Below are 130,472 nucleotides of genomic sequence, written 5' to 3'. Positions count from 1 at the left end.
GGTGCTGAGACAGAGAAGGGTTGTTGACTATGGTCTCTTCCTGTTGTGTGTTGTTTTGACGTTATAATTGTTCGGTTTTTCAGATCTCACCTCCCAACCCCTCCCTGCATTTATTTTTATTTTATTTTATTTTTTTTTATTTATTTATTTATTTTTGGTTGTGTTGGGTCTTCGTTGCTGCACGCGGGCTTTCTCTAGTTGCAGCGACTGGGGGCTACTCTTCGTTGTGGTGCGTGGGCTTCTCATTGCGGTGGCTTCTCTTTCTGTGGAGCACAGGCTCTAGGCACGCAGGCTTCAGTAGTTGTGGCACTTGGGCTCAGTAGTTGTGGCTCACGGGCTTAGTTGCTCCGCGGCATGTGGGATCTTCCCGGATCAGGGCTCGAACCCGTGTCCCTTGCATTGGCAGGCGGATTCTTAACCACTGTACCACCAGGGAAGTCCCCCTCCCTGCATTTAAAACAACTGGCAATCCAGCCCCTCCCCACCCTCCTGGGTACCTGATCCCTTTGTCCTCCCCCTAGGGTGGAAGTCCTTGGGCTTGGGGCTTTGAAACCTGCCAAGTCTGAATCTTGCCTCCCCAACTTTCTAGCTGTGTTACCTTGGTCAAGTCACTTAACCTTTCCACACCTCCATTTTCTCATCTGCAAAACGGGAGAGAATAACTTGTTGGGAAAATTCAGTAAGACAGTACATTTAAAATTCTTACAGCCACGTCTGTCAGCCAGGGTCACTCACCAGCTTCACCCTCCTCCCTTGAGCTCTCGTCTTACCCCCTGCTTGCTTCTTTTCCCTGATTATTGACACCTCTCTGGGGCCTTTGGTGAGAGGATAACCAAGAGTCAGTAGCTATTGTGCACCTGTAAGAAAGTGTCCTTGGGGAAACACTAATCAACACTGTATCTCAGTAAAAACAATAGACTCAGTTGAATACATTTGCTGATTGAATGTTTGAAAGAGAGAGTGTGTAAGCTTGGATATTCACAATATCTCTGGTGGATACACACACAAAAAAATCGTAACACTGTATACCCTACTCTCTGCATATCTTTTTGTATTTTCTTTTAATTTTGCATCATGTACATGTAATACCTATTTAAAATTACTTTTAAAATGTCAGTGATGTTGGAATACGTTCTTGGCTTAGATAATCTAGAAAGAGTTCTCCAATGCCTTGAATATTAGCATAGACTCCAAAACTTTCTAATATATAGACAGGGTAAATTGTGGTTCTTGAAGCTGAAAACCACTGTCTAATAATAGCCTGTTAAAGGCTAGAAGAAGAGAGTCTAATCCTGCAGCCTCTTTCCCTTAGAACATCTGTAAGCTCTCTCCTCAAGATTTGTAATGTAACCATTTGTCACCAATAATAATAGTAATGTTTACTGAGACCTTACTGTGTCAAGCACTGTTCTGCGTACATTTCACACACTACCTCACAACAATCTTGTTAATCTGTGTTAATTTGCACAACAGTTTTGTGAATTGAGTCATTGTTATTCATATTTTACAAAGTAGAAAGTTGAGTCTCAGAGAGTTTGCTAACTAGCAAGTGACAGAGCTGAGATTCAAACCTGTTAGAGGTTTTTTAATGTTTCTTTTTTATGATTATTTACTGGATAAATTTGACAGATAAGATTTTGTAAATTTAAGGTGATATTTATTTATCACATTACATACTTATAGTACAGTATTACTGTCTATATTCATTAACTGTACATTAGATCTCTATGGCAAATTCACTGCTCATTACAAGTCTGTACCCTGAAACACCATCAGTCTTATCCCCCCACCCCTGATCCTCTAACCACCATTTTATTTTGGTTTTTGTTTGTTTGTATAGGTCAAACCTGTTGTAGGTTTATGATAAGGGGCATTGGACCGTTATAAGGTTTAAATTAATTAATACATTCAAAGTGCTTAGAATAGGATTCCTTGTAGTATTCCTCCCCATTAAGTGCCAACGTTAACATTCTGGAGTCAGGGAGGAATTCTGTAAGTGAGAAACATGAACAAGTCAGCAAAAGTACATGAAGTCATTTTTATAAACAGAAATATAAGTTAAGGTCCCATTTATTCTGTGAGCTCTGTTATTCAGGATAGTTTTCCCTTTGTTCTTATTTCCTATGTATGCCATTGCCTAGAAGATCTCCTGCCATAAATTTTAAGTTATTTGTGCCCCCCTCCAGCATTTTTATGCTTTTTCATCACAGAGATTTTTAACATAAAATCAGAGAAAGGCAGTATTTTTAAATGTAGCCATTAGGATGACCACCCACACCAGCAGAAGCTTTGTGATTGGATCTTCCTTCGTGGTTCTGATTGGGGTGTGTTCCTACCTGTGGGAGGTAAGAAAAAGTGAAGCAGGAGACTTGTAGGGCAATTTGCTGTTCCAAGTGGTTAAGGCATAAAGACACTTTGAGATCCTGTTTTCAACATGTACAGGAGTAGCAACCACATAACTGCCTGCTATATAAAGCAAAGGAACAAGTAATACCTGAGCCTGACTGACAAAATACACCACGTTTCTACAGTCAAATGGCAGGCTCATAAAAATACAAAGCAAGAAAGGAAAATCCCTCCATTTTGCCACCAGAACTACCCTGTCCAGTATGACAGCCACCAGCCACATGTGGCCCCTAAGCTCTTGAAATGGGGCTACTTTGAATTGAAATGTTCTGTAGGTATAAAATATATGCTGGATTTCAAAAAATTAGTGAAAAACAATAAAACATACCAATAGTTTTATATTGATTACATGTTGAAAGGATATAATTTGAGTGTTTAGGGTTAAATAATGTAATTAAAATCAACTTCATTGCTTTCTTTTTATTTTTTAAAACGTGGATACTAGAAAACTTAAAATTACCTGTGTGGCTCACATTATATTTCTACTTGGTAGAACTGCTGTAGACAGAAGTCTGAACTTTACGCTGACCTGACCCTTAAGTCTCCAGTACCTTAGTACCTTAGAACTATATAAAGTGACTAAATTCAAATCTAGAAACAAGTAAATTTATTGTGCACATATTAAGAATACAAAGATTAACAATACAGAGTTCTCGTCCTTAAGATAAAGAAAGTAAGTTTCACTGGGTCCTACTTGAGCCAGGCCCTGGGCATCCTTGCAAGCTAGATACAATTTCCACTGCACAACTCAACTCCAGCTTCACAGGCTTCTCTGTTTGGAGGCCCAGAAAGCTTCTCCAAACCGATACGTGCACAGGTATTCTCTTCCCCATGATCTTCTCGACACCCTTAGTCACAAATACCCTCTTTCCAACTCTAGCCTATGTGTCAGTCCACTCAAGCTGCTATAACAAAACACCAGAGGCTGGGTGGCCACCCTGGACTTCTTGCTATTCCTCAACAACAGCAGGTAATCTCCTTTTCAAGGCCTCCACCCAAATGCTCCGATATCAACGTGGCTCATTCTCACTCCTCCTTCAAGCCTTTCCTCAGCTGCTTCCTCTCCAGTGAGCACTTCCTTGACCCACATACCTTAAACTGGTAATTGCCCATCCCAGATACTCCCTTCCCCTGCTTTATTATAACCCTTATCACCAGCTAACATATTATGCCTCCTACTCTTTTATTGTTTATCTCCCCACAATAGAATCTAAACTCCACAAAGGTGGGGACCCTATTTTGTTCACTGCTGTCTTCCCAGTTCTTAGAACAGTACCTGCCACAGATGTTCAATAAGTATTCAGTATTTGCTAATGATTGAATGAAATTCTCAGAGCAAGATAACGAGGCACAGAGAAGCTCAGTTTTAACCTAAGGTCACAGGACTAGTCTGTGCCAGGGTCAGAATTAGAACTCAGCCAGGACTCATTTCACCCTCTCAGTCTGGTTCAGCCACTGAAAGGGGGCTCCCCATCGAACCGCAAGAGCTGGCCGGCTGTGCTGTGCTGTGCTGCAGGGGAAGCACACACCAAGGTTCAAACACAAATCCTGCTGTAAGGACTGAGCTGAAACAGAACCAGGTCTTTTGGCAGCACTGCTGACAGTTTCTGAGATTAAGGAAAGTCATTTGAAGGCATATGCCGAAGCTTTCCAGTTTTAAGACTGGCTTTAACTGCTTTTCTTTCAGCTGTAGCTTTCTGGGATGATGAATGTACCATATGTCTGTATCTCCAGGTTCCCATACAAATTAGGAAACTAAAAATGCCCAGTGATTAAAACGGATTTCTGCTTGTTTCCATGGGAAATCAACTGCTGTGAAACCTTAGGAAACGGGAGGGAGACTGTTCAGCTCGAGGTGCTGTCTGGGAGTGGCTGCACTCTGCCTAGGCTCCAGTCCTGCCTGTTCACAATTTCAGACAGGTGAGATGCTGTCCTAGGCTGCTTGCCCTGCTGGTGGCCAAGGGCCACCGTGAAGATCCGTGTGTCTTGTCTGACTCCTTTGAGCCTCCGCCACCAGTGGACTGGGCGCTCTACCCCAGGCCCTCCAGTGTTAGATCCTGAGCCAACCACACTAGCTAGGGCCCCTTCCTAATGACAAATAGACACTGAACAGTGCCGAGCCCCCAGCCTCATCCTCCCACTGTGGTTTCAGCGTGTGTTGAGGCCACTAGCAGGTCTTCTGGTGGACAGAGGGATGCACCCTCAAGGATTCTTGCTTGCAGACTCACTGCTGGCTACTCACAAGTAGGCAGAGTTAATTTGGGGAAGAGGCGGGCGTGTTCTAAACACAAGAAGGGGGCCCTGGGCAGCTGCACCAAGGATGTCTCTAGGAGGCTGTGATGGTTGCTTGTTGCCGCCTGTCCCAGAATTAGCACCAATTTGCCTAAAAGAGAGAACGCTGAGAGAAAAGGCTGCAAAAAGATTTCAGTGTTGCTTGCCAGTGGCAATCTTTGACTTGTCTGGGGAAAACTGGCTCAGGTGCTTCCTCTAGCCTAAGTTGAGGATTGATTAAACCACCTCCACCACTCTCCTCCAACCCCCAGGCAAGTTGAGGGTGAAAAGATAACCTTTCTCTGCTTTCCTAAACCATAGTGTAACTCAGGCTGCCAGGGTGAGGCCCAAAGCTGGAAACTTGGCAGTAAAGTTGAGTGTAGAGTTTAAATTTGGATCCAGACGGCTTACTAACTCACTAGCTGGGAGACCTCAGGGAGCTCAGAGCCATAGTTTGAGTGTCTGTAAAGTGGAGATGAAGATACCTCCTCCTTAGCGAGGTTACCAGGATGAAATAAGCTAACTTAAGTAAAAGCACTCATCCTGAGCCTGGTAGGCAATAGGTGCTCAGTGCCTGTGGCTTCTCTTTTTCTTTCCCTTTGTTGCTATATTTTACTGGCAAAATTGGAAACAGATAGCTTGTTGAGCAATAAATAGGCAATGCCGTCCCTCCTCCCATAACTATTACCACCAGCACTAGCAGCTCGATTCTTCTCAGGATTACTACTGGGGATGCAGACAGTACAGAGAATTCCAAATCCTTGTACATAACATCCCTATTTACTTGTAACTCATCAGCCAGGCTTGGTTGTCTTGCCTAGGTGGAATGTTTCTCAGAGACACTAAGTGGAAAAGGACACTTATGTTGTCTTCTGCCAAAATAAACCATTGGTAGGACCTTGTGGAATTAAGACCATAGATCACAATGCATTCCAATTGCCTTGCCCTAGGCTAGTCAAAATATTTTGACTCCTCTTGTCTTTAAATGACTCACAGACATGATTCTTTACCACGAGGCCATCCTAACAGGTTCCATGTAAGCCAGATTAGAGGAAGCAGAGTTATCATTTTGTGGTCCCGGGGAGACTTTTAGTAAATCAATCTTTCCATTACACCCATGATGTACAAAATCATGCTCTGGTAACTTGATCTATTTCCGTAGATTTCCAGTAATAGCTTCTCAGTACTGTGGGCTCTGTTTCTACCCCAACCCAGTTCTGACACTGACCACCCAGAGTTGGTACAGGCTCCACAGGTTAAGGGCAAAGTCCCCCGCAGGACTGCCCTCACTTCAGATGTCAGCCATGAGTCTTGGGAGGTCCCTAGGCCACCCACTCTTCTACCCAACTGGCTACAAATGTGGGGGTTCCATGACTCCCTCCATTTTGAAAATTCACTAGAATGACTCACGGAGCTCAATGATTACAACTTTATTGGATACAACCAAGAGCAGCCAAATGAGATGCATAGGATGAGGTCTAGGAGAGAACACAGAGTTCAGTGCCCTCTCCCCATGGAGTCAGGGCATGTCACTCTCCAGGCACATCTATGAGTTCATTAACTGGGAAGCTCCACTGAGCTCCAGTGTCCAGCGTTTTTATTGGGGTTTCATTACATAGACATAATTGATTAAATCATCAGACTCATGATTGAACTTAATCTCCAGGCACCCCCAATCCCAGAGGTCAGACTGGCCCAAAGTTCCAACACTCTAATTACATGGTTGGTCCTTCTGATGTCCAGCCCTTATCCTGAAACTATCTAGAGGCCCAGGTGAGTCACCTCATTAACTTAACAAAGGCACTTCATCACTCAGGAAATTCCAAAGGTTTCAGAAGCTCTGTACCAGGAAGAGACAAATACCAAATATATTCTTTATTGTACCACAGTCTTTTATTATTTACAAACCATCAGGGCTTTGAGTTTAAGCTTTTTCCTTTGGGCAGTGGAGACTTACTCAAAGCAAGTTGAAGTTATCATGTGTTGAGCAGCTACTATGGCCAGCCATTCATAGTATGTGCTGAGAGCAGTACCTTTGGGCAATAAATTGGGCGATTTCATGGACGGTGGTCTGGCTGAAGCTAAGACGGGAAAACTGGGAAAGAGGCAGTGGACGCTGTGTAGCCACGAAGTGGTGAGAGCTAAACTGGGGGAGCAGAAGTGCAAATGGAAATGGAGGAAAGGGAGGAGTTGAGAGAGATTTTGAAGGAAGCTTTCGACTTATCATTTAAAGTTTTGTCTCCATTATAAGAGGCTACACAATGGACTGAGAAGTTAGAACTACTTGAAGAGTTAAACTATCTTCTAAAGATATGCAAGTAATATTGACAAAGTGGGTCCTCTGTGATTAACAGAACTTTGTATTCTAAACATTAAAAATTCAACTGTACACACTGCTATATTTAAAAAGGATAACCAACAGGGACCTACTGTACAGCACAGGGAACTCTTCTCAATGTTATGTGGCAGCCTGGATGGGAAGGGAGTCTGGGAGAGAATAGATACGTGTATATGCATGGCTGAGTTGCTTTGCTGTGCACCTGAAACAATCACAACATTGCTAATCGGCTATACTCCAATATAAAATAAAAAGTTAAAAAAAAATTCAACTAACATTAAAGATCTTAATGCTTTACCTCTTGGACAAATTTCAGGACCCCTGTCCTGATCCTTAATGCCATATTCCCATTCATTCTTCTGAACAAAAAATGTGGACTCCTCTTGTCTTCAAATGGAAGACTTGTTTCTGTTCTAAAATGAATACTGTCAGTTTTTACCTTTCAAACAACTTTCTGAAATTTGTTCACTTCTGAGTTCAAGGTCCTTCCTCTCCTTGTAGATCAAAAATTCATGATGTATCCCTGTATAAATCATGTATAAAAGAGAACCTGTAATATTGTGTGAAAAACCAGCTATTTCTTCCTGCATGCAGATTTAAGAAAACAATAAAAGTAATATTTCAAAATTCTCCGTGTGTACTTTCTTTCCACACTAATTATTAAAACAGTAAATCGCTCATATCTGAGGAAGTACTGTAATATGACAGATATTTTAGATAAGAATTTTTCAAAAAAATAATTTAATGGATTTAAATTTGGGGGTGAAGAGAAATGATGATTATTTTAATGTATCATGGGTGATATGTTACACTGAAATAGAAATGAAATAGTAAAAATTATAGTTTACTCAGGCAGTAAGCACTCATTATGCTTACTTTAAAATTTTTTTATTATATATCAAGTTAACAAGTTGACTTTTAAGAAAATTGGCAACTGGCAACTCTTCATGTTTGTCAATATACTTAAAAAAAAACTTGACAGAAAGACTCCTCCTTTGACATTTTTTTAAAATAATTAATTGAACAAGTAATTTTTGAACATCAACTATGTGGGAAACAGAAAAAAAATGTAAAGTGTCAAAAAAGAAGATGTAATTAGCTGTTGAATATTAATGAAAGTTAACATTTATTGCATGTTTCCAATGTGTCAGGCACTGTGCTAATCTAATCATCACAGCCACACTATAAATTAAATACTATAACTATCTCCGTTAAACTATGCCTGAAGCTCAGAGAGGTTAAGCAGCTTATCCAAGTTCTCACAGCTATGGAAGATAAAAAGATGATTCATTACTGTAAGAGTTTACAGAAAAGAAAGTGTTTTTTAAAAAAACTTTATGGAGAGAGAATTTGAATAGGACATTTTAAAAGGCTGACGAAATTTGGAGGAGAGTGGAGAGATGAGAAAAGAGAAATGAGAGAAAGCAGAAGGTAGTGTGAAGACCTGTACAAAATCAAGGTGGTAGTAAAGAGTTACAAAGTCACGTGCCAATGGGATGAAAGTGTCCCCTCAGAGCAAACAACTGCAACACTTCCGAAGGTGATTTGGCCAAAAAATGTTGGGTCCATAGGCATTCAGTTATCATATTAGTTACAAAAACACACAATGCAGATTAAAATCCAGATAAATCCAAATCCTTTTAGTTAAGGGATTACACTATTTCTGTGCAGCTACTTGAGGTCTCACAGAGATCAGGAGATGGAACCATACTTGTGTTGGGGGAGGTCACTGAGAAGACGTGACCACTGGTTTGACCTGCAAGCTGGACCCGAGCAGGTGGAGGCACCCCACCCCTCCCCTTGCTTCCGCCACTCGCAGAAGCTGCCCCAAGGATGAAGCCTTGAAATAAGAATGTGGTGATGAGACTATCTAGACTGTGTACGCAACTGAACCCAGTTAAGACCTTTATACAAACTTTTAAGATTCCAGCGGGCAGGTGCGGAAATCTACTTGTCCTGCATCTGCACAAGACAAGCCTTGTAAGTAAATCTCCGTATGAAACCTGCCACCTACCAATCTGGAGTGGTCTGCCTCTTTCTTCTGTCTCTCCCTGCCCTCCCAGTAAGGGAGCCGGCATCAGATCACAACCGGGAAGCTCCCAAGGAGCTTTGTGAACCATCAACTCACTCCTCTTAAACTTCTAGATTCACTCCAGATTTGAAACTTCTTACAGTCCTTGACAGAAAGAAAAATACCGACCAATCTCCACAAAAGTCGTTCAGCAAAGACCATGATGACTCCTGCATTTTCTTGTGAAAATGGTGGCAGGAGATGCAGAAGTGCATCTTGTTCTTGCAGCTGAAATCTGTGCCATGCCATTTGTCTTCATTAGCCAGACACTGAACATATCTAACCTTGCAGAGAGTTTTACGTGAAACCTTCCTATCACAAATTTTCAGCAATCATTTTGGAGTTCCAGAGGCTGGCCAACAATCTACAAATGCTGTATATTAAATGATCTCATCATTCTAAGTAGTAGTCAGCCAAGATTTTTAAAATTCCTTTCCCCTTAAAGCACTTAGAAGTCCCCTATTATTGCCCACCTCCATGCTCCTTGGTAGATTAGCTGGGATAAGCTGCCAGTCTGATTTGAAGAAAAGCACTGTGACGTGATGCGATTGTTAGCCTAGACAGAGTCACAATGTGTCCATCTGGGACCGTGGCAACTGTGGGTGATTTGGGGGATGGTAGTAGCACCACTCCTGGTCATGAAAAATTAAAGCTTGCCCAAGTAAAGAACTGGTAACTTTAAAAGTATGGTTACTTTTTCTTCCTTCTCTGGATACAGACTGAAAGACAAACACTCAACATTTTGTATTTGTTTTAGATTATTAAAAGATTTTTCAAATGCATCTTGTAGCAGGAGTTTAAGGTGCATCAAAATGGAGCATTTCAAGGTGGCTTAATTGAAGTGTCTCCCTGCTCAAAATGAGCTACACAGTATCTCTCTTCTCAGTCAACATAGGCTGATGTTGGACATAATTCATCCTTAATGGTCCTGACATATATTCATTATGGAGAAATGAAGAACAAAACATTATATCTGGGAAGATAATCTAGAGATAAAACTCCAAAGAAGCAAGGAAATTGATGTTTATTTCCCTTAAGCATTACAGGGAAAAAAAAATCACATTTTCTAGAAGTTTAAAAAATTCTGATGTTATAAGGCAGAAAGGAAGTACAAGAGTAGAGTAAGAGTGTAGGCTTGATTCCATTGTAGGCACCTTGATTCTATTCCTGGCTCTGCCACCTACTAGCAGCGTGACCTTGGGCAAGTCACAGTACCTACCTGTGCCCCCAGGTTCCCCATCTGTGAAATGGGGACAGTGACAGTACCTACTTCATAGTGTTGTTACATGGAGTAAATGAAATCATACGTGTAAAATGCTTTAGACCCTGCCTGGCAGAGAGCACTCAACAAATGTTAATTTACTACCCTATTTGTGGCATTCAAATCACTGTAGCAAGTTATCAGACTACCTCTTAAAAATTCCAGACCAGGTCGCTCACAAACCAATTATTGTTATATTCTAAAGTTCCTGAAACCCTTTTGATCAGAAAATATTTGTTTCAAAGCAACTGGTCAAAAGCATTACTACAGAATAGATAATTTTGAGTTCTGGTTTAGCCAATGAAATCAACAGTTAATATGAAATGACATCAGATAAGGTGTAAATAGACTGTTGTAGGGAGTATCTTACAAACTGAAGAATGTTGTTGACATTCAAGAAATCTGGATGTTTTCAGTTTCTTAAACGTGATCACTGTTGTTTTCATGTTATGGTAAAATCATGCTCCCTTTGGCCACATGAAGCAAGTTATGTGCTTATAGGTTATCTTATCCAAACTCTAGTCTTTTCCTTTATCTACATTGCTTTTGGAAGAAATCAGTGCAGTTAACTCAGAAGTATCCACCCTTCCTGCCCCCAGACACATACTTATCCATTCTTTACTGTAAGATGGTACTTCCTTTTCACTGAGGATTAATCTTTAAATTCCTTTAAAGTAAGATAGAAAGTAAGATAGTTTCTAATCATTTTAATGAAATATTATCATGCCGGACAGAAATTCATGGTGCCTTTCTTTGATATCCCATAATCAGAGCACATCACTTCTATCAGCCCTCTACTGAATGTTCCTCAGAAAGAGTGCTGGACAGCTGTTAATGTTATAACAGGCCTAGAGAAGCACTCATAGGAGAGTATGTTCACAGCACCAGGGAGGGAGGACACCTAAGGACATGAAGTTACTCCACCACTGTCCAATTCATAAGAAGGAAAAAGCCAGTTACTGTTAAGGACTGCGAAAAGCCTGCAACTTTATTATTTGCAAGCTAAAAAATCAGCCTGCTCCAGTTTCTTGGATTCTGGTAGAAGACATGAAGCTCCTGGATCAGAGATGGAAAAATGTTCATCCCTCACAGCAACAGCAGTAGCCAGAAGTATCAGCATTTTTTATGTGTCCGTTCCTTGAGCGCTAACATATTAACAGTAGGTTGTGTTATAAGGGAGGGACCATGAGCTCAGCGAATGTGAACCCTTTATAACAAGTGTGTCTGCCTGTCCTTTGCTCTGGAGAGAGACATTATCTTTATTATACGGGACAGTAAGTATGCATGCCCTTTGCTCTAGAGGCAGACATTATCACTATCTTCGAAGGCTGTTCACTATACAAGTATCTTTGAAAATCTAGTCTGGAAGAAAGGGCAGTTAGTGTCTTGCTCATAAGATGTGCAGAAATACTAGAGACCCATGGAGAGTTGTCTCCCAGTGGTCACTGATAAACTATTCTATGATATCTCTTTGAGTGCACAGAATGAGTTTGTCTTATACCACTTTCAACTATTTCTAAAAGAATGTCAAAGAACCTAGAGGCCAATACAAACGTATAAAGGCAAGGGAATATTCCTCAGTGTAAAGGAACAAGGTTACACTATTACCAGTGAGAATGGGGGCTCTTTGTCCTATTGAAGATAACAGGCACTCTATTATGGCTGTTTGTAAGGAAAATGCCTGCAGATCGCATCTATCAAGAGGGCTCATCTTTGTAGGCATTCATTAAATTAGTTAACACGGCCTATAATTCCCTTCTCTTGCCAAAGGGGGAAAATCTTATGACAGTTCTGAAGTCTTTAACTCTAGAATAACAATTCAAATATTCTATTCTGAGACAGTTTATTCTTCTTGGAATGTTGATAGATATGACAAAGGAAATAGTTCCATGGTAAATGAAGTTAGAGACATGCTAGGTTCAGCAAAGTCAACAAGTATTTTTAATGTGGGACTTCTCAGAGCCCTAAGCATGGTAATACGCATTGTGAATCTCCAAGAGGAATATAGTGTTCCCCAAATGACTTTGACCACAGACCCCTATTTCTCAGGGTACTCAAAGGTTCTACAGAATGCTACTTGGAAATGCCTCAGTAGAGGAATGGCTCTATCTCACTGGTAATGGATGGTGGAAGACAGAGGTGCTTTGAGAAGATGTTGCCTGATTGGTCTGCCCTGCTGTAGACATATTTCCCACAGATAGCAGCACCGGATGCCTTCTTGGATCTTCAGTTACATATTGGTGACTATACCCATTACTGACTGAAATCTAGGGAGGATAAATATGTACCATTTTAAGATCAATGTGAAAAGTTCTAGCACTGAATAAATCCTAAAAAATCACCTATTCCAACCCCTTCATTTCAGATAAAGAGACCAAAGATCCAAAGATATTAAGAGGCTTGTCCTAAGTCACGAAGTTAGTCAGTGACAGAACCACACCTGGACTCCAGGTCTCTTAATCTCGGTTTATGCTCTTTTCACTACTAGCAATAAACGTGATCATAAATGATCATTCTCATTGATACTGAGAAAGCTAACCAGGCTTTGTTGTTGATTTTTTCCCAGAGAGGTAAACAACATGAGTAAATTCAGGAAATTAATAAATGAACTGAAAAAAGGCTCAAGAAAATGTATCTTGTGTCAGTATGGGTGGAAGCTTTAAGAAGAGAGCATCCAGGCATGCTTGTAGCATCTTCTAAGTAAACAAAGCACAGTCCATGATACTTTTCCAAAGAGAGAGTCATGTTTATGTGAGTAACAACAGCATCTTCAATTTCACTACCCTGATAAGGTGTCTTGAGCCATGGATCTTCATGCCTCAGAGACAGAGAGAGAGAAAGAGCAGATTTTTAGTCGAAGGAAAGAAGCAATTCCTTAGGCCTGAAATTAGGTGCTTTGTCAGGGCTGATGTCACTGAAATTTGAAGCAAGTTGATGTTAAAATGTGATCTGAGATGTTCTAAGGTACATTCTACATGCATAATATGATACAGTATTAAGAAAAGGCTGAAAATGTTGAGTCCTGGGGAAAAAATGAGTTACCTTCCATAAGAGGTAAATCCTAATGTATTTTGTTTAATAACTAAGGAAGTTCTAAACCCCTAAAGAGTGTTTCATTTTCCTTAGAATAATTTACTTCATGGACAGCCAGTCATTTGTAGATTGAATTAATGAGTTAATACATATAAGGTTCTTAGATCAGTGGCTGTACATGATTAATAAATAGTAGCAAGCAAATATTATTTAGTAATGCAGTTATAGCAGTGATATTTGGGTACAAAAAAGTCACTCCTGAGAATGTCAAACGCATTTTTTACTTTAAACTTATACTACGTATCTGTCATGTGGAAGTTATTCATCATTGGCCCATATAAACAATAATTCTAAGAATGAGGCTCTCTGCCTGGTATATTTCATATTGCCTAAACTCAGAACCACAGACACTTCATGATCTTTCATTAAGTTTGCTTTCAGTCATAAAATGCTTTTCAATTAAAGAGTAAGCTGTGAAATCACCCCAGGAAGGCACATTTAGGATATGAATACACGATTGAGAAAAGTACAAATGAATGCAATTTCAAAAACTACTGAAAAACTACATCGTTAACCTTACTGAATATACTTGATGGATTCAATTTAAAAATAAATATTCCTTTTCCATGGATTGAGTAGTGGTTAAGCCTGAGAACTCTGAAATCAGACTCACCTGGGTCCAAATCCTCTCTTCCACTCATTGGTCATGTGACCTTTGGCTAGTTACTTGATTACAAAGTGCCTCAGTTTTCCCCTCTCTCAATAGCAGAAAATAACACTGCCTGTTAGTGGATGGTGACAGCGACTAAATGAGACAATACATATAAAGCTAGTACTTAGCACATACCATGTACCTAGTAAGTGCTTATTCATTATTATTATTTCCAAAGAATATCCCACAAGTTAGTGGTACCAACCACTTCCAACTCATGTGCATGTGTGTGGAGGGAGGTGTATAAACGATACAGGGCTGATTTTAGAAGAATTTGACCCAAAGTTTTCTAGAATCCTATTTTTAAGTCCTCAGCGACACCACCCTCTCCTCTGGCACAAATTCTTCTGCCTTTTTAGGGTCAAGACCACATTTGACCACATTACCTCTTGGGCAACTTCCTGCTCACGCGACTTTTTCTAGGGAAGGTTTCCCTAGCATTTTTATTGGCATAGAGTCAAGGATTTCAAAACTGTTGCTAAAGGTGGGTTTTATCTTGCAGCTATTAATTCAGAAAGTGGTAATGGTTGCAACAATGTTAACAGCTGAAACTCAAAACAACCATGTTTCCTGTTAGCTCAGGATCTTTCCCACAAAGCTCAGAAAAGGTCTGGGGAGCAGATGTGCACAGAGTGGGTAGAGAATGCTGAGTAAAATCCTGCTGGTGGTTTTGGTTTAGAATTTAGATTTTACTTTCACTATGACTGGGCAGGATCAACTGACATCACAAAACAAAACAAGCATAGCAGGTTGGTCTTAAAGAATAAGCCCAGCATTGAAAAATCAAGGTTTAAGCAGATACATGTTCATAATACATAATTTTAGTATAAACTATGAGCAAAAGGGTTCAGGTTTTAGAGCCTGCAGTTTAATACAAATTATACTGAAAGTCAGAACCAGTACAAGAAATTGAAACATTTTTAAACTTGTTCTTTCGAAACTTAATGCCAGGCTCTCTGCTAGGTGTTGATGTAGAGATGAATATACAGTAGAGAAGCAAAACGTAAAGAAATAAATGGCAGGACACCAGTAAGTGCTGAAATAGAGGTTCAAAAATAAGTGCTGTGGGAGCACAAGGAAGAGAGAATTACACTTGGCTGGAGCCTGTAGAGTTCCACAGAGAAGGAGGCTTTTGAAATATGCCTTTAAGGAATGATATAGTCCAGCCTGCTTTTTCCTGTAGCTAACAAGACAATGTAATATAATCAACATTTCCATACAATCCACCAGAGCGATTGCAGATATTCCAAGCCTCACCAGAACCTTAAAAAGAAGGTATTGCTGTTCTAAGAGACAGATGGGGAAACTGGGGTTCAAAGATTAAGAAGCTCAGGGTCACATAGCTGGTTAGTGGTGGACACAGGATTTGAGCCCAGATCTACATCATTCCAAATTTCTTATCATGGTCGTGCTTTGCTCAGAAAGGTCTACTTCTGCTTCCTATTTGTCAACCAGTACATAGTTAACTTCTGTGTGGAGTCTAAGTATGGAAACTCACTCTGGAAGCCCATTTGGAATGTCAAATTTTGCCCTAAAGAATTGGGTATTAAGTGAAAGATCAAGATGGTGGCTCTGGCCCACAGTTCCCTCTCCTTTCTCTGAACTTCAACCACATTTAGTTAAAAATGGTTTATTTTGATTCATATGCATGCCAGATTCCCTCTCTCATGCTCTGTGAACACCTTGAAGTCAGGGAATAAGCCTTATACTTCTTTGAGACCCTCAGGGTCCAGCCTTCACAAAAGTTGGCTGATTGCTGATTCATCTAGTGTTTTACAGAGGGCTTGATAAGTGTGTGTGTTGACTTCTGCTAGGTTGACTGAAATGAGGTGACTAGACTTACAGCTTACATTCTGTAAAATAAGAAAAGGAGACCTAAGCAGTACAACACAGTGGCTTTCAGACTAGCGCCTCTCAGACTTTAGTGTGCATGGGAATCACCTGACTACACGTAGAACTGTCCAGTTCACCCTACTAGAAAGCAGGCACAGAGTAGACAAAAGTATCACAATTAAGCAACTGCCGGGGATGGGGTGGGGGAACTCAACTTGCAGGGATTGAAATCCATCTCCAAACCTCCTTGCTGTTTCTGTCCTTTTGTTTTCAGGGCAATGAACTGTAGTAAGTACAACAGCTACCATTTACTGAGTACTTATAAAGTGCTTGGCCCTCTTCTTGGTGATTTAAGCATGTTATTTAATTCTCACAGTACCCTATAGTACTATACCTATATTGTTGATGGAAAAAAAAATGTAGCAGTAACTTCCTTACATTTACACAGGAAGAGTAGGGATTTCCTCCTGGTTCACCTGAGTCCAAAGTCTAGAATTGTGGTTCCTTGACACTGGGTAGTGTGGGAGCATTTCAGGGATGACTAAGCTTGAGTTAGGGTGCCAGTGGCACAAGGAGGATAGAGGTGCACTCAGAAAGCCCTTGGAGAATAAAGCCCTCCACAAGACATTTGTGCCCTTAGTACTCACCTCACTGAGCATTTAAATCCCGGCAAGGCATTGAAGAGCTGGAACTACCTCAGCTAGTACCTGGTGGCCTGCAAGGTACTCAATACTTTTTAGCAAATTGCTAGTCAGCCTCTGTCTTTTCCCCAGGAAACTTTCAGGAATTTTTCCGCCTGCTATCTGGGAGGATGGCCCCACTCTAGAATTTTGTGTTGATCTAGGTTAATTAAGGCTAGTATTCGGGTCATCTCCTAAGGCCTAAGAGGGTTTCAGTTTGTCTTCTGGGAAAGACACCCAACAACAGTACTGGAATTGGAAGAAGTGTAGCAGTTTGCCAGAGGAACATGGAAAAATCAGTAAAAAGCTTAAGAGAACAACTTTTGGACACATTTTAATTTTGGCTTGGGGTAAAAGGAGGTGCCTGCTTTCTTAAGAACCAACCAACCAACCGTGTAAGAACCAACCAACTAGTGAAAGAGGACTAGTTGTCTATGAATTCCTCTGTTGGCATACACCTGTCTTTTCCTGAATGCCAGGACAAAGCAATAGTTTAATTTTTGGTGCTCTTAGAAAAGTTCGTACTGGTAAGGCATCCCAGAAGACCCTATATTACTTAGTAATCCTTTCTGGACATTTTTCCACTGGGCAGATTTTCCATGCAGATAACTGTCAGCTTTCAAGAAGGCAGAGTTCGCTTTTCATCCTGAAATTGGGTAGGGAAAGGTGGAGAAAAAAATTGTTCAGATCAATTTAAAAGAAAAAAAAAAAAGGGAAAACCCTTCCCCCATACTCTTTAAACAACAGGTGGTTTTGACGTGCTTGGTCAACTCCTTCCTGCACAGCACGAAACTGTAGGCGGAGCGTTCAATTTCAGCATCCCTGGAACCTGCGGCCGAGAGATCCAGGCGCCCTGTTGTTAAGGTCCGGGAACTTGGGGGTTCCTGCTGGACAGCAAGCTCAGGTGTCAAGCGACCGGCTCATGGGCTTTATGGTCCAGAAAAACTGGTTTTTGCCCTTGTCCTCTGTCTCCTTCGATGCGTCCCACCACCCCTTCCCACCGTTCAGTTCTTCTGTGCGGGGAGGATGATAATGAGGAGGGATTATCTCTATCCTGACCCCGGTCCTTCCGAGGAGTTCCCAGAACGGCTATTTTTAGGGGTAGCTGCTCCCCTCTAACTTACCCAGGGGAGGAGCTGCGGTTGTGGAGTGAGCGCCGAGCGCAGGGAAGCCTCGGGTTTTCCGCGCATTGTTAGGGATGGGGGAAGGTATTAGCCCCAGCCGATTCCCCCGGCACTGGCCGCCAGGTGGGCGTCTTAGAGGCCGCAGTGGCCCCGCCGGGAAGCGGCGGGAGATTTTCTTCCGTGTTCTGAAGGAAGTCCCCTTGGCGGCCGGCCCGGGCTTGGGGTGGTCTCCGCGGGGGAGGAAGTTCCCGGGCCCCGTGGCCTGCGTCACAGCGGGCTGGGACCGTGGAGCCGACCGGTGGGCGGCGCGGCGACCCGGGGCCGGGCGCTGGGGGGCGCTGGGCGGCGCTGGCTGCCGCTGGCCCGGCTGCTTGCAGGGCGGCGCTGGAGGCGGCTCCATCCGCGGCCGAGGAGGCGGAGGGGCGGAGGGCTGCGAGGCTGGGGCGTTAGCTGCGTCCCGGCCCGGAGCTCGCGAAGAGGACTAGGAGGAAGGCGCCGCCGTGGCCGCAGCCGCAGTGCTCGGAGCGCGACGAGCCATGAGCAGCGGCCCCGCGAGCGACCCCGCTGTCGCTGGCCGCCGCTGAGCCCGGCCGGGGGACGGCTCGCCGCTCCCCAGCACCCTTCGCAGCCGGCACCCTCTCGCCCAGAGGTAAGGGCGGGGACCGCCGAGGGATGGGATGGAGAGGGACGGCCCGCCGAGGACCGGCGGCTCGGTCCGCTAGGTGCGCTTGGGCCATGACTCGCCCCGTCTCGCTCGCGTCCCTGCCTTTCCCCGGCTCTCGGGCGGGCAGACTGTAGTCTCCTGCCCAGCGTGTGCTCCCTGGAGCCATACGCTGCTGGGGCTCGGGGACCCGCCAACCCCTTCCCCACCCTTCCCCACCCTTCCCCACGCCAGCCCCAGCGTCGGGCGAGAGACCCCAGCCTGGCGCCAAGCGCAGCGCGGCAGGTTCCGCGGACTTGGGGGGATGGGGCTGGGGGACCAGGAGAAAACGGGGCCACGCTGGGAGCGATCGTCGTTCTACCTTAAAAAACCCTGAGACCCCAGGGCCTGCCCCTTCTGGTCTGCTCTTCCCTTGCCGCCCCCGAACCCCTGAAGTTAGCACTTTTGGAGAGAGAGAGGAATTAGAAGGTCTCCGAAGGGAACGAGAGCGCGATATCTGCTCCCCAGCAGGACCCTAGGGGAGAGAGAGTTTCGCCGGATCGCGCGGGCCCCAGAAGCCAGGTGTTTAGGCCGGCGGTCGAGGCCAGGACCGCTGCCTTCGACCCAAACCCAGGCTCGCCGGCCTTTCCCTTTCCAGCTGGTTCTCAGCGACGAGATGGTGAGGGATGGAGTTAGCAACTCAGCAACCTTAGGATGTGCTCTGTAGACCCTAATTCTTTCTTCTCTCCCTCCGCCAGTTCTTCCCTCCCCCACCCACGCCTGCTGGGGTACATCAGATTCCAGTCCCTTCAAAACCTCGCTCTGTACCTAGCTTTGAATGCCACGGACACCTAGCCCACATCCCAGGACGGATATTTCAGAGGGTTAGGGCCAAACTTCACTTTCGAATTATTTTTAAGCATTTTACACTCCCAGCAAACCAGTTAGGAAACACTTTCAAGTCCCCATCCACCTTAAAGTAAAAAGTAAGAACCGATCGACCTGTGTGGGAGTGCCAGTGTTGGGCAGAGGGAGGCTTGAATGACTATTTCATGCAGCCTTATGGGGGAGGAATAGGTAAAGGAAATGGCAGCCCTATTTTAGTCACACTTTTCTTACAAGCCATCGATAGTGTAAGAAATGTAGCCTTAACCAACGGTCACATTTCCGGACAGGTATGTAGTGGTTTCCTAAGGCATACCTGAGGTTTCTTCATGGACAAGTCATTAAAATGCCATCCAGATGAGAGATGAGGACAAGTGGTCTTAACCCTCTCGGCACAATACTGCAGAATCGTCAGAGCCAATCAGCTTTATGTGTTTTTACATTCTCTCTATTTTTTGATGATTTATGTAAGCCCCAGAGGTAAGCCGAACTTCACAAAATTTGCTCAGATTCATAAACCATGTGTTGGGTGTGTGGACATAGATAACAGATTAGATGTATACAACTCTTATCTGTGATATTTGCATTTCTTGTGACTTGCTTCAATAGGGAAGACCGTGGATGTGACTCTGATTTGCTTTACTTTCGAGTGATTATATACTCTTTAGGTCAGTGTGTTTGTTTGCTTTTGAGGGAGAGGTGGGGAGCAGCTTTGCAAGGATGGATGTTTTTCATGGTTCACATAATAGATTGACCACAGATAAGGCCCACTAACCCAACAGCCCTATCAGAGATAGCAACCAGGTTTAACAACTTTCTTATTAATCAAATTAGCAAAGCCTTTGTTAATGGTACTAATCTCTTATTTCTCAGATTGACTAGGCACTTACCTAATGAAGTGTGTTTTTAGAAGTGAATGCTTTTAGTGAAAGGAAAAAGTATGAGGAACTGTAAGAGAAAAGAATGAATAGTTTTCCACTTATAGGAAGTTTATCTTTTAAAAAAGTACAAAGTTAGCAATATTTTTAACTTCTAAGGTATCTAATTTTTACCAAATTTGTAATGATTCTTAATAGTCTGTAGTATTTTTAAGTTGTAGTCACCAATGACTTTATAATAAAGCCCAAGTTTAAAAAGAAATAGAGTGGAAACGCACACTTAGTTTGCCAAGTGTTGTGTTAATAATTTAATATGGAGCGTCACTATAATACGGTCTAGTTGCTGTAGGTGTCTGACACATTATCTCAGGATCTGACAACAAACCCTTAAGGCAGATGGCCATTCACATTTCACAGAAGAAAGAGGCTCAGAGTTTGTGACTTACCCAAGACTCTACAGCTAAGTTAATGCCTGAATGAAGCCAAGCCTCTAGTATATTTTAAAAAAATTTTATTGGGGTATAATTGATTTACAATGTTGTGTTAGTTTCAGGTGTACAGCAAAGTGAATCTGTTATACGAATACGTATATCCAAAGCCTCTAGTCTTAATGATTTACTTTTTTATCCAAAGCTGCCTCTTTTTCTTTTTCCTACATAAATTTTTGTTAACTTACCGTAATGACTGTATGAGGAAATGGAGATCAAGGAAGTTAAGTCACCTGTCCAGGGTTTTCCATGTAACTTGTATACAGCAGAATTCGAATTTGGAATCAGGGCCATCTGTTTCCCAAATCCCTGTTCTTGCCGCTGATCTCTATTAAATGACTGATTTAGAGCTTAACCTAATGAACATTTCACTCTTGCTCATCAGCTATTCTCATCCACATGATAATGATGGCCTCATGGGCTGCAACATACTCCCAAAGACTTTATACTCAGTCCCTGGAGTGCTGGCTATATCTCTAGCCCCTGAACACTCATGAAAGCATATTGCAACCAATATGTGAGGTGACATCACTATGCACCTTGAATTCACTTAATTTCTCTTAAAATATAAATCATTCTAGACTGGCATGGGGTAAAGGGCATGGCCTCAAGATAGGAAAAGCTGATACAAATTCTGGCTCTATCGCACAATGCAAGTGCCAACTAACTCACATTATTGAGCTTCTCTGAGCCCCAGATTCTTTGTGTGTAATGGAGTTATTAATAAAGCCTACCTAGCTGGATCACTGTGTAGATTAAATGTAACAATGCGTATGAAGGACAGCTCCTGTCCACCTAATAGGTGCTTAATAAATGGTAGGGGTTACTGTGTTCTAGCATGGATCGAAATTTCTGCTTTATTTTACATTTGTGTATTTTACGTGCATATAGCGATGAGTCGATGTTGTCAGAGATTCACTCTTTTGTATAAAGACCTTATCTGGTTTTTAGCATCTTTAACTTTTGTATCATATCCCTTTTTTGTAGTCTTGACTTGTAAACATTTACTCACCCGATGTAGTTTTTCCTTTGTGCACTCTGCACATTTTTTAGAACATTACTAGCCATATTTCAATGGGATGGAATTTGTATTTTTTGGCAAATGCACTATCCTGTTTTCTGCCTCTCCTGTGTGGCCTCAAACATCTAGATCATTAATATACTCCCATTTGCTCCCAGCGCTGGCACAGAAGGGCAAGTGGGTAATCTCAGAGCTTTTCTTAAAGTAGATAGTTTGGCAGGTATATTGAAAATTTCCTAAATGTATTAAAAGGTAGAGAATAACTGAACTCATTTCCAATATCAGGCATGAAACAAAAAAATAACTTGGGCTATTTACTTAGAAGTGTAACACACTGTCACAAGTTCTGGGAGTGAATTTAGGATCTTTTTCTAGTGTTGGATGGGTGTCCTTTTAAAATATGATTCTACAGTCTGTGAGTGGCAGTTGGTAGAGACATGGTAATATTTAGAAAATGAATAGAGTTAAGAAAAGGAAAGAGGAAATTGGCGAAATTCAAAAAACAATTTTAAGAAAAATGTTTTAAAGCTTAGAGAAACAACTGAAAGTGTTCCAGATGACTGAAGTATCTGGGGTCAAAGGCATCCAGGAGAACTATATGTTCTTTAAAGAACCCTTCTAAGAACTCAGAAGAACCCAAGCTCTGCCCATACTGGAGAGGGGTAGGTCAGAAGAGCAAGGACAAAAATTAGTTTGGCTAAACCCAAACACTGCCCGGGGGCTGGAAGCACAAGAGAGCATAAGGAAGCTCTTAGGGAAGCATTTTTCAATCTTTAGTTCATTACTACCCTCCCTCCAGAGTGTTTTTTAGATACATTGTAATGCCACAGATACACTGATATACCCATTTACATACTGTGGCCTGTTGTCAGGCTACAAACCTGAAGATTCTTTTACCCTGCCCCACAGACCCTATTTTTGACCGGGACAAGATTGCCCCCCTGTTGAGAACACATGGTAGAGCATGATTCTAGATTATGTTTGAAAACCACAAAAGAGCCATATGGAACTAAAAGACATGAAGAACAGTATATACATATACATTTTTTTCCTTTATAAAGAAGCATACTTTATTGGCTCTCAAGCTGAAATATGTTTGTAAAAATATGTCTTCCAATTGTCCCAGTTTCGTCTTGGCAAAATTATTAAGTTATCTTCCAAACCACCTCTACCTGTGTTGTTTTGTTTCTGGGTGGGAAGACCTCCCCAAACTTTAAATACTCAACATCTTTTACTTACTTACTTCTAGTATGCTGGGAAGGCTCTGATACTAAACATTCATTCTTGTGACTGGTCAATTACACATGAGTATAAATTAGTTTGTATTTATTAGCGCATTTGCATTTTACAGTAGTTATTTATTATTATGAAACACTATGTTCCCTATCTGAGAGATTTTAACTCATAACAAGTAGATATTAGGGGGTAAGGGTGGGGTTTCTGAAGTCACTCAGCTTTTTCACATTCGGTTCCTTGCTTCGGTTCCCTGGGGAGCATGAGCCTGGGCTTCTGATATGGAACCTCAGAACTGTCAGGGTTAGAGGAGCTTGGCTTCTTTCAGCGTTTGGAGGCTCTCAGCCTTTGCATGCTCCTTCCCCGACAACAGCTCAACCTCTTCTTCAGCTTTTATTTTAACCATATTGTTTTTTTCCCTCTCCTTTCCCCTCAAACCTCCAGAAACATCCTTGTTTTTCAACATCTTTTCTCTTTGCTTGATTTTTGGAGCTGCGCTGAAAGTCCCATGGGGGCAGAGGCCATATAGGCCATTTCTGTCTTGCTCACTTCTGTATCCACAGCACCTGTACAGTGCCTGGGACAGAGCTGCTCAAGAAACAGTTGTGGAATAAATATTTAATGGTACATTTTACAGTAAAGTTTCTAACATCTTAGAGTGTATCCATTTCCCTTTCTATTATTTTAAATTCTAGAAATGAAATTTGAGAGTGTAGTTAGAAGTTATTCTTCTCAATAGAGTCATGAAATATGTATACAGAAATATTTCTGTATGTAATTGGAAATTTGGAGTGCTATATAAAATATGAAGTCAGAACATCAAAACCAATCCTAGATAAAAGTCACTAAATAAGCTAAATAGATGAAAGCTTGTGGGTCCTGTGTTCTCCCTGTATATATGAAGAACTTGTCAAATCAATAAAAATTACTAACTACTCTTCCTCAAATACCTTAGAGATTTATGAAAATTAGAAACAGGTTCCAATATCTTTTTTTTTTAATGGGAAAGATATAACCTATAAATCCAACTCCTGGAAAAATGCAATAGGGGATTATTTAGCTAATAACACCTTGATTTTTAAAAATAACTGTGAGGATAGCTTCGCTAGGAAAAACCATCACACTAATTTGTATTATCGCCCTTGAAATTAGCAAGGTCCAGGATAATGTTCTTAAAGTCAGCAAAGTTAGGAAATACTGTACAGCATACAAAAAACCTTTCTAGTTAATGCACAGCTATGTGGATCCCTGTAACCAGAAAATGGTTAAAGTCGAGGAGGTAGCAGCTGGAGGTGTGTCTAGGGTTTGGATCTGTGTTGAGTGTTTAAGCATTTTATCTAAGGATCTGGATAACATAACGTGTTATATTTCTGTGAGTGGCTCCACAGTGGATAGGGAAGTACAGTGTTGAAGGAAAGACTGGAAATGAGCTTGGCAAAATAAAATAAAATAAAAATGAAAGGAAACAGTCAAAACTGAGCAGTGAAATTCATTTAAGGAAAGTATAGAATTGTAACTTGAAGAAAACTAAATAAACCAACCATACAAATATACTAGATTTTTGTTTGTTTTGTTATGTTCATTTTTGTATCACCAGTATTTAGAACAGTATATGTTAGCAAAGGATCAGTAAATATTTGTTGAATGACTACATGAATGAAATGCAAGATGGAGAAAGACTAGCTACATGCCATTAGGGCAAAAGTAAAATTAATCCTAAGGAGATGGTGATGGATAACTAGAAGACTGAATAGACTGTTAGAAAACATTTTTTGGACAAATCATTTATGAGTATGTGTTAAAGTTTTACTTTAGTCTTACATATAAGAGAAAAGATTTCTGGTAGGTCAGTTTTAAAATTCATCCTGACTAGGGACATTTTATAAGCATATGGCCGGTTAGATATCATTGTTAGGTTAGATTAAAAAAAATGTGGGTTCAAGGTCATTAGACTCTTGCCTAACAGTTGACAGTTAACTGATTACCTCTTTAGCTGGTTTCCAAGGACAAGTCTTATCCCCATTCAAGATCATGCAGAAGGCTAGCCAGTGCAATAAGGATGAAAAAAACTAAAGACATAAAGATTGGAAAGGAAGAAGTAAAAGTATCTCTCCTTACAGACTTTGTGTTTGAAATCAGGATTCCATACCCCAAGGAATCTACAAAGCAACAAATAAAGATAAATGCCACAGTAATCTCTAACTGACATGTGGGTATTTAAAATTTACAAACAAAATCTTTGAAGTGAATCTGTTGACGGTGACTGTTTCAGTCAGCCCTTGAACCTGAACTTGAAGATGATTTTACTTATCCTGAAAGGGGATCTAATAATATAATCACATCACTAACATTTTATCTAACTTTTTTTTTACTTGACAGCTTTCCCCTAATGTACTTCAATAAGCAGAACAGCCTACTGTTGACCTAATTAAGGAATTTAAGGAGCAAATCAATTAAAACGAATTATTTCCAGCATCTCTTTTACTTATGAGTGCCACATCCTGGATTATAGGAGAGGGAGCACACCTTTGGTGCTACCTAGAGGCTGTCTAGTGTGTCTCAAACATGTTTTGAATATTAAAAAACTGCTCCTTTTTCTATTGCTCCAAATTTGAAACAATCTCAAAGCAACATTTTAAAATGTTGTCAGATAAGAATGTAGATGCCCAATGATAAAAGAAGGCCATATTGATGGCTGGCTTATTAACTACAACTAAGAAAGTGTTTAAGAAATCTCAGAATTTTAATTTCTCTAGAGGTCAGGAATCTCTTTATTATTCTACTTGTTTGTTTTCAGTTATTTATAATTTTGAATTATCAAAATTCAGCACAAAAGCAGGAAAGCTAATTGCCCCTTCTGAAAGAACACATTTGGTTTGGGTGAGTGAAAAAATATCTTTTGGCAACTAGGTAGACTATATGGTAAGTAAATAATTTTACAGCTTCATATTGAGAAAAATTTTTTTCCTTAGTTACCAAGTTACCTATTCTATTAAGCTAATTAAAAAATAATTTTATCTCAATATGTGTTATTTATCATAAAAATCACATAAGCTAAAAAAATGGTGGATGACAGTATTTAATGTGTTATGCTTTGGTTTTTAAGATAAAATTAATTTTATAAAGCATTTTATATAAGACAATTATTATCATATTATTATTTAAATGTTATGAAGAACATTATATTTATGTATAGATATGATACATAGGTTAAAACTATCATATGATAGTATTTGCCAAAGGTTATTCATTAATTATCTAATTATAATATTAGTCCCAGGTCTTAATATTAATTATGTTTAATTACAATTTACATTGCCACTTAAAAATGATATAATCACAGTTCATATTAAAAATGTATCAGGGAAATATGACATTCCATGGTTTCATATTACTGCAGGAGTACAACAAACATTAAATAAATTGGCACTAGTTATAATTCAGTGTTGTTGAACATATCTACAAAGACTTAAATTTTTAGTGTAAATAATGATCTGGGGAGCAGTCTCTTAGAACTATCTGAGATGCTGTGTCCTCAGTTTTATCTGCCAAATAAAACATAATTCAGCGACAACAACAACAAAATGATCTGACCTATGAGACAAATATCAAGAAGTTAGTAACTTCCAATTAAATAGGCATCCTATCAGAGGACAGATCAGTCATGCACGAACTAAAATACATTTTAACAGCTTTATTGAGGTATAACCTACCTTCTATAAAATTTATTTGTTTAAAGTATACAATTCAGTGGTTTTTAGAATAATTACAGAATTGTACAACCATTACCGTAATCTATCTTAGAACATTCTCATCACCCCCCAAAAAAGCCTGTACGCATTAGCTATTACTCCCCACCACACCCCCACTTCTTCTCCCAAGCTCTAGGTAGCCCCTAATCTATTCTCTGTCTCTATAGATTTGCCTATTCTGGACATTTCATGTAGATGGTATCACATAATATGTAGTCTTTTGTGACTGGCTTCTTTTACTTAGCATATATTTAAGATTCATCCAAGTTGTAGCATGTATCATTACACCATTCCTTTGAGTTGCCAAATAATATTCCATTATATGGGTATACCGTATTTTCTTTTTCCATTCATCAATTGATAGACATTCAGGTTGTTTCTACTCTGGAGTTATGAGGAGTAATGCTCCTGTGAACATTCATATACAAGTTTTTGTGTGGACATTTGTTTTCATTTCTCTTGGATAGATATGTGCAGAAGTGGAATTGCTGGGTCATATGGTGTCTCTGTGTTTAACATTTTGATATAAATGAAGTATAATTTTTTCATCATCTCCCAAACTAGAATAAAATCAAGGCTAAGACATTTAACTGTCTTTTTAATGAAATTTAACAAAATAGTTTAACTTTCTAAGTACTCATTATCAGGAATAACAATTGAACTTTGAATTGTATATAATTCAGTCATAGTTTGCAAAGTACTGTTAAAGTACTACTGAATCTCTTTGAATTAAAAGTTCTGATTGAGAAATATAGAAAGAGCTACTGAAGGCTGACCAGAAAACTATTTGCATATTTTTTTAGTTCCTTATCATTAGTGACCTGGATACCACCACGACCTCCAAACTTCCCTTTTGTGCATTTTTCTTCTTTTTGTGGTGGGACAGAGGTGAATATTTTTCGTATTCTCTTATTCTAGATATATATGTTTATTATCTCCTGCTTGGAATATGTGAATTCATTCCTTTGAGTCTTTACAGTCTTGTTAATTTCCCTCTGGAAAGAGGTAAAGGTGCTTTTAAAAGTAAAACACCTTTCATTGGCTAACATTCTTTCAGGCACTACTCTTTTGCCCAGGATGGTGATAGAGGGACTATCTTTTTAAACTGTAGATTCTATCTGTTTTGGTCTATTAGAACTACTCTTTTAATTCACTATCAGACCAAGACCTAGGAGAAATTTCCCTTAACTCTTTCCTACACACTCTTATGAAATCACCCAGGCAGATTTCCCCTTCTCCCTTCATTTCAAAGTGAATCTATTTGTTAAGGAAGTGTTTTCCTAGCACACACAGGACAAAATTCTGTGACCACTTAACTTTCATTCTTAGAGGTGTTTGAAGCAAGGGAGAAGCTATATGTCTAGTAGGCGCCCGAAGAATTCACTGACCACAGAAAAACAGAACACTATAAATAACCACTTACAGAAACAGGCAAATATACAGAAAACCTCTGAACCAATTCCTACATACAATTTTTTTAACAGTTAGACAAATGCAAATACAAGTGCAAGTATATACACAGACCTGCTATAAGCAAAACACAAGATAAGACTTCTGTGAATGTTGTCAAGGGATAATTTTCAAAAAGTTAAACATGACTCGAATATAGAATGAACATGTCAAAGGTTTATTCAACTCCTTAATGAAGGAGCTGGCAAGATGGCAAAGCGTTTGGTTTAAAGAGCATTGCAGGAACTATTTTAAAAAGGAATGTTAGAAAAACATTGCTAGGTTAGATACAAAACTAGGTAACATCCTTCAGCGCAATAAAAAACATAGTTTTGGGTTTTCTTTTCTACCGAACAAAAATCTGCAAGTCTGGAATGTAATCAGTAGTAATTAGCAAGTCAAAAAAAAAAAAAAAAAGAGTATTTCCCTAAATTATCCTTGCGTAGGCCAGTTAAACAGTTCTTCAAGATGATAATAAAAGGATATTCTGCCCTCCCTTTGCCTCACTTCCAAGTTTTAGATACCTTTTTCCCTAAAAATGCATAGTTGCTCATCCTAAACTTACTTTATAAGGGCTTTGGTTTTTCTTAGTATAATAACAGACATTTGGCCATTGAATATGTCAAATTCAAAACACTGGCCATGGAAGTTCTCAAATTTAAAATATGGGTTGGAAACTTTGGGTTCTACACTTGACTCCCCTTCTTGGGAGTTCTTTATGTCATTCAGATATCAAAATACCTCTCTGATCTCATCCTGGGGAGGAGTTCTGCTTTAACTTCAACCCCAAGTGTAACCAATCTTATGGCCCAGCCTACTCTCCAAGCTCTCAACTTAGATAGTAAATCACCATAAGCCCAGTAGAACAGGAGTCCTTTCAGATAGCCACTAGACTTTGACATTCAAGGCCTCAAATTGCCGTAGATCAACAAAACATCCCAGGCTCAGGAAGAGAAGCAAGGGATCTCAATAGCGTACATGCCATGAAGTTCCTTGATCCAGAGGCTGCTCTTTTGAGATAAGCAAGTCTCCATGGGACCTCCAAGAACGATTACAAAAGAAATTGGCAAACTGTGGCCCGCGTAGTTTGGGTCTGCAACCTGTTTTTGTATGGCCCACTTGCTGAGATTGGTTTTTACATTTTTGAAGGGTTGTTTAAAAAAATTTAAAGAATATGCAACATAGACCAGATGTGACCTATAAGGCCTAAATATTTACTGTCTCTCCTTCTATAGAATAAGCTTATTGATCCCTGCATTTGAAAAACAAAAAACGAAAAACTTTGTACTTAGCATGTATCAAAGAATTACAATACATTTCCTGTTTAAAAAAAAAAAAGCTCTCTAGTAGGCTACTTCAAAGATTTGCTCTTGGTAGGGACATTTTATAGGAAAAGAAAATGGTTAGAAAACTGTTAGATTCAACATCAAAAGAAAATATTTGGTTAAAGGCTACTAAACTCTTGGTTGACAGTTTATCAACTGCTTGGGTGGTAACTAATTTCCCAGAATTTCTTAATGTCATTAAAGTTCATGAGAATCAATTCATTAAGCACTGTATCAGGAACATTAATTTCTTTCTGGGAAGAGGTTGCAAGTTATATTACAGAAACAGATTTGGAACATTTTTTTTTATAAGGCAACATATTAGTATATATTAAAAGCATACAGTAAGTTATAATAAAAGAAAACTAGATTTGGATTCTTTGGATGTCACACTATTACAGTTTAATTTAGGACTACACAAATAAATAGGAAGATGAAAAACTTGGAAAAGAGTCAAAAGACCATGACAAAGAGGATTAGAGCATTGAAAAACTGAATCTATGTGGAATAAATGAAAGGAACTGGGGTATTTCAGCTAAGACAAGGAAGACAAGCAGAAATTTAATTACTTCCAGTGATGTGAAGGGATCTCCAATGGAATCTAAAGAGTGATTGTATATCTCTTCTGAAAGGAGACAGAAGTTTAACTTGCAGCATATGAATTTTTTTTTTTAAGATTCCATATATATGTATTAGCATACGGTATTTGTTTTCCTCTTTCTGACTTACATCACTCTGTATGACAGACTCTAGGTCCATCCACCTCACTACAAATAACTCAATTTCGTTTCTCTTTATGGCTGAGTAATAGTCCATTGTATGTATGTGCCACATCTTCTTTATCCATTCATCTGTCGATGGACACTTAGGTTGCTTCCATATCCTGGCTATTGTAAATGGAGCTGCAATGAACATTTTGGTACATGACTCTTTTTGAATTAAGGTTTTCTCAGGGTATATGCCCAGTAGTGGGATTGCTGGGTTGTATGGTAGTTCTATTTTTAATTTTTTAAGGAGCCTCCATACTGTTCTCCATAGTGGCTGTATCAATTTACATTCCCACCAACAGTGCAACAGGGTTCCCTTTTCTCCACACCCTCTCCAGCATTTATTGTTTGTAGATTTTTTGATGATGGCCATTCTGACTGGTGTGAGGTGATACCTCGTAGTTTTGATTTGCGTTTCTCTAATGATTAGTGATGTTGAGCATCCTTTCATGTGTTTGTTGGCAATCTGTATATCTTCTTTGGAGAAATGTCTGTTAAGGTCTTCTGCCCATTTTTGGATTGGGTTGTTTGGTTTTTTGATATTGAGTTGCATGAGCTGCTTGTAAATTTTGGAGGTTAATCCTTTGTCAGTTGCTTCATTTGCAAATATTTTCTCCCATTCTGAGGGTTGTCTTTTCGTCTTGGTTATGGTTCCCTTTGCTGTGCAAAAGCTTTTAAGTTTCATTAGGCCCCATTTGTTTATTTGTGTTTTTATTTCCATTTCTCTAGGAGGTGGGTCAAAAAGGATCTTGCTGTGATTTATGTCATAGAGTGTTCTGCCTATGTTTTCCTCTAAGAGTTTGATAGTGTCTGGCCTTACATTTAGGTCTTTAATCCATTTTGAGTTTATTTTTGTGTATGGTGTTAGGGAGTGTTCTAATTTCATTCTTTTACATGTAGCTGTCCAGTTTTCCCAGCACCACTTATTGAAGAGGTTGTCTTTTCTCCATTGTATATTCTTGCCTCCTTTATCAAAAATAAGGTGACCATATGTGCGTGGGTTAATCTCTGGGCTTTCTATCCTGTTCCATTGATCTGTATTTCTGTTTTTGTGCCAGTACCATACTGTCTTGATTACTGTAGCTTTGTAGTGTAACCTGAAGTCAGGGAGCCTGATTCCTCCAGCTCCATTTTTCTTTCTCAAGATTGCTTTGGCTATTCAGGGTCTTTTGTGTTTCCATACGAATTTTGAAATATTTTGTTCTAGTTCTATGAAAAATACCATTGGTAGTTTGATAGGGATTGCATGGAATCTGTAGATTGCTTTGGGTAGTGTAGTGATTTTCACAATGTTGATTCTTCCAATCCAAGAACATGGTATATCTCTCCATCTGTTTGTGTCGTCTTTAATTTCTTTCATCAGTGTCTTATAGTTTTCTGTATACAGGTAGTTTGTCTCCTTAGGTAGGTTTATTCCTAGGTATTTTATTCTTTTTGTTGCAGTGGTAAATGGGAGTGTTTCCTTAATTTCTCTTTCAGATTCTTCATCATTAATGTATAGGAATGCAAGAGATTTCTGTGCATTAATTTTGTATCCTGCTACTTTACCAAATTTGTTGATTAGCTCTAGTAGTTTTGTGGTAGCATCTTTAGGATTCTCTAAGTATAGTATCATGTCATCTGCAAACAGTGACAGCTTTACTACTTGTTTTCCAATTTGGATTCCTTTTATTTCTTTTTCTTCTCTGATTGCCATGGCTAAAACTTCCAAAACTATGTTGAATAATAGTTGTGAGAGTGGACAACCTTGTCTTATTCCTGATCTTAGTGGAAATGGTTTCAGTTTTTCACCATTGAGGACGATGTTGGCTGTGGGTTTCTCATATATGGCCTTTATTATGTTGAGGTAAGTTCCCTCTATGCCTACTTTCTGGAGGGTTTTTATCATAAATGGGTGTTGAACTTTGTCGAAAGCTTTTTCTGCATCTATTCAGATAATCATATGGTTTTTCTCCTTCAATTTGTTAAGATGGTTTATCACGTTGATTGATTTGCGTATTTTGAAGAATCCTTGCATTCGTGGGATAAACCCCACTTGATCATGGTGTAGGATCCTTTTAATGTGCTGTTGGATCCTTTTTGCTAGTATTTTTTGGGGATTTTTGCATCTCTGTTCATCAGTGATAGTGGCCTGTAGTTTTCTTTCTTTGTGACGTCTTTGTCTGGTTTTGATATCAGGGTGATCGTAGCCTTGTAGAATGAGTTTGGGAGTGTTCCTCCCTCTGCTATATTTTGGAAGAGTTTGAGAAGGATAGGTGATAGCTCTTCTCTAAATGTTTGATAGAATTCGCCTGTGAATCCATCTGGTCCTGGGCTTTTGTTTGTTGGAAGATTTTTAATCACAGTCTCAATTTCAGTGCTTGTGATTGGTCTGTTTATATTTTCTATTTCTTCCTGGTTCAATCTCAGAAGGTTGTGCTTTCCTAAGAATTTGTTGATTTCTTCCAGGTTGTCCATTTTATTGGCATACAGTTGCTTGTAGTAATCTCTCATGATCCTTTGTATTTCTGTAGTGTCAGTTTTTACTTCTCCTTTTTCATTTTTGCTTCAATTGATTTGAGTCTTCTCCCTTTTTTTCTTGATGAGTCTGGCTAATGGTTTATCAATTTTGTTTATCTTCTCAAAGAACCAGCTTTTAGTTTTATTGATCTTTGCTCTTGTTTCCTTCATTTCTTTTTCATTTATTTCTGATCTGATTTGATGATTTCTTTCCTTCTGCTAACTTTGGGGTTTTTTTGTTCTTCTTTCTTTGTTTTAGGTGTAAGGTTAGGTTGTTTATTTGAATTGTTTCTTGTTTCTTGAGGTCGGAGTGTATTGCTATAAACTTCCCTCTTAGAACTGCTTTTGCTGCATCCCATAGGTTTCAGGTCATCATGTTTTCATTGTCATTTGTTTCTCGGTATTTTTTGATTTCCTCTTTAATTTCTTCAGTGATATCTTGGTTATTTAGTAGTGTATTGCTTAGCCTCCACGTGTTTGTATTTTTTACAGATTTTTTCCTGTAATTGATATGTAGTCTCACAGCATTGTGGTCGGAAAAGATACTTGATACGATTTCAATTTTCTTAAATTTACCAAGGCTTGATTTGTGACCCAAGATATGATCTATCCTGGAGAATGTTCCATGAGCAGTTGAGAAGAAAGTGTATTCTGTTGTTTTTGGATGGAATGTCCTATAAATATCAATTAAGTCCATCTTGTTTAATGTATCATTTAAAACTTGTGTTTCCTTATTTATTTTCATTTTGGATGGTCTGTCCATTGGTGAAAGTGGGGTGTTAAAGTCCCCTACTATGATTGTGTTACTGTCGATATCCCCTTTTATGGCTTTTAGCATCTGCCTTATGTATTGAGGTGCTCCTATGTTGGGTGCATAAATATTTACAATTGTTATATCTACTTCTTGGATTGATCCCTTGATTATTACGTAGTGTCTTTTTTGTCTCTTGTAATAGTCTTTATTTTAAAGTCTATTTTGTCTGATACGAGAATTCTGACTCCAGCTTTCTTCTGATTTCCATTTGCATGGAATATCTTTTTCCATCCCATCACTTTCAGTCTGTATGTGTCCCTAGGTCTGAAGTGGGTCTCTTGTAGACAGCATATATACGGGTCTTGTTTTTGTATCCATTCAGCCAGTCTGTGTCTTTTGGTGGGAGCATTTAATCCATTTACATTTAAGGTAATTATCAATATGTATGTTCCTATTATCATTTTCTTAATTGTTTTGGGTTTGTTATTGTAGGTCTTTTCCTTCTCTTGTGTTTCCTGCCTAGAGACGTTCCTTTAGCATTTGTTGTAAAGCTGGTTTGGTGGTGCTGAATTCTCTTAGCTTTTGCTTGTCTGTAAAGGTTTTAATTTCTCTGTCAAATCTGAATGAAATCCTTGCTGGGTAATCTTGGTTGTAGGTTTTTCCCTTTCATCATTTTAAATATGTCCTGCCACTCCCTTCTGGCTTGCAGAGTTTCTGCTGAAAGATCAGCTGTTAACCTTATGGCGATTCCCTTGTATGTTATTTGTTGTTTTTCCCTTGCTGCTTTTAATATTTTTTCTTTGTATTTAATTTTTGATAGTTTTATTAATAAGTGTCTTGGCATGTTTCTCATTGAATTTATCCTGTATGGGACTCTCTGTGCTTCCTGGAGTTGATTGACTATTTCATTTCCCATATTAGGGAAGTTTTCAACTACAATCTCTTCACATATTTTCTCAGTCCCTTTCTTTTTCTCTTCTTCTTCTGGGACCCATATAATTCGAATGTTGGTGCATTTAATGTTGTCCCAGAGGTCTCTAAGACTGTCCTCAATTCTTTTCATTCTTTTTTCTTTATTCTGCTCTGGAGTAGTTATTTCCACTATTTTATCTTCTAGGTCAGTTATGCATTCTTCTGCCTCAGTTATTCTGCTATTGATTCCTTCTAGAGAATTTTTAATTTCATTTATTGTGGTGTTCATGATTGTTTGTTTGCTCTTTAGTTCTTCTAGGTCCTTGTTAAACGTTTCTTGTATTTTCTCCATTCTACTTCCAAGGTTTTGGATCATCTTTACTATCATTACTCTGAATTCTTTTTCAGGTAGACTGCCTATTTCCTCTTCATTTGTTTGGCCTGGTGGGTTTTTACCTTGCTCCTTCATCTGCTGTGTGTTTCTCTGTCTTCTCATTTTGCTTAACTTACTGTGTTTGGAGTCTCCTTTTTGCAGGCTGCAGGTTCATAGTTCCTTTTGTTTTTGGTGTCTACCCCCGGTGGCTAAGGTTGGTTTAGTGGGTTGTGTAGGCTTCCTGGTGGAGGGGACTAGTGCCTGTGGTCTAGTGGATGAGGCTGGATCTTGTCTTTCTTGTGGGCAGGACCGCGTCCGGTGGTGTGTTTTGGGGTGTCTGTGACCTTATTAGAATCTTAGGCAGCCTCTCTGCTAACGGGTGGGGATGTGTTCCTGTCTTGCTAGTTGTTTGGCATAGGGTGTCCAACACTGTAGCTTGCTGGTCGTTGAGTGGAGCTGGGTCTTAGCGTTGAGATGGAGATCTCTGGGAGAGCTTTCGCCGTTTCATATTACATGCAGCCGTGAGGTCTCTGGTGGACCAATGTGCTGAACTCAGCTTTCTCACCTCAGAGGCACAGGCCTGACACCTGGCCAGAGCACCAAGACCCTGTCAGCCACACGGCTCAGAAGAAAAGTGAGAGAGAAAGAAAGAAAGAAAAAAATAAAATAAAATAAAGTTATTAAAAAATAATTATTAAAAATAAAAGTATTAAAAAGTATTAAAAAAGGAAAAAAAAAGAAAGAAAGAAGTTAGTAACCAAACCAAAAAACAAATCCACCGATGACAACAAGCGCTAAAAACTATAGTAAAAAAAAAAACAAAAAAGAAACGGACAGACAGAACCCTAGGACAAATGGTAAAAGGAAAGCTATATAGACAAAATCATAGAAAGAAGCATACACATATACACTCATAAAAAGAGAAAAAGGAAAAAAATATATATATGTATTAAAAAAAAAGGATGAGAGCAACCAAATCAATAAACAACTCTACCAATGATAATAAACTCTAAATACTAAACTAAGATAAACATAAAGCCAGGAACAACTTAGATGCAGAAAGCAAACCCCAAGTCTACAGTTGCTCCCAAAGTCCACCGCCTCAATTTTGGGATGATTCGTTGTCTAATCAGGTATTCCACAGATGCAGGGTACATGAAGTTGATTGTGGAGACTGAATCCGCTGCTCCTGAGGCTGCTGGGAGAGATTTCCCTTTCTCTTCTTTGTTCGCACAGCTCCTGGAGTTCAGCTTTGGATTTGGACCCGCCTCTGCGTGTAGGTCACCTGAGGGCATCTGTTCTTTGCTCAGACAGGAGGGGGTTAAAGGAGCAGCTGCTTCGGGGGCTCTGGCTCACTCAGGCCGGGGGGAGGGAGGGGTACGGATGCGGGGCGAGCCTGCGGTGGCAGAGGCCGGCGTGACGTTGCAGCAGCCTGAGGCGCGCCGTGCGCTCTCCCGGGGAAGTTGTCCCCGGATCACGGGACCCTGGCAGTGGCGGGCTTCACAGGATCCCAGGAGGGGAGGTGTGGAGAGTGAGCTGTGCTCGCACACAGGCTTCTTGGTGGCGCAGCAGCAGCCTTAGCGTCTCATGCCCGTCTCTGGGGTCCGCGCTGATAGCCGGAGTTCGTGCCCGTCTTGAAGCTCCTTTAAGCGGCGCTCTTAATCCCCTCTCCTCGCGCACCAGGAAACAAAGAGGCAAGAAAAAGTCTCTTGCCTCTTCGGCAGCTCCAGACTTTTTCCCGGACTCCCTCCCGGCTAGCTGTGGTGCACTAGCCCCCCTTCAGGCTGTGTTCACGCCGCCAACCCCAGTCCTCTCCCTGCGATCCGACCGAAGCCCAAGCCTCAGCTCCCAGCCCCGCCCGCCCCAGCGCGTGAGCACACAAGCCTCTCGGGCTGGTGAGTGCTGGTCGGCACCGCTCCTCTGTGCGGGAATCTCTCCGCTTTGCCCTCCGCACCCCTGTGGCTGCGCTCTCCTCCGTGGCTCCGAAGCTTCCCCCCTCCGCCATCCGCAGTCTCCGCCCAGGAAGGGCTTCCTAGTGCGTGGAAACCTTTCCTTCTTCACAGCTCCCTCCCACTGGTGCAGGTCCCGTACCTATTCTTTTGTCTCTGTTTTTTCTTTTTTCTTTTGCCCTACCCAGGTACGTGGGGAGTTTCTTGCCTTTTGGGAGCTCTGAGGTCTTCTGCCAGCATTCAGTAGGTGTTCTGTAGGAGTTGTTCCACATGTAGATGTATTTCTGATGTATCTGTGGGGAGGAAGGTGATCTCCACATCTTACTCCTCCGCCATCTTGAAGGTCTCTCCTGAAGCATATGAATTTAAAAAGAATTTTCTGACACCAAGTCATCAGGCTTTCCACAAATTTTCATAGAGACTGGGTCTTTGTTTTCAAAATTTGAATAGAGTTGGGGCTCTCTGCCCTGGGTTGAGTGTATTCTTTCCTAAAGGTTTAGCCAGATAATCCCTTGAGTTCAGCCATGTGTTTTCAGTTCAAGATCATACTGGGTGCAAACCACCACCAGATCTGCTCTCCTTTGAGGAGATTAAAAACCAGCCACTGTCCTCAGGACATACTCTGTGACAGGTGGGGTAGGGTAAACAAATATATGTGTGGCAAAGATAAGAGGTAGCACTACCATAGAAGAATAGGGAAATATTTGCAAGTATTTAAATATCTGGAAAGAGAAACAACAAAAAATATGTCTCATAAGGCAAAGACCTGGAGGAAGGGAGGGAGCCATCCATATCTGAGGAGAGAACAGCAAATACAAAGGCATATCCCTGGCATGATGGGGCAACAGCAAGAAGGCCAATGAGGGTGGAAGGCACTGAGAGAGGGGAGAATAGTAGTTATTAGGAGAGGGTACTGTAGGCTCATGAAATGTCTTGTCCTCCTCTACTCTGAGTGAAGTGAGGAGCCATTAGAAGGTTCTAAGCAAATGAGGTTCATAATATGACTTGAGTTTTAAAAGGATCACTCTGGCTGCAGTATAGAGAAGCCATTAGCCCAACTTTTTGGCCTCAGGGCCTTTGTAATCTTAAAAAATTATTGAAGACTCCCAAAGAGCTTTATGTGGGTTATATTTGTAGATATTTACCATATTAGAAATTTTAAACTGTTAAGTATTAACTTATTTTAAAATAATAAGAAAACATGTTAACACAAATAATATATTTTTATGAAAATAACTATATTTTCCCCCAAAGAAAGACAATGACATTGTTTTAAATTTTTACATATTTCTTTAATGCCTGGCATTCAGTCTGTTCACTAACATCATGTAGCCTCCAGAAAATTCCTCTGTACATTCACCAGAGAATGTGAGTTAAAAAGGCAAATCATGTGTAGTATTCTTGTGAAAATAGTTTTGACCTCACTGATTTTCTAAAAAAGACACACTTTGAGGAAAAAAATAGTAGAGACTAGACTGTAGGAGGCAAGGATGGAAGCATGGAGACTAGTTATGAACCTGTTGCAGTAAACCACATGCGACATGCTGGTGGTTGGGATGTAGCAGTATAATTAATGAGAAATGGTCAGATTCTGGATATATTTTAAAAGTTGAGCCACTAGGTTTTGCTGACAGACTAGACCTGGATGCAAGATAAAGAGGTCAAAATTAACTCCAAAGTTTTAAACCAGAGGAACTGTAATGTAGAAGATTGTGGGAATAGCAGATATGGGGTTGAAATAAAGAACTGTGTTTTGGACTTACTGATTTTGAAATGCCTATTCAACATCTAATTGTAAATGTCAAGTCAGCAGCTGGATGTATGTCTGGAATTCAAGGGAGGAACTTTTTATTGCCTTTACATCCCTCAGTACTTTTAAAAGAAAGAATGCATAAAGGTGAGTTTTCTGAGTCTTTCAATGTCTGAAATATATTATTCATTCTACTCTCAGATTTGAAAGTTATTTTGGCTGGGTATTGAACTCTAAATTGACAACTACTTTCACTAAGAATTTTAAAGACTTTTTTTTATACCATTTTTTTTTAGCATCCAGTATTGTTATTGAGAAGTCTAACAATATCAGTGGTTCTGAATTTTGTTTCTTCATATATGCCCTCTAACCCCCTTTATCTTTCAGAAGCTTTCAGAATCTTCTCTTTATCCTTGATGCTCTGACACCTCATGATGGTATGGGGCTTTAGTTATTCCTCATGCTGGACACTTTGGTCATCCCTTTTAAAAATATTGAGTCTCATATTCTGCAATTTGAGAAAATTTTCTTGCAGTATTTTCTGTGTAATTTCTCTACTCACTTTCTCTTTATAATCTTTATGAAATTTTCATTTTTCAGATATTGGATCTGGAATCTATATATCTATTTTTTCTTCCCCATTTGCCTTTTTGTTCCACTTCAAGATGAATTTTCTCAACATTATAATCTAACCCTGATGTTGACATTTCAATTATCTTATTTTTAATTTCCAAGCTTTTTCTGATATGTTTATGGACACAATATCTTCTGCTAGCTCCCTGAAAAGTTTAATTATAGTTTAGAGTTTTTTTAAAGTGATTTGCTCTTTGCTTTGCATGTTTCTCCTGCTTTAGGCTTTTGTGTGTGTTCATTTTCTCCTTTGATTGTGTTTTTGTCTTCTTTATATCTTTCTTATAAAGGCATTTATATGTGGAGGCATTCCCTAAGTAGCAGGTAATTTATAATTGTCTTCTCATTTAATAGTGAACCATAGGAAGTTGTTTGGGAGTTCTGTGCAAATTGTAGAAGTTTTCCACTAAAGAACTTCACAATAGGTTGTCCAGGTAGTGAGTGGCCTTTTTTGGGAAGGCTTCCACTTGGATGTCATTATTCCTGGGTTACAACTCCTAGCATCTCATTGCCTTCCAAGATCATGTCTAAGTCCTCTTTATCCCCCATGCAACCCAAGAGTGTGTGTGTATATATATATATATATATATATATATATATATATATATGGCAGTGTGTTGACTGGACACATAGACATGTGGCTCTGTTTCATAAACCTAAAAGCACAGAGCAGCAGGACTTGTCTCATATAGTAGAGTCAGAAGTGGAGTTGGGTCTAGAACCTTGGACTTGTAGTTAAATATCCTTTCTACAACTAATACACCTCCTACTTTCCATCAGAGCCTCCCTCAGGATAGAAGAGATTTTCTGCTTATTTCAGGAACCTGGAATAGAGCTAGATATATTCTGTCAGCAGCACCAAATTTCATTTATTATCTTGTATTTTAACTTTCAAAAACATATGAAACCATGTCCCCGTTGGTTTCAGTATAACACTTTTAATCCAGAATCTTTGAGTAAAGTCTATGTACCTAGAAAATACACATGTATATCTTATGGTTTCTCATACTCCTCACCTGGATGCATTCACCTACCCCAGTGTGAGCACTGCCACATGTGGCTAAGAGTTATGAGTTCAAATGATGTCAGAGATACCCTCCGCCTCCTCCTGATAGTGGCTTAAACAAGAAAAGACATTCTTTCTTTCCCATACTAGTAGGAACATGACCATGGGGGTCTATAATGGCAAGGGTTCAGCCTCCTTATGTCTTGATGTTCCACCATTGCTATCATGTATCCCTTGTTGGTCTGATTGAAGTGACATACCCTCCTCAGAAGTGAGGAGGAGGGTATGTTGAGGGCAAGCTCCTTTCCTTTAAGGACACAACTCAGAGTTGAAGATATCTTTTCTATTTCACTGGTTAGGACTAAGTCACATGGTCACACCTGCCTGCAAGGGGGCTGGAACAGGCACTTATCAATTATCTTGTAAAAAGGAGACACTGGATACCAGGAGACAGTAAGTGATCTCTCCTACCATGGTGTTGCCATCTTATAGCTCAGGCCACAAAGAACACAGGGCCCTGGTAGCACCTTGCAAGGAAGATTCAACATGAAGGCTCTTTCAGTGACTACTCCTGGAAATAGTGACTCAGCTTCCAGGAAGTCTCCCGTAAGGGGACGGATCAGTCCTGCAGCTGCAGCTGCTGGCCATCCTGTAGACCCCAGGAAGGCAGTGGTGTTCTTGGATGGCTGCAGTCGGAGGAACAGCCTTTCCACGGTGCTGTGATTTTCATGCTGGCAGGTCTAACCACCTGAAGGTGGGGGGTAGGGCTGAGCACTTGTTCTTAGGAACTGCTCCATTGGCCTTATCTTTACTAGTCTTAGCTATTGAGGTTTCCTTAAAACTTTGGGTCATGCTCCAGGGATGCTAGGTGCCGAGGGAGCTTCAGGAGCCACATAGTCAGGAATGGGGTGGGGAGGATCTAACAGATTTGCATATCTGGGACCTCTAAATTTCCAGATATCTAGTTCAAGAATTGGGTAGCTTGGCATTTTCATGGGTTTTTGTTTCAGTATATCCATGCAACAAAGACAGGTAAAACAGGTAAATTAGAGGTGGTTGATTTGAAGAAACTGGCCTATCTTGAGGTAAGTGGAAAAAATTACCAGATGTTTTAGAGGACACCACAGTTTGGGGGTACTTTTAGGCATATTCCGTGAACAGTAGATATAGAGAAACATACAGTAAGTGGGATTTTCAGAATTCAGAAGCTTCCCAGGAGAGAAGCCTAGCTAGTATTTTCTTAATTAAATAATGAGGTTGATACTTGTCATATTTACTGCCAAGCATTTTTCTAAGTGTGCATAATTTAAAGAGATTGCCACAGACCTAGATTTCAAACCTAGGTCTTTCTGGCTGTAAAATTTGCATTGTAACAACTGCATTATGTTGAACAAAATGGTAAGTAGAGATAACTTACTTCCATTTTTACTTTTTAGATTAATGTGGCTGCTTATGACTAAACTTAGAGTTCTCAGAATACAGATGTTCAATGACGTAATGTATACCCATAAGGCAATAACAGGAATACTTTTATTAGTTTTACTGTTGGCATATATTGCTTTGGACTAAGGATTTCATATCAGCCTAAATGTACAAAACTAGAATCACTTCATAGAGAAAAGAATTTGCACAAATTACCTTGAGGTTTTGTATTAAAATGCTATTAATAGCTCACTGATGCCATAAGAAGGAATATACCCCACCTTTATGAATGGTTTTGCCTAGCAAGCTCAGTCAGCAGTGGCCATTGTGGTTTGGAAGAAAGATGCTTAGTATGATGACAGTCTGTTTCTACAAAATTTTCAGGAGACCTATTCTTCAATAGAAGGGAAGAGAATATTAGACCCAAACTGGAGCCACGCACAAAGGACTGTATCACATTAGAATATTTGATATGCAAAAACAAGAATGTTTTAGGTGAGGCCACAAGGTGTGTTATTGATGTCAAGCAGCAGACATATTTACAGAGACTGAGGAATGTATCTGACTGCGAGCATCTTTACGTTCACTCAGCTGTATTGAGATTTTTTTTATTAAACTGAAATATACCACGCTTTTAAAAAGCCCCCTTGTGCCACATCCAAATAAGAGCAGAATAGGTCCCTTATATGAGGAAACCACAAATCTTGAAAACAGTGGTGTTCCTTGATGTTCTTTGGCCGCACTACTGTTTGGTTTAACTAGCATTTCTGGTAATGGAATTGCTTGAGTCTCAGAATTAGTTTGCTTAGAATTTTGTTTCTGCCAGACCTCTTCCTGTTGACATATTCAAACTGAATCAAAATTATTTGTATGACATCATAAACGGTGTAGGTATAGCATTTGAAAACAGTCTAAGGCTCTGATATATTAATTAATCTATTTGGGTGTGTTTGCTTGGAAACCTGGAATGAAGCCTGTTTTAAAATATATTTGTTTTTAGACTATAATCTGAGAAAGAGAAAATTTTTAATCTCTATGACATTTTAAGAGAGTCATTCCCAATCTCTCAACATCTCATACTCCAACTAATTTATTTAGTGAAAGTGGGGAAAGTAGCAGAAACACTACCTAAGCATCATCAGTATTTTTATATTAGAATCACCTATGAAGAAGGTTAAAGAAATCTTCATTATCTTTCCTAAACTAAGTATTTGACATAAAAATTGAACCTGTGTATTATCTTTCATTATCAAGTAATAAACTATAAATTTGTTATTAAAAATATGGATGTACAACAGGAAAATAGACTAGCTGTACTCTCATTTAGCTATGGGATGCGGTAGATTCTACTCTTAAAATTCTTTAAAATTATTAAGTGCTTGACCAAGAGACTGAAGAGCTAAGAGATTTAAAGCCAAAAAGTTAGGGGTCAACACCAATGGAAAAGCAAACAGAAAGTTTAAAGATAACATCTCTTAATATGTTATACTCTGAATATAATATGAATTTAAAAGAAAGCATCTCTGATATTATAATGTAAGTTAATAGGACATGTTAAGTAGTAGCACTCCCAGTTTTTAAGAAACCCTTCTGTAGAGTAAGGGAAAACACCCTTTCCTGCTAACTAATTCCTAAATTAAATCAGGAAGAAATTCAATTTTCAATTCTGTTATCCATGAAATGTTAGGTTTAGTGACTTACTTAGAATAATTGGCTCTAAAACCAGATCACCTTGGTTGCATCCAGGCTTCTCTACTTACTGCTGTGTAACCCTAGGCAGGACATTTAACCTTCCAAGGTCTCAATTTCTTCTATAAGGGTACCTAGAGCCTAGGGATGTTTGGGGATTAAATAATATGATACATGTTACGTGCCTGACACTGTCTAGGCACATAGTAAACCTTAGCTCATGTTGTGTGGTGGAGATGGGATTTTTCTTTATTCATAAAGAGATCTTTGCTGGTAAGATCCACACTCACTGTTATTCTAAAATAAAACACCTATAAAGTAAAAATGGACCCCATCAAAACTACAGTTCTCATGTTCGATGCATCATCCACATTAGAAAATGTTCTGGAGGGGTAAATCATTGCTATGCCTGTGGAGCTCCTTGTCATTGCTCCTCAGACAACGAGGTCAGAGGCTGGGAGTGCCAAAATGAGCAAGGCAGCGTCTGCCCCTACAGAATTTATAGTGTGGGCAGGGAGATGGATTCGTATATAAATAACCCAGGGGAGTGAAGGAGTGAACAGAGCAGGTAGGGAGAGTGTTGATCTTGGACTGCCTATGAAAACACTCAGCCACAGGCTTCCAAAATAGGACACTGCAGTTATGGTCATGACCCCGTCAAATGTTATCCTCTTCCCACAGGAGGGCGGGCGGCCTGGGGAAGCCTGTCAGTCTTGATGTGGTGATCCGGGGAGAGGTGAGGTACCTATTAACTAAAGACATGATACGAAAATATGAGTTCATAGAGTACTGAAATCATTTTAAGTAAGTGAACTCTGCTTCGGTAGGCACAGATAAAGCTCCAGTTTCTCCTTAAGACATCACCTGGTTCATAGGTTTACTTTTTAATCACAAAAAGAGGAAGTACGAGGTTTCTAGGGAAATAGATCTCAACCTCAGCTGCATGTTGGAATCACCTGGGCACCTTTAAAGAAGAAACGTCATGCCTGGGGTATGTTCTGATTTAACTGGACCCGGGTATTAGTATTTTTAAAACTTTCCAGCTGATTCCACACATTGAGAGCCACCACTCTATGTACCCTGCGTTTTGTTGCCCCCAAGATTTTCTAATAAATTTCAGGAGCCCAGCTCAGCCCAGATTCTGTCAGCAGGTTTTCCAGTGGGTAATTCCTAATTTAATACCCGTACGTGTGTTTTCCCTTTGGAAGCACATGGCACTCTCTGCTGTTTCAGTGAGTGATGTTGGCTCCTGGGGAAATACTCATCTTAGGCTCCGAGCAGAGCAGCGATGGGCTTTCTCAGCTAGCACTCCACCCCCAGAGAGCAAGTCGCACCCATTTTTCACATCTCAGTGACATGACCAACCCACAGGTTTTGTTCTAGAACCGTCTATTGAATAATTTAACAACAGGTTCTTCCTGTCTACCCTAAATCTCTCATGCCGCAGTTTGAGGCCTGTTTTTACATCTGAAATTGAAGCACTTTGTAGTCGGTACCTTAGTCTATCCATATACTTCTAGGTTCTTGAATCATCTGTTAGACTTAAATATTTCTTTGCTTGTCTCGATTTAGGTAACATGTCTCTGTAAATTCTGTTTCTATTGCTTTATTCTTTCAATCAAAAAATATCTATTGAATGACAAATATGGGTCAGACACTCTCCTGGACATTAGGGACAAAATAGTGTCCAAATCTGACAAAAATTCCTGCCTTCATGGGACTTACGGTCAAGGGGGAGGAGACAAGAGAAACACGTAAGTAACTAAAATGTGTAGTATGTTCAAAGGTGCCAAATGCTATGGAGAAAAATAAGGCAGGGCAGGAAGAAAGGGAGTGCTGGGGCTGGGGTTGTAATACATGAAATCAGCTTTGCTGTATTATCCACACGAGAGCTGGTGAAGGCTTGGCCCAGAGTGGTAGTGACAGAAATGGTGAAAAGTGGTTGGAATCCGGATAAGTTTCATCGAGTCCTGAAGAAGGCAAGGGATTGAGCCCTGCTGGTATCAGGAAGAGGAGAATTCCAGGCAGAGGGTACTGCAAATGCAAAGGCCCTGGGGCAGGAGTGAACCTGGGATGTTGAAGAAACTCCAGGAAAGACCAGTGTGGCTGGAGCTAGCCAGAGTGAAGGAGGCTATGACACTGGTGCTGAGCGTGGGGAGAGAGCAGACTACATAGGGCCTAGTAAGATTTTTGTAAACATTTTGGCTTTTTCTGAGTGAGATGGAGTTGTCAGAAGGTTTTGAGCACAGGAGAAACCCAATATTTTGATAGGATCATTCTGCCGCTCAGTTGAGACAAATCTATATGGGTCAGTGGTAGAAGCAGGGAGACCAGTTGTGAGGCTATTGCAGTAATCTAGCTGAGAGATGATGACGGCTTGGACCAGGGTAATAGCAATAGAGCTGAGTTGGAAATATTGAAATCTGGATATATTTTTGAAGGTGAAACTTCTTGCTCTTAAATAAGTGTCTATCTAATATTTTTCCACATTCCTCTTGAAAGATGGAACTCAGAACTCAGACTCCAGTAAGGGACTGAATAATGCTAGTTTTAGCAAAAGGTTGACTTACAGGCTCTTGTTACCACCAATTCAGTATCATGTTTTTTGCAGAATGATGGTAGATTCACCATGGCTTCCCACAGTCCTGACTCTCCCATTTTCCTGCACTTGTGCTTTGCCAGTCATTTACCATTGAGAATTCTGACCCAGACTATCAATGATCACTCTTGCCTGCTGTTGCTTAGTAAGTACCTGTCCTTCCCTTCTTGCAGTCTTTACCTTATTCTATGGTAGGTCCCTGGAAGGTGATTTAGACAGGCAATGGAAGTAGAGGAAAGAATATGATACTGCTACAGTTATTATCTACGAGCCCAAGTGCAAAATAAATCAGGCTGAGAACCTCTCTTTTCCCACTCCTCTCCTATCTTCCCTCTCCCAACTCCCTGAACAAGGCAGAGAAAGATTTTCCTTTTCAACCTCCGCATAAATCTCCCAGGTGGCCTTTTATACCTTCTTTGCTTCTCCTCTGCCCTGAAGCAGAGTGTGGGTATCATGAGAAAATGCAGAGTGTTGCAAAAAAAAATCTGGTGGTTCTCTTCTTCAAAACTAAGTGCATCTAACTCTAAATTCTGGTATTTACAGAAATATTTCTGTTATACAGAAATATAATATTTCTGTTATATTTCTGTTATGTTGTGTGTTTGATTCCAGACCACCACAATAAAGCAAATATTGCAGTAAATCGTCACACCAATTTTTTCATTTCCCAGTGCATATAGAAGTTATGTTTATAGTACACTGTAGTCTATTGTGTGCAATAATAGCATTATATCTAAAAAACAATGTACATACCTTAACTTTAGAGTGCTTTATTGCTAAAAAATGTTAACCATTATCTGACAATGCAGGGTGGCCACAAACCTTCAATTTGTGAAGTGCAATAAAACAGGTATAATAGTTATTCATTTTTAACAACTGAGAGAATTTCAGAATACGTGTATACTCATTCTTCATCATTCATTCATTCAGCAACTATTTACCGAGTCCTTTTTATGTGACAGGCTCTGTTCTGCACACTGGGAGGTACGAGTGAACAAAACAAAGTCCCTGTTTCTTATGAAATGTACCTTATAATGCAGGAGACAGACAAAAACACAAGTAAACACGTATGTAGTACATCTGATAAAGATAATGCTGTTGATAAAAGTCACTTAGGAGAATGAAAAAATGGAATGCTTGGATAGTGTGCCACTGGTGGTGGCAAGTTAGTATTAATATTTTAAAGAGGGTCACCAGAGACAGTGTTCCATTATCATGTTAATGATAATATGACATTTTCACAGTAACCTAAACAGCTGAGAGAGTAATTCAATCCCACATCTGGTGGGAAAATGCTCCTTGCTGTAGAAATCCTTAGGTAGTTTTCTTCTCTCTGTATACTTCCAAAGTGACTTCATACTGTCCCATGGCTTTAATCACTTCCTATATCCTGATGACCCCCACATTTATATCTCCAGCCCAGATCTTTCCTAGCTCTAGCCTAGTATATCCAACTGTTTCTGGAGTCCCTCCACTTGGTCGTCTTAATAGATGTCTCATATTTAACATGGCTCTAACCAAATTCCTCATCCCCCCCCCCAAATTTGCTCTTTCTGTCGTTTCCTTCTCCCTTCAGAAAATGTCATCTCCATCCTTTCTGTTCCTCAAGTCAAAAATCTTGGTGTCATCTTCTTCTCTCTCAAACCATACATCTAATCCATCAGATACATCATGAGTCACTTACATTGGGGAAAACAAGAAAAGGAGGAAACCTGGGGAGTTGGGATGAAGACATTAAGGTTAAATATAAATAGAAAGCAGAGCACTAATAGAAGTATCTGCAGGTTGTATTTGATGATATGAAGAAAAATTGAAGCTAAGGGAACATGTACCCTAGAACTCAGGTTGACATGAAATCATATCATAAGTCAGATTCCCCTAAAAGAGCTACAGTTTCAGAATGGTCCACATGTTTGGGTATGTCTTAACATCAAGAATTAGTTGTTTGTTTTTTTGGTATTGAGCTGCATGAGCTGAAGACCTAAATAGACATTTCTCCAAAGAAGATATACAGATTGCCAAAAAACACATGAAAGGATGCTCAACATCACTAATCATTAGAGAAATGCAAATCAAAACTACGATGAGGTATCACCTCACACCAGTCAGAATGGCCATCATCAAAAAATCTACAAACAATAAATGCTGGAGAGGGTGTGGAGAAAAGGGAACCCTCTTGCACTGTTGGTGGGAATGTAAATTGATAGAGCCACTATGGAGAACAGTATGGAGGTTCCTTAAAAAACTAAAAATAGAGCCACCATATGACCCAGCAATCCCACTGCTGGGCATTATACCCTGAGAAAACCATCATTCAAAAAGAGTCATGTACCACAATGTTCATTGCCGCTCTATTTACAATAGCCAGGATATGGAAGCAACCTAAGTATCCATTGACAGATGAATGGATAAAGAAGATGTGGCACATATATACAATGGAATATCACTCAGCCATATAAAGAAATGAAATTGAGTTATTTGTAGTGAGGTGGATGGCCCTAGAGTCTGTCATACAGAGTGAAGTAAGTCAGAAAGAGAAAAACAAATACCGTATGCTAACACATATATATGGAATCTAAAAAAAAAAAAAAAGGTTCTGAAGAACCTAGGGGCAGGACAGGAATAAAGACGCAGATGTAGAGAATGGACTTGAGGACACGGGGAGTGGGAAGGGTAAGCTGGGACGAAGTGAGAGAGTGGCATAGACATATATACACTACCAAATGTAAAATAGATAGCTAGTGGGAAGCAGCCGCATAGCACAGGGAGATCAGCTGGGTGCTTTGTGACCACCTAGAGGGGTGGGATAGGGAGGGTGGGAGGGAGACGCAAGAGGGAGGAGATATGGGAACATATGTATATGTATAGCTGATTCACTTTGATATAAAGCAGAAACTAACACACAATTGTAAAGCAATTGTACTCCAATAAAGATGTTAAAAAAAAAAAAAGAATTAGTTGGCAGAACTGAGGCTGCCAACCTTAGTTCTTCCCAATCAACCCATAGATTGGGAAGAGACTTCAGGTACCTATGGGAATTTTTTACATAAAGTGCACCTAAAGCATTTTCTGTCCCCTGCTTCTGGAAACATTGTGTGATCTGAAACTGGAAGCAAGAAATTTAGAATCATAATTTTAAAAAGACAATGGGGCTTCCCTGGTGTCGCAGTGGTTGAGAATCTGCCTGCCGATGCAGGGGACACGGGTTCGAGCCCTGGTCTGGGAAGATCCCACATGCCGCGGAGCAACTAGGCCCGTGAGCCACAACTACTGAGCCTGCGCGTCTGGAGCCTGTGCTCCGCAACAAGAGAGGCCGCGATAGTGAGAGGCCCGCGCACCGCGATGCAGAGTGGCCCCCGCTTGCGGCAACTAGAGAAAGCCCTCGCACAGAAACGAAGACCCAACACAGCCAAAATAAACAAATAAATTAAAAAAAAAAAGACAATGAACATTTGAACCATTTTTTAGAAAAACAAATCCTCTTTGTAGACATATCTGCAATAAAGCGAAACACTTTGCCGAAGCATCAAGAAAGGGAGGATCTGATAATTTTCTAGGGGCAAGAGATGGTTAATAGTTAAGTGTCTTGACCAAATTAACTTGAATAAGAACAATGAAAAGGAAGTAAGTAGTCACTGTCCTTCTGTTTTGATGTGGTATATGTTTCCCAGTATTCAAATTCTCAGTACAGAAGGTTCTTGCTGTTTTGCTGCACTGAGTTCCTGAAAGTCACATGCAGATCCCCCTAAAGGAGATTGGAACAGTGTGAAATTGGGGGATTGCATTCTCCACCCAAGGGTTTACCATCAAACGAAAAATAGGTGTAACCAAGAGTACAACATAAAAGATCTTCTGTGGTTCTGGTAAAATCGTGTTTTTCTCTCTGCTTAAAACAGAAGTGTAAGTGCGGTACCAGTTACCCCATTGTGGAGAGAGGCTGAGTCCTTTGTAAACTTTTAAAAGATCTTTCCTCAGACTGCATTTATCTCTCAGTGCCAGATTTTAGGCTAGAGATTTGATTGCCCTGAATTCAGTCCTCAGATAGCTAACTCCCCAAATAGGCTTTTTGGCCAATGGATGACAAGGCTGAATTTCCCATAAAGGAGGTTGTTAGAGACTAAAATAATTTCTCTCATGAAGTAGAATGAGTTTGAGCATTGGAATCTGACAGAGCGGAGTGGGACGTTTTGGTGTGCCGGTCACAGGCTTGGCAACCTTGGAGAAATCATTCATCTCTCTTGCACATTTCTTCTGAAGAGCTAAGATAATACCTGCCTCATGGGTTTCATGTGGAAGCTCAACAGATAACTTGTTTAATGCCTGGTATTTAGTAGGCATAATAATATTAAATATTCATTGTTATATCTTTCCTCTCCCTTTTAACAAAAGCGATCTTTCAAAGCTTGTTTCTTTTGTTTTATAAAGAATTGTTTTTAGTTTGATACCTCAAGTTAGAGCTGACGGCCCTAAACACCAAGAAATTCTTATTCTTAATAGTAAACTCCCTATCACACTTATCAAATTGGATTGTTAGCTCTATTGATAATATTAGTAGTTGTCATATATGAGTGCTAATTTCCTGCCTAGTACAGCAATTAGTGTTTGCCAGAATTACCTTTTATACACTTCCCAGAAACCCAGTGAAGGAAGATACCATCCTTTTCCCCATTTTAAAGATGAGGAAACAGAAGGATTGAGTAACCTGTTCATGGTCACCCAGCTCACAAGTGGCAGAGCCAGGATTCAGACCTGGACACTTTGACTTCAGTGCTGTGCCCTGAATACTATAATACTAGAGTAATCCTTTAATACTGCAGTAGTACATTAATATGAATGTCTCTTCTTGCCTTAATCACCAGGGACATAACTCCTCCAAATAAGTAGAGATTGGGCATGGAAAATGTAACCTATTCCTTCTGTTTTTATTTCTTTTGCCTTTTCCTATAATAAAACCAGAGGTCTAGACTGAGTAGAGATTCTATACCATTTGGGGAAAAATAAGTGTGTGAAAATAATACATTAAGCTGAACTTTTAAAATCATTTAAGATCGCATGTCACTGAGGAAAGTCTCATTTGATCCCTGCAGACCCTTTGCCTTCCCCCTATTTAATTCTGTGAATTAAAAGAAAAGAAAGGTACAGATTATTTATTAGATCAGCTTAGTCTTTATTACTGTGCTTCCACTCCCTTGGATATTTTTTCTTTAATCCGTTTACATGTTTTTTGCCTGTTGCCATGGTAAAGCTCATTCCATGATGTGAGAGATCTTGGTGCCAAAGAAGGTTTTCCTAGTGTTAAATCCTGCATTTTCACTTCCACATTTTTATCTTGGTGTTACTAGGGCAACCCAAATAATTTCATTTTCTCTTTGAAGTTGATACCTTTTAAAGCTGTTATACCCTCATGCTGACTCATTCATGTTCTTACCACTTTTTTCTAGTTTAATTCCTGAAGCTACTTTCTTTCCACACACGTTTTTCTGCTTTTCTGTAGTCATAACAGCTGATGTACTGCAGTGTAGTGGTTAAGTATTTGGGGGATTACAAATCCCATTGAGGATTAGAAAAGAGCTATGGATTTTCTCACCAGAAAGAAGCACCAGTTTAAGAAAAAAGGATGAATATACAATGGGGAAAGGATTGTCTCTTTAATAAATGGTGCTGGGAAAACTGGACAGCCACATGCAAAAGAATGAAACTGGAACACTATCGGATACCATACACAAAAATCAATTCAAAATGAGTTAAAGACCTGAAACCATAGAACTCCTAGAAGAAAACATAGCAGGTAAGGTCATTGACATCATTCTTAGCAGTGAGCTCTTGACACCCAAAACAAAGGCAACAAAATAAAAAATAAGTGGGATTACATCAAACTAAAAAGCTTCTGAACAGGAAAGGAAACCATCAAGAAAATGAAGAGGCAACATATGGTATGGGAGAAATTATTTGCAAGTCATATATCTGATAAATGGTTAATATCCAAAAAATATGAAGAACTCATACAACTCAATAGAAAAAAAAAACAAACCCCAAAATCCAATTTTTAAAAATAGGCAGAGGATTTGAATAGATATTTTTCCAAAGAAGACATACAAATTGCCAACAAGCACATGAAAATGTGCTCAACATCACTAATCATCAGGGAAATGCAAATCAATGGCTATCATCAAAAAGACAAGAAATAACAAGTGTTGGTGAGGATATGGAAAAAGGGGAACCCTTGTGCACTGTTGGTAGGAATGTAAATTGGTGTAGCCACTATAGAAAACAGTATGGTGTTTTCTCAAAAAATTAAAAATAGAACTACCATATGATCTAGCAATTCCACTTCTGTGTATTTATCCAAAGGAAACAAAAACACTAACTGGAAAAAATGTCTGCACCCCCATGTTCATTGCAGCATTATTTACAACAGCCAAAACATAGAAACAACTGAAGTGTCCTCTGATGGATGAATGAATAAAGTAAATGTGGTATCTATATACAATGGAATATTGCTCAGTCATGAAAAAGGAGGAAATCCTGCCATTTTCAACAACATGGATGGACTTTGAGGGCATTATGCTAGGTGAAATAAGTGAGACAGAGAAAGACAAATACTATGTGATCTCACTTGTATGTGGAATCTTAAAACAAACAAACAAACAAAAAAACTCATAGATACAGAGAAGAGACTGGTGGTTACCAGAGGCTGGGTGAGGAGTGGGCACGGGGGTCGTGGCTGAAATGGGTGAAGGCGGTTGAAAGGTACAAACTTCCAGTTACAAGATAAATGAATTCTGGGGATGTAATGGACAACATGATGACTATAGTTAACAATGCTGTATTGTATATTAGAAAGTTGCTAAGAGAGTAGATCTTAAAAGTTCTCATCATAAGAAAAAAAATTTGTAACTGTGTGGTGATGGATATTAACTAAACTTGTTCTGGTAATCATTTCACAGTATATAATATGTCAAATCATTATGTTGTACAGTTAAAAATAATACAATGTTATATGTCAGTTATATCTCAATTACAAAAAGAAATAATGGATGGAAATATTGAATAAATAGTCTCTCTTATCCAAATTTATTTGGTTCTTGGGTTTTGAATAGCAAGTTGCAAGAGTTTGTGTAACAAAAAATCTATCCCAGTCTATTCCAGTTCAGATTGTGAAAGTTAAGGTACCTATTTATTTCCATTTTTTATTTTATTTTATTTATTTTATTTTTGGCTGCATTGGGTCTTTGTTGCTGCGCACAGGCTTTCTCTAGTTGCGGCGAGCAGGGGCTACTCTTTGTCACGGTGCACAGGCTTCTCATTGAGGTGGCGTCTCTTGTTGTGGCGCACAGGCTCTAGAGCGCAGGCTCAGTAGTCGTGGCGCACGGGCTTAGTTGCTCTGCAGCATGTGGGATCTTCCCGGACGAGGGCTCGAACCCGTGTCCGCTGCATTGGCAGGCAGATTCTTAACCACTGCGCCACCAGGGAAGCCCCTATTTCCGTTTTTATTTTTACTTCATCCCAGGACAATTTCATGCTTGTTTTTATATCTCTGTCCTTCTCTGACAGGGCTCTTGGCAAACTGCCTGCAGAGGTTAAATGGCTAGTTGGTGTGCTTTTTTCCTAGTGCTGGTCTGGCTCACATAAACCCTTTGGGTTTGAATCCATACAAATAGATGAGGAGCAAAAAGAAGGGGTAACACATTTTGAGTCTCCTTGTTTATAGATCTGTTGCCCACATACTCAACTATCACTTTTTATTTATATTTTATCCCCAGTACTTGACACAGAGTGGTTGGATAACAAATGTTGAAAGAGGAAGAATGGGAGGGATGGAGGAAAAAGTAAGGGAAAGAGGAAGAAAGAAATGGAAGGAAGAAGGTTCTACCCAAGGGAGGAAAAGAAAAAAAAAAAAAAAACAGACTAAAGGAGACTCTCCTCTGACCAAAGGCTGAATTTCCTGTGTGTAACTCAGAAGTCAGTTCCGAAGGAGGAGTTCTAGACAGATTCTGAGTGAGATGACTACTCTGCAGGCTGGTACACATTTAGACGGATGCAGGTGAAAAGAGCAGCCTTTGGCCTTCATAGCTGCCACCTTAGAAAAAGACTGCTGGTGAGTCCTGGTGACTTTTTGTCCTTTCAGTCTAAGAACATATAACTTGGGGCACCCCCTGTCTCATAGAATCTGAACGAGCTCAGGCTACCCCTTCCCTCATGTCTCCAGAGACAGAAGATATCAAGTCCAACCTTATTCGAATAAACAGAACCAAAACCTTTCTAATGAGTGATGGAGGGCAAAATGATATGTCTCAAAGGGGTAACCAAAAGCTGTCACATTTCAGACCTTTCATTCTGCCCAGAATGTTCTCCTGGTCCTGGGCTCCAACTTTATCAAAGTAACTATTCCTACCTATACTTCCTATTTTCATGCAGGCATCACTTCCTAAACCCCCTGTAGCTCAGGTACCTCAGTATAGTAAGTCCCCTACATACAAACGAGTTCTGTTCTGAGAGCACATTCATAAGTCCAGTTTGTTGGTAAGTCCAACAAAGTTAGCCAAGGTCCCCAACTAACACAATCGGCTATATGGTACTGTGCTGTAATAGGTTTATAATACTTTTCACACAAATAATACATAAAAAGCAAACACAAAAAATAAAACATTTTTAATCTTATAGTACAGTTCCTTGAAAAATACAGTAGTACAGTACAGCATCTGGCATCGAGTGAACAGGCAAGAAGAGTTACTGACTGGAGGAGGGATAGGAGGTGGGAGATGGTAGAGCTGAAGGATCGTCAGCAATAGGGGACTGAGGGCAAGCTGCAATTTCAGTCACGCCTGACGTTGATGGCACAAGTTCTGGTTCCTTGCTGGATTCAATTCTATCTACCCTATTGGAAAAACGACCCAGTGATGTCTGGGTAGTAGCTTTTTTTTTTTTTTTTTAAATTAATTAGTTTATTTATTTTTGGCTGTGTTGGGTCTTCATTTCTGTGCGAGGACTTTCTCTAGTTGCGGCAAGCGGGGGCCACTCTTCATCGCAGTGCGCGGGCCTCTCACTGTTGCGGCCTCTCTTGTTGCGGAGCACAGGCTCCAGACGCGCAGGCTCAGTAGTTGTGGCTCACGGGCCTACTTGCTCCGCGGCATGTGGGATCTTCCCAGACCAGGGCTCGAACCCATGTCCCCTGCATTGGCAGGCAGATTCTCAACCACTGCACCACCAGGGAAGCCCGGTAGTAGCTATTTTTATCTCATCATAGATGACACGGTAGCACTGGATTGCATTCTGAACGGCTGCCGCAACCTTCGTGTACCGTTCTACGTTCGGGTCCTGTGCCTCAAAAACTAACAGTACCTTCTCAAATAAAGAAAGTCCCCTTGCCATTTCCTGCATCGTGAATCTCTTCAGTTCTTCAGTTACTACTTCTTCCTCTTGTCTCTCTTTGTCCTTTCTCTGGGCCTCCAATTCCATCAGGTCTTCATCAGTAAGCTACGCAATGTAAGTACACAAAAACACAACCACTTGTAGAGGATGCACGCACATGACAGTGTACGCCAGACACGTGAACTAACTTACTTGATTGGACACGCGAACATGTTTGTATCTTTGAAAGTTCGCAACCTGAAGGTTCGTATGTAGGGGACTTACAGTATACTACCAGAGTACCCAAAACTTCCACTTCATCATACCTGTCACAATTGTGATTAAATGGTTGTGTGTCATTATTTACTATGTCTTTTCATCAGGATATAAGGTTCATAAGGACAGGAGTTATATCTGTCTTAATCAATGGTATATCCACATTAGTGAGCTCAATACCTTGCAGATAAAAGCTACTCTAGTACTTGTAGAAAGAATGAATAAAGCTGCCAGGCACCGTGGTAGGTGCTAGGAATATAGAGCTTTTCAAAGGCACCGAATCTATCCTTGAAAAACTTTGTGCCTCTAGAGTAGCTATCTCTAATGATAATATATCCCTCTCTCAGCCTCCAGAAAGGAAAGACCAAGGATGAATCAAAATCCTGTGGCCTTCTACACCTCATTTCCCTAGGTCCCACTTCTTTCCCACAAGAATACCAACACTTTTCATATCTAAGAACATTGAGTAGAAATGAACGAACTTATCTCTCACCAATTTCTATTTCTTTGTTGAGTAGACATTTATTTTGTTTTTCCAGAAACAATTTTAACTTACGTCTGTATAACCATTTTTTAGGGCCCTAAAACATTGGTCTGTTAAGTTTTTAACATGGGTCATCTGAAATAGGATTAAACATTACAGGATAAGTAAAAACAAATAAATCCCCACAGTTTTTCCATAAACCTTGTCTTTTCCCTTGGCCCTAAGCCACCCAAAAGATTATTCACTCATTCCTAAATCCCACTTTACTTCAGAATTTCCAAAGATCTCTCAGCTTTGAAATGTTTGACTTTTAAAAAGAAATTTTACTTGTTTCTTCATCACTTTTTCCTTCTAAATCTGTTTTTAAATGTCTATGACCTTTCTGCATAGTTTTTCAGTATTTGTGATTAATAATTAAAACCTCCCAGTTTAACAACTCTTGAATCCGTTTTATTCCTTTCAAGCATCCTCAATCTGCCTTTTCATCCTACTGATGAAGTTGTTGAATAAAAGTGCTTTAGATAACTAGATGTCACCATGCAAGTTGATATATTACTGGGCTTCAGTATGTTGTTTTCTAGGTCTTTGAACCATTTAAAAATACATTTGGCAGAGCTCAATATCTTTGAAATAGTTTTCTCAGGAAGACCTCATCTGGCCCCAAGCCATCTTTCTTACTAATAATAGCAACTGCAAGTAAACAATTTCAAAATATTGCTATACAGTTTGTCTATAAAGATGGTACTGTTTTGGGTCTTATTCCAAGTTAGCTGATGGGCTCTAAATTTTTCCCTCTATTTTCTTTTTGCTGACAAAGTATTCAAATTAATAAGTTTGAGATCTCACACTTGGAACTGTTTTTGGAACTGTTCTTGGAACTTTGTTTTTAATGAATTATTAATTTGTTCGATTAATATATATTGAGCACCTGTTATGTGCCAAGATTGTTAGGTGTTGGGAAGACAATGGAGACCAACATTCATCCAGAAACACACAAATGAATGGAAAATGGTGTCTATGACAGGGACCACCAAGAGAGATCCACAGTGCTGTGAGAGCCTGCAGTGTTGGATTTGCCCTAGTCAGGGAGATCAAGGACAGCTTCTCTGAGTAAGTGGTACTAGAGCCAAGCTCTGCAGGATACACAGGAGTCTGAAAAGTGAGGAGAGATTGAAAGAACATTCCTATTGTAGGGTTAGCACCACAAGGACCTGCTACTATTGCTTGTATCTCCTTTGTAGTGACTTTTTGAGAGCCCCAGAGATCACTCAACCTTTGCAATCAAGTATATTGCATGCATATATACATGCAATCATGTATATATACCTAGTTTCTTTCTTTTTTCTGGAGGGCGGGAAATAGGGTTTTATTATGTGTTTTGTTGTTTTTGGAAAAGAATATATCATCTTCAGAAACAGATGTATTTTAATGAATTGATTTATATTTTCCAAGGAATTTTTCATTTAGATTTTTGGCACAGTCTAGGTGTGAGAGGCAAGTAGCCTTTGACCATATTCTCCTAGAGCCTTCATATACAGAAGCTTCTTATGCCCTTTGTCAGCCTCTAGGATGTGAGACTCTAGGAGAACTGAATATCATCATGTTAGATTTTATTTAGCTTTGCTGTGAGAAAATAAGTGTTGGAAGAGGGAACTCATATAATGTCTAAGTTGGAAAGGATGGGCCATGAAATCAATATGTTAACTTTAGAGCCAAACCCAACAAATATTTTTCTTTCAGGCACAAAGCCTTGCATTAAATATTTATTGGTTGTATGGACAAAAACCTAATATTCCAATTTTCAGGTGCATTCATGTCAGTTTTAATATTCTGACAGTAAAATTCTGGTCATTGTTGATTTTCTCCTGTATTTTTTTTTTTTTTTCTTGGAGACTGGAGGATCTGAACTTCTTCCTTCCGTCATGTATTTTAGCCAACAGAAAAGACAGACCAAGAGCTAACTTCTTGAGAACAACCTTCTTGAAAAGCCCCAAAGAGATTTATTCAGCATTTAATATTTTTCTGCTATTAACAACCCTACCATGGTCCCTGATCTGAAAAGGGAAATTGTGAATGGCAGATTCTTATAAAGATGAGTTTAATAAAAAAGGACAATAAAAATGGTCATACTATAAATCCATTAGTCTTTCAATCTCTCACTTTAACAGCCAATCTCTTGTTTCCTGAGGAGGCTTACTTTTGTTTCCTACTGTATTTAACATGGCTGGAAATTTGAAATTTTACCCCATTAAAAAAGAAAGCTTAGTAGCAAAGTTTTGATAACAAGTTGCTTTAACTTCCCTGTCACTCTTTTGGTTGGTGCTCTGTTTTCATACATACCAGACTACTTATGTGTGTGAAAAGGTGTTTGTAAAACACACCAAACTTTCTGTTGGAACAGAAAAGGCAACATTCCGCCCATAGAATCATTAGGAATTCGAGTTAACAAACTATTGAGCATTTTAGGCCCCATAGCAAGCAATATGAAAGAAAAGGTGACCCCTGCCTTTTCAGACTACTCTATTTTGTGAAAAATAAACAAAAAACTTTTTAGTTTTAATGTTCTAGAGAGCAGGAATGTTCTAGAGAGCAGGAATATTCCCGTCTTCTCCACCTAACTCTCCTCCCTGTCCCTTCCTCAGAAAGAAAGTTGCCTTCCAGGTAGATGGCTTCCTGCACTTGTTTAAATCTTCTGGCCTGCACTGTATATTCATGGTGTGTCAGCTGCTTAGAACTATTGTGCTTTCTTCGTTCAAGGGGGAAAACTGGACTGAAGATAAGCCTCCGTCTTCTTTTGTCCATTAAAGGAAGAAATAAATCATCTTCAAAACAATCATTACAGATTTACTAAATTGAAATCTAGACTTAGTTTTTGGATGTGAAGACTGGTAAGAACCGAAACCTCGTCTAAATCACATAAGGGGAAACACACAGTCTTTTCAAGGGTTTAGAATCCTATGGGGTCGGGGGGTTGCGGTTTGAGTATACACTAATTCCTGGAAGATTGTTCCTGGTTTAAAGGAGGTAGAAACAGTGTGGAATGAAGAGATGACCCAAGAAGACCAGTGGGGTGCAGAGAGCTGAGGGAATGAGTAACATTTTATGATAATCTTTTATGGTCAGGGTTTAAAAAACTATTAGATCACAATTTAGCCTCATTTTCAAAAAGATTTCTGAGTTGAAATTTACTTAAAATGTATAGAATAAACATTACATAATTATTAGTGTCATATACATGTAGCTGAAGCTCTTTGACAAAAATTCCAAAGAAATCAAGATCTCACTAAGATTTATAAATGCAGTATTCCAAACCACTATATTATAAATAAGACTTCTTTGTTTGGATCTGTTTTCTGCCACTTGTTTCTTAATAGGGTAATGTTTTGATAAGGGAGTCACAAAATGTGGCCACTGGGTACAGGTTGGTGCCTAAGAAGTCATCATCGAATGACACACCCTCTTTATAACTGGTGACAGACATTGTACATTAAAATTTCAGTGACCCTTAACTTTGAAATTATAAATTATTCCTGACTCTTGTCCTCTTCTCAAACAGTCTCTTCAGTAGTGGAATAATCACTATTTACAGTGTGAAGCTGTGTGGTAATAGTTACTCTCTTATTTATTGTAGTATCAAACTATAACAGAGGATAATAACATAATAGAAGAATTTGGTCTTTACTACAAAATGCTCAATTGGCTGTGTGTATCTGTGTGTGACCGTGTGTATATGTTTAGGCCTCTTTGAATTTAACAAATATGTATTGAGGGTCTATTCTAAGGCATTGTGCTATTTTCTAGAAGATACAAAGTTAAACAAGATATAAGCCTTGTCCTCAATGAAATGAAAACAACAACCTCTTTAAATGCACCATTGGCACCAGAAACAATAATCAATCACATGTACAAAGAAGAGCAGTTACAATTCATGCTTTTATAGGAATTTCTTTCATGCACATTCTCCTAGTAGAGTACACAGGGGTGAGGCAGGCACTTTGTCTATTTTGTTCACTTCCATTCCACCAGCACCTAGCACGGTGCCTGACATATATTAAAATTTATATTTTTAATGTACATTTTAATATACATTTTAATAAATATTATAATGCTATAATTATTTATAGCAAGTGCATGAGTAAATGAATTATGCTTGTGAGAGAAAAATCAGCTACTGATAATAGTACATAACAAATTTTTGGTGGTGGTGGGATGAATTGGGAGATTGGGATTGACATATATACACTAATATGTATAAAATAGATAACTAATAAGAGCCTGCCATATAAAAAAATTAAATTTAATTTAAAAAAAAAAGCTTATGACTATGCTAAAGATAACTGTGGAAACTAGTATGTAAAGCAACAGCCTTGAGATGTGTGGCTTGAAGCACGGTGACTAAAGGGGTTTTCTTTAAATATGGGGAAGGTATAATGAGAAAGAGGTATTATATCTTAATTGATTAAAAGAGAACTAAAATTGCCAGGTAGGCATAATTTTTGTTCCCCACCTCTCTTAGAAAAACAGATTAAGCTCATTTTGAATACTTTTCAAATAATGTGATTGGGCCATTAATTTAACACATGGCATAGTGGAAATATCCAAGGAGATGATAGTACAGAAGTATCCATTGGGTTGCAAGTTCAACTTGCCTCATGATTCCTTCTGAGTCTAAAGTTCTCATTTATGGGACTATAAGAGCACTATAGCTTAAGAATCATTTAAATGTATTAATAATAGTTTATTTTTCATTTTATTTTCAAAGAGGGACATGAAAAGAGAAATTCTATTTAAACCATTTGTTTCCTAGTATATTTTAGATTCTGTACATTCAGATCAGCATGATGTAGTATTAGCTAAGAGCTGTAGAGTAAGAGGTAAGATTTGATTAGAAGTTAAGGCTCACCACTAGCTGTGTTCCTTGCGTAAGTCACCTAATCTCTCTTGGCTCAGGTTCTTCACTCATAAAATGAGAGTTATGGAGTGGATGACTTCTGAAAGTGCCTTTCAGGTTCTGAACTGTTATAACCCATTTATGAGTTTCTTTAAATTAAGTATATGTCTATAGAACCATATAATTATGGTCTTCTTTAGTGGATTTTTCTTAAAAAAATGTTGTCGCATATACCACAACCACAGAGTAAAACACAATCCAGAGTCACACTCTCCTAAGAAAGAAAGATATTTTTAAAAAATTAGAAACTTTGGCTTTTGTCCTGTTTTTTATTTCCATTTTTGCACTGCTAGAGGGAAAGTAATTTGTTTTATAATTGATGTTTTGAGCATGTTCTGATGACTTTATTTTGATTGGTACCACTGAGAAGAACCCATAAATAAATCATGGTATTTCTGTGCCCTTCCTCTTTTGCACTGCTTTTCTGCACTGGCCTTGGCTGTGCCAATGTCCCGGCCCTGCACTGTGGGATCTTCCTCCCATGACATTACTCAGACACACGCTTTGCTTTTATAATCATTATTTCCAAAATGAAAGGCAATTGCACCCCCTATCTTTATTAAAATTACTAGTTATTCACTGATTTATTCAGCAAATATTGAGTGCCTACTATATGCCAAGCATTATTTTCTAGGTACAGGGACACGTCAAAATACAAAATAAAATTGAAACAAAAGTTCCTGTCCTCAAGAAACTTTCATTCTTTTAGGGAGACAGACAATAAGGAATATAAGTATTTTTTGACAGATGGGATGTGGATGTAAGAGACAAAGAAGACTCACGGATAACTCCAAAAACGTTGGTCTGAGCAACTGGAAAGATGGAGTTGCCATCAAGGGGGAAAAGTTGCAAGAGCAACAGGGCTTTGCCCGGGATGGGAGAGGTGGAGATAAGGGAATGGAACTGGAGTTAGTGTGGCACATAGTGAGCTTCATGTGTCTACTGGATGTCCAGATGGAGATACTGAGTAGGCAGTTGGGTCTGCCATTTAAAGCACTATGCTAACAGGGGAGTGAGTTAGGGAAGAGAACTGCATTGAAGACTAAGCATTGAGTACACCAAAGTCAGAGGTCAGGGGGGAAGATGAGGCAACAGACAAGTAGTTAAAGAAGGAACAGCATGGAAAACAGGAGGAAACCTAAAGGCTGTGACATCCTGAAAGCCAAGTAGAGAATGGTCATTTTATGCCAAATGCTGAAGATAGAGCAGGTAAGGTGAGGGCTGAGAATTGACCATTAGATTTAGCCACATAGATGAATAATATATGTGGGTTTCTTTCCTGTAGAATTCACACTTGATGCTCAGGAATTACTGAATTTTTAAAATTCATTTTTGTAAGGGGACACTCACTATGTTACTGATATGATTACTCTTGTCACTTGGAATTGGCCCTTGTTTCCTTGAGTGGTATATGACTGTACCGTCTAAAGGTGATGCCATTCTCCAACTGCCAGAAAAATGTGGAACAAAGCACTGTTAACCATATATACCCACCTGATAGCCGTTGGAAAACAGTGTTAGCAATCAGATTTGAATCAAAGTAGAATATGTTTGATATTCTGAAAGTCATGGGTTAACAAATAGAGTAGAATTTGTTATGTAATTAATTTTGGAGAAGATATTAAACTTCTCCTGAGAGGGAGGAAGACAGATTGTTTCAGGAAGAACCAGATAAATGAAAGAAATAAGAAACTCTGAGTTTGCAACTAACTTTACCAATATTCTTTACCAAAGGATTATATGATGTGATATTTTTGAGAGGTAAAATTTTATAGACAATGAAGCCATTAAAATGACTTTTGGTAATAAGTATTTTTAATAAAAGTAATGCAAATAGATTTCTGCAAAAGGATACAGAGGCAAATATATAACATTATATAAAAGTTTATATATTTTTAATTGGGATACCAGAATCTCTTTTTTAAAAATTTTTAAAAAAATTTTTATTGGAGTATAGTTGCTTTACAATGTTGTGTTAGTTTCTACTGTACAGCAAAGTGAATCAGCTATACGTATACATATATCCCCTCTTTTTTGGATTTCCTTCCCATTTAGGTCACTACAGAGCATTGAGTAGAGTTCCCTGTGTTCTCATTGGTTTTCAATTTTATACAGAGTATCAATAGTGTATATATGTCAATCCCAATCTACCAATTCATCCTACCCCCCCCCCTTGGTATAGGATACCAGAATCTCTTGATTGAATGTGAAATGCCATGTTTCCAAAGACATTATTAGGTAAGCTAAAATCTTACATAATGGTTGGAAATTGGAGCTGGAAGAAATATAAAGATAACCATTTATATTTCTAAAATAGAAGAAAATTTAAAATGTAAGTATAATTATCCTGATTGATCTTTAGGGGAAAAAACTATGTAAACTCAGCAGTTTATTCAGAAGTGGCTTCTTCAGCTTGAAATGGTCACAAATCGTGTGGAAACTACAATGAGAGTGAAAGAGAAATTGTGTCATCACTGTAATACACAACTTTAAGAGGTGCTGAAATTTGTGAAAGAATACAAATTTTTTTTTCAATTAAGCAAGCACAAGGTTCATCTACCCTTTGTTTAGTTTTGGAGTTTTTAAGTCAACTTCTCCTTTACTTCTTCCCTTTTTTTTGCATCAAAAATAATTCCAAGGATTAAATCTGTGCTGGATATTGGCTTTGAGCCTTGTGATATGTTAAAACAATAAAGTCTATGTGTATGTGTATTATACATCTGTGTGTATATTATACATATGTCTACATACATTTATATGTATTATATATGTACATACATATAAGGGCATGTACATACACGTGCATATACACACACTTACCCAAAAGAGGTTAAGTACATTGAGTAGAGTTATGACGCTAAAAGTCTGTTTCATCTTGACTGTTTGTTTCTCTGACAGTCCATCTTAACTAGGCTGTACCAGTATTAGGAAGCAGTAGATAATACTTAAGTTTCTTAGATTCCTCAGTTTGTCTTTATTTTCCATATTAAGAGAATGATGCCAATGAAACAACTCAGCCAAGGACTCGGACAATCTCACTATTGAGTGCCGAGGCCTTTGCTTTTTCAAGGTGAGCCATAGATAAAGGAAGGAACAGTGAGCCTCTACCTCAGTGGTTCTCAAAGTGTGGCTCATGGAACACCAGTCACCTAAACATTTTTAGGGGGTCCACAAGATCAAAACTAATTTTTAATGCTAAGATATTTTTTGCCTTTTTCACTGATGGTACAAAAGCAATGGTGGGTAAGTCATCTTAGCGTGAATCAAGATAAATTCTACTGTAGAGTATTCTTCATTGGCACACATTTACAATTTAAAGGAAGAAAAAAGCCAGTTTCATCTAATGTCCTCATTGAATCAGTAAAAATTATTATTTTAATAGCTCTCGACCTTTGACTACATATTGTAATAATATACAGTGTGATGAAAGGGGAGAATACATAAAGCACTTCTGCTGAATTCAAAGTACAGTAGGTGTCTCAAGGGAAATCCTTATTTGAGTTGAAAGTTGAATTAGCCACTTTATCATAATGTACCATTTTTAATTGAATAAAACAACTGATTATTCAGACTTGAGTATGTGGAAGATACTTTCTCAAAATGACTGAAGCGAACTTGACATTTCAAGGAAAACAACTGATAATATTTGCTGCCACAAATAAAATTCAACTTTCAAGTGATGAATAGAATTTTGGAAAATTTGTGTCCACCACAAGTTGGATAGCCTCCAATTACTTAAAAAATTTTCTGATGAAAGCAGTAGTGATATTAATGAATGTGATTTTTAGGTATGATTTGTCAACCTTTGGAAGATCTCCATAACAAAGTGATCCAGTATTTTCCAGATGACCAACGCATGTCATTACCAAATCATGCACAGATAAAAGATCCATTCAAAGTGCAAGATAGACGAATGAGTTTTTTTTTTTAACATCTTTATTGGAGTATAATTGCTTTACAATGTTGTGTTAGTTTCTGCTGTATAACAAAGTGAATCAGCCATATGTATACATATATCCCCATATCCCCTCCCTCTTGCATCTCCCTCCCACCCTCCCTGTCCCACCCCTCTAGGTGGTCACAAAGCACTGAGCTGATCTCCCTGTGCTATGCAGCTGCTTCCCACTATCTATTTTACATTTGGTAGTGTATATATGTCAATGCTACTCTCTCACTTCGTCCTAGCTTACCCTTCCCCCTCCCCATGTCCTCAAGTCCATTCTCTACATCTGCGTCTTTATTCCTGTCCTGCCCCTAGGTTCATGAGAACCATTTTTTTTTTTTTTAGATTCCATATATATGTGTTAGCATATGGTATTTGTTTTTCTCTTTCTGGCTTACTTCACTCTGTATGACAGACTCTAGGTCCATCCACCTCACTACAAATAGTTCAATTTCGTGTCTTTTTATGGCTAAGTAATATTCCATTGTATATATGTGCCATATCTTCTTTATCCATTCATCTGTCGATGGACACTTAGGTTGCTTCCATATCCTGGCTATTGTAAATAGAGCGGCAATGAACATTGTGGTACATGACTCCTTTTGAATTATGGTTTTCTCAGGGTATATGCCCAGTAGTGGGATTGCTGGGTCATATGGTGGCTCTATTTTTAGTTTTTTAAGGAACCTCCATACTGTTCTCCATAGTGGCTGTATCAATTTACATTCCCACCAAGAGTACAAGAGGGTTCTCTTTTCTCCACACCCTCTCCAGCATTTATTGTTTGTAGATTTTTTTGATAATGGCCATACTGACAGGTGTGAGATGATACCTCATTGTAGTTTTGATTTGCATTTCTCTAATGATTAGTGATGTTGAGCATCCTTTCATGTGTTTGTTGGCAATCTGTATATCTTCTTTGGAGAAATGTCTATTTAGGTCTTCTGCCCATTATTTGATTGGGTTGTTTGTTTTTTTGATATTGAGCTGCATGAGCTGCTTGTATATTTTGGAGATTAATCCTTTGTCAGTTGCTTCATTTGCAAATATTCTCTCCCATTCTAAGGGTTGTCTTTCCATCTTGTTTATGGTTTCCTTTGCTGTGCAAAAGCTTTTAAATTTCATTAGGTACCATTTGTTTATTTTTGTTGTTATTTCCATTACTCTAGGAGGTGGGTAAAAAGGATCTTGCTGTGATTTATGTAATAAAGTGTTCTGCCTATGTTTTCCTCTAAAAGTTTTATAGTATCTGGCCTTACATTTAGGTCTTTATCCATTTTGAGTTTATTTTTGTATACTGTGTTAGGGAGTGTTCTAATTTCATTCTTTTACATGTAGCTGTCCAGTTTTCCCAGCACCACTTATTGAAGAGGCTCTCTTTTCTCCATTGTATATTCTAGCATCCTTTATCAAAGATACGGTGACCATATATGTGTGGGTTTATCTCTGGGCTTTCTATCCTGTTCCATTGAACTATATTTCTGTTTTTGTGCCAGTACCATACTGTCTTGATTACTGTAGCTTTGTAGTATAGTCTGAAGTCCGGGAGCCTGATTCCTCCAGCTCCGTTTTTCTTTCTCAAGATTGCTTTGGCTATTCGGGGTCTTTTGTGTTTCCATACAAATTGTGCAATTTTTTGTTCTAGTTCTGTGAAAAATGCCATTGGTAGTTTGATAGAGATTGTATTGAATCTGTAGATTGTTTTGTGTAGTATAGTCATTTTCACAATATTGATTCTTCCAATCCAAGAACATGGTATATCTCTCCATCTGTTTGTGTCATCTTTAATTTCTTTCATCAGTGTCTTACAGTTTTCTGTATACAGGTAGTTTGTCTCCTTAGGTAAGTTTATTCCTAGATATTTTATTCTTTTTGTTGCAATGGTAAATGGGAGTGTTTCCTTAATTTCTCTTTCAGATGTTTCATCATTAGTGCAGGAATGCAAGAGATTTCTGTGCATTAATTTAGTATGCTGCTACTTTACCAAATACATTGATTAGCTCTAGTAGTTTTCTGGTAGCATCTTTAGGATTCTCTATGTATAGTATCATGTCATCTGCAAACAATGACAGTTTTACTTCTTTTCCGATTTGGATTCCTTTTATTTCCTTTTCTTCTCTGATTGCTGTGGCTAAAACTTCGGGAAATATGTTGAATAATAGCAGTGAGAGTGGGCAACCTTGTCTTGTCCTTGATCTTAGAGGAAATGGTTTCAGTTTTTCCCCATTGAGAATGATGCTGGCTGTGGGTTTCTCATATATAGCCTTTATTATGTTGAGGTAAGTTCCCTCTATGCCTACTTTCTGGAGAGTTTTTATCATAAATGGGTGTTGAACTTTGTCGAAAGCTTTTACTGCATCTATTCAGATTATCATATGTTTTCTATCCTTTGATTTGTTAATATGGTGTATCACATTGATTGATTTGCATATATTGAAGAATCCTTGCATTCCTGGGATAAACCCCACTTGATCATGGTGTAGGATCCTTTTAATGTGCTGTTGGATTCTGTTTGCTAGTATTTTGTTGAGGATTTTTGCATCTATGTTCATCAGTGATATTGGCGTGTAGTTTTCTTTTTTTGTGACATCTTAGTCTGGTTTTGGGGTCAGGGTGATGGTGACCTCATAGAATGAGTTTGGGAATGTTCCTCCCTCTGCTATATTTTGGAAGAGTTTGAGAAGGATAGGTGTTAGCTCCTCTCTAAATGTTTCATACAATTCGCCTGTGAATCCATCTGGTCCTGGGCTTTTGTTTGTTGGAAGATTTTTAATCACTGTTTCAACTTCAGTGCTTGTGATTGGTCTGTTTATCTGTTCTACAACTTCCTGGTTCAGTCTTGGAAGGTTGTGCTTTTCTAAGAATTTGTCCATTTATTCCAGGTTGTCCATTTTATTGGCATATAGTTGCTTGTAGTAATATCTCATGATCCTTTGTATTTCTGCAGTGTCAGTTTTTACTTCTCCTTTTTCATTTCTAATTCTGTTGATTTGAGTCTTCTCCCTTTTTTATCTTGGTAAGTCTGGCTAATGGTTTATCAATTTTGTTTATCTTCTCAAAGAACCAGCTTTTAGTTTTATTGATCTTTGCTATTGTTTTCTTCATTTGTTTTTCATTTATTTCTGATCTGATCTTTATGATTTCTTTCCTTCTGCTAACTTTGGGTTTTTTCTGTTCTTCTTTCTCTGATTGCTTTAGGTGTAAGGTTAGGTTGTTTATTTGAGGTGTTTCTTGTTTCATGAGGTAGGATTGTATTGCTCTAAAGTTCCCTCTTAGAACTGCTTTTGCTGCATTGCATAGGTTTTGGGTTGTCGTGTTTTCATTGTCATTTGTTTCTAGGTATTTTTTGATTTCCTCTTTAATTTCTTCAGTGATCTGTTGGTTATTTAGTAGCATATTGTTTAGCCTCCATGTGTTTGTATTTTTTACAGTTTTTTCCTGTAATTGATATCTAGTCTCACAGCGTTGTGGTCAGAAAAGATACTTGATATGATTTCAATCTTCTTAAATTTACCAAGGCTTGATCTGTGACTCAAGATATGATCTATCCTGGAGAATGTTCCATGAGCAGTTGAGAAGAAAGTGTATTCTGTTGTTTTTGGATGGAATGTCCTATAAATATCAATTAAGTCCATCGTGTTTAACGTATCATTTAAAGCTTGTGTTTCCTTATGTATTTTCATTTTGGATGATCTGTCCATTGGTGAAAGTGGGGTGTTAAAGTCCCCTATTATGATTGTGTTACTGTCGATTTCCCCTTTTATGGCTGTTAGCATTTGCCTTATATATTGTGGTGCTCCTATGTTGGGTGCATAAATATTTACCATTGTTATATCTTCTTCTTGGATTGATCCCTTGATCATTATGTAGTGTCCTTCTTTGTCTCTTGTATTAGTCTTATTTTAAAGTCTATTTTGTCTGATATAAGAATTGCTACTCCAGCTTTCTTCTGATTTCCATTTTCATGGAATATTTTTTTCCATCCTGTCACTTTCAGTCTGTATGTGTCCCTAGGTCTGAATTGGGTCTCTTGTAGACAGCATATATACTGGTCTTGTTTTTGTATCCATTCAGCCAGTCTGTGTCATTTGGTTGCAGCATTTAATCCATTTACATTTAAGTAATTATCAGTATGTATGTTCCTATTACCATTTTCTTAATTGTTTTGGGTTTGTTTTTGTATGTCTTTTCCTTCTCTTGTGTTTCCCGCTTAGAGAAGTTCCTTTAGCATTTGTTGTAAAGCTGGTTTGGTGGTGCTGAATTCTCTTAACTCTTGCTTCTCTGTAAAGGTTTTAATTTCTACATCGAATCTGAATGAGATCCTTGCTGGGTAGAGTAATCTTGGTTGTAGATTTTTCCTTTTCATCACTTTAAATATGTCCTGCCACTCCCTTCTAGCTTGCAGAGTTTCTGCTGAAAGACCAGCTGTTAACCTTATGGCGATTCCCTTGTATGTTATTTATTGCTATTCCCTTGCTGCTTTTAATGTTTTTTCTTTGTATTTAATTTTTGATAGTTTGATTAATATGTGTATTGGTATGTTTCTCCTTGTGTTTATCCTGTATGGGACTGTCTGCACTTCCTGGACTTGTTTGACTATTTCCTTCCCCATGTTAGGGAAGTTTTCAACTATAATCTCTTCACATATTTTCTCAGTCCCTTTCTTTTTCTCTTCTTCTTCTGGGACCCCTATAATGCGAATGTTGGTGCATTTAATGTTGTCCCAGAGTTCTGAGACTGTCCTCAATTCTGTTCATTCTTTTTTCTTTATTCTGCTCTGGGGTAGGTATTTCCACTGTTTTATCTTCCAGGTCACGTATCTGTTCTTCTGCCTCAGTTATTCTGCTATTGATTCCTTCTAGAGAATTTTAAATTTCATTTATTGTGTTGTTCATCATTGTTTGTTTGCTCTTTGGTTCTTCTAGGTCCTTGTTAAACATTTCTTGTATTTTCTCCATTCTATTTCCAAGATTTTGGATCATCTTTACTATCATTATTCTGAATTCTTTTTCAGGTAGACTGCCTATTTCCTCTTCATTTGTTTGCTCTGGTGGGTTTTTACCTTGCTCCTTCATCTGCTGCGTATTTCTCTGTTTTCTCATTTTGTTTAACTTACTGTGTTTGGGGTCTCCTTTTCACAGGCTGCAGGTTCGTAGTTTCCATTGTTTTTGGTGTCTGCCCCCAGTGGGTGAGGTTGGTTCAGTGGCTTGTGTAGGCTTCCTGGTAGAGGGGACTGGTGCCTCTGTTCTGGTGGATGGGACTAGATCTTGTCTTTCTGTTGGGCAGGGCCGCATCCAGTGGTGTGTTTTGGGGTGTCTGTGACCTTATTATGATTTTAGGCAGCCTCTCTGCTAATGGGCGGGGTTGTGTTCCTGTCTTGCTAGTTGATTGGCATGGGGCATCCAACACTGGAGCTTGCTGGCAGTTGGGTGGAGCTGGGTCTTAATGTTGAGATGGAGATCTCTGGGAGAGCTCTTGCCGATTTATATTACGTGAGGCCGGGAGGTCACTGGTGGTCCAATGTCCTTAACTCAGCTCTCCCACCTCAGAGGCTCAGGCCTGACACCAGGTCAGAGCACCAAGACCCTGTCAGCCACACAGCTCAGAAGAAAAGGGAGAAAAAAAGAATGAAAAAGAGAATAATAATAGATTTTAAAAATTATTAAAATAAAAAATAAATAATAAAAAAAAGAAGAGAGCAACCAAACCAATAAACAAATCCACCAGTGATAACAAGCGCTAAAAACTATACTAAGATAAACATAAAAATTAGAAACAAATCAGTCTCAGACAGCAAACCCCAAGTCTACAGTTGCTCCCAAAGTCCACCGCTTCAATTTTGAGATGACTCGTTGTCTATTCAGGTATTCCACAGATGCAGGTACATCAAGTTGATTGTGGGGATTTAATCTGCTGCTCCTGAGGCTGCTGGGAGAGATTTCCCTTTCTCTTCTTTGTTCGCACAGCTCCTGGGGTTCAGCTTTGGATTTGGACCCGCCTCTGCATGTAGGTCGCCTGAGGGCGTCTGTTCTTCACTCACACAGGACAGGGTTAAAGGAGCAGCTGCTTCAGGGGCTCTGGCTCACTCAGGCCGGGGGGAGGGATGGGTACGGAATGTGTGGCAAGCCTGCAGCGGCAGAGACCAGTGTGACGTTGCGACAGCCTGAGGCACGCCCTGCGTTCTCCTCGGGAAGTTGTCCCTGGATCACGTGACCCTGGCAGTGGCGGGCTGCACAGGCTCCCGGAGGGGAGGTGTGGATAGTGACCTGTGCTTACACACAGGCTTCTTGGTGGCTGCAGCAGCAGCCTTAGCGTCTCATGCCCGTCTCTGGGGTCCGCACTGATAGCCATGGATTGCGCCCGTCTCTGGAGCTTGTTTAGGCGGTGCTCTGAATCCCCTCTCCTCGCACACCCCAAAACAATGGTCTCTTGCCTCTTAGGCAGGTCCAGACTTTTTCCCGGACACCCTCCTGGCTAGCTGTGGCGCACTAGCCCCCTTCAGGCTGTGTTCACACCGCCAACCCCAGTCCTCTCCCTGGGATCTGACCTCCGAAGCCTGAGCCTCAGCTCCCAGCCCCCGCCCGCCCCGGCGGGTGAGCACACAAGCCTCTCGGGCTGGTGAGTGCTGGTCGGCACCGATCCTCTGTGTGGTAATCTCTCTGCTTTACCCTCCGCACCCCTGTGGCTGCACTCTCCTCCGTGGCTCCGAAGCTTCCCCCCTCCGACACCCGGAGTCTCCGCCCAGGAAGGGGTTTCCTAGTGTGTGGAAACCTTTCCTCCTTCACGGCTCCCTCCCACTGGTGCAGGTCCCGTCCCTATTCTTTTGTCTCTGTTATTTCTTTTTTCTTTTGCCCTACCCAGGTACGTGGGGAGTTTCTTGCCTTTTGGGAGCTCTGAGGTCTTCTGCCAGCGTTCAGTAGGTGTTCTGTAGGAGTGATTCCACATGCAGATGTATTTTTGATGTATTTGTGGGGAGGAAGGTTACCTCCATATCCTACTTCTCCACCATCTTGAAGGTCCTCCCTGACGAATGAGTTTTAACATCAAGGAGTTTGAAAAGTTCATTGATATAGTTTTCAGATTCCATATTGCAACTAACCAAGTTAGTTTGATATATTATCAAAAGTTAATATCCCCAATTATATAAAAAGTCTGTTAAGATATTCCTCCCTTTTCTAACTGCATATATATTTGATTCATAAATTTCAATCAAAACAACATATCTCAGCAGATTGAAGAAGCAGATATGAGAATCCAGCTATATTCTATTAAGCCAGCTGTTAAAGAGATTTACAAAAATGTAAAACAATGCCATTATTCTCATTAATTGTTTTTGTGTTGGAGAATATAGTTATTTTTTATAATAACAATTTATGGTAACTTGTAATGGGTTTGTTATTTTTAAGTGAGTTAATATATATTATTTACATTTCTTGGTTTTAATTTCTCATGTGGCCGGTATTGGTAGGTATCACCCACCTAAAAAGTGCTCTTTGAGGTCCTCCTCACTACATTTTAGAACATGAAGGGATCCTGAGGTCCAAAAGTTTGAGAACACAGCTCTCAATGAAATACACATTGGTATATTTTATTCCTGAAATTGTTTCTTGCTTCAAAGAACAAGCCCAATTCCCTCCAAGATGTACAGGAACTTAGAATGAAGGAGACAATAACTAAATCTATCAAAGGATGTAGACGACAGCACAGGTACCATACTTGTTAGTGCTGTCACTGTAGCTGGCTAGGGTCCCCCCCAATCTGATTGGGTGAGCATTGCTCCATGAACAAGCATCTGAATTCACCCATCCATGTAACAGACAGTTGTTCAGAGCCTCTTGTTTTCCAGAGACTGTGGTAAGTGGTAGGATCAAAATAGAACAAGACAGTAGCTTCTAGGCAGAATGTGGAAGTTAAGATGAGTTCGTGCCTGTCTGTGACCGCCACGGGACAGCTGTGACGAGAAAACATTTGGGGCCATGAGATTATAATGATCCATTGAGAAGAAAAAGGTCATGAAAGGTCAGGAAAATCAAACTTTGGACTAGTCTGAAATGCTAGTAACACTAGGAATAAGTGAAGTTTTTTATTTAGCTTGGGTGGCTTGCCTGCAACATATGTTTTGAGAACACACATATGCATAACATATAGGTATTCCGCCTTCAAGAAACTTGCAGCCCAGTGGTGGTAACAAAGTGGAGTTAAGAAAGTTGTGTTTGGGGACTTCTCATGGTGGTCCAGTGGGTAGGACTCAGCACTCCCAATGCAGGGCACCCTGGTTCCATCCCTGGTTGGGGAACTAGATCCTGCATGCATGCTGCAACTAAGAGTTTGCGTGCCACAACTAAGAAGTCCTCATGCCACAACAACGAAGAGCCCGAGTGCCGCAACTAAGACCTGGCACGGCCAACAATAAATAAATATTAAAAAAAAGAAAAGGAAAGTTGTGTTTCAATAAAATGAGGCAATCATATCAAATGCTGCACAGATGTCAAGTAGGTAGGTCATAGGTAAAAGCAGCACCAAGCGGTTGAATTTTCAACGTTGTGTTAAGGAAGACAAGTTACTGCTTAAGAAAAAGTCAGATAAAGCAGTGAGATGGAATGGAACACATTATAATAGTTTCCAAAGATAAACAGCAGTGAACTCAAAGAAGAGGCCCTGGTTTTCTCTAGGCTGTTTATTGTACAGCCTTTAATTCACTATTAGGGAAGAGAAGATCCAGGAAACAAAAAGGCTTGGGAGAATGAGCACCAAATGTAGCCTTTCCCTGCCTTTAATCAGACTAAATAACAAGGGCAGGTGTAAAAAGCAAGATTATTGGGTCCAGAGATGGCAAAAGGGAGAGAAACTGTCTTTTTGGCCTTCACTGGCCACCCTTATTCCTTCTCCCAGTAGCTGGATGGTTACCTTCAGTCTTAGATCATAATACAGGCAGTGGGACTGAGCGATAAGAAAGGACAATGCAGGCTAAGAAAAGGATGTGTCTCTTTTCCGCTTTTCCCAGAGCCTCAGTGCACCCAATTCATTTATCCTCTGTCATTTAGATAGAGTTAGGTGTTTCCAGAGAAAACTGATTTCTCAGAGGATGCGTTTGAGGTTCACAGTGAAATATAAGGAGTTTAGGAAATAGAGAAAAAAATCAAGTCAAAAGCACAGGAACCAAAAAAAGAGGGAGGGCAAAAAAAAAATTGAAGTTCTCCCCAACACCTCCTCCCCACAATGAGATTGTCCCTTTTACAAGAAAAGGACCAGTGGCAAAGTCGTTTGCCTTCCCCAGGGAGCAAGCAAAAGTCTTTACAAATAGGGCTTAGTAAATAATTAATACAAACCAATGCTGAGGATACACTTAAAAAAATAGTTTGAAACAAAAACCCAAGATGATAAGATAAATAGCAGAAACATTTTAAAGGATGGGCTCCGCTCTTTCTGGCATCTTGGTGCTCTGTTTAGGGGAAGGGAGACACCAGGAAATAACGGGCGGCTCTGGTCATGCTCTCTCTGGTCCATGTGGAGCTAAAGGGCACCCGCTGATTAGACAAGAGTTAGTAAAGGTACTTGCGTTTTCTACATGGGGCTCCTTATTTCCTCAACTGGTGGATTTCTCAGTGGCTTGTTGAAACTCTGAGGTGCTGTGACAGCTCCTGGACTGATTCAGACCACTGAATCCGACGAGTTGAAGCAGAATTTCAAATGTTGTTAACAATGCAGTAGGTTGTGCATAAAGAAAAATTAATTCACCAGTAATCTCCCTTTTCTCAGAAACATGATTCCGGTGACGGAGTTCCGGCAGTTCTCTGAGCAGCAGCCTGCCTTCCGGGTTCTGAAGCCATGGTGGGATGTATTTACCGATTACTTGTCCGTGGCCATGCTGATGATCGGTGTGTTCGGATGCACTTTGCAGGTAGGTGCCTAGACTCATGTCAGAACAGAGCCAGAGCAAGACACTAAGCTGTTGAAACCTCTTAAAAAAGAGTGTGTGATTTTTAACCATGTATATATCAGTTGCTCTTCTCTACTTATGTGTGGTGTTTGTAATCATGGCAGGGAGCCTGAAGCCTAATTTCCCAAACTTTCCTAATTAGGTAAATATGGTACTTGTAAGATTTAACTGAGCTCAGAGAGCAGTTGACTATAGTCAAGTAATATTTGATGTCACGAACATCAAAGGGAGTCCTTTATCTTTCAAAGTTGGTTTTATATCCACAGCAAAATGTAGAATATAGTAAAATATAGTATGTATAGCCAGAGTGCCATTTATATTGTTAAAATGGAACATTTTTCTTTATCTCTTATATTTACCCCTGATAAGATTTTCTGGAAGGACTGACATTTTGATGAGATATTATCTTACCCAATGCTTAGTTCTGAATTAAATTGTAACTGAATCATAATTTGTTCTATATAGATACTGTATATTCATATATTGAATCCAGATTTTTTTGCAAACCTATGTATCAGGCACCATACTTTGAGGACATATATACCTTTAAGCAGTTCATTTCTAGGGGGAAACTAAATAAATAAACAACAGAAGAGGTCATACTGTGCTAAGGCTTCTGAAAAGCTCTATGCAAGTCCAAAGGAGAGGAACGAGAGAAATGGTTGTATTAAAACTTGAGAACCAGTCAGGAAAAGGGAGCTGGGGGTGAAGAAAGTGCCAGGAAGAGGAAGGAAAGCTCCAAGTCATGGATGTGAGAAAGGACATGACATCTCTAGGAAACAGTCATTAGGACTGACACCCTTTGGGTGTCATCAGCGTGAGAGTTGAAGCCATGCCTGGGAATGGAGTCACCCCAGGAGAATGTGGTTGGTGAGATGATGTCAGTAATAACAGTAAAGAGTGAATGAATGAAAAGGAGGCTCCTCTGAAGAAGGCTGAGGAGGGGCAGCCATAAGGACGGGGGGAAACCAAGAGAGAGGAGGGGCTCAGGTGTGGTCAGTGATGGCAGGTGGTTCAACTAACTCATGGGCTAAGGGGAGAAAAGCAGCAACTAGGGCATTAGAAATCTTAGTGTCACTGGTTGGAAAAGTGAATGGGAGTTAAAGTCTTATGGAACTTTCAAGTGGATCATCTGAGAGGAAGAGGAGTCAGGAGAGAGGGAAATAGCTAGAAGTGGTGCAGAATAGAAATAAAGACCTTTTTGACGTTGATTTTAATAATAGTTATCATCTAGTGCTTCCTACGTGTCAGGCACTCTTCTGAACACTTTACACATGTTTTAAATCATTTCATCCTCATGCCAACCCTAGGATATACTATTATTATCCCCATTTATAGTTGCAAAACTAAGGCACAGAGAGATTAGAGAAACTTCCAAGGTGAGTAGCAAAACCCTTATTGAAATCCAAGCAGTTTGGCCCCAAAGTCCCTATCCTTAATCCCTAACACCATGCTGCTTTTTATTTGTGGGCTGAAAATATCTCGCCCTCCTCCCCCCACCAAAAAAAAAGGATGCCAATGAAAAACTAGAGTTTGAAAGAGAGAAAGGGCATTAATTCATTCATAAATAAAACAAATAGTTGTTGAAGACTCTACTGTGTGCCAGGCACTGTTCTAGGGGCCAAGCGTTATCAGTGCAGGAGGAAAGAAATAAAAGACAAATATCCCAGCCTTATAGAACTTAAATTCTATGGGGGAAAAAACAAGCAAAATAAGCAAAATCAGTTGGTAAATTATATGTGTTAGAAGGTAATAAGGACAATGAAAAAGAAGATAAAGCATACGAGGATGGTAGGAGATCACAGCAGGTGAGATTAGGAGTTGTGGTTCTCAAATAGGGTGGCCTCACTGGGAGGCGACTTTTGAGGAGGGAACTGAAGTCACTGCGTTAACGGGCCTTGCAGATGTCCCGGGAGGAGCCATCCGGACAGAGGGAACAGAAGGAGCAAGAGACACGATGAACAAAGCAGTCACAGGACCCCTCCCCTTCTGCAGGAGAATTTGACATTTGGCTTTCTCAACTTTCTAGCTCAGCTTCCCTGGGAGCCTGATAAAGGTAGAATGTTAACTGTGTTACTAGGCAACATTGCTTATGGCATAAATGGCTGCTGATTGGTCAACTGCATCTGGGCTGGGAGAATGATAAGCGCCTGGTAGGAAGCAATAGATGGGATTTCTGTGATTGTGGTGACACTTGTAACTGGGCATGTCCCTTGATACATGGAAGGTGTATCTATTGAGTTACAAGAGCTCTTGGCTCCTTTGGAGCATAAGGCATCGAAGCCAGAGTAAATCCGGAATCTGCCTACAGTGGATCTCTTTTTCTTGCACCTGAGATGATCGTGGAGAAGCCTGGGGAGAGACTAGCTCCTGGGCAGCGGTGTGGGCCACCGCACAGGCAGTTGTGAAGATTCCCCCAAAGGGAGAGAGTCTGATGCTGCCTGGCTGGCAAGCTGTGACTCCAATCCTCTTTCTTTCCAATGATTCTGGTACCAAATGAGGTTTATGATAATACTATAAGTTTGAATGTTGAGAGGATCCTAGGAAGACCCGTGGTGATGTCACAGGCCTGAAGCAGGGGTATTCCTCGCATGTTGAGGGAAAAGCCAGGTGGCCAGTAGGCTACAGCAGAGTGAGGAGAAGAGTGATAGAAGAATGAGGCCTGGGAGGTAACAGCTGCCGGATCATGTAGGGCCTGGAGGCCACTGTAAAGGTTTTGTCCTTGCTCTGACAAAGGTGGGACATGTTTGGAGGGTTGGCATTATCTGACTTAGGTTTTGACAAGACCACTCTAGGTGTTGAGAATACAGTATGGGGGGCAAGAGCGGGAGCAGGGAGATTACTGAGAAGGCTAGTGCAATAATCCAGGGAAGACATGAATCAGATGGCTTGGACCAGGATTGAAGCCGTGGTTCTGGATATATTTTGAAGGAAAAACATTAAGACTTGCTAGAAGATTGAACTGAGCGTGAGTGATATGTATGAGAGAAAAAGAGAAATCAAGAATGACTCTAAAAGGTCATGAAGAACCTAGTGGCAAGACGGGAATAAAGACACAGACCTACTAGAGAATGGACTTGAGGATATGAGGAGGGGGAGGGGTAAGATGTGACAGGGTGAGAGAGTGGCATGGACATACATACACTACCAAATGTAAAATAGATAGCTAGTGGGAAGCAGCCGCATAGCACAGGGAGATCAGCTGGGTGCTTTGTGACCACCTAGAGGGGTGGGATAGGGAGGGTAGGAGGGAGGGAGACACAAGAGGGAAGAGATATGGGAACATATGTATATGTATAACTGATTCACTTTGTTATAAAGCAGAAATTAACACACCATTGTAAAGCAATTATACTCTAATAAAGATGTTAAAAAAAAAAAAAAAAAGAATGACTCTAGGGACTTCCCTCGTGGTGCAGTGGTTAAGAATCTGCCTTGCAATGCAGGCAACACGGGTTCGAGCCCTGGTCCAGGAAGATCCCACATGCCGCGGAGCAACTAAGCCCGTGTGCCACAATTACTTAGCCTGTGTGCCACAACTACTGAAGCCCATGAGCCTAGAGCCCACGCTCCGCAACAAGAGAAGCCACCGCAATGAGAAGCCTGTGCACCGCAATGAAGAGTAACCCCTGCCAGAGCAATGAAGACCCAATGCAGCCAAAAATAAATAAATAAATAAAGTTTTTTTTTTTTAAAAAAAAGAATGACTCTAAGATTTTTAGGCCTGAGCCACTTGGAAAAAATTTGTTTTTGAGCATGTTAAGTTTGAAATATGTTAGATATCCAAGTGGAGAAGTAAGCAGTTGGATATAAGACCCGGTAGTTCAGGGTAAGAGAAGAATGGTCATCTTCAGGAGGAAGGATGTGATGGATCCAGGATCCAGGTGGGATTATCCTTGATTTGGGTGGAGGGGGTACCTTCCACAAGAATAGTAATGATGGCTACAGATGCATTTTATTGCAGGAGAGGAGAGGCACAGTAAGATGGGAGTGTGTGCCTTGTAGCTTCTGTGAAATAGTAAGTGACACATCTGCTGAGAGATTGTGAGGTAAGGGAGGTAGCAGGATGTGGCAACAAGGTAGGTAGTGGAGAAGGGCGAATTTTGGAATGGCAAGTTTGGGAAATAGCAGAGGGAGGTGACAGAGATCTGCAGGAGGACTCTCCGTCTGTCTTTATTACTGTGCCACGCACAGCACCAGCACTGCCACAGGACCTGCTTATGAACAAGCACAGGAGTTGTTTCTCCTTTTTTTTTTTTAATTTTTTATTTTATATTGGAGTATGGAGTCGTTTCTCTTGTTTACTTATTCCATAACAGGATGAAACGCAGAAAAGAGAAACCACACAGAGCATCTATAAGAACTAGTAGCTAACTTGGAACAAAATAAATGAAAATGGTAGTGTGGACCTATGAAAATGTCTATGATGAACATCATTTAGGGATGTGGCCACAGTGAGTTCAGAAGGGGATTCAAGGACAACTTAAGCATCTCTTCCTGAGCCCTGGTCAGAACCATCTTCCCAGAGCACAGCCCCCGTCACGTCTCTCTGCTGCACAGAAGCATCCCACTTAGCACCCTGCCCAGCACACTCAGTACCTGCCCCTCAGATGGGTGACCTAATCCGGACCCTTCACACACAGGCCTGTTTTATCCTTACAGCCTTTAAGAAGAATATGGACGCCAGTTGACTGGGTACAGGAAGTGTAGTCTGAGATGTCAAGATTCTAAAAAATGTGAAATACCCCAAAGGAAGATTCCATCAGAATATGAAGGTTACCAGGCTCAGAATTCATATGGGGTGGACCATTTGTTCAACAAACATCCCTAAGCACCCGAGATACGTCAGGCATTATGTGGGGTGCTCGAAACACTGAAAGAGAAATACAGTACAGCCCCTGCCCTCAGACTGCTAATAGTCTACAGACTGTACAGATACAGAAGCAATGCCATTTGGTGTGTAAGCGCCTTTATGGTGGTAGATTTCAAGAGCATTAAATATGATGTCATCTCAGTTACTGGAAGTTAGGGACTTGAGGAGGTGAATTTGAGCTAATTCTCAAAGAATGAGTATACAAAGCCAAACTATACATTTTAAAAAAGAGGAATGGAAGAAAAAATCAGCATAAGCAATAGACTTAGTGTGATCATTTCACAAAGCCCTCATTATGGGTCCTCATGGCATTTTCGGGGGCATCCTGCCCTGGGTGGGGCATTCCCACAGAATACAGGATGCTAATAGCACTCGCATTGAGTGACACTGGTAAGGAACCTGTGCTACCTGTGTGTAGAATCCTTATGTACTTTATCTAGCTCCCAGAAGGACCCCTGGGGGGTAGATTAGTCCCATCTTTCAGGTGAGAATTCTCATCTGAAAGGTTAGGTAATGCCCCAAAGCCAAGAGGGATGCAGTGAGGGTTCAGATCTCAGGTCAGTTCTCCAGCATGTGGCTTTCAACCCTGTGCACCCTGCTATGGGATGTTGTGGAATCATTACAATTGCACAGATCCTGTGGCCAAATTTTGGCTTGTAAAACAGGATTTTAAGTATAAAAACAAGTGCAAAATGACTAAAAGAGAAAATAGAAAGTTATAAAAAGAATTGATTTTCTGAATTACAGCTTAGATTCTCTACAAGATTATTCACTATACACCTGCTATTAAAAAAAAAAACTTCCAACCTATAGTGAATATTAAAGAGACAAGAAATAAGATATAAATTACTAAAGAAAGTAAAACCACCCAGTATTCATATTACAAATGAAAGTAATGTTTCCAAGGGGGAGAATTTAATCTCTTATTTTAGCTCTCCTATGATAATCCTCTGAAATTGGTTTAATGACTGATAGCTTCATAAGCAAAAGGTTCTCTGTGAAGCTCAAAATCCTTTCCCATTTCCAAGGTGATCTTACAATAATCAAAATATGTTTTTATGCCTTGATTTTCCTTTTGTGAAATGAAAGTGCAGTCATTCTGATCTTACTTACAAAACAAGTTAACGCTTGGGGTTTGAAAACACGACAAAGCAAAATCTAAGTAGGGTTAGAAGAGCACTCTGGTGGTAAAATAGGAATCCAATAGCTTTTTGACTATTTTATAAATGGCTTCTTCCAATGGCAAACAATATTTCATTATCTCTTTATTCCTAAAAGATTGTGTGCATATAGGTTTAACACTATGTAGCTTTAAAGATACTGGGGGAAGGAGGAAGTTATCAACTATCAATGGGGTGTTGATTCTTTCTTACCCTGATGTAAAAGGATTAAAATCAACACTTGTGGGCTTCCCTAGTGCAGTGGTTAAGAATCTGCCTGCTAATGCAGGGGACATGGGTTTGAGCCCTGGTCCGGGAAGATCCCACATGCCGCGGAGCAACTAAGCCCATGCACCACAACTACTGAGCCTGTGCTCTGGAGCCTGCAAGCCACAGCTGCTGAGCCCACGTGCCACAGCTACTGAAGCCCACGTGCCTGGAGCCCATGCTCCGCAACAAGAGAAGCCACCGCAATGAGAAGCCTGTGCACCACAGCAAAGAGTAGCCCCTGCTCGCTGCAACTAGAGAAAGCCTGTGAGCAGCAACGAAGACCCAACACAGCCAAAAATAAACAAATAAATAAATTTATTAAAAAAAAAAAATCAACACTTGTCTTACTCATCTGACAAATATTTATTCATTTCTGAGCAAGTAGCTATTTTCAAGGCTGCCATGGAATAAGAGCATGCATAAAGAGCATTCCTTAGATTACATCAGAAAGAAACAAAGAAACAAATATAAACTTATTGTAAACCAGGAGAGTGTATGTATCCTATTTCTGTACAGTCACAGACCCTCAAGGACCATAGCATAAACACCCAACCTTGTGCTATAAATAAACAACATTATTCAGATACTCAAAACACTCAATAAAATAGACGAAATCCTGAAAGGTCAACACGTTGCTTCCTGGAAAAATAAGATTGCTTTAGATCTCTGCTCCGTGACTCCAGGTTATCTTATTATGACCAAATCCAAAACAGCCCCATCGTCAGGCCATTACCAAATATAGAGTTAACAGTTAGAAACCAGAAACAGGAACTGGAAGACAAGCCCCCTGGAAACCCTAGGGGACTGCTCTGTGACTGCTACACAGGAAAGACATTTCCTGCTTTCTGAATTAGGGGGGAAAAAAGCCAAGAGAATGATTTCAATGACTTGAAACCACCTACCAAAAAAAAAAAAAATCCTTGTGTACTAAGCCAATCACCAGGAGCAAACTGGCCAGCAGGCTCACACTGGAGAAGAGTTTGGAACGTCTGAGCTGGTTGGTTGGAGTTAATCCCCGCTTTTATTTTTGGTACATACTCAACTGCTTCTCTGATTTAGAACCATCAGCATCAACACCATGGCACATGGCCTTCACTGGAAAGCACAGGTGGTAAAAATTATAGACTGCAGAGGGATTTCAGAGTAGTTCATTTTGATAATGTGCCCTGAATCCTTGCTTCTGTAATACCTCTCTCCCCCAATCCTCTGTCCCATACTAACCGGGATCTCTAGTAGATCTTTTTCTTTTGCCAAATCTGAATTTACAGATGGAGACTCAGAAATTCATACTTAGATTAGCCTATTGTTTAAGGTGAAATTCAGAATCCTAATGAAACAGCAGATAGCACCAATGGGTAGGCTTAAAATGAAGACCTCATCTAAGATATGTTTTATTAAGTTTCTATGTACCCACGACATGTCAATATTCTACTTCAGTCTGGGAAATACGAAACAAAAATCATTTGATGGTGAAAATAATTTTAAAGAGAAACCTTTCACATCTCTGTAGGGATGGTGGTGGATGCTGTGAGACAAACACTACTTCAAAATCCCTGTTACATCTAGTAACAAAAATATGCCTTAGTTAGGACTTCCTTGTTATGGTGGTTTATTCAAACTGATACTTTTTTCTTCCCTAGAACTTTATTTCTTGTCATCTATCACCTTGACAACTTAATGCGCAGTGAATTCCTGGCCACAAGAATAACATATGAGTGCCTTTCACCTCACTTGCTTGGGTTTAACACAGGGCATGTATCTAAATGCTTTTCTTAGATCATCTGATGCCGTCCAATGCCAGTCAGTGAATGGGGAACATTTCCTTTTATTTCACTATTATGGATTGTTATGACCATGTTGCCTATTGATTGTTTAATAATACATCTTTTCCCTCAAATAATAAAGCACTGACAGAGTATTGGATTTTTTCCTATGTGAAGCAAATGAGATTTACTGTATATTTAGTCTCTGTTGTGGATCCTGTACTGTAAATCACCAAAATCTGTGTTTAAAAATCTCTGTTAAGTGGGTTTATCATGATATGGAGGGAGATAATCTTGTATTTCTAATCAGGACCCCTGATTTGGAGACCCTCCCCGATCCTCTCATCCTATCAGACAAACAGATCCACTTGAATTCTTCTGTCCTCGCTTGGTTCCTCTCCAAGGCCCCTCTTTCCCATTTCCCTGAGAACACTGACCACATCTGGATCCTCCCAGCCATACAGTGACCCTGTGGTAAGGATTAGGCTAACACTGGCACTACATTTTAACTGCAAGGCTAGTAAGTTTCTAGGTTATATCTGGAGTCTTCTATTTAATATAAATAATGAGTGCTGCTCCTTTGTCCCCAGTACTACTGTTTTCCTTTGTAAAATCCTGCATTTTTGTTATTTTATAATTCCTATTGTTTGGGGACATCTGGCCTTCATATAGTTTATCTTTAAATCTAGTATTATTGTTTTGTGTCTAACTTTTAAACTATGAAATAAAACACTCCCAACTAGAAAGATACATACCAACTAAAAGATTTAACAAAAAATAAGATACCACTCAGAATGGCAACAAAAACTATCAAATATCTAGGAATTAAGCTAATCAAGAATACACAAAGACTTGCCTGGTGGCACAGTGGTTAAGAATCCGCCTGCCAATGCAGGGGACACGGGTTCGAGCCCTGGTCTGGGAAGATCCCACATGCCGCGGAGCAACTAAGCCTGTGTGCCACAACTACTGAGCCTGTGCTCTAGAGCCCATGAGCCACAACTACTGAGCCTGCGCGCCACAATTACTAAAGCCTGCGCACCTAGAGCTGGTGGTCTGCAACAAGAGAAGCCACCGCAATGAGAAGCCCGCACACAGCAATGAAGAGTAGCCCCCACTCACCGCAACTAGAGAAAGCCCACGCGCAGCAATGAAGACCCAACGCAGCCAAAAATAAATAAATAAATAAGTTTATAAAGTAAAAAGAATATGCAAGAACTTAAAAAACTTTTAAATGCCTAGTCAATTACATATAAGACAATTTGAATAAATGGAAAGACATTGTATGTCTTTGGATGGCACAAACTTGATATTACGAAGATGTTCAGTCCTCACAAATTAGTTTATAAATTCAAAGCAATATTAAGAAAATTCTAGTTAGATTTTTTTTTTTAGAAGAAGCAACTTGGTGAACATATACCAAAATTTATATGAAGAGTGCTCACTTATGGTGGTGAAGGGGAATAGAATGGTGTGAGATGATAAAAGGAAAGAAAAGAAACAGAGAGGAGGAAGAGGAGATGAAGGAGATGGGGAAAGAGGGGCTTTGCAGGACTTGATAACATACTATACCTTGAGGAATATGGAGAGTTCAGCCCTCTGCCCCGAGGGTCCCCAATCCCACTGCACACACAACAAAACACTTTGACTGTATGAGCTAATTTCTTCAGAAGCTCCATCTAATTCTCATCCCTTTTCCAGTTGTACATTTCTAAATCTCTGTGCAAATATTCTATTTCACAAGCAGGAAATTTCCTAACTCTAAATTTTACAAGTGGGTGAATTGTTAGCTCTAAGATTTAGCATCCCTCTGTTTCAAAAACAAAACTCTAGGGCTTCCCTGGTGGCGCAGTGGTTGAGAATCTGCCTGCCAATGCAGGGGACATGGGTTCGAGCCCTGGTCTGGGAAGATCCCACATGCCGCGGAGCGACTAGGCCCGTGAGCCACAATTGCTGAGCCTGCGCGTCTGGAGCCTGTGCTCCACGACAAGAGAGGCTCGCGCACCGCGATGAAGTGTGGCCCCCACTTGCCGCAATTAGAGAAAGCCCTCGCACAGAAACGAAGACCCAACACAGCCATAAATAAATAAATAAATAAAATTAAAAAAAAAAAAAACAAAACTCTAGTTGGAAGAATTACCTCTAATTGTTAGGAATAGAAACTTTAGGGGCTTCCCTGGTGGCGCAGTGGTTGAAAGTCTGCCTGCCAATGCAGGGGACACGGGTTCGAGCCCTGGTCTGGGAAGATCCCACATGCCGCGGAGCAACTGGGCCCGTGAGCCACAATTACTGAGCCTGCGCGTCTGGAGCCTGTGCTCCCGCAACAAGAGAGGCCGCGATAGTGAGAGGCCCGCGCACCGCGATGAAGAGTGGCCCCCGCTTGCCACAGCTAGAAGAAAGCCCTCGCACAGAAGCGAAGACCCAACACAGCCATAAATAAATAAATTAATTAATTAAAAAAAAAAAAAAAAAAGACGACTTGGTTTTAACTATGCATTTGTTAAAAAAAAAGAAACTTTATAAGGCCAGGCCTCGTCTGTAGGGTTCATTTCTGCATCCCCAGAATGAAAGACAATAGCAGTCCTGTGGGTCATGTATAAGTGCTCACCAGAGTTCAGTCTGTGGAATGAAGGGATGAGGGAGTGAGGAAAAGTGGTTGAGACATTTTTGGCATGTGCTAATGTACAGTGAGCATTTAACGGCTGTGGAAAGGGACTGAGACCTTTGAATTACAGAGATACTGTGCTAATTTCTGGGTATTTTACACCATAACTTAAGAGATTGTGACCAGCAGAAAAGAGAGACCAAAAACCCTTCTATGAGACCTGGTTGAAGGTATACATAGCCTAAAGTTGAGAAGATTGATGGGACTGTGAGAACAGACAGCAGATGCTCAAAGAGCTGCCATGTGGAAAGTGCAGATGGTTTAAACTGATTCCACGTGTCCTGGAACACCAAATAGAACCAACAACAGAAGTTTTGGGAAGGAAGATTTTCGCTCAATACAAACTCAACTTTCAAAAAGTTAAGAACTTTCTGAAAATGTCATGTTAGGTAGTGAGATTCCTATTATTGCAGATGCCCATGTAGAGAGTGAATAGCCTGTTGGAGGGGAGGCTACAAGGAGAATCCATGTGTCCTGAGAACCATGCGCATTTGTCTTTAACATATAATAAATAGTTCCAGGCAATGGGGTTAGGCAGTGATAAAAATGACAAGGCCCTGCCAAAAAAATAAAGATACATTTAGGGGCTTCCCTGGTGGCGCAGTGGTTGAGAATCTGCCTGCCAATGCAGGGGACATGGGTTCGAGCCCTGGTCTGGGAAGATCCCACATGCCGCGGAGCAACTAGGCCCGTGAGCCACAACTACTGAGCCTGCGTGTCTGGAGCCTGTGCTCCGCAACAAGAGAGGCCACGACAGTGAGAGGCCCGCGCACCGCGATGAAGAGTGGCCCCCGCTCGCTGCAACTAGAGAAAGCCCTCGTAGAGAAACGAGGACCCAACACAGCCAGAAATAAATAAATAAAAATTTTTAAAAAATAATAAAAAAAAATAAAGATACATTTAAAATATAATGTCAGATATAAGTGCTTTGTAAGGAAAAAGCAGTGTAAGGAGAGAGAGGGACAGGGGTCCTACTTTAAGTAGGGTTGTCGAGGAAGTCCTCTCTGAAAAAGTCACATTGGAGCAGAACTAAAGGAACTGAGAGAGGGAGGTACGTGGGTATCTGGAAGAAGAACATTCCAGGCAAAGGAATCACAAGAGGCCAGTGTGGCAGATATAGAGACAGCATGGGGGAGTGTAGCCCCTTGCAGTATTTTCTTGCTAGGATCCACTGTGTAAGGCTTGAAGTCAATATTGACCTAAATTGAGCATTACTGCAAATGTCAGCCTTCTGAGATTTAAGCTTCAGACTTGCCAGAGTTAAGACAAAGAATTTAATCCTGCAGTGTCTGGAACCTGGGACCTTATGAACTACCAAAACAATTAGTATTACCTCTTTGTTGACACCTAACTAACCACAATGTGTGGAAGAAAATGTTAAGAACATATCTCATGGCCCATTCAAGACTTCAAGTTGCTAAAAGGCAGGATCTGTATGTGATACGTCTTTGTACCCACCTTTGTGTCTTAGACCTAACACTCAAGAAATGTGTGTTGAGTGAATGCATCAATGTGCTTCAGCAGCTCTAAGAATTCATTGACTCTCTTAATAATAAAAACAATTGTACGAACTGTAATTTAAAACTGGATCATAAACTGATAGAGGAAAGCTTTGTGTGGGATAATTAATGACAAGCTGATAAAAATCAGATCTCCCCTGCAAAAAGTAGAAAAAGCAGCCAGTAGCAAATGGTCTTTCTTTAGTAGTATCAGAGATTAACCACAGCACTCTGCAGAGCTGGATAGGAATACGAGGAGCATCCTCTCTAGAATAATTAGCATAAACCTAGTGCCAGAGAAGGGAGACAGGCCCTTATGCTTGAGCAATAAACGTGAAAGAAAAAGTCCTTTGAGGATGTACTGCAAAAATGCGCTAATAATAGATCAACAATTCCTGACTTGTATGTGTTATATGCCCTCACATGTTAGAAAACTACAGCCAAAGTTTGTGTGTAAAAAAAATCATGCTGTTATGGCAGAGAAACTTAAGAAACTACAGACATTGAGGCACCTCAGTAGAGCAAGCTACAGAATCATTTCAGTGAGACCAATGAAGTATATTTTTACAAAACTGAGAATTTATGTTTTGGCCATATGTGGTTGTTTTATAATAAAGTTGAATGCCATGGTGAAAACCAGGTTTTTCTTACCCAGATGATTGCCCATTCATACGGATGTTGTATGGAGAAGTATATTTCGGGCATCCCCAGATAAACCACATTATGAGTGTTGATTGAGTTCTGTAACAGTATTAGTACTTGATCTTGTACCCATGGAATAGATTTTATGAACTGCCCTGAGAGTCTAAAAACCTCCATGTTGTTTTGTGGGAAAATGGTTTCTTCTTTCTAAACAACCAGTTTTCAAATGAACTTTTGAGGGCTTGCTTATGTTCATTAACTATTTAGTATACTTTAGTCTTTCGGAGATGTTTTAAAATTCATTTAAAATTTAGTGGTTTCTGAGTAATGATGATATTTTCATGATATTGGTTTATTCTAAGAAGGTTACAGTCCTACACTAGTTAAATTTCTTTTAAAAATAAAAATAATAGAATTTCAGAATTGGAAAAGAATTTAGAGGTGATTTAGTATAAGTTCTCATCCAGTATAGAAATCTCTTTTATAGCTTCCTTGACGGATTAATATCTAGTTTCTACATGAGTATATTTGGTGATAGCAAGAAGTGTTCTGTTTAATGAAATTTTTGCTATGAAACTGCAAATAAATCAGTGCATATTGATTGAATGTTGACTAGGTTCCCAGCACTGTTAGGTATTATTGGGAATACAAAATAATCTAAGGTTCCATCTCTGCCCCAAAGGAGCTTAAGGAATAGTTGGAGAAGCAAAATAACACATTCATTCATTGTACCAGTTTATTCAGTATGCTATGTTATAGGCACTGTGCTAAGTTCTGACAACACAAAACTTGGTCTTGGCCCTGAAGATGTTTAAACTGTTGCAAAGATGGACATTCATATACATCCTTCTAAAACAGAAGATAATTGCTGCAGGGTGTGTGTGTGTGTGTGTGTGTGTGTTCATATTGCAATGACCATATATTGCAATAGCTGCAAAAGAGGAAGGATAGTTAAGTCTACCTGGGGAAATCAAGTTTCTTGATTTCTAGGTAGGATGGTTTAAATTATATTCCTGAAAAAAAAAAAGTGTTGTGGTGTGTTACAAAGAATAAGACTTGTGAGGCAAATGTCCACATGGAAGTGTCTAGCAAATAAAGACTTTCAGCTTTTTAGATGTAACAGCACTTTATTTCTAAGAATAAAGGAATAAAGGCTTTTAAATGTACACATGACTGTTCATCATGTAATAGCAAGTTTGAATCTTTAGCCTTCCTAAGAAATAAACTATGCTAACTGGCAATATTAGAGTTAGCTACTTTAAATTTGAGTTGGCATCTCCCTACTCAAGGTATATTAGTCTTAAGAGCTGGTGAGATTCTTTGCACCGATACCTAAAGCTAAGGCTGTGTAATCTTAAGTTCAAGTACATTAGCTTATGTTTTGGGATGTTGATGTTAAGTTTTAAAATGTTGGTGCTGGATACTGGACTCATAAAATACCTAATGCATGATGAGACAATGTTGTAGAGATCCCTTTCTGAATCACTTTTGTGTATCATTGTACTGGTCAGTTTCTTAACTTAATATTTTTAGAAATTCTGCAGTATCAGCCACAAATCTTTTGTCTAATAAACAGGCCATCAGCTACATCATCATTTTACCTTGTAAGAAACCTCATATGCTCACTGGAAATATAAAATCTTGGTTAATTTTTATAATTTCAGCCAGGTCAAGTAAATTAAAGAGAAGAGTTAAATCTTTCCCCAAAGCTTCAAGCAGAAAACATGGACTCTGCCATATGATTTTGTATAAAATACATGGCCTAGACACTATCAAACTCTTAGAGGAAAACATAGGCAGAACACTCTATGACATAAATCACAGCAAGATCCTTTTTGACCCAGCTCCTAGAGAAATGGAAATAAAAACACAAATAAACAAATGGGACCTAATGAAACTTAAAAGCTTTTGCACAGCAAAGGAAACCATAAACAAGACCAAAAGACAACCCTCAGAATGGGAGAAAATATTTGCAAATGAAGCAACTGACAAAGGATTAATCTCCAAGATTTACAAGCAGCTCATGCAGCTCAATAACAAAAAAACAAACAACCCAATCCAAAAATGGGCAGAAGACCTAAATAGACATTTCTCCAAAGAAGATATACAGATTGCCAACAGACACATGAAAGAATGCTCAACATCGTTAATCATTAGAGAAATGCAAATCAAAACTACAATGAGGTATCACCTCATACCAGCCAGAATGGCCAGCATCAAAAAATCTACAAACAATAAATGCTGGAGAGGGTGTGGAGAAAAGGGAACACTCTTGCACTGTGGGTGGGAATGTAAATTGATACAGCCACTATGGAGAACAGTATGGAGGTTCCTTAAAAAACTAAAAATAGAACTACCATACGACCCAGCAATCCCACTACTGGGCATATACCCTGAGAAAACCATAATTCAGAAAGAGTCATGTACCAAAATGTTCATTGCAGCTCTGTTTACAATAGCCAGGACATGGAAGCAACCTAAGTGTCCATCATCGGATGGATGGATAAAGAAGATGTGGCACATATATACAATGGAATATTACTCAGCCATAAAAAGAAATGAAATGGAGGTATTTTGTAATGAGGTGGATGGAGTTAGAGTCTGTCATACAGAGTGAAGTAAGTCAGAAAGAGAAAAACAAATACAGTATGCTAACACATATATATGGAATCTAAGGGAAAAAAAAAAAAAGGTCATGAAGAACCTAGTGGCAAGACGGGAATAAAGACACAGACCTACTAGAGAATGGACTTGAGGATATGGGGAGGGGGAGGGGTGAGATGTGACAGGGTGAGAGAGTGGCATGGACTTATATACACTACCAAATGTAAAATAGATAGCTAGTGGGAAGCAGCCGCATAGCACAGGGAGATCAGCTCGGTGCTTTGTGACCACCTAGAGGGGTGGGATAGGGAGGGTGGGAGGGAGGGAGACGCAAGAGGGAAGAGATATGGGAACATATGTATATGTATAACTGATTCACTTTGTTATAAAGCAGAAAGTAACACACCATTGTAAAGCAATTATACTTCAATAAAGATGTTTAAAAAATAAATAAATAAATAAATAAATAAAATAAAATACATGGCCTTTCTGAGCCAGTTGTATTAAATGAGCAGGATTGGCATCATTTCCACTTCACAGATATGAAAAAAAAATGATGGTAAAATAGAAATTTATTATTTTTAGTCTTTTAAACTATAGACTTCAAATGCCTTCTCTTCATCTGGGGCATTTCCATATGTCACAGGTGTGATGAGTTGGGTCTCTGGCAAACAGATTGAGAGAAGTCTGAGATCAAGGTCCGCATGCCCAATTCTTCCCTCCCACAGCTATCTGCCTTCCTCTCCCAGAGGATCTGCAGGAGCTATATAGACAGAGGACAAGACAGACAAAAGAACATTTAATGAAAACTAAGCTCTGGCCCCAAACCTCACTGTCACTCTCCTGGTGAGCTAGGCCAGAACTCAGATAAGTCACAAGGACTTCCTTTGCCTAAGTGCTGAAGACCTGGACCAGAAGCTGGAGAAAGCACAGGAAGCCTCCTTACCCTCTTTCCCTGTACTTTAATCTCTGTTTGCCCAGATGAAGAAAAGGAGAACCTGGGCAAGGAAGAGACAGGGTGAGGAAGCGGTGGGGAGGAGGAAATTGAGTATTGATTCTCCCTAAAGCCAAGAGGAGAGCTTGTGTGAGCTATCCTCCCCTGGCCCTCCGAGGGTATAATCCACTTCCAAGAGGGAGGCAGCTCCAGACCCACCCTATCACATCAACTTCAAGGAAGAAGAGAGACTTCAAAGTGATGACTCCTAAGAGAAGCTCTAAAGAGAGACTCCAAACAAACTAATTCCAAGAGATCCCCTGCTGGAACTCAGAGCCTTAACCCCTTATGAGCACCAAGGTTTAACACTACTCCTTTAATGTTGCCATCTCTACTAGCCCTCCTTCTCCTAGAAAGAAGTAAGGAGGAAAAAAGAAGAGTCTTGAGTCCTGCCCAGAGATCAGCCATCTAGATGAGTCAGAAAAAAGAAAAAATCCATAACTGAAATTCACCTTATATGGTAAAAGATCTATTCTCTTGGAATGTGTGGAACCAAATTAATGGTATTTCTGGAGTCCAGATAGCTTAACTTCCAAAAAGCATAATGACTGGGAAAAAAAATTCTCCTACCATCCACCACACCTAAATGACAAATTGTCATGACTCTTACCTTACCTGCAAGTCTTCTGTGATGTCATAACAAGGTACAGCTACCACAGCCTGGCAGTTGACATCATTCACTTGCTGAGTACTCGAGTAAATTATTCTTTGATTACTATAGAAAATTTCTAAAATAAATGATCTTTTTTTAAAGATTCTTTTAATACTTTTTTGTTTATTTGTATGATTCCAGTGTTAGAATTCCGTATCTTTGTGCTGTTTGTACATTGGTGTGGATAGTCCAGAGGATTTATGTTTCTCTGGGACTCTCCCAATTTCTTTTATCTTACTCCTGCTCACAGATTTATCAGTGAACTGCACGGTGTCCAGAGATAAGTCAGTTGAGTACAGAACTATGGTTTCAGTCCCCGGGGGTTGCTTCAGAGCTTTTTCTTCATTATTTCAAGAGCATAATTATAAATATTTCAAATTTTTAAGCACCAGACACAAATTGTCTTGGTTATGAATCACTAACAGTATGTTCCTAATGTTTATCCATAGTTTTTGTGTATGCACTGAATTTTCTCGCATGGTTTGACTTTGAAATGGATGCTTTCCACTTAAATCTTAAATTACCATGGATCAAATAATTCATTAGTCTACCTGGCTTGTGGGAAAATGCCATGAAGCAAAATGAAAACAGTTTTGAATCTCATCCACTCCCTCATTTTTCTTTTCTTTTTTTGTGTCCTGGAGAAGCTTTCCTCAAAAGAAAGGGGAAGAAAACATAACATAGATACAACTAAAATACAAGCTACAGGAAATGAAAGCATCCTTGATGGCTGGAAAGTCTCAAGCTAACCAAGGGTTTAAAAAAAATTAACATTCATGGTATGTATAGTCATCCTTACCCTCGAAAAGTCAGTGTATGTATATTCATAGTGGTAGGAGAATTGCCTTTATTAAGAGAGGTATCAAAATGCATACAGGATCCTAAATGTGATCCTAGATGTGATGGTTTCTTCTTTTACTTGGAAAGGAAATGAATAGGTAGTGCCTCCCAAATCTGGCACTCTCTTTGTGTATCTTAAATGAGTCAGCACTTAGCTCCGGCTTTAGGAATCACTAGGCTGACATCACTTGGCAATTTGGAGGTTGTGTGAAGTGAGCTGTTTCATCTCACAGGAAAGTAGCTAAGGCAAATTTTTCCAGATGTTCACTGGCATCTGATTTTATACATGTGTGTACTTGCCGTTGTTGTGGTTTGTTTTCCTTTGGGGAGGGGGCACAGTGTTTATTTATTCACCTCATATTTAGTACATACTTACTTTGTGCCAGGCAATGTCAACAAGGTTGGAGCTTGCCTTTAGAGAGCTTATTGGTCTAGGAGGTAAAATGATAATAGACAATTACACTGTTTCCACAGGTACTACGATAGAGGGAAAATCAGTACTTAAAAACTGCTCCAGTTAACTGTATACTTTTGTTCTATTAATGTATAGTAATGACTCAGGTAATTATGTTTTAACTTTTTCAATGTTTAATTCTTCTACCAGACTGGTGGCATTTTATGTTCCTCAAGCAGACAAATTTCTGTTGATGCTTCACTAGAGAAGATTTGCTTGATGTCTGGTTTTTAATCATGTACAGATCAATCCTATAGCAAGTGTACTATTGTTATACCTTGCCACCAAGAGAATTCGTTAATTCAAAAATCTAAGTTTTAATCAGCTCATCCCTCCAACCCCTTCGATTTTTTCCCCAGGACATTGCCTTCATGCCCCAGAGGTGCCAGGGTATGATCTTGTGCTTCTCCTTTTCCTGTTGCTATTGAGGAAATGAGCAACCAATAAAAGCAGACTTTTTACTCAGCCCTTGTGTTTATTAATAAACATCTGAAAGTTTGTCAATTATCTTTAGACTGCTCGCTCTCTTCCTCTCTTTACTCTCTGGGTCTAAACTTCCGCCATACACAGGGTGTTATTTCCTGACCAACACATGAGTTTTAAACATCATCATTAAAGAAGGAAGATACCACGTGCACAGCAGGCAGGAAATGATGCCACACCCTTGCAGTTATGCTTTTCCATCTCCCCTGGGGACAAGGACTTGTTTGTGTTGGTGAGAGTGATGCAGTGTGTGTGGTGCTCGTGGATGTCTGTTTTTGTGCTCCAGTGGTGATTGCCCCCAAATACACATGTATTGGACTTGGAGAGTAGCAAGCCTTGTGAATAAGACATTTGCTGAGAAAGAAAGCACTTAAATCTTCGCCCTTTTGGAACCATCTTCCCTGCCTTTTCAGTTCCTTCTTTCTCAACAAGATTTTTTGGTACTTAAAATATTTTCAGTAGTTAGCCTTAAAACAGATTCTGCATTCTCAGAGTTAGTCCTGTCACTGATGAAGGTAAATCTCACGTCTCTTGAGGATAGATGCTTTGTCTTCTAGCATCTTATTTCTGAGAGAGCATAGTTAGTTAGTTCCTACGTTAACTGATAACTTAGTGACATGAAAGTTAATTCCCTTCCCTTGTATCTCCATCTCTTTTCCCAGGAGAAATGGGTCTACCTCAGAAAAGAAGAGCAACAGTCCATCTTTTTATTTTTTATTTATTTATTAAAAAAAATTTTTTTTTTTGGCCACGCTGTGCGGCATGCAGGATCCTAGTTCCCCTTCCAAGGGTCGAACCTGCACCCCCTGCAGTGGAAGCTCAGAATCCTAACCACTGGACCGCCAGGGAGGCCCCATCTTTTTAATCTTATTCCTTGTTCTTCCCAAATGCAGCCCTTTGCCTCCTGTCTCTGGAACCCACAAGGTTCTGATCTTACCCTCCCCGCAAAACCTATCCAAGTCCAGCAGCTTCGAGGCCCAATGAAGTTGCTCCTACTCCATGAATCCTTCTCTGCTCACTGCAAGCCTTAGCTTTTATTTCATTTACCACATCATTCACATGGTATATATACAGCCTTGTGTGCACTGTTGTTTGACTTTTCATGTCGCTATTTATGTCTCTCCAACGAGACTGTAAGTGCTTTTAGAACAGTGAATGTTGGTTATGCCTCCTTGATCTTCCTATAATGGTTAGCATAAAGTAAATATTCAATAAGTTTTAGTAGATATTCAATAAAGTAGATATTCAATAAGTTTTAGAACATTAGTTATGCCTCCTTGATTTTCCTATAATGGTTAGCATAAAGCAGATATTCAATAAGTTATAAACTATCCTTATAGTTTTAGACTATATGGATAGTCTGTCCTTAGTATCTCTCTGAACAAGCCCTGGGGAATAGGTCTCTGGGATCTGTTTCTTGCTAGGTCACTCTTAGATCAGCAGAGATAGCTTGTTTTGTTCTATCAGACTGGGGACAAATCTGGACGATCAGCTTCAGGGTGCAACCCTTTGGAACCAGTTGTATTTGAATCTATGGAGTGGAGGGAGGGTAAAAGATAATCACCTTCCTGTTGGCCCACCTGCCACTTTGTGGCTCCAGTCTACATGTCTGTATCCAACTTGCCATAACCAAGTTAAAGCACCATCTTTTTTTTTTTTTTTTTTTAATTTATTTATTTATTTTTGGCTGTGTTGGGTCTTCGTTTCTGTGCGAGGGCTTTCTCTAGTTGCGGCAAGCGGGGGCCACTCTTCATTGCGGTGCGCGGGCCTCTCACTATCGCGGCCTCTCTTGTTGCGGAGCACAGGCTCCAGACGCGCAGGCTCAGTAGTTGTGGCTCACGGGCCCAGTTGCTCCGCGGCATGTGGGATCTTCCCAGACCAGGGCTCGAACCCGTGTCCCCTGCATTGGCAGGCAGATTCTCAACCACTGCGCCACCAGGGAAGCCCCTAAAGCACCATCTTTTAAAAGAACAGGTCACAATCTAAAGAATACCCCCGGGTCACACATTAACATATTGGAATGATGCCTGCTGTTTTACCATATGCAGCAAGTTTTCTCACTTCTTTCAGTGATAATATAGTCATAACTAAGATTTAAAGTCTAAACCAGAGAAATAATTTTGGGGTTATAGTTCATAGAAAAAATATTGTACTTAATTGTTGAGGTTGTAGGAAAATAAGTACTCTCATATGCTGTTAGGGGGAGATGTATAAAGAAATCCAGCCTTTTCTTGTGGGGAGAGGAATTTGACATTGCAGGTTTACCTTGTTTGGTGCTACCCAAGCAATGTTGATTCTTCATAATGGTAGTCTTGAGACTAATTTTATATTACAGCACACTGTCTCTCTCTTATGAAAAGATAGTAAAGCAAGAGTTATGCTTGAAAACACTCCCTGTGTTCAACGTGTATAGCCATGATAAAATATAAAAGGAGGTACCAAAAATGCATACATGGACTCAAAAACAAGATAAACACTTCTGCGGAGCACGAATGGAATACTGAGCACGGCTGAAGCAACAGCTGGGCTGTCATCCAAATGCAGGCAGTAGCGGCCAGGCGCTCAGCTCCTGCCAGTAAAGGAACTAAAAATGCACCAAGCAAGATAAGAGACTGGAGCCTGGTCACTGTTTGTAGCCAAAGGTCCTCACTCCCAAAAGGAAGCTAAAAAGAATGGCAATTAACTGGCTGCTGGAGCTGGTACTTCAGAGGAAACCGTGCATCTGGGGTGCCTCCCAACCAGGAACTGAGTCAGCCTGCCCATGTCTCCCTGACTGGAACTGTGAGATCCTGACATCACAGGAGAACATCAAAACACCATGACAAGTCCTAATGGTGGACTGGGGAGCTGGGCGCAGGAAACCACAAAAGAGTGCGCGAGAGAAAGCAATCTCAGAACAAGCCTACCACCAGAACACATGAAGAAAATGATGCTAAGAAAGTCTCTCAGCAAAACTGACAGTTGGAATATTGATTCACTCCACTTAAGATGAAACTAAGTTTTAAAACAAGCAGTGAAGTTAAAATAAATACATTTACTTTAAAAAGTTCAAAAAAAGTAAATAAAAAGCAGAAAAAATAGATTTAGAGTGGTCAAAGAAATAACATTAAAAAGTAGGTAGATATGACATAAGATCAAATGGATATAAAAAATTTAGAAATCATGGAAATAAAAAAGCCACTGAACTTTAAAATATCAATAGGTAGAATAATGACACTGTACTTAGTTGTAGAAAGAAGTAATGACTTAGATAAGAGTTCTGAGTTACCCAGAGGCCAGCACAGAGAGAGACAGGGATTAAAACGCACAGACACACACCCGTGGAAGATCAGTTGAGAGACTCTAACATACATCTAATAGGAATTGCAGAAAAAAATGGAAGAAATGATGAAGCAAGTTTTGAAGCAATTATTTAAGGAGATTTTGCTAAAGTTTTCCAAAATTGAAGAAAGTCAAGTCCTTAGCTACAGACATCAAGCAGTGTTCATCTACATACACTTAAAATTAAAGTGAAACTATAGAAGATCTGGGGTTAAAGGTAAAATCTTTAAAGCTACCCTAGAGAATTATTAAGGGAGATACTTTAACCAAAAGGAAAAGGAACCCACGGGCAAGATAAAGGATCTAAGAAAATTGGTGAGCACATGATAAATATGTAAATAATCACAAGCAACTAGAGATTATTTTTTTTAATTGTGTGTTTCAAAGGAAAGCTAAAACAAACTCTGGGAACAACAAAACGGGATAGTTCAGCGGGTAGTTAAAACATGCTTGGAAGGGGAGGTAGGGATTCTGAAAAGCTTTAAGTGTATACATTTTGAGAAATTATAGATAACCTTTATTACAGAAATTTAGTCTTCACCTTCCCAACCAGCTGAAGCAGGATGGAAAATAGGAGATGTGGAAGATGTTATCAATGCAACAGAAAGCAGGAAGGAGGAAGAAATGGTATATATAAAAATAAAAATATGGAGAGGGAGACGCAAGAGGGAGGGGATATGGGGATATATGTATATGTATAGCTGATTCACTTTGTTATACAGCACACCATGGTAAAGCAATTATACTCCAATAAACATGTTAAAAAAATAAAATAAAAATAAAATTATGGAAATAATTCCAAATATCAGTAAATATCCAAATATGAGTGAGGTTAGCAAAATAATGTAATAGATTAAATTCACTTGTAAGAGAAAGAGGTGATTAGTTTAGATTTTTAAAAAAATACATAAAACAGGCACCTAAAAAAATAAAACAAAATCACAGACAAAAGTGCAAAATAGAGATTAAAGAAGGATATTTAAAAAACAGGAAAAAGCCGGTGGAGCTCTGTTAATATTAGACAGCATTTCTAAACTGCACTCTTTATCAAAACAAGGTATCTATTTAAATTTTAAAACATGCATGAATTCTTGTAACACCACACAGGATACAAAAGAATCTCAACACCCCAAGGAATTCCCTGGTTCTGAACCTTTGCTGTGAACCTCTGGCAACCACTGATCTGTTGTCTTGCCTGATTTGCAGAATGCCATGTAAAATCAGGCAGCATGTACTTTTTTGAGACTGGCACTGTTTTTAAGTTAACAATTGCCTAAATGCACATCGTCGTTGGAATGTTTTTAATAAATTATAGCACATCCACACCATGTAATAATGTGGCCCTTAGAATGAAGTAGATCCCTATGTGCCGATGTGTTAAGGTCTCCAAGACATCCTATGAAAGTGAAAAACTCAAGGTGCCAGAACAACTCATGTAGGAAGATCCCATGTGTTTATATGCCATGTTGCTGTAAATGCACAGATAAAGATCCAGAAGAGTACGCACCAAGCTTATCAGGGCTTCCTAAGGAATGGCAAGGGAGTAGCAAAGGTGAAGGGAGGATGCTCCCTTCTGTGCTAAATATGTGTTTTTTAAAAAAGATTTATAATAGCAAAAAATAAAATGTTTAAGCATAACTTAACAATAAATGTCCAAAATCTATTTGGAGAAAGCTATGAAACACTCTTGGGAGACACAAAATTAGATTGAACAAGTGGAAACACACACCATGGAGAGGAAGAATCAACACCATAAAGATGTCAGTGCTTCTTAAATTAATTTATAAATGTAATGTAATCCCAATAAAAATACCACCAAGGTTTTTTTTTTTATTTCTGGATCTAGACTATAAAGTTGATTTTAAAGTTCATTGTGAAAGACGAGCATGAATTTGAGCACTTGCAACACTCATGACTGATTCAGTTGTCTTTCTCCTGTGCTTGACCTTGAAGGGCGCATTGCTCTTGCTATCTCTAACATATCTGACGTACAGCAGAACCTCCACAATGGTTGACTTTTCCTGAGGCACACGCAGAACTACTCAGCACTTGTGTTCTACACATCCTACACCACCGCCATCGATGTCATTTATGTCTCCCTCATGTAATAGATAAGCTGGCCCTTATTTATGTTGCTCTATTTTTGTTATATCAAGCAGTTTCTCTGAAGCTAAGTGGTTTGGTCTGGTTTGGTTTGGTTTGAACCTCAGCCCTTTGGTGTCTCATTCATGCAAATGTGAATCTGTTTCAACATGTTACCGCTGTTCCCTGCTGCTTCTCACTGCAATCCTTTCCTGGAAACAGCCTAAATTAAGTAGATCTTATTTTTACATTATAATAATGGGTGTTATGATTCTAACAAAGGGACTGAGAATCAAATAACCATCATCAAAGATAAACAAAGATGTAGACGAACATTAATGATTTAAAACTGTGAAAATTACTATTAAAAGGCCCTAAGTTTACATTGACCATGCGAGGTATTTCAATATGCGATCAAGAGTGTACATACTCTACTTAAAAATGCATCTCTTTGCTAGTATAAGTGTGATGATTACAATTTTAAATATTTGATTTCTTTTCCTAGATCTGAGCAGCATTTCAGGGCATAGTTTGGATGGGTTGCTTCCTTTTTTAAAGAAGTTTGAATTTTACTTTGTTTCTCTTGAAAGACATCCCCCTGTAGAAAGTAACAGCAAGAAATTCAGTTTATTTCATTGACCTTAGAATTTTTTTTCAAAAACAGCTGTGGTGTTATCTCAAAATAATTTGCAAATGGGAATTCATGAATCCAAATTTAGTGAGCCCATTTCTCCAATCACTGCAACGCTTGTGTTTCTTTTCCAGAAATATTACCTAGATATTATGACAGACATGGAACAATTTTACATGTATATTTTTTATTCCTCTAGGAACTTTAATTGTAAAGTCTTGAGGAGCATTTTATATACTTACATTACTGGATGTCAGCTGCTCCTTAGGACCTAGAGGATATTGGCCCAAATTCCAGTCCATGGCCTAAGTTCTGACAGACTCCTAGAAGAATTAGGTTCTCATGGTCCCAGTTCCTGCTTCCATGGAAACAGTTTATAGATTTTTAGCATCCCAGGCAAACTCTCTTTGTCTGTTCAGTTTTGATCCAAGCATGAAATTTAGTCCTTTTTGTGCTGTGATTTCCACAAAATTCATTCATAATAGAGGTGTGTGTGTGTGTTTAGCAGATTTTACCAAAGGTTTAGGGAAGAGTGAAAGGTATTTACATCTCAAAATAGAAATAATGAGTGTACACCCCAGCCTCCTACCATGTTGCTTGAGCTATTTCCTTTGATTCTAGCCCCTCTCTGCTCTGCTGACTCACTCCTCCTACCTCCAAGCCTGTTCGTCCCAATACAGCGTGGGGGGGTTTAGCATCTTTGTTGCCTGGCTTCGCCTGACCTTTGCCCTCAGTGACTCACCTCCTTCTAGTTCCCTATCTTCCTCATTCCCAAACTAACTGAGATATTTTCTTTAACGTAGATGATTTCGTTCAAGAATTATTCTCATGGAGGACTTCCCTGGTGGTCCAGTGGTTAAGACTTCACCTTCCAATGCAGGGCATGTGGGTTTGATACCTGGTCCGGGAGCTAAGATCCCACGTGCCTCGTGGCCAAAAAACCAAAACATAAAACAGAAGCAATATTGTAACAAATTCAATAAAGACTTTAAAAATGGTCCACATCAAAAAAAATTTTTTTTTTTTTTAAAGAATTATTCTCGTATCTGCTTTTAGGAGAGTAACTTTCTCACCTTGCCATATTGTGGATCAGATTCTCTTGTTCATCTTGCTTTTTAAATTTTTTTCTCTTCCCCCTACCCTCATTTCTTTCCCCTCTTTCTCGCCCTCCCCCTATATAAACACTCTGTGTAGCTCTAGTCTCAATGCTTTTTCCTCCAAAGGCAGTCTGAGGGTTGTCCCTAGAAGAAAAGGATGGGATTCCTCATCATAATGACATGTGTGTGTATGAGCTGGTGGTGATGGTCTGAGCCTCGATGGTTTGTAGCATGGGATGTGGGCGGTGGCTTTCTCCCTGGTCTTACCCCAAGCACTCTCCCTTAGCCCTGCACCGGCAGCCTGGAGCCCTACCATTATGCCTTTGCAATTTGTTTTGCAGCCTTCCCTTAAGGCTTGTTTTGTACTTTAATCTTTAAATTTCTGGGTAAAGGTAAAAAGAAGTGAGGTATAGGTTTAATTAGACAAGCTTCTCAAAAGAGCAGAAAAGGTGAAACAGAAACTTTCAAGTTCTTACAAGCTGCTATTTACAAATATCCCACAGAAACACCCTTTACCCATTTCTTTTTTTAAAAGAAACCTATCTGCCTTATTTTTTTCTGTCTTCTTTCTCTTTTTTACTGTACCTTTGAAAATATTGATGCTTCTCCCAGTTCTTCTCAGTGTTGCAGAGTTTCCGTTAACCATGGAAGATAACTTCCACTCTTTACTGTTGGACTCCGTAACCTGCCCTCTTCCTTTTCGTACTCCTGGATAGACAACCTGCCATCACATTCTTTGGGACTTCAACCATGAGCTGTGTCTCTGCTGGAGTCTTCTTAGGATGTGTTCTCTTGGCAGCATGAGCAGCTATTGTTCGTAGTGACTAAACTCCAGTATCTTTTTCTACTCTGTGCTCATTTCTGAGTAGTTAACAGCTTCTGGAAAACAGATCACTGTCTTTACCTTCCTGGGATTTAAATAGGCACATTTTAAAAATTACATCTTTGTGAAGATTGAAAGAAATATGACATCAGAAGGCGGAGAGGAACTTCTGGAGATTGCCTGTGTGTTCCCCTCCTATGTTGGGCTGTTCTCTTAAAGCCATCGTAGCAGAAACTCGGAGAAAGGAGGAGACTATCTGGAGTGGTGGAAATATACTAGTCTGTTCTGCTGTTTCCTAGCTATATGAACGTGGGCAAGTTATTGAACTTCTCTGAACTTTAGTTGGGTTCTTCTGTAGAACGGGGAGAAAATGACCTACACCTCTCTAGCATGGCAGATGCTAGCCAATCAGGTACCTTTGTGCAGAATATAAAAAGGCATCCCATGAGGGTGAACAGCTGAGCGAGGGGGGCACAAGCAGGATTTCAGCCCACACTTGCCCCTCAGCTGGGCACCCTGGTACAGGGCATAACCTGAAACCCTCTGCAGCAGCCAAGCTCCAGAGGTTTATCGTCTTCCCCCATGAGCAGCAAGCCTGGAGAAAGGCTGGGCAGGGGGCAGTAATGGGGCCACCTGGTTGCTTGGCAGGGACTTAGCACCTCCAGAAGGTGCCTGCCTTTTTACCTTCTAGCTCGTCTCTATTTTCATCACACCATTAACAATGTCATATTAACATACTAGCTGTATCTCCCATGTCACCAGGTTATGGTCATATTCTCATGCCATAGCAGTCTACTTTGTAATAGAGTAAGTTTCTACTTCTAGAATCAACATAAAGAGCTTTGCTGTTGCAAAATCATTGTACACTATGGATTTTCAGCCATTTGACATAACAAGGTACAAATAGACTTCCCCTGCATTATTAATTCCATGTTATTACCATCAATTTCTTGGTTATTATTCTTTCTCTGAACTGTTTGCTTATTGTCCAGATGATTCCACTTACGTGTACTTCTTCCTGGGGATGATTCCTCCAGGTTGATTCAAGGAGTATTTTGCCTCATCCTGCCTCATCTTCAGAAAGAATGTGTTCTCTCTTACCCAAATTGCAATCTCATGAGACTGCTGGACATTCTTAGGGCTTAATATTCTTTTCAACAAATTGAAGCATTGGTAGAGGGATAGAAGTTGATGTTATATTTTGTGTGAAAAGCAGCAAGTTTAGACATAACTATTTTACTATCGAACATTTCTGTATTTTTTCATCTCTCTCTGAAGAAATAGTTTTTACAAAAGCTTAGTAAATTCCCATTTTATTAAAGCCATTCACGTTCATCTGTGCATGTCTAAGATATGGATAGAAAGAAAAGAGGAAACGATAAAGACAGGAATTTCTCCCATATTTCCTCCTTTTAATGCTTCTCATACAGAAACTAATATAAATCTTGGGAGCCATCCAATTCAAGACTGAGTCTGATAAGAGGATGTACTTCCCAGACCAATGACTGATTCTCCCAGGCTTCAGTGAGAGAAGAAATGCAAATTTAAAAAAATTTTTTTTAAACATGAATGTTCTTTAAATATTTATTTTGTTGTGAATCGTTCTGTGTCCTAACAAAACTGCTGCGTTTTGTGTCATGAGTTAGACATGGTGAACAAAGATATATCGATACATTTCATTTTTCCGACATGTGGGCTAAGAATAAAAATCTCGGTGCTGGAATTGAACATTGTATTCTCCAGGCAAAGGAAATGGACATTTATTGGATGTTATTGCTGCTTTCTTCGCACTAATGACATTATGAAAGCTCTTTGAGTAATATAATTTGAAAATATTATTTCTTTGTTTCAGGTCATGCAAGACAAGATAATCTGCCTTCCAAAAAGAGTGCAGCCTTCTCAGAACCACTCTTCCGTTTCGAATGTCTCTCAAGCAGTGGCCAGTACCACCCCACTGCCTCCACCGAAACCGTCTCCTACTAACCCAGTCACTGTGGAAATGAAAGGACTGAAGACAGATTTGGACCTTCAGCAGTACAGCTTTATTAACCAGATGTGCTATGAGCGAGCCCTCCACTGGTACGCCAAGTATTTCCCTTACCTTGTCCTCATCCATACCCTGGTCTTCATGCTCTGTAGCAACTTTTGGTTCAAATTCCCTGGTTCCAGCTCCAAAATAGAACATTTCATCTCAATCCTGGGGAAGTGTTTTGACTCTCCCTGGACCACACGGGCTTTATCTGAAGTGTCTGGGGAGGACTCAGAAGAAAAGGACAACAGGAAGAACAACATGAGCAGGTCCAACACCACCCAGTCTGGTCCAGAAGGCAGCCTGGTCAACTCTCAGTCTTTAAAGTCAATTCCTGAGAAGTTTGTGGTTGACAAATCCACTGCAGGGGCTCTAGATAAGAAGGAGGGTGAGCAAGCCAAGGCTTTATTTGAGAAGGTGAAGAAGTTCAGGCTGCACGTAGAAGAAGGTGATATATTATATGCTATGTATGTTCGTCAGACTGTACTTAAGGTTATAAAATTCCTAATCATCATTGCATATAATAGCGCCCTGGTTTCCAAAGTCCAGTTTACAGTGGACTGTAATGTTGACATTCAGGACATGACTGGATATAAAAACTTTTCTTGCAATCATACCATGGCACACTTGTTCTCAAAACTCTCCTTTTGCTACCTGTGCTTTGTAAGTATCTACGGATTGACGTGCCTTTATACCTTATACTGGCTATTCTACCGTTCTCTGAGGGAGTACTCTTTTGAGTATGTCCGGCAGGAAACTGGAATTGATGATATTCCAGACGTGAAAAATGACTTTGCTTTTATGCTTCATATGATAGATCAGTACGACCCTCTGTATTCCAAGAGATTTGCAGTGTTCCTATCTGAAGTGAGTGAAAACAAATTAAAGCAGCTGAATTTAAACAATGAGTGGACTCCGGATAAACTGAGGCAGAAGCTGCAGACGAATGCCCATAACCGTCTGGAATTGCCTCTCATCATGCTCTCTGGCCTTCCAGACACTGTTTTTGAAATCACAGAGTTGCAGTCTCTAAAACTTGAAATCATTAAGAATGTCATGATACCAGCCACCATTGCGCAGCTAGACAATCTCCAGGAGCTCTCTCTGCACCAGTGCTCGGTCAAAATCCACAGCGCGGCGCTCTCTTTCCTGAAGGAGAACCTCAAGGTCTTGAGCGTCAAGTTTGATGATATGAGGGAGCTGCCCCCCTGGATGTATGGCCTCCGGAACCTGGAGGAGCTCTACCTGGTTGGCTCTCTAAGTCACGATATTTCCAAAAATATCACCCTTGAGTCTCTGCGGGATCTCAAAAGCCTTAAAATTCTCTCTATCAAAAGCAATGTTTCCAAAATCCCGCAGGCAGTGGTTGATGTTTCCAGCCATCTCCAGAAGATGTGCATACACAACGATGGCACCAAGCTGGTGATGCTTAACAATTTGAAGAAGATGACCAATCTGACAGAGCTAGAGCTGGTCCACTGTGACCTGGAGCGCATTCCTCACGCCGTGTTCAGCCTGCTTAGCCTCCAGGAATTGGACCTCAAGGAAAATAATCTGAAATCTATAGAAGAGATCGTTAGCTTCCAGCACTTGAGAAAGTTGACAGTGCTAAAACTGTGGCATAACAGCATCACCTACATCCCAGAGCATATAAAGAAACTCACCAGCCTGGAGCGCCTCTTCTTTAGTCACAATAAAATAGAGGTGCTGCCTTCCCACCTCTTCCTATGCAACAAGATCCGATACCTGGACTTGTCCTACAATGACATTAGATTTATCCCGCCTGAGATCGGAGTTCTACAAAGTTTACAGTATTTTTCCATCACTTGTAACAAAGTGGAGAGCCTTCCAGATGAACTCTATTTCTGTAAGAAACTCAAAACTCTGAAGATTGGGAAAAACAGCCTATCAGTACTTTCACCAAAAATTGGAAATTTACTATTTCTTTCCTATTTAGATGTTAAAGGCAATCACTTTGAAATTCTCCCTCCCGAACTGGGCGACTGTCGGGCTCTGAAGCGAGCTGGTTTAGTTGTAGAAGATGCTCTGTTTGAAACCCTGCCTTCTGATGTCCGGGAGCAAATGAAAACAGAATAACTTATTTTTGTTTAAAGTTTAACTGAAACATGCTTCTACCAAATACAGTATAAATAATTAGGTAGTCTTAACGCCTTTCCTATTTTATTATTTTTTTCTTTTTCACACAAAACAAAATGTACACAAAGACTGAGTAAGGAGTATGTATTTTTAATAAAAATTTAATTGTATTTTTTCAATATTAATATTTTAAAGTTTTATTTGTCCTGGAACCTAATGTATCTATTACTGTTTTCTACTGACAGAAACAGATGGTTCCGTCTGTTTTTTTGTTTTGGTTGTTTTGTTTGTTTTGGTTTTTCAGTTCATTCTTGTGAAGGGAAGGGAATTTTAAGTTGCATGCTTTTGGTGTTTTTTAAATCAATGAAGATATTTTGCCAAGGTCATTTTTAGCTTGTTTACACCTGTACAGGGTCCTTATTTTTGTTTTCATTGTATGTGTACCAAGGAATCTGTGCTAGTTATTTTAATTCCAGCTGCCTTCTCCATTGGCCAAGTATTTCATTCTATAGAAAACACTTCTCTGGAGTGTAAACTCACATAAGGGCATTGTCATAGACTATTATTTTCAAAATTTCCCCTTGCCTCCAACAGAACCCTAAATTCTATTCTTTCACATACCTGACAGTTATTTATCCTTAGGCAAGGATTTTGTAAGTGAGTAAAGACAATAATCTCCCATGGTCAGCTTGCTTGAATTGGTCATTTATAATTTAACTGATTTACATTTTTACCAACATTTAAAAAATATCATTGAAAAGGAAATACAGAGGTTCCTCCCATGTAATATCAATATTGTATGTAGTACTGGTGAACAACCTTAGAAAAGCTAATTTATTTTAATGAAAATAAGTAATTAAATTTAAAAATCAGAATCAGAAGCCTGTTTTTCAGTAACTTAATCATCTTTGACATCTTGATATGTGAATACATCCGATGGAAAAAAAAAAAATGTGCTACTAAAGCACTCTGCTGAAGAGCTGGTGCACTCCAGGCAGGCACACTGGTTCCTCTGGGTAGTGTGGAAGTGGTGATCTCTATTCAAATTCTGCCTGTTACATGAAATAATCCACGTATATGTACGTATATAAATCTGTCTATCTCCCTCAAGACTGCCCTTGCTGCAAATGCTAGTGATGCAAGCACAGAAAGTCTGCTCTCTTTGGCTTAAAAAAAGTATCTCATCTAAAATGGTTCTGTTCCTTTTTTTTTTTTTAAGTGTGAATGAATTGCTAAGTAGATAGAAATAATTTTTGCCTGGTGATTAGCCGAGTTTTATTTATCTCTGTACTTAAACACCCAACGTAGTATGGGTCTTGGGCAAAAGTTTTCACTGACTATTAAGCTGTATAGAACAGGAAAATGAAAGCACTATTTGTGCCCTCAATCCAGGACCAGTGCTACCTATCGTGGGAATTTTGTTTTATGCTCCAAATTCACACTGTTTTCGGAACCCTAGTCTGACCTAAGGAAGTTTTGTGACTTAACGAAGAAAAGTAGAAAGATGGTTTGGGGTTTCAAGATGCTGCTTTTAAAATTTACCCCTTGATGCTGGTGACTTTGTTTAATGCTACTTTGAGTCATACATGGAACACAGCTATGGGAACTACTCAGCAGATATATGTACCTCAATTGTGTTTTAAATGTTATGATACATCGTGGAGTAAAGGATTTGGGGAAGAGATGCTTTTCATTTATTTAATAATTGAATCATGTAGACCAAAATGCTTTGCTGTCTCTGCTCTGTGTTTAAGTGTTAACAATGGTGATTTTGTATAGCTGGTTTATTTCGCCCTGGAATTGAAACAAAATGTTTAAAATAGTAACATGGTTATATTTCTTGTAGGATAAAATATTCAATTCTAGAATGTTGTTAGGATCCTGATTATGAACAATGTGTTATATTTAGAAACATAGCCCTACCTGTTTTAAACAAACAAACAAACAAACCTGGAAGATTGTCCATGGCTGAGCATGACAAGAATACCCCTGTTGAAAGGTGGTAAAACACTAGGTGCACTATTTTTCTGGATAAAATTTATAGTTGTTTTCTATATCACCCTTAAAAGGGACCTATTCAGGTTAAAAATCATATTTATGCTGAAATCTTTATCTGGTGTTAACTCATAATCTCATATGTGTTCATAACTGAAGTCACTAATAATTAGTCTTTGTGACAATTTGCTCAAAATGCCAAAAGAATTTGATTCGCTTTCTTAATGATTTCACAGGCTGACCCCTAACCTAAGTTCTAAATAACATCCAGTATATCAGTATAGTTCTATGACTTTATGGTTTAACTAGGAAGGAAAATTCATAGATGTTTCTGTTAGATTTTATAAAAATTCAAAATGTTCAAACTTCATCTTGAGTCTAAATTTTCTGACCCTGACCCTTTTTAATATTGTATATTTTTGTTCACATTCTTAAGTGAAAAGCATTAAATTACTCTTTAGCCTTTAACTGGGAAACTCAGGTAAATGAACTGCTGACTTTTCTAAAGTTCTTTAATGAATCAACTCAGTGTTAAAAGGGGTATTAACCCAATCCTTTTCGTATTTTTACAAGTGCTCTTGCTAAAAAGGAACAACTAGCTCTATTTCTCCAACTTCTATAAGACTCATGAGAAACAGCTTATGTAAATATAAAAGCATCATATGTGCTCTTAAATCCTATGGCTATTGGACACCCATAGTGAGTATGCTTTTTGGTCAGTTTTAATGGTTAAGTGTAGAACAGACAGTTGTCTGGGGATGGTCTGGTTGAAACAGAGCATCTAAGTATATCCCAGTGGAACTCACCTAAGAAGACCACATCTCAGAAAACTAGTTATATGTTGGGTTTTCACTTTGTTTTGTTTTTAATACAACACTTTTAATATAAGTGTTCTTGATACAGTGAAACCTGTTATTTACACTGGTAAATTTTCTGATTGTTCACCCACCTTTCTCTGCCTTAGGTTTCCAATGTAGCTATTGTAATGAGTTCTAACAATTTCCATGGCATCCTGTGTGCAGGCACTGCTTTTTCAGAAAGGCTTGGGACATAAGCCTGCTGTGAATACTTTGGTCATTTAGAGGTGCCTCCTTATCTGCCTCTGAAGCCATCTTTATAGAGAGGGGCTTAAGCAACCTGGAATCTTCCTTGGGTTACTTGCGATGAGGAAAGTCCACATTTCTGCAATATGCTATCTTATGATTTCTGTTATAAGAAAGAGAAGAAAAAAATCTTTACATCTCTTGTTATCGTTTCCCCCAAGGGTTTTGCTGTTGTTTATGTTCCTAATTCTAAGAAAAGTCCATTTTTTAAGGAGTATTTTACTCTCTAATCTAATTTCATACCAAATACCTGATCAGTAGTAATGATATATTTACTAAAACAGTGAACACTCATGATCCATCTTTATGAAAACTGTCAGCAATATGTAGTAGTGAATAGATAAGATAAACCTCAAAACAATTTCCATTTGTGTTTAGAGACGAAATTAAGATTCAATTTACATTCTCCTATAAATCCTGAATGTGATAATGCCGTTCAAGCGATTCACATTTTTGGTAGGATCTCAAGAACTCAGGGGAGATAGGGTTCCATAGCAAAACAGCACAGTTATTAGTGAGGGGAATGCCTCAAGGGTCGGTAAGATTTTCTCACTTTTTTTCTTGTCTATTCAGATACATTGTAAGAAAGCCTGGACAGTCTCGACCAGACGTGCCATTGATTTTTCAGATTTAGGCCTCAGTGACATGCTTCTAATACAATTACATACCATCCTTCCAAACTAGCTGTCCACTCTTACTCCATCTTCCCAGAGCCTTTCACTGATAAAAGTAACATCCTTGAATTCCTTTTGGGGAGAGGGAAGAGGGTCTCCTCCCACCCCAAGGAATTTTTTTTTATTTAGAAGACCTTAAAAAGGGGTATATAACTTCGAACAACTTAACTTCTCGGCCATGTTAAGTAACAGTCCCTATGCATGGTTTCGGATGTGGAATAAATTTGCTTTCTGCTGAATACCATTCCCTCTCCCATACGATTCTGCCTATTTAATGAATATTTTTACTAGGGTTGAAACTCAATGCCTTACGTGGTCACTTAGTTTTCCTTCTACTGCTTGTTTTCTCGCGCTGTATGTGTTCAGATTGTGTCAAATGCCGGCAAAACCTCTAAGACTGTCAAGAAAATGCTTGAAAGTTGATTTGTCATAGTGTAAACTCATGATACAATGTCTTAAGGTTATTTGGCTATGTAGTACCTAGGAACAGAAAATAAAGTCATTTTTGTAATTTAAAATTGAGATTGGTCCCTTTCTTATTCATTTGTACAAATCATGTTTCTCTTTTGGATTTCTCTTGTATTTTTGCATATTCTGTTATTAAGGCTTCCTGTACTCTGCAGGAAATAGGCCGCATGCATTCTTTCACTTTGTATTTAGCTAGTTTCTGCAATTGTGACTAATTATTTCCTTCCTTAATTCTCTGTACTGCATCTCCCCAAGGTGTCCCTGGAGTTTCATTTGGGTAATTAGTGCCTTACTGTGTAATCTGGAGTGCAGTTTCTGTGCATTTGCCAGATCAGATTGTACAATGGCTGTCCAGCCCAGCTTTCAGTAAATACTTTTATGGTAATGATTGTCGTTAAAGAAATCAGAATGGTTCTGTACAACCAGAAGGCCTCCCCTAGTTAAACACATACACCCCAGGCTTAGGGAAGCCCTTTATAAGAAAACTTTATGTACCACTTATGCATAAGAAAATTGTGACTGGTAAATTTCGAAGCTAAATTGTCACTTTACATATTTTTCTATAGTTATTTATGACTCAGTTATTTTACTGATAATCCTTTGGAGAAGAACTGTTGAGATGAGGAAAGATTGTGAGTGTGGTGAGAGAGGCCTTGCGAATGTGTGTATCAGAAACTTAGAAGGGAGTTTGTGAGAGATCTGGAGAAACGTGGGAGACAAGAACTGAGATGGGCAGCAGATTAGAGACATCTGGTGATTTCAGTGCAATTTGCACATAAGAAAAAGTCTCTTGTCCACGGCCACCTTCCACTGCCCCATCTTCCAGTCCTTTCATTTGTACAGACTATTGAGATAAACACTGAAATTAACTAGATTGATTCAGTTATTCATTATTGTTGGCTAGCAAGATATAAGATAAGCACTTTGATTTGGATGAAGAAGTATATGAAGAGAGTAGTCACTAAAGCCAGTTTTAGACTCAGTGGGATACTTAAATAGCCGTAGCACAAGGCCTGCATATTTCTGAATGTACATTTAAATGTCATCCTAAATATCCAAGTAGGAAAAAGTGAAAAGCTCTTCATAAGCTACATTATTTTTGTGGGTAAATCTTTGAATACAGGTTATACATTAGATTTCATATTTAAACATTTTTGAACAAGGCAAGGTACAAGTAAACATTTATGTGATCAGGCATACCATAAGTGATGAAGTATTTTCAGAGTTTGGAGATTTTGCATAAAAAACGCAACATTAGGCAAAGATTTTATTACCAAACATCAGAACAGAAATGACCATTCTGATTATTTTGATTCAGGGATTCTTCTTTTATAAAGTTTGCGAACAATTAGAAGATGGACTTTATTTTTTTAAACATTTAAGGAATTAATTTTTTTAATTGAAGAATAGTTGATTTACAATGTTGTGATAGTTTCAGATATATAGCAAAGTGATTCAGATATACAGATACAGATATATACAGATATATTCTTTTTCAGATTCTTTTATGTTATAGGTTATTACAAGATATTGAATATAAGTCCCTGTGCTATACAGTAGGTCCTTGTTGTGGAATTAATTTTATTTCAACTCAGGTTACATTTAGCACCATTAAGAAAGTATTTAGTTCCATTCTTATTAGTTTCATGTAATACAGATCTTGGGGAAAGTGACACAAAGAGGCAACACGCAAGTTTTGCATTTTATATCTCCTCCATAGTTCTTCTAAGAAAAAAAAATCAACTATTCAGCAGAGATTTTGGTATAGGAAAAAATTACATTTCTTCAATCTGAATTACAAGTTTCTTGGGATTCCGTTTTAATTTCACATAGATTATGTGGAATAATTTTGTTAAAATCATACTCTAAGTAACATTTGAACAGCTTTCAACATCTCAGGCTGATTTAGTCCAAGAATAAATAAAATCAATGCAAAATGTGAAGCTACAATCATTGTAAATTTGAGAAATAAATGTCCACAAGTTTATGAAATAGTTGATGTGTTCCATTTATGCCCATTGAGTTGTATGTATAAATTATATTTCTTAATGATTTAAATTGCTTTATGAAAAATACTTTATGATGTAGCCAATCTCAACAAAAACCTGAGGCCATGTACATTAATGACCTCTAAGTGGTGTTAAAGAAAAAATTAATCTGACACTTGTTAGAATGGTAAGGAAGACTTTATTCAGGACTTATTATTTATTCAGGGTTTTATCTTAATTCTCCCCAGGTTCTAGCCTCTGGTGATGCAACTTGCATATTTTCTTGGGAGTCACATTCTAAGCCCTAACAATATCAGCATGCTAACAGGTTTAGTTGTTTTATGCATCCAGAAACAAAGACAGGATGTTAACTGCCCTAACTTTAGTGAGGAAGTATTATTCCCCTTTGTTTTTTTTTTAATTGAAGTATAGTTGATTTACAATGTAGTGTTAGCTTCATGTGTACAGAAAAGTACCTCATATATATATATATATAAAAATATAAATAATTTTAAGATTATTTTCTATTCTAGGTTATTATGAGAAGTGAAGAAGTATTTAAAATGAGTTTCTGCTTGTGAAATTGAAAACTAGAGATTCAGCTTCAATCAAAACTACTCAGTCTAAACATTTAGCTACATAAATATTTTAAGGCCAGATAACCTCTTAAAGAAACTGAATTGGTTTCAAATGGGAAATATGAAAAATGTCAGAGGGATTAAATACCTGATTTATATTACATAAGGCTTTTGTTTGTTGTGGGGTAGTATGGGGAGTAGAGGTGTGAGTCAACGGGGAACCCCCTGATAAAGGATGCCCAGTGCACTTTCTAAACTTCAGGCTGATTTGTTGCCCTTCAGTTCTACCAACAATGTGAAAACAATCAAATCTCAAGTATGGAAAACTAGCTAGACCATTATTTTCAAATAACTTTTCCTAACTCAGAAACTGATACAATAAAATAAATGAAAAGAAATAATTTTTTAAAAAGAAACTACTAGTGACTATTGAGAGCTTTTATTATAAATCTGATCAAGAACTTGCATCAGGGGATAGATGGAGGAAGGGATAAATTGGGAGATTGGGATTGACATATACACACTGTTATATATAAAATAGATAACTAATAAGAACCTACTATATAGCACAGGGAACTCAACTCAGTACTCTGTAATGACCTATATGGGAAAAGAATCTAAAAAAAGAGTGGATATATGTATATGTATAACTGAGTCACTTTGCTGTACACTTGAAACTAACACAACATTGTAAATCAACTATACTCCACTAAAAATAAAACTAAAAAAAAAAAAAGAAAAGAACTTGCATCAAAAATGCCTGAAAGTTGACTCTAAAACCTTGTAGTAAATGCTTGTAAGACAGAAGTTGCGTTCTAGGTTGTTTTAAAATGTTTAGACTCATACACATTTTTTTCTTATGTGTACAGGGAGGAAACAATCATTATACAAAAATGTATCTAGGACTCTATAAATGCTTTAAATAGACCTGACAATAAAGGAGTTATACTTTACCTATGTACTTTAATCGATTAGCCAGGGACCCACTGAGTGTTAGACATTCATAGAAATGCCCCTTCTACCTTCAACTCTGTCCATCCAAATCTAATTTTGGCTCTACTTATACTAAGATCACTGAGACTTTTTAAAAGAATTTTAAGGCTTATTTAGAATTTCTCTTAACACTTTCTACATGCCTCATTATCTAGGGCACTTATCACTTGTACTATGGTTATTTTAGGACTTATCATATCTCTCCTTCCAGAGTTGGTGTTCCAATGATTGTGGAAACCAAGACTTAATTTATCTTTGTATTTTTCTAAAGTGCTTCCCATTGTGACTTCTATGAGATGGACCTTGAAAAGATATTGCTGAATGAATCAAAAGACCTAACTTGCATTAACTGAGGGCCTTGGAGCTATAAAGGGCCATCATTCCTGTTCAAACTGGTTCTCGAATGTATTATTTTCCCAGAGCTGCCGTAACAAACTACCACATACTGGGTGGCTTAAACAAACAGAAAATTATTGTCTCACAGTTCTAGATCAAAGTGAAAGCAGGGTTGGTTCCTTCTGAGGGCTGTGAGGGAGAATCTGTTCCATATGTCTATGGTTTGTTGGTAATCTTTGGTAATCCTTGGCTGATAGATGCATCACCCAATCTCTGCCTTCATCTTCATATGGCGTTATCTCGGTGTGTGTCTCTGTGTCCAAACTTCTCCTTTTTATAAGGACACAGAATATTGGATCAGAGCCCACCCTGATGCCCCCATCTTAAGTTGATAATCTGCAAAGACCTTATTTCCAAATAAGTTCATATTCACAGGTACTGGGGGTTAGGACTTCATCTTTTGGGGGGACACAATTCAGTTCATAACACTGAGCAAGACAATTCTCTTTCTTGATAAAGCTATTAAATTCCAGGTTTCTTAGAAACACGGAATTTGGAGCCCTTGGTTAGTCCAGAGGTTTTCAAATAGTATTCCGAGAAGCTCTAACTCTTCCACAAAGTATCTCAGGAGGACTCGGGGACCACATAGGGCTCCTGGTTTCATAACTGTACCAATTACTATTGCCTTGTAACAAACCACCCCAAAACTTAATAGGGTGAAACAATTATTTTATTACACTCCCAGATTCTGTGGATAGGGAATTTGGAAAGGGCACAGCAAAGGCAGCTTATCTCTGCTCCATGATGTCTGGGACCTCAGTTGGGAAGACTCGGTGACTGGAAGCTAGAATCTTCTGGAGACATCTTCACTCCCACATCTGGCATTTGATTCTGGCTGTTGGCTGGAACCTCAGCTGGGCCTCTCCATACAGCCTGGGCTTCCTCACAGGATGTCAGCTTCAGGGTAGTCAGAGATCTTAGTTGATAGCTTAGGGTTCCGAGGCGACTATTCCAACAGGCAGAAAGTGTAGTGCCTCACATTTTATGATATCACTTCTGCCATTGGTTGAAATAGCTGTAAATCTCGTCCAGTTCAGGGGCAGAGGAGAGGGGACACAGAACCCCACTTTTCAACGGGAGGAGTGTCCATGTCACATTGTAAGAAGCATATGTGGAGCAGGAGATATTGTTGAGGCGCCTGTGAAAAATATAATCTGTCACACTATATACACCATCCTCTTCAACCATTGGGCAGCACCTCTCCATAACTGATGTTCACTAGCAATTGTAACTAAGAAATACAAGATCCATGAAGGCCAAGTACACTCACAAACTTCATACAATCTTTCAGCATATCTGGTGATTATTGTAAAAAACCAGAGAATTGAGAAAGCTAGTATTTTCTTCACTCCTTTTGTTTCTAATTTCTTTGGGCAAGCTGGGAGAGCCTGGCAGAATAACTATTATGAAATAACTGGAAGAAAGCCATCATTTCATTTTATTGAATCACATCTTAAAAATCGTCAACTTTTTGACAGGGTATAAGCAAGGTGCTTTCGGAAATTTTATTTGATTATCATATGTTTCTCCCAGTGTCAGCCAAAATTTCCTCAGTTGCTCAGGGATGCATGTGTACACAAACATGCGTACACCCTGGGTCTGTTACTTACACAAATTAATAAGAGGAAAAGTCTTATCAGTGTCTGTGGGGAAAAGTGCAGAGCCCTGCCGTGGTCCCTTAGCCAAGTTCCTCAGCTTCCGTTCTTTTCCAGGCACAGAAGCTGTCTCCCTCCCTAGCTCCCTTCCTGACAAACCCTCACAGTGACTGCAGGACAGGCAGCAAGAACAGGTCTCTGAAACCTCTGACCCCTTGCTTGCAGCAGCCTTATCTGTTAGGTCCTATCCTTCTAACTCAGGAAGAACATTTGGGGGCTGGAAAAGTTTTCTAGGAAACAATTACTCATGAGCAAATGGACCAGAAAAGTCCCAGAGATGTTCTCCAGCAGAACATCTGGAGAATTTAAACTAATGACTCACAGCTGGGCAGCCTGCCCTGCTACAGCTGATGTGAGCTATGTAATGCTGCCTTAAGATCTGTGTTCTCCCTGCATCCTACTAAATCTCCAAACCAGTTCACTGAGGGCTCTCCTCGCTCATGTTCCCTCTCTAAAATCCACCAGCATATTTAGTTCATTCAGAAGGAATAACTATTGAAGGGCATGTCTTCCACCATAAGGTTGTACCACAGGTGTCAGCTGGAGTCTGAATGTCTCAAGATTTAGATGAAGTTGGCTATTCCCCCATTCCATGCCCTTTGGAAGTCCAGTGTCCTCCCCAAAGTTCACAAATTTCTGGTATGGTTATGGATTCAGGCCACTGGCTCTGAACCTCTGTTTCTATAGAATGTCTTCCACTCATACTCACTGTTCCCGCTGTTTGATGCCTGTTGTACACCTGAAAGACAATCTGCCCTTTCCTTGATTTCCCCCAGTGCACACACCAGGCTTCGGTGCATTTCAGATTTTAATGAAGGTTTGGAGAGATACAGAGCATTCATGAGAGCCATGAAAGCCACTTTAGAGCCCTAATTTTGTAACAGCCCTTCAGCCGGTCTACGAGGGATTAGGCCATCCCCTCTACCTTCCTTATCACCCCTCCCCCGACCCCTCCCCACCCCCATCCTTCCCTCTCCCCAGCCCTCTGGTCTTTTCTCTGCTCCACCACAGCCCTAATCTCAAATTCCTCACTTCCAGCACCGGGTAGTTTAACTTTCTCCCGCTATCTACTTCCTCGCTCTCACCCCTGTCACCCTGGCAGCTTATCACAGTTTTTCTCACACACTTGCATCCCATAAGAGGAGTTCTCATGTCTGCTGTTAAGTTGTCTTATCAGCCAGTTTGTTACAAGTCATTGCTCTGAGCTGCACCTCTCTGACTATTCCTCCTGTCTTCAAAATTCCCTGCCTTTCTCCTTCCCTCTGAAAATGCCAAATCTCCAAGCTTAATCCTCACTCCTTCGGCCCCCTTCCTTCTTAGCCCAGCCACTAGTGACCTCACTTACTTTCAGGGCTTTGTCTGCAGGCTTTCTGTAGCCACTCCCAGATCTCTGCCTCTAATTACCACTTCTCTTCCACCTCTCACCTCCAGCTAGCTTCTGGGCATTTCCACTTGTCCTGTCATCTCAAGACACACCTTAATGTGCCTGAGAGCAAAGCTCATCTAAGCGTAACTAGTCATGGCAACAGCTTCCTAAACGGTCTCCCCACAGACCTCTCGTCCCTCCACCCTCACTTTCTCTTCTCTGTTACTAGACTAGTTTTCCAAAGTCTAGTTCTGATCTTATTGCTCCTCTGTTCAAAAACCTTCTCGCTGTCTTCTTAATACGGTCTTAGACTTCCTTTCAAGATCTACCACAATCTAGGCCTGACCTGCATTTCCAATAGAGGCCCTGGAATCCAACGTGAATTCAAATCGTCACTCTCCATTTACCTAATGTATGACTTTGGGAAAGTTAATGTAAACTCTCTGGCCTCTGTTTATGTTAAAGATATCCATATTTTGGCCCTTCTCAGGAAGTACTAAAATGTTATATATCCTAATGCTGGCACCAAGTCTGTCCTTACTAAGTTGTAAATTTCTTCTTTTTCTTTAATTTATTTTATTGAAGTATAGCTGATTTACAATGTTTTGTTAATTTCTGCTGTACAGCAAAGTGATTCAGTTATACATATATATACATTCTTTTTCATATTCTTTCATCACAGGATGGTTTATCACAAGATATTGAATAGAGTTCCCTGTGCTATACAGTAGGACCTTGCTGTTTGTCCATTCTGTATATAGTAATTTGCATCTGCTCATCCCAAACTCCCAATCCATCCCTCCCCAACTCCCCCTCCCCCTTGGCAACCACAAGTCTGTTCTCTATGTCTGCGAGTCTGTTTCTGTTTCGTAGATATGTTCATTTGTGTCATATTTTAGATTCCACATGTAAGTGATATCATATGGTATTTGTCTTTCTCTGGCTGACTTACTTCACTTAGTATGATAATCTCTAGGTCCATCCATGTTGCTGCAAATGGCATTATTTCATTCCTTTTTATGGCTGCATAGTATTCCATTCTTGCACCCTCAGCCACAAGTCATAGCTATTTTCAAGGTCTCTATGATACAACCTAAAGTTTGATAGCCAGAAAGTAAAATGGAATGACAATGTAGCAATAATGCAGTCAACGAGGTGGCTGGTCAGCTATATGGAGGAGCAGTGAGTGGGAACTGTGAGGAGAAGTGGGTAGAGTTAGGGAAGGAAGGCTTGTTCCCTTTTCTTGGAAGTTCAGATGCTGAAAGGTAACTGGAGATATGGGGAGGAAGGGCTAGAGCCCGAATGCTGGCTGCCTCATAGCATCTGAATTCAAACCAGAGTTTACATCTCATCTCTGCCACTGTCTGGATGTGTATATTAGAGCCAATCACTTAGCTCCTTGAGTCATAGTCTCCTCATCATACAATGGAGGGTGGCGGGGGAGGGGTACCCATCTTAAAGGCTGTTGTGATGATTAGTTGTGTAATGTGTAAGGTGTGCTTAGCTCAATGCTTGCACTCAAGAAATTTGCTTGTGTTATTATGACTATGTACTGAGCTCTGGGTAATGTAAAAAGTAGCCTACAATACTGCACATTTTCCTAAAGTCAACACTTATTTAGCACCTAGAATGTGCTAGGCATCGTCTCAAAGGCATTGTCTTTTGCCCTCAAGGAGCTGGAGCATCCCAGGAGAGCCACAGGTAAGCAGTTACCATTGGGCAGCATGATGAGTGGTGTAGCAGGCGTGTAAATGCAGTTAAGTCGTCCCTAGACATCTGTAGGGGATTGGTTCTGTGGACCAAAAAAGCCCAGAAGGTTATAAATAGGAAAAATGTTTATTTGGGGTCTGAAAAATTGCATTTTGGGAGACAGATTCAGGTAAAGCCAAAAGAGTGTTCCAGGGCAAAGAAAGAGTCAGGGGCTTGTAAAGGCAAAAGCCATGAGGCTGTACTCTGACAAAAGAAAAGAAATATTTGTCCTTAAGGGATAGGCTGTCACCAGTTGTTTTAAGGTAAGGGTCGGGTAAGCATCTTGAGTTTCTGGCAGTTGTTCTGGGTGCCTGCGTTTAAGACAATAAGTGGTCAAAAGTTCAGATTCTATGCGGGCGAGATGTGTACAAGTCACACTTCCTCAATGGCCTCCCAGCTCCATTTGGAGAGCTCTCTTAGCAACAGTGGTGCCATTTTGATTTTCCTTTCACAGCTCCAGGGCTCCTGTGCAGATACCAAAATCCATGGATGCTCAAGTCCCTTATATAAAATAGTGTAGAATAGGCAGCCCTCTGTATCCACAGGACCAACTGTACTACTCTGGAAACACAGGCGCTTTCTCCACCAACCAGCATTTTCTGAGCACATTCCAGGTACCAGACACTGTTCTAGATGCTGAAAGATCAAAAATGAATATGATTCCTGTGTTTAAATATTTCATAACGTAGTAGGAAATGACAGCCGTGTCTCCAATAGCTACAGTGTGTTCCAAGAGCTCACCTAGATGTGCATTCACACTACACATGAGCACAGGGAGGATGCAGTCAGATTCACCTGATGATAGGAAGGGTTTCAGGAGGTGAACCTGAGCCGAGTCCTGATGCAGGTGACGCCCAGGAAGAATTGAGAGCACTGTGGGGAAAGAGATTTTTGAGTGGGCACAGAGGCCTGAGAGGCCCATGATGTCATTGGAGGTCTTAGGGGCAGGGAAGGATCAAGAGCCATTGAAATGGATGGGAAGTAAGGATGGACAGATCGGCTTGAGGGCGCCCTGGATATGCCACCAACACCAGAGAGCTCTTTGGTTTATCCTTCAGGCAGTGGGAAACAGGAAGGAATTTAAGCCTATCCTCAGTTACATTCCAAGCCTGGATAATCTTACAGAGGCTGTCTGAGACCTTCCTCTCTGTTTTCAAATCCTTGTAAAAAGAAAAAACTACCATCTGGTCTTGAAGAAAACCAAAGGCTGCAAGGAGAAGCCAAGTGTGGGCAGACTGACAATGCCCAGAGCAAACGTGGCCGTGCATAATGAGACTAAGTAATGTGTTGCTTTAACTTGTCCTTGGCATTGGAGACCTCAGGGAAACCACCCAGACTCATTCTCCTTTGTCCCTGCCTCTTCCTCTTCTTTCACACCCTAGTTTCTTCCTTTGCTGCCGTTTTTTTAATAGACCAGCTGATTGCGGGAAACTTGCCTTGTTTAGAGTCTGGAAAGTCATAAAGGAAACCACTCAATTAAACTGAACTCTTAGTGTCATTCTCGAGTCAAAACCTCCCCCCTCTGCCTCTGTCCCTTGTGGTTTGGGGGTGCTCAGTTGGAGGTGCTGTGGGTCTCAGGGCACAACAAGATGTACAGTTTGTATCTGCCCACCCTCTCTGAAGCCGGCTCCTGGCTGAGCCCGGCTGCTGGCTTGAGTCACGTGGGCTGGAGGGTCCAGACCAGAAGATGCAGAGGAGGACGTGGTTGGACTCAGCCAAGTGTCCCCGTCTGACCTCTTGCTCTTTTTCTGTCCCCAGAGGAAAGGTGGAGCTTTCCTGCCCACAGAACTTAATTTCCTTTTCCCATTCTTCACAATGCTGCATTCGCGTCCTGCCTCCTGGGGAGAATGGGACTTGGTGTTTCACGTGGCTAGCACTCTGCAGAATCCCTTTTTTTCTCAAAACCAAGGACTTTGATAGGCCTACTGGGAAAACTACAGGTTGAAAAACCAGAGGTTATCCGCCTCCTCTGCTGGTACCATTTCTTAGTTTATTTGCACTTCCTGCCTCTCTCAGGGTGGGGCTCAGGTTCTGTCAGGACCCCGTGAGCCTGCCATGGTGGAAGCATCTCTGTAACCCGTGCTCACCCTGACTACTCCCAAGGAGTCCCTCGCTCTTCCAACCACTTTCAGACCTAGAGGAAACACCGCCCCATAGTGACCGCTGTCCAGAGCTGACCAGGTGACACAACCTGGAAGTGAGGGGGAGTTCATGCCGGCGGGATTTACTTGAACCAAAGAGAGAAAGGAGACCCAAGGATCCTCCCTGCTATGGATCATTCTGAGGCTCAGTTGTTTGTTATGCCCTGCCAGAGCTGTCCCATGTCACCAAGAAACCAGCTGTGCTTTATCGTGAAGCTGTAACCAACTCGTTAACAAGTACTCACTTTCCTCCTTCCCTGCCTTGCTTTTCTTTTTCCCTCATTTTCACGACCTTGCCATTGCACCTCCCAGAGAAGCATTAGCAGGTAAGCTTTACCTCAGACGGTTTTCTAGGGAATCCACTAACAGTGGTCCACTGACCCATTAATTTGGTTGGTTTGTTTCTGGGTTGGCCTGGGCAGGTTTGTAATCACCTCTTCTCTCTACAGCCCCAAAAGAAGGTCATTCCTTGTTTCTGCCTTGGAGGAGAACACATTCAGATCTATAGATCCCTGGAAAGCATTTAGTCATAAGGAGAGCCGTCACAGCACTATTAACAAGAAGGAAAAAAAAAAAAAAGATTGGAAACAATCTAAGCTTCCAAAAAGTGGACAGTGTTATTTTAAATACGAGATAGACATTTAAAATAATGTTACAGACATATTTCTTGATAAATAAACTTATTTATGATGTGTTAATTGAAAAAAATTAAAATCTAAGGACAGTATGATCTCACTTTTGCAAGAAACAAAAAAAAAATCTCTTCATAGAGAAAAATTGAAGGAAGTTATATGTCAGATGCAAGCAGAGGTTGTCATCTGGTGATGGGATTATGAGTGAGTTATCCTTTAGTTTTTTACATGTATCAGTATTTTATTTTTTTCTCTAAGAAATATATATGAATTGTGATTTTTTTAATTAAAAGATAAAAATGTACCCTGGACCTTGTGCTCACAAATGCACATTCTCCAGCAACATTCTGTCAATTTAGAAGGAACAGGAGATGAAGAACCCAGAGAGATTCGGGAAGACTAAGGATAACAGAAAATCTTTTATTTTTTATGAGAATTATTAAGAGGAAATGGTTTGTAATTATTCCAATGATGTATATTTGTTGAAGTATAAAGGTAATATGTCTATATCTCTATCAGGAGAAAGGTTAGAGTATTGCTGTTGTAACTATCTTTTATGAGGCGGTTCATAAAGCATGCCCATGGATTTCACTACTTTATTACAGTTAATAACTGTATTCCTAAAATAAATATATTGTTCCTTAAATACTCCTTTTGGTATACTTTTTAGTTCTTGAGAATTTTTAAGAATAAACCACTCACTGCATTTGTACAGGATGGGGGCAAATGATGGGTAGACCATTTATTCAACATACACTAAGCTTTGTCCATTTTCCAGAAACTAAGCTGGGTCCTGGGGAATCAGAAGCTGCAGACATACTCTTCCTTCAGTGAGCTGGTAGAGGACAAGGACCAGTGAACCGACATCTGCAGTTGACTGTAGTGGGCATTCTATGCCCAGGGCTCCAATGGGCCACAGAAGGGCATGCAATCCAGGCTGGAGACATGAGTGGTTAGGAGACACTTCTCCAGAGTAGGTGAAAGCTGATCTGCAGGATATGTGGGAATTAGCCAAAGAAAAGGAGAAGGGCATTCTACGTAGAGGCTAGGAGGTATAGAAGAGAGCAGATCCAGACACTGGAAAAAGCTAAATCTGTTGATCAGTTGTGTCCAGAACCATTTGCGGTGATGGAAAAGTTTTATATCGTCACTGTTCAAAAAGTTAGCCACTCACTATGTGTGGCTTTTGAGCAGGTGAGGAACAGAAATTTTAATTTTGTTTCATTTTTAAAATTTAAGTAGCCACATGTGGCTAGTGGCTACTGTGTTTTTAAACCACTTTATTAAGGTATGATTGACATACAAAAAGCTGTGCATAATTGATGTATACAGCTTGATAAGTTTGGAGGTAAGTGTACACCTGTGAACTCATCACCACAGTCTATGCCACAGACATATCAATCACCTCTAACAGTTTCCTCCTGCACTCTGTTATTCTTTTCTGTGTGTGGTGAGAATGCTTAACATCAGATCTAGTGTGTATTGAACAGCACAGCTCCAGAAGAAATCTGCTGCTAGATCAGGTATGTTGCTTTTTTCTAGTGAGTTTCATTTTCATCCTGAAGGTGAAAAGGAGTCACTGCAATATTTCAAAACAGAATAATTATATGAGTAGACTTAGGAGAAACATTACTTGCAAATTTGGAAGCAAAGTAATCTGGCGGGTTTTTAACATGCATTCACTTTCCATAACCTTCTTAGAGAAGGTGATAAAAAAGAAGTGTATAAAACAAACATTGCCATAAAATTTATTTTTGGAAATGATCTGACAGTGGAAACTACCTAACAATTAGCTCACCTACAAACCAATAAGTAAAAGATAACCATCACATTAGGAAATTGAGTAGATGGCATTAATGAACCATTCCCTAAGGCTCGCATACAAATGGCCAATTAAACATGTAAAACAGTGTTCAGCCTCACTGGTATTGGTACATTCTTTCTGGAGACAAGTTTGGCAGTATTTTAGCAAAAGACTTGAAAATGTTTAAGCCCTGTCAGCCAACTCTTCCATTTCTGGGAATTTGCCATAAGGAAGTAATTGGGATTTCTTGCAAAGATTTATGTACAAGGCTGTCTATGTCTCTATTACATACAACAGTGAAAAAAAAAATGACAACAACCTAATTGTGGTTCCCAATAGATTTATTAACTTAATCATGATACATCTACACAACTGGACACTACATAGCCATTAAACGTCACGTTGTGTATGAATACTTACCTGCATGGAACAAATATCTGTGATATATTTTTTAGTGGAAAAATAACAAATCCCTATTAAAATGTAAGATTTAAGTTGAATATAAAAAATTGTGTAAATAAAAAAAATACTTGAGGGATATTCACCAAAATGTTAATGTTTATCACTTAGTAGTGTGATTAAGGGTGATCTTTGTACTTTTCTTTATGTTTCTCTGTATTTTATAATTTTCTACAATGAAAATATATGGAATTTAAAACAGAAAAGCATTTTTTAAAAGTTGAGGTTGTTAATTATGTGGGTAGAGTTCAAGTGTGACAGAAGTAATTGAAAGTATGTAATTGCCACAATTCTGCTATGCTAGATAAAATATTAAAGTGGTGGCAGACGTGCTTGTCTAGACTTGTGGACAGTAGAGGTTTTAAAGAGGCTAAGTGACTTTGGAGTCCTTTTCAGAGACTCTTCCCTGCTGTTGGTAGCAGCAAAAGTGCTTTAATTAATCAAGATAAAATGTTTTCAACTAGAGATAATTAAGAACATGAAGATGATCTTGCAGACAAATATGTGGACGGTTTATAAACAGCAGGGCTTTTCCTTTGTTAGGTTCTTCCTAATATTTTAACCCAGATGTATTAGGAAAAGATGAGAAGAAAGTGGCAAAGAAAGCTTTAACCAGAGACCAAATAACCAGAAACTTCAATTAATCAGAAATCCTTCTGCCTTTGATTTTTAGGAGAAAATGGGAAATCACAAAAAAGTGACTCTAAATTGAGGATTGCTCATCACCAACTTTCAGGACATTTCTCAAGGATTTATCAATTCAGACTAGTCTATAGACTTCATACATGAATATTCATCATTCTATCCAATGAAAATAATTCCTAATGGTGAATCTGAATTTCCAGAAGGATTTTCATTATCAACTAAAACAGATTAAATTACATTCTATATACTCTACTTACTACTCAGAAGGAAGGGAGGAAAGGAAGGAAGGAAGGAAGGAAGGAAGAGGGGAAGGGAGGGAGGGAGGGAGGAAGGAAGGAAGGAGGAAGGAAGGGAGAGAGGGAGAGAGGGAGGGAGGGAGAGAGGGAGGGAGGGAGGGAAGACTGGATCTCATCCAAAGACTCACATACGCTTGGTTTGGTCAGATGCTTAGAGGGGAAAGAAGAAAAAATAATCTATTTCTAAAGTGACTTGGGTGGGTTATGGGGTTTGGGCTTAGAAGCAGAAATAGAGGTTAGTTAATGGACAGATGATGGCAACCATGGGTCTCAGCATATTATTCTGTTGAGTTATTATTATGTGACCAAGCCTGGGTGGGACAGGACTGGGTTATACGTGAGTCTCAGTATATAAGAGAAAAACAAGGACAGTATAAGAAGCCTGTGAAGAAAAATACCTGTTTGTATTATTTTTAAGTACATTTTCGATCATTTCAATCAGTAGATGCTATGGCAGTGTAAAATGAACGAGCCATTTCACATTTTTGAGAGGTCAACACAATAATCTAACCCTGCCTCAGGAGGCAACAGGGTTCATCCAGAAACTGCTAGATTCCTGGCTCCTGTGAATACCTGGAAGCCAGTTCCCCGTGCCCCAGTTGATGTTCACACACACACACACACACACACACACACACACCAGCACATGGCAAAAACAAGTCAGGAGCAGACAGCTCCCTCTGTAGGACTGGCGTTCACCTCGCTTGGGTCCAGGTCTCCAGGGCTGTAGTTTCTGACTCCCTGCTTCCGGAACCGCGTGTGCCCAGATCGTTGGTGCCCGCCTGAAAGCGACTGGCTGATCTGAGATTCCTGTTCTGTATATCCCAGGATTTTGACCCCAGCTAGGTTTGCTCCTTGAAACTTGACTTCCGTTTGCAGAACTTTCCTGCCCAGCAGACCTCTCATTCCATGTTCTACTGGCTGCTGTGCCCAGTTGCTGAGTGTGTCTGGGGCAGGCAATCACACTTCAGGTGTGGCACCCATAGTGACGCTGCATGTATCTCAACCAGAGGTATGCACGTGCCTTTACATTTGTGCTTCACGGGGTGGTGAGGAGGATCAAGTGACAATGCACATCAGGCTGCTGGCAGGTAGTAGGTGACATGGCTTCTCACAATTTAATGGTTTTCTCCCTCCCCTTTTCCCCAACTTATCTGTGGCTATAAATAGATGCCTTGGAGAATGTACAGGATACAATATTTATGCAAGTTCCATGAATGTCAGAACTTGTATCCCCCAAGGCCTGGTGCTTAGCACATAGCTGATGTTCAATAAATGTTTGTTGAATGAATGAATGTGAATACTGTATGTGATCACTCTTACCTTATATGGCTTCCTCAACACTGATCACCTGACATGAATTTCCAAATCCTGCCCCCGTGGATCTCTGCCTTTGCCTGAGGACATGACTAGTATCTGCTCTTGGATGAATCATGTACTTAGCGTAAGGGCATTTCACCGGACGTCAGTCCTCGTAAGCAAGCCTGTTGCCTGGTGGGCCACTCCGCATTCTGTGCGGTCTCAGAGCCCAGTTCCCGGCAGAGCATCTCAGTCAGGCAAAGTGAGGGCGGGGAGCTGATGGTGCCCTGTGTGTTTTGCTCCAGCCCCAGATTCCTTTCTGAAGATGAGGAGACCCCTGACCTCAGGGCCAATTTATCCATTAGGCAGAGAGAGCCTAAGGCCCATGAAATTTCTTAGAGACCCACGAGAATGTTTTCATTTTCTTTTAAAATCAGAAGAAAATGAATATAATAATGCATATGTAATAATGATTCCAGTCTGGATTCTATTCCTCTCTACACCAACACAGTCATAAAAGAAAATTCTGAATCTTGTTTCATGGAGGAAGGGGCCTATGAAAATCATAGTGTGGCCTTGGGTGTCCCGAGCAGAACAGCAGAACTCTTCAACACTGTGCTGCCCCGGAGGGCTGCTTCCTCACGCACCTTCCCAGGGAGAAGCAAGCTCTTCCCTGTGAAGGCACAGCAGCTTCCTAACGTCCCCAGCCTCTTAAAGAAGGCAAATCCTAGCACAGTGAACCCTGTCTCGTCACTCCAGGACCCAAAATATGGGAAACAGCAGCATGACCTCACTCTTCTAAAGAAGACAAACCCAGATGTGACCTCATCCCCTGACTCTCAAGTAGAGAAAGCTCATCAATGACTCCACCTCCTTTTCCCTCAAAAGTCAAGCTTAAGCATGACCTCCCCTCCAATCTGGCAGGAAAGATCAGGCATGATGTCACCCCCGAACCCACCCCACGCACCTCTCCCACCCGCCTGGCTGATGACACATTTTCACCCCGAGGTTGGAGGACGGCTTCTCAGAAGTTATTCGACTGGCCGCTGCTTCCTCTCGGCCCTAGGGCAAGCCCCCCAGCCCAAAAGGCAGCCAGGAGTCAGTGAGGAGTCCCCGGTGACTCAGCACGTGGCAGCAGACAGGAATTTATTCATGGCTCAACATCCAATATGGAGTTTTTAGGTGAGTCTGGAGGGCAAAGTGAGCTGACTCACAGTGAGAAACTGAAAAGCAAAAGGGGAAACCCAGGGCTGAGAAATTCCTAGGAAATTGCATAACATTGGCCGGGAGGGGAAGGTTGGTTGAATTGACAGGGCTACGAGGCGGGGATGGCCTCAGACCTGCATCAGCTCGCGGCCCTGCAAGCACTCAGGAGCACAGCCGTCTGTCCGTCCGTGTTTCCTGCATGTCCTTCTGACCTCCTCTGCCTGCACTGCGTCCTCCTCGCAAAGAGAGAGAACGGCCGGCCCCTGATGCATGGGGCAGCCCAGGTGTGAATCGGGGCCTCAGCACCCAGTGAGTGATAGTGTTTGAATCTGCAGCCCAGATTTAATACATGAGAAAGGAACAGGACAGGGAAGAAGTTACCCTTGTAAATAAAAGACTAGCCAGATGTCAATAGTGGGGAGGCTGGCAGGGTGGGAATGGGGGGTGGTGTGGGAACTCTCTGTACTTTCCGCTCAATTTTGCTGCAAACCTAAAACTGCTCTAAATAATAAAGTCTATTTTTTAAAATTGGCTGAGATTTTTTTGTTTTTGAAGTCTTAGTTCTATGGCCATAGAACCCTGCCGAGCATCATGCAGAGGTCTGTTCTATCTCAAGAGGGAGACAAGGTAAGTAAGCCAGCTAAACCATCGTGATTGTAGGAGCCACAAGAAACGGAACATTTCCTTTCTCACACTTTTGGCATAGCCACTGCTGATATAATTCCTCAACTGTGTACAATTGCTTTGCATTCTACAGCTAGGAAGGAAGTTATAGCAAATGCTTCTGGGAGGGATAGACTCTGGCGGAAGAAGAGCGGGTAGATCTATTCTTGAGAAAAAGTTTTTATATTCTAAGCCTCAGTTTCTTCATCTGTGAAATGAGGATAGCAGTATTATCTGTCTTACAGAGACGTCATGTGGGTCAGCTTTCAATGTTGCCATCCGTCCTACTTAAAATACCCACACCGTCTGCTCCTCAACCCTCACCAGCACTTCCTAGCACCCTCCCTCATTTTATGTTTCTACAATGCATTTCTCATCATCTTTATCATATATTTTACCCTTTAAATTCTCTTTATCTCCCTTTGGAATGTAAATTCCATACAGAAGGGATGTTTGTCTGCTTTATTCCGTAACCCCAGCACCTGGAACATCTTCTAATATATAATAAGTCCTATATAAATATTTATTGGATAATAGCATTCAATCTATGTAAAGTGCTCAGCACAATGCCTTGTACATGCCAAGTATGTAATACACATTAACTAACTATGATTATTTGTATTTTTCCATGTTGCAAAAAAGAGTAAAGAATTATGAAGTTCCAGAGAGGACAGAAAGGGATGCAGATAAAAGAATTAGTAAGGATCCAGGAACATAAGAACAGACTTCCTAAATGGCATAGTTTTACTTTGGGTTGGGTCTACAGATGTGGATATGTGAATGGCTCCAGGCCTGGACCCCTAAATAGCACAAAGTGCCCACCACATAATGGTGATTCATTGTGTCTACATCAGAAAGCCTCGAAAACAATGTATGTTTGTTCTTTAGCCAACTAGTTCATCTCTTTTTGATTCTTAGAGCAGAATCTGGTGTGGGCCAGTTGTACTTTCCACTACAATTTTAATCACAAGCATTACATACTTTCAGTATTTCATTTGATGCTTAAAAGGAAATATGAAGAATTATCCAAAACCAGCTCCAGTTAGCCATCCCATAATAGCACCACCAGGAGTGTGCCAGGCTATAAGGGCCAAAGCAAAAGCTCAGAGGGACATCAGAGCAAAAGTCTGGAAGTGCTAAAGCAGGTGGGTCTGAGCCATGACAGGCAGCAGGAAAGAAAGAAGCATCCTCAGTAGATACTAAGCTATCAGGGCAACCTGATAAGACATTCCTATTCTGTGAGCTCACAGACTGTATGTAGCCAAAATCAGTCAACAGTCTGCCTCTCATCTTGATGGGAAGTTGGTTCTTTGAAAATGTGCTTCTATCGCCTCACTTCCTACAACACACACACACCCCCCAAATCCTCCTCTATCAAGCTCAGTTTCTGATTGAAATGCTCTGCTGACCCTCAACAAGAAAAGGAGAAACTCTTCAAAATCATAATGAAGGTATCATTGTACCGATGCTTTGGGAGGACTTTCCTCCTCTCAGCTCTTACCTTCCTCACCTGGAGGTGCACTCAGGCTCCAGACAGGAAGGCCAGGAGCTGAGCTCATCTGAGGGCAATCTGTGAAGTCCAGGCACACCACCCTGGCTCGACTTTCCCAAATGAAAAAAAAAAAAAAAAAAGTGAGACAGCTACAGGCAAGTGACTCAAGGGGCACAGCTACACATCCAGTGCCTTTGTGCACACTGTAAAAATGTGCCTCCTTCAGGGCCTTGGATCGGAAACATTTTTTATTCCTCAAGGCTGAAGCACTTGTGAGCCCAATGAGAGAAGTAGGGCTCTATTCCTCCTTGGTTGGACATCTTTGTGCAGGACAGAAACTGCATAAGTGCACCTGGTAGCTGGCTATGTGAGAAGGAGGTATTGGAGGGCTAGGGGTAATGAAAAACAAAATGCCTGACCCCTACTGTATACACCCCAAGGATGAGACCCTTTTCCTTTGCAGCTGGAGTTTCATCTGTGGTTGGATCTCCCCGAGAAGACACTAACCTCCGAGTCGTCTTTCTCCTCCATGCTGCCCCCAGCACTAACCCTGCTCGAGGCCTGTGGTATCAATACTTAAACTAGGCTGAGCTAGGAAGAATGAACAAATAACTTAGAAGGCATTTGGAGAGGGGCGATGTGGTGTCATGGAAAGTCTGCAGGATATGGAAGCAGCAGGCCTGGCAGGCTGGCTTGATAAGTGTCCACTTGGTGAGGCAGAACTGCATTTCCCAGAGTTCCCTTCCCTGCACGTGTCCCATCAGAGTGGCCACAGGAGATATTCTTGTGGGAGATTTGAAGGGGAGAAGCAAAGCAATGGTCCTTTTGTAGCTCACACATGTTGCCGCTAATTTTCTGACTCACCTTATTGGCCCCAAACAGGTGTCTTTTATTGCTGCTCTTGCCTCCCCAGAGCTCTCCGGTGTGAAAGCAATTGCAGCTGCCACCCCACCTCCCTGCCCCCATTCCAAACTCTCCAGCTACAATCTCTTGAATTCTTAGCTGACAGCCAAATAAACCGACCCCATTCCAGTCAACTGACCTCCCTCCCCTCCCAGGTAAAATGCCAGCATTTTCACAGGGGCTTTGAGAGACAGGGCTTTTGCGCAAAGAAAGGATGGGAGCAGAGCTTGTAGGCACCAGACCAGGCTGGTAGGGGAGGTGTTTTGGGGTGGTTTCCTCCAAACCCCACCATG

At 39.9% G+C, this 130,472-nt stretch overlaps 1 protein-coding gene across 1 annotated transcript; it reads left to right on the top strand.

The window, feature by feature from the left end:
* Positions 1-18,151: 18,151 nt before the first annotated feature.
* On the top strand, positions 18,152-105,807 carry LRRC8C (leucine rich repeat containing 8 VRAC subunit C). Its single transcript, XM_061183921.1, has 3 exons — positions 18,152-18,378; positions 74,515-74,656; positions 103,401-105,807. The coding sequence occupies exons 2-3, from the start codon at positions 74,519-74,521 to the stop codon at positions 105,672-105,674; spliced, it is 2,412 nt and encodes an 803-aa protein (XP_061039904.1). The 5' UTR covers positions 18,152-18,378; positions 74,515-74,518; the 3' UTR covers positions 105,675-105,807.
* Positions 105,808-130,472: the final 24,665 nt, after the last annotated feature.

The sequence above is a fragment of the Eubalaena glacialis genome, chromosome 3 (genome assembly GCF_028564815.1).
Source record: "Eubalaena glacialis isolate mEubGla1 chromosome 3, mEubGla1.1.hap2.+ XY, whole genome shotgun sequence".
NCBI lineage: Eukaryota > Metazoa > Chordata > Mammalia > Artiodactyla > Balaenidae > Eubalaena > Eubalaena glacialis.
Note: the sequence above shows the minus strand (reverse complement) of the source record. Positions and strands in the feature narration are given on the sequence as shown.

Excerpts from the sequence above, each read along its gene's own strand:
- LRRC8C (XM_061183921.1), top strand. The coding sequence starts at position 74,519 with ATGATTCCGGTGACGGAGTTCCGGCAGTTCTCTGAGCAGCAGCCTGCC. Across the intron at positions 74,657-103,400 it reads TGTTCGGATGCACTTTGCAG|GTCATGCAAGACAAGATAAT; the intron begins GTAGGTGCCTAG and ends TCTTTGTTTCAG.